The 126,085-nt window shown below is 28.7% G+C and overlaps 13 protein-coding genes and 1 pseudogene across 13 annotated transcripts; 1 reads left to right on the top strand and 13 right to left on the bottom strand.

Moving 5' to 3' along the window:
* Nucleotides 1-13,368: 13,368 nt before the first annotated feature.
* LOC132921535 (uncharacterized) lies at nt 13,369-18,293 on the bottom strand. The gene is made up of 4 exons (XM_060984604.1): nt 18,128-18,293; nt 15,473-15,619; nt 15,120-15,281; nt 13,369-13,839 (listed from the first exon to the last, which is right to left on the bottom strand). The coding sequence occupies exons 1-4, from the start codon at nt 18,191-18,193 to the stop codon at nt 13,654-13,656; spliced, it is 561 nt and encodes a 186-aa protein (XP_060840587.1). The 5' UTR covers nt 18,194-18,293; the 3' UTR covers nt 13,369-13,653.
* An 839-nt stretch (nt 18,294-19,132) lies between these two features.
* On the bottom strand, nt 19,133-21,350 carry LOC132923119 (uncharacterized). The gene is made up of 4 exons (XM_060986950.1): nt 21,228-21,350; nt 20,666-20,815; nt 20,273-20,434; nt 19,133-19,426 (listed from the first exon to the last, which is right to left on the bottom strand). Exons 1-4 carry the CDS (start codon nt 21,297-21,299, stop codon nt 19,235-19,237), a joined length of 576 nt encoding a protein of 191 aa, XP_060842933.1. The 5' UTR covers nt 21,300-21,350; the 3' UTR covers nt 19,133-19,234.
* A 3,424-nt stretch (nt 21,351-24,774) lies between these two features.
* LOC132919114 (uncharacterized) lies at nt 24,775-25,834 on the bottom strand (annotated as a pseudogene).
* A 3,582-nt stretch (nt 25,835-29,416) lies between these two features.
* LOC132919326 (uncharacterized) lies at nt 29,417-30,377 on the bottom strand. The gene is made up of 3 exons (XM_060980844.1): nt 30,372-30,377; nt 29,773-29,922; nt 29,417-29,545 (listed from the first exon to the last, which is right to left on the bottom strand). The coding sequence occupies exons 1-3, from the start codon at nt 30,375-30,377 to the stop codon at nt 29,417-29,419; spliced, it is 285 nt and encodes a 94-aa protein (XP_060836827.1).
* Nucleotides 30,378-33,060: 2,683 nt separating this feature from the next.
* Nucleotides 33,061-35,227, bottom strand: LOC132918875 (uncharacterized). The gene is made up of 4 exons (XM_060980208.1): nt 35,138-35,227; nt 33,881-34,030; nt 33,584-33,745; nt 33,061-33,249 (listed from the first exon to the last, which is right to left on the bottom strand). The coding sequence occupies exons 1-4, from the start codon at nt 35,198-35,200 to the stop codon at nt 33,061-33,063; spliced, it is 564 nt and encodes a 187-aa protein (XP_060836191.1). The 5' UTR covers nt 35,201-35,227.
* A 1,829-nt stretch (nt 35,228-37,056) lies between these two features.
* On the bottom strand, nt 37,057-38,380 carry LOC132919209 (uncharacterized). Its single transcript, XM_060980595.1, has 3 exons — nt 38,257-38,380; nt 37,413-37,562; nt 37,057-37,230 (listed from the first exon to the last, which is right to left on the bottom strand). The coding sequence occupies exons 1-3, from the start codon at nt 38,323-38,325 to the stop codon at nt 37,057-37,059; spliced, it is 393 nt and encodes a 130-aa protein (XP_060836578.1). The 5' UTR covers nt 38,326-38,380.
* A 2,448-nt stretch (nt 38,381-40,828) lies between these two features.
* On the bottom strand, nt 40,829-42,110 carry LOC132919113 (uncharacterized). Its single transcript, XM_060980460.1, has 4 exons — nt 41,975-42,110; nt 41,606-41,755; nt 41,346-41,507; nt 40,829-41,017 (listed from the first exon to the last, which is right to left on the bottom strand). Exons 1-4 carry the CDS (start codon nt 42,041-42,043, stop codon nt 40,829-40,831), a joined length of 570 nt encoding a protein of 189 aa, XP_060836443.1. The 5' UTR covers nt 42,044-42,110.
* Nucleotides 42,111-43,000: 890 nt separating this feature from the next.
* Nucleotides 43,001-44,352, bottom strand: LOC132922260 (uncharacterized). Its single transcript, XM_060985678.1, has 4 exons — nt 44,220-44,352; nt 43,851-44,000; nt 43,591-43,752; nt 43,001-43,256 (listed from the first exon to the last, which is right to left on the bottom strand). Exons 1-4 carry the CDS (start codon nt 44,286-44,288, stop codon nt 43,068-43,070), a joined length of 570 nt encoding a protein of 189 aa, XP_060841661.1. The 5' UTR covers nt 44,289-44,352; the 3' UTR covers nt 43,001-43,067.
* Nucleotides 44,353-45,541: 1,189 nt separating this feature from the next.
* LOC132922432 (uncharacterized) lies at nt 45,542-47,177 on the bottom strand. Its single transcript, XM_060985945.1, has 4 exons — nt 47,040-47,177; nt 46,463-46,612; nt 46,166-46,327; nt 45,542-45,835 (listed from the first exon to the last, which is right to left on the bottom strand). Exons 1-4 carry the CDS (start codon nt 47,106-47,108, stop codon nt 45,647-45,649), a joined length of 570 nt encoding a protein of 189 aa, XP_060841928.1. The 5' UTR covers nt 47,109-47,177; the 3' UTR covers nt 45,542-45,646.
* A 3,276-nt stretch (nt 47,178-50,453) lies between these two features.
* Nucleotides 50,454-51,386, bottom strand: LOC132919682 (uncharacterized). Its single transcript, XM_060981457.1, has 3 exons — nt 51,318-51,386; nt 50,770-50,919; nt 50,454-50,627 (listed from the first exon to the last, which is right to left on the bottom strand). Exons 1-3 carry the CDS (start codon nt 51,384-51,386, stop codon nt 50,454-50,456), a joined length of 393 nt encoding a protein of 130 aa, XP_060837440.1.
* A 2,379-nt stretch (nt 51,387-53,765) lies between these two features.
* LOC132922416 (uncharacterized) lies at nt 53,766-55,272 on the bottom strand. Its single transcript, XM_060985924.1, has 4 exons — nt 55,139-55,272; nt 54,573-54,722; nt 54,276-54,437; nt 53,766-54,013 (listed from the first exon to the last, which is right to left on the bottom strand). Exons 1-4 carry the CDS (start codon nt 55,205-55,207, stop codon nt 53,825-53,827), a joined length of 570 nt encoding a protein of 189 aa, XP_060841907.1. The 5' UTR covers nt 55,208-55,272; the 3' UTR covers nt 53,766-53,824.
* Nucleotides 55,273-58,548: 3,276 nt separating this feature from the next.
* On the bottom strand, nt 58,549-59,920 carry LOC132919112 (uncharacterized). The gene is made up of 4 exons (XM_060980458.1): nt 59,852-59,920; nt 59,375-59,524; nt 59,071-59,232; nt 58,549-58,758 (listed from the first exon to the last, which is right to left on the bottom strand). The coding sequence occupies exons 1-4, from the start codon at nt 59,918-59,920 to the stop codon at nt 58,549-58,551; spliced, it is 591 nt and encodes a 196-aa protein (XP_060836441.1).
* Nucleotides 59,921-60,874: 954 nt separating this feature from the next.
* LOC132921539 (uncharacterized) lies at nt 60,875-63,667 on the bottom strand. Its single transcript, XM_060984608.1, has 4 exons — nt 63,466-63,667; nt 63,077-63,223; nt 62,647-62,808; nt 60,875-61,297 (listed from the first exon to the last, which is right to left on the bottom strand). Exons 1-4 carry the CDS (start codon nt 63,532-63,534, stop codon nt 61,106-61,108), a joined length of 570 nt encoding a protein of 189 aa, XP_060840591.1. The 5' UTR covers nt 63,535-63,667; the 3' UTR covers nt 60,875-61,105.
* Nucleotides 63,668-68,649: 4,982 nt separating this feature from the next.
* Nucleotides 68,650-71,543, top strand: LOC132919111 (uncharacterized). The gene is made up of 4 exons (XM_060980457.1): nt 68,650-69,050; nt 69,791-69,997; nt 70,072-70,461; nt 71,122-71,543. Exons 1-4 carry the CDS (start codon nt 68,650-68,652, stop codon nt 71,435-71,437), a joined length of 1,314 nt encoding a protein of 437 aa, XP_060836440.1. The 3' UTR covers nt 71,438-71,543.
* The last annotated feature ends 54,542 nt before the right edge of the window (nt 71,544-126,085 follow it).

Raw genomic sequence — 126,085 nt, 5'->3', positions numbered from 1 at the left:
TACTAAAATAGTGTAAAATACTGACTAATCAATAATACTGCATACTTACGACGCATGGTTGGATTATAAAGTTTGTATTTTCGTTAGGAAGAATAAATAAAATTTCTAAACGTTTCATTTGTTGACATATTAATGATGGTGGATTGATAAAAATATTCTTCCAATATTCAATATCCATTTCGTTAAATATCTATATATATTTTTAAAATTGTAATTGCTAAAATGAATATTATTTTTAACTAAAATTAAGTTAATATATATTATATTTATACTTGAAATTCTTCTAAGGATGGACAGCCGTAAAATAAAAACCAAGATTTGGTTTCTGCAAATGGTGCTTCCATTGTTACTTTTTTTAAATATTTAAATTTTCCAGTTGGGTTTAGTTTTATATAAAGTAATGTGGAAACAATGTCTAATATTATTAGATTTGGACAACCACTTTGTAATAATGCTAGATCAAAGCTGATATCTAAAGACTGTAAATTACCCTCATTAGTGACATAAAATACAATTATTTTTATTCTTGTATAATATTATATTAATTTAATATAACAATGTTAAATTATTTTGTTGAATATAGAATAGGTGATGTGCAAGTCTATACAGGTGGGTATTTATTGTAGTTACATTGAAAAGGAATAATTTTATAACAAATGCTGTGAATTTAATGTACTAAAAGAATATGAGTGTACTCACTTATACATTAAAAATTACAGAAATAGGTATTTAGCTAAAAATAAAAAAATTGGTATTTATGTAAAATAAACCAAATTAAATGACATGAAAGAAACTAATAGAGGACTTGTGTAAAATATTGCAAACTTATTATAGGTATTATATAGGGAAATATAAAAATGAATAGAAAGGCTTCAAAGAAAAAAAATATTTATTTTTTCGAAATAATTTATGAAATAGGTTTATAAGATTCAAAACGTTTGAACCATTTATTAAAGTTCCCAACACAAATATTTCCCCTGAAAATATGAAATAAAATCATAAATACACATTAACAAAATGAAAATTAATATTTAAAAATGCAATTTTTGAGTAAAATTTGAATCTCACTTATTTTATTATTTTAAATTTATAATAAAATATTTATCTAAATGAAAAATAATTAAATTCATAGCCTATACTTATATATATATATATATATGCTTTATGCATATAAAAAAAATTATATACATCACTAGCTTACCACACTTTTAATTGTTAATTCAGAAAGATTTTGAACGTATCCGTTTCTGCAAAAAACTTTAAAGTATTCAATCGAATTTTCTATATATAATGTTAACGTATTCAATTTATTCCAGAAATTTAATAAGAGTTGATGGTTTATATTATTCAATGGTTCATAACTTCGTGTTAATGTTGTAACGAGATTTCTTAATTTTGGTAAACATTCAGACATCATATATATTTCTTCACAAGTTATATTCCAATCAACCAAAGTAATCGATTTTAGATTGAATGCCTTAGGTTTCATTATTTCATGCCAAACGGTCATGATTATTTTTTTTATATTCCTATTATTATGACAAACAAAATTATAATCCACCGAGTATAAATTAAATTTTAAATATTTATTTGGTATTTGCATTTTTTTATTGGCGTTTTCTTTTAATTAAGCTAAAAAAACTTGAGTTATAACTAATAGGCGCACTTTAAGTACCCTATATATGTACGAGTACATAAAATATGTATAGGTACTTAACCATTTTCCGGGCCATCCGAGATGTCTTAGGCTCTGGATGCAAGATAAAATAAGGATCCACCCTAAATTATTGGTTTTATTATACTGCAATCGTATTTCTTCTAATGTAAAACAAACTGTGTTTAGTATTGCTCGATTTTCAACTATACATTTTAAAAATGCATATATTTGAATCTCTGATCCATTCAATATATCATTTTGTAAGGTATTTAGATCCTAAAAAAAAATCCGGTTTTTTTATTAATATTACAGCTTGAATACTAATAATAATATTATTATGTTATGTACTACCTACTTAATATAAACATTTTAATATACAGATAAAATGTAATTAATATTTAAAACATATATTTTCATGAAAATAACAAACTATAATGTACTTATATACTTTAAATATGAAGTTTTTGATGCCATCAACTGTTATGGTAGATGAACATGAAACATCTAACATTTTTAGACATTTTGAATGTCGACCAATAGCAATTAAAATCGAATCATCACATTGGTAGGTCAGCTGAAGTTGCACTAAATTGTTTGCTAAACCTTCATCAAAACACTTGCTTAAAATATTCATTGAAAATTGTATACTATCGTTACAGTTATTCCATCTACTGCAATTCTTCTAAAACCAGTTTTACAACATATTATGAGTGGTGAAGTTAAAATATTATTATACGTTTTATTGACGCATTTTACTCACATATACGTATACGAGATTCATAAATAATTTGTCGATATTGGGACGATATGTCCATAGATACGATATAAAAGACGCCAATAGTGGTATATCGTTTTCTAAATCATTAATGCATATGGGTGGCACATACTTAATTCTCTTGTCAAAAAGGGCGACTGAAAGTGGTACCCAATTTTGAAGTGGGTAACTGGGTCTGCACGATTTACTATCATATTTTGAAAACCTGATGGATTTTAACTGTTTCTCAGTAATTATTATAAACTTGATACTTAAATAACTGCTTAATGAATAATTACCCATAACATAAAAGATCTGTTCTTATATTTCCCGGTAGATATTCAATAAAGACAAGTCTCCATTTGTATGCATTTTCTTTTATTTGGTCTTTGTTTAGCATGAGAATTTCGTGAATTTTCTTCTTGGCTAACTCTTCTAACGAATCGACTTCACTATGAGCTGGCATTATGTTAGTGATGCGATGAATTATGAGAATAAATGAACTCTGAATACCAAAAACATACTTTCATATTATTAATTCAATACGATTTTCAGTTTATTTATATAATACATTGTATGTAACCACGACATAATTATTTTAACCAATTTATATATTTTAGTACAAAAAATAATTTATAAATATCACATACCAATCTAATTAGTTGTACGGTATAAAAACCTAATGTCCCAATAGTAGTGTAGATTAAAATATTGTAAACCTTATTAAAATACTATAAAGTGTAAAATATATGGATATTATTACAAAGATTTTCAGTAGTTATTGCATAATAATATTATGTTAAAGAATTTATTTTAATTTATTAAATAGTAATTGTTACAGTTATTTTTTTTAAAATATTTATTATGCCATAGCGTTTTATTTAAGATTTATCGTGAGTTTTATTCGACGTGCTTGTGTTATTTTTGTTACGGAGAACGGCTGCTCAGAAGGTCCCACGGTTAAAACAGTTTAGATTAGATTTTTTTTATTTTCGTTTTATCCATTCGAATAAGTGTATAAAGCATTTTTCCTTTTATATGAAAGGCAATTATGTTGTATTATTCAGCTAATGAAGATCTACACCCTATGCGTATTGTCGAGTTGTTGTGGTTTATGAGGGCTGTCGAACAACAACAATAAACAAAATGTTGTTTTTGTAACAAAAAAATAAAGAATAACATAGAGCGGCGAAATAGGGGGCGTAATGAGCCGCGAACATATTCTTCCGCCCGCGGACTCTCGTGATGGACATTTTACGTCTTTACATGGTGGGAATTTAAGCCTTTTACCGTGTAACTCTATACAAAATTAGATTGTATCTGAGACACAAAAGCAACACTAAAGCCAGGTGTATGCACATGATGGTATAAGAATATGTCGAATGGTGTCAGTTTGCCCACGTTGGCAAATACAATACCTACCAATATTTTCTTTGCAAACGTATACCAAAATATAGAGGTATAGATATACCTACACATAGAAATAGCACTGGCATTTACAATCACGCGTTTTACCAAAAACGGATGGCAGTGGTTATGTTTTGGTATGATTTAAACTTTCATAGTAATCACGACACACTTAAACAAAAACTTACAGGTATGTAATAAAATACGAATTCAACGATTTCGTCTCTTATATTTTTGTGCAATAATTCGTAGGGTATATAGAAAAATAATATCGCCGAGCGTGTATTCTTGAATAATAAACTGTTATTTTTGAAAAACCTTAGTCGCGTGACTATAATATTATATCGATCGAAAAATCCCGCAAGAATGGTTTGAATTAATAAAATACAACAATAGGTAGGTAGCTTTATACAGCAGGCTTACGGAATCGTGTACATTTACGGGTTGTTGTTATTTGAGCTCAGATTTGTATGTCCAGGAAAATAGGTAGCTAAATCCGCTCGATCAATTCGATACCATCAATAATCGGGGAAAAGAAGAATGCAATAACAATAATAACAACAATAATATTTCGGTAAACATATTGCAACAATGGTCAACAATTAAGCTATTGTACATATTTTTAGATGGCTTATACAGATAGGAAGGAAGGTGGCCAAAAAAAGACAACATTATTATTGTCTGTCAAACGCTATATAAAATCGTATAAAAACTGCGATGGTTATCCTTTCCTGTTCACAAAAATAAGCTATATATTCTCGTACAGCATATTATTATCTATACAAGTGTTATATTATAAGGTTTAAAGACACTTCACCAGAAGTCGGACATCTTTAGATATAATAATATATAATTTTTATTAGTTGCCGTATACGAGCAGCATTCGTTTATTTATTCGTTTTGGTTTATCGGCAGTCGGGTATACAATAAATTATTTATTTATTGTTATATTGAAATAAATATCAACAGTAAGTATTATTATTCATTTTTACAGTATTAACCAGATTTGTATGTATACAATATTATATTATAATATTATTGAATAATGATAAATAAATTAAAAATTTATAAAATAATATAGCCATAACGTGTACAGAAAATTGTATTGGTGGATTATAAATGTGTTAGTGGATAATAAATCATGATTTATTGAGGACAGGTAGCATTTGACAAGTGTATTTAAATTGTTGATAATATAGAAGTTTTCGGACCAATAATGGAATTAAGTCTGAAAGCGAGTATTCCAAATTCTAATATTATATTATATTACATTTAATCGAATTTGAATATAGTTTTTTGTTGGTTTTAAATTTTTAATGTATGAGAATCATAATTATTTTTCAAGCTAGTTTTAAGTCCAATAAAGATTAGTTTAAAATCAAAGTAATTGTATAAGCATAACATTTTGTATTTGTTTTTTTTCTCAAGAATCATAATTCTATAATTTGTTTTTTCGATAATATTTATTTTTATTATTATTTTAATTCTATAGTATATACGATAATTTTTCACCTGTTAAATGTGAACTGTGTCCAATTGTAAAAATGAAGAGTTTATTAAATGTTTGTATTTCTGAAGGCTGCAATAGTTCCGATTTATATGTACCTATAAACACTAAACAGGGAATGGTGGGAAAATATAGTTTTTGAAAAACCATTGGAAATTAGTAGAATCGTTTGTACATAATATACTTATATAGAAATAATAACAATTCAAATGCATTGTTGGTCTTATAATAATGTCTGTTGAGGCTTAAAATATTATTTATATTAAACTGTTTTTTGTTATTCCAACGCTATAAGTGTACTACAAATACAAAGGTCCGTGGAGTAATTTCGTACCTAAATAGTTACTACTGGTGTTTTCGAAATATTTATGGTCTATTGTGTTTTTTACAGATAAGATGGGTTTGGGTTACTTCGGAAAGAAAATATTGATACTTTCCCATTCAGCTCCCAATCACAACAATTGTTTAAAATATTCATTGTTATGCCAATAACGCGGACAAATTGTATTTTATAGTAGTTTCAAAACACCTGTATACATTTACCAAAACTTCCTTATTTTGTTTACCGAAAGTAAAATTTTGACGAAGTACAGCCAGTACATAAGGTAGTTTGATAGCAATTTGGTTGAATAAGAAACTATAAATATCAGTAGACATTATTATATTTATAGCGAAATAATATTAAAAATGTCTGCTTTCTAGTTAATATGTATCTATTTATATAATATTTAAAATATCAAATCAAATTTATTATTGTTCGAATAAATAATACAATATAATGCGAAATTTGACAGTTCTTATAAAAGTGTTGCAACAGTGCATACTCGTATACGTCAGTGGCGTACTCAACAATTTTTTTTTTCTAATTTGATCTTTACGTACAATTATAGATTACTTCTAAGTAACAGATTATTTATTAATATATTGTGTGCAATTAAAACGCTAGCAAATGTATAATATGTATCTAATAAAATATCAACTCGTTTAAATAATAATATTTTTAATTTAAGTATAGTATTTAAATAACGATTTGCTAATTATTAAGGTTTACTTCCTTAAATAACAATGTCGCTAAAAATACTTTTTATCAACAGTCAACACTGATGTCTAAAAGTATAATATGCTAAGGATCTAGGATCTATATATAGGTATAGTATTACAATAATTATTACAATTCTTGATTATACCGTCCTTTAAGTGTATAAGACGTGTTATCTAAGGCCTTATGTAGATTTTATTTTTATTTTTATTTTCACAGTAATAGTTGTGAAAATTTTAAAACTGTAAATTTACATCATTAATATATTCTTTTTATGGTGACGGAGAGCACTGGACACCGAAACTCAACCTCTCGGGCATGCGTCTGATTGTGTAAAACAAATCGATTTTAGCAACGTGCGATCTGCGGAATACCTATTTCTCATTTCGGTCTTTCTTTAACCACGCGTCGTATACGCGGATTACGGCGATAACTGCAATAATGACAATACACCGCGCAGTTTCCGCGGGTAGCCGCAATATTCTTGGCGTGTATAATAGGAAAAGCGCCGGGTGCGCCTATACATAAAGCATTTATATACATATATATATATATATACACATTGTACATACAACCCATGCGTGTGTTTATTATTGTTGTAATGACGACGTTACGCGTCCCGTCAACGCTCGGATTTCGCGGACCGCGGCCCAGCGGGTGTCGTCGCCCAGAAGCCGTCGCGATTCTGCCGCCGCTGCACGACCGCGTCGTCAGTGTAAGTTTTCGGTACAATAGTATGAAATGGCGAGCACAATGCCGACGACTGCGGAACGCATAATAATATAATACATTATTATACGACACTGCATGTGCGAGACGTATTGAAAATAATAAAAACGTTGTCCGCATCTCGCGCGGAGCGAATGCGCTCGCGGATGTACAAACACATCACACACACGATAATAATATTATATCGCGTATATTATATATATATATATAAAGGGGGGAACACCTTGTAACGTACGACTCATGTGTGTGTACGCGTATACCGTGTGGGGTGACTTACACACGTATATATATATATATATATATAGTGGCGCACACAAATGGAGATGTTACCGTAAACATTTGAATCCGTGAAAAAGAGTCACAAAGCCGCCGAACCACCACCGCCGCCGCCGCCGCCTGTCATCTGCCCCTGTGTGTGTGTGTGTGTGTGTGTACGAGCACCGCCGCCGCGACCGCACGGACGGACGGGGAGAAGTGAGAACGAGAGAAAAAAAAAATCGTATATAATAATCGCCGGAGCGGCGGCATCCGTTATTGTCATCGTTTATTGTTATCGTTGTGTGATTATTATTATTATTATTATTATCCCTAGGCATGTCTGAAATCACTGGTCGCGGCACCCATTGTCACACCCCACCGCTGCCGCCGCTCACCCGTTCGGTTTACCCCGCGCAGCCTTAGTCGTCACAGCAAACAAAAACAGAATATTTCTGTGTGTGTATTATAATATACATAATACACACACACACACACACACACACACACACAGGGGTGACCCGTAGGGGGAGGGGGAAATCTCCGCGAGCTTAACCTGTATATGTGCGTGCAGCAGCGCGCGTGTGTGTGTACGATCGTAACCGTCGGTTTTTACGATGAAAACATAAAAATCGGCCGCCAAAATATGATTAATGGACCAGAGAGGTGATACTCCGCTGGTCGTCGAACATATTATATACGACGCGTATGATGTACAACAATATTATATATTATATTATATACATGTACATGTGTTTCGGCGCGTTTCTTCTTTTCGATTTGTTGTTGTTGCTTTTTTTTTTCCTGACGAGGGGACGCCGACAAATGGATATGATATGCTCGCGGTGTGGCGAACGTAATAATAATGTTTGTCGCTAATATTCCGGATGTCATTGGCACAACAATGGGCCGCTGTGCATAGCAGCGGTACCTAAATGACGGACCGTTTGCACGTCACGTACCTACAAAATATATATTATGATGTAGTAAATGACAACGGCGGGTATTATACATAATAATAATACTATACGGTTGTCTCACGTGATGGTTATTACTAATATTGTCACGTCAAAGGTCTCTCGTTCCCGGCGAAATCGCCGCGTTAATGATTTTTCATCGGCATATGTGTCCCGACGAGGTGGCACGACTCGAGTAAAAGTAATGAAAACCTCGATAAGCTTAACACCAATGTTCAGCAATCCATTATGATACGATGAAATATTTCTGTATTATATTACACCTTTAGAACTAAATATAGCGTAACTCTTTTTGATTATGTTATAGGAGAATATAATTAATGCGTTGAGCAAATTTACCTCAATTCAGTATAAAAAAAAAATGGATGACAAATTATTTTGTTGACGCCTAATATTTTTATAAGCAATAATTAAAAACAAAATAATAACTAAAATGTAGCTCATTTAAAAATATATAGTATACATGCGTTAAAGTCTCTATACTGTCTCTAGTTAAATGCTAATATATTAAAACGCTATTAATATTTTATTTTAAAATATGATAGTTAATAGGTAATAGGTATCTTACCATTTAAATTCGTTTTTGGCAATATTAACGTTTGTGTTACATTTTTTTTTTTTTTTTATTAAAATAAGTTATAGAAATTAGCAATCATTGCATGAGATTACTGTAACCTTATTATAGGATATAAATTATAACTATTCATAACGAAGTTAATATGTTATACTATAGGTTAATATACTGTATGATATTAAAAGTTTGCATATGGCTGATGGAAACGAATAGATTTTTGGAGGTTGTGAGGTCTAGGCTTAGTGATTTTTAAAGAATCGGAGGAATGTTAAAGTTGTTTCTGTCTTCTAAACACATTTTGCAGTTATTATCGCGATAAGCTGACTGGTGAGCATCTTACCTATAGACATAATCGACTGTATATATTTATTTTTACTCAATTTGTTGAAAATAAAAATAAATAATTTGTTATAGACTCTTTAAGTTTCTTTCATTTGTTACGCTGAAAATTCAATAAGACAATAACTATTAAAATGAATTTTATTGTCTTTTGTTATGTTGTACTGTTGTACTATAGTCAGATAATTTAGTACTTGTAATATGACCAATACGCAATAATACAATGAAGTGTTTTGAAACATCCATCTATTTTTATTTCAATAGTAAGATTTAAGTGATTGCACGTATACACAATGTGAAACTTAATATTTGTCCGTATCAAATTCGATTCCCATTTCGCGTTAAATTTAAATTGAGCTCAGAAACAATAATAAATACTTTAGACACCATTGTTTTCGCGTTTCTTGCTCTGTTTGTAATAATCAAATTAATATAATCAAATGTTTGTTAAAATCTATTATGTACCAATAACTATGTATATAATACCTATGTGGTTATACTTATTTTTGGTTAAAATTAATTTAAAATATACATATTGTGTTATGAGCATTAAAACTCGCAAGTCATTTCTATGGACAAAAAAACCACGCGAAAACATTAAATTCGAAGCCCTAGCCGTGATAATAAAACGTGGTATGTTTACGCCATATCGTAAAGTAATATCGTTAAATCTTAATCCGTATTTAAATTTCTTAAACGCATTTAATGCGTATTATCTGTTGTGATTTTAGTCGTTGCTATATTTAAATATGTCGATGTCTTAAGCGCATTATATATACATATTATTATATATTTATATATACCTACGCATATAAAACACGTTGCCTAAAACGTTTCGTTTGAAAACATATAACAACCCTGCCGCTGACAGTGCCCCGCCGCCTAATACCGTCTCTACACCATTAATTTGTCCAAGGGATTATATCGTCGGATACGAAACACACGCTCGCATATTATACAATACGTATACGTATATATACGTATATAAACATAATAATATGTAGACGCATAAAACGTGTTGTCGTTTTTGAAGAGTATATAGAAAAGGAAACGCTGGTCTCGCATGCAACCATCACCCGCCCACCCGTCCAACCCTATGCCGTACCGAACACCCGCACGACCACTAATTATATATAATAATAATAATATGTGCTGGCGAGCGCGTCACACCGTTAAAACACGGCTTCCGTCGTATACGGCGTGTTATTATTACAGGAGCTTATTGCCATCACGATTTATGTGCATTTCTGCTGCCGACGACGACTGCTGCAGTATACGTATAGGTTTATATATGCATAATGTGTGTGTGTGTGTGTGTGTGTGTTATATAGCGCACCCGCGCGACTCGCACTTTCCTCCCGCGCATAGTCATTCATTCTTCGTTACCATAATATTATAGCATACCATAATATAGTAAAGCGACAAATCCTCGGCTTTGAAGACGTGAACCATTTGTTTGAGATTATTTAATAATTTGACGATAATATAATAATACAGCTTATACGTGCACTGCAGATGATCACCGTCACGTGCTTAATAATCATATATACATATATAATGCACACAAGTGGTTTTAGTTTCGAAACAGAATAAATGGTCAACTATATCTTTCTATGAAAATCAGTTACTATATTATTATATTAAATGTCTGAAATATGACATTATTCAGACTAGAGTACTCGATATCCATGATTTGTGCTACACCATTATGTATCACATTATACTCGATTTAACGATAACATTCGAAAATTTATTATTCATTATAATACTATGAAAAATCACAAACAGTCATACAGCATGGACAAAAAAAATAAAATAAAATTATTGATCTGTCAATTAACGATCACATTCGTTTTTTTCATCCTAAATCGTTGCGATTTTAAAAAATTTATTTTAACATGGACATTTGAATTTGAGACTATTTTTCCTTTAACTTGGTACGGTAAATACGCTTTTCTCGAAGAAATTCAAATGCGTAAATCGTATAATAAATCAAAGATTATCATTCAGTTCATGGCGTTGTAAAATTATAAATTCGTCGACAAACACAAATTCACTAGAATATAATATCATTTTATATTATTAAACATTTTTTGAAAGTTAATAATTACATTTCACTGCATATAACAACTGATTACTGAGTGTCTGAGTATCGTCATTGTGTTATATAGGACAAGTATTTAAGGTCACCAGCAGAAGCCTTAGTCAATTTACCAAAATTAAACACTTAGGAGTTCCCTAAGTGATTACCGCAACTGATCTCTACTTGAAAAAGAAAATAATAAATAATATAGCAGTTTTAAGACTTTAACGTTAATAATAGACATTTTGTAATACTCATGAAAAGTTACTGCACACAAATACACAATAAAAACTACAAACAGCTTGTAAACATAAACATTTATGGTTATTAAGTATTAGTATTTAGTAATATATATATATTAATAAGAAAAGTGTCAAGCTAACAAAACTAAAATAATTATTGATAAGTAAAATTTTTCAAATTTATGATTTAGTGCTAGTCATTAATGTGAAATATTATAAATATGCAATTACTTTAGTGTTGAATATGTATGTGACTATGTGAGTACAATTGTCAATTGAATATTTTGAATTTCATAGTGTTTTAAAAACAGCTGTTTTATATATTCATAACTAAATCTGTGCTTAATGCTTAACATAGGTATTTTAGAACAATAATATTCAATACAAATTAAAACATAATAGTTTACTATTGCTTAATTTATGGAAGTTTTAGTATATTATAAGATCCAATATTTTTCGATTATATACTAACCGATATCGAATGTAAGACAAAATTTCCAGTGATAAAAATCAAAATCAATTGCTACTATTATTTTTCATGAGTATTTGCAAAACATCAATGGAATTACTTGCACTAGAACCATGTGAATATAATAAAAAATGGAAGGTATTTACTGATATAATATTACTTTTATTAAACTGTTTGTCTATAGATATATAAATGTATAGCAAAGATGTGTAAACGTAACTTTAACGGCTAAAAAAGCCTTTTTAGGCCCTAAAAAAATAAACTTCTACACAATGTGTAGTTGTATGAATCGCCATCGTGATATGTTATTGGCTCGTGTATAATGCTAATAAATAATTTACAATATAATAAAAAAATTTTTAGATCAGACATAGATGTGTAGCTTATCTGACCTTCACCAAATTATCATAATTAACTCTCGAAAGTCAAACGATTTTTATATTTTATTGTATGCGTCCTAATTAATAGAACACCAAGATAATAATTCATTCCATATACACATTATGTGATTTAAAATATGAATTTTTTTTTCTATAGTTTTCATATTTTGACTATTTTTCGTATGTACATAATACTTAGTTAACAAATTTTTTATTTAAATTATTCACACAGTCACATTTTTAACGAGTTTTTCAATGAGCAAAATAAAAACAAATTTTAATACGACCATTTGCTCGAGGAACCATTTATACTTTTTTTTAACAACGTTTTATGTAATTCAGTAAGGTATGAAAATTATTTTAGTGTTATTTTGCAATAAATGATAATTTTGTTATAAAAAAAAGACTAACGGGTTATTAATAATAAATGAGTTATTATTATCGACTAAGCACGCGCGTTGTAAGCGAATAAGATAATCAGTAGATATCAGTAGATAATCAATAAGCTATTCATTTTAAATAATTTAAATAAAAATCACATACAATTATAATTGTAATTATTATAAAAATAATTTAAAAAAATGTATTGTCTGAAAAAACCTATTATTCTTTTTTTTTAATAGGTATACATAATATAACAACATATTGCATAATATAATGACATATTATGTTATTATAGTATTTTAGGCCATCAAGGTTTATCTACATAGCCAATATAGACAATAATTCAGCTGGTTAAATTATACACCTAACATTTTTCAATCATAAATTATTGGTGCGTAACCAAATAATTTGTATTCACAATTTTTAATATACATTTATAAGATTCAAACGAATGTTATCGTGTCAAAAATCATTTTATTAATGTACTGTATATAAGCTGAAACGATGATAATTACAACATACAGTTAAATTTACTAAAGCTCTAACTGTAATTTTTAAAGTTAAGTTCCATATCATGTATAAGTGTAACTGTTTACAAAATGTTATATTTCATTCAAAATTTATAACCGTTTATAGATTTTTTAAAATTTTGAATACATGTGAGTTACAAAAATGAAATAATAATAATATTACAATAACAAATTACTTACCTACTTAAAAGGTATATCTATAAATTATTATGGTTAGACAAAATATCTATCTAATGCACCATCCACCTCATTAATTGAATAAGGAAATAGAAAAATTAAAAAGTGATCAGTATTATTATTATTTAATTATGTTTGAATAAATTATAGTTATTTAAATAACGGTTTGAGTTTTTTTCTATAACTGAATATTGAAACCTCGAAGGTATAACTACCGACATATACATCACCAGCGTACATTTTTTGTGTCACTTTCCATTGATAGTTTGCTATATCAGAATACCACTGAACACCTTGTTGAATATCGTATGTTGCATTTCTCAATCGATAATTAACCTAAACACAAAGAGTGAATAAAAATTATATCTTGAAAAATATTTGTATACAATTATTTTTATAGGTATAATTTAAAAAAGTTAGGTAAGTGATGTGTGTGTTAAATTTGAATTCGATGATATTTCATTAAAAAAACGATTCCGAGCGGAGACGGTCCGTCAGCCTATATCATAAAGTATATTAAATTTCATAATATGTTTTTGGATATAGCTATTAAAGTAATTTATTTTACTTTTAGTATTACAATATTTACAATAGGTTAATGTATTTTTTTCTGAAAATATTGCATTTATTATACTATTAGTGTTTAATTATTATAGCAATATGTATTTATACCATATTGTTTAGTTTGTATAACTCACAATTAAAAACATATTCCTGTAAATACCGCAAAACAGTAAAAATAGACCTAATGAGATCATAGTATAAATAGGTAATATCTTAAAATAAATAAAAAAATATCATTGCGTATCTATATTAAAGTTTATAATAATATTATAATATACGTAAAAGTTTTAAGTCCTCGCGAGTAACGTTTTCGATTTACAACAAAATAATCAACATCGTTAAATTAACACAGGAAATATTCTTCTCTATAAAATATATTATAGTTTCCTTCTAGCTCTAATCGTACTCGTTAAAATACGGAATATCTTTGTTCCTATATTATGTGGGAGACAGACAGAGAAAAAAATGTTGGTGTGGTGGTGGCCCTTTAATTACTATATATCACTTTAAAATATCGGATATTATCATCAATTAAATTATGACACTATTAAAATATTATATTAACAGTTACATTACACAATTCGTATATTTATATATTATATATATATACATATACAATTTTTAGAATAATAGACTAGACTACTAGAGAATATCTCTCTACTCGGTATAGATCAGATTAGATTAGATATATTAATAAAGTATAACCTAAATAGGTACTAAATACTATATATAGTAGATTGTACTATAATCTATTAGTTCTGATTATAATTATATTTACACGGACGAAATAATTAACAAAATGTTTATGAATTGTATTATAAAATAAAAAAAAATAATATATAACTGAAAGACAATAATACCATTGAATTGTCAAATAAATAAGCGAAGTTAAATAATAATTATATAACTTCTTTTTTCCTTACTTTGTCTACCAATCGGACAAATCATAGGTTGGGTTAAATTCAAAATTAAATATGGAATTATATTTTTTTTTATAAAACATATTTTTTTGCAACTAATGCATATGAAAAAATACTGTATAACTTCCTTACTTTATCTATTGGACAAACCATAGGTGGATCAAACGAACCATACCAACGAGACCATATTTGGTTCTTGTCTTTTAATTTAGGGCAGATATCTGTTAATGTCCAAGTTTGAAAGTATTCACAATTAATGCCCTCAGAATCACAACGATAGATAACTACAACAACCTACGTAAATAGATTATACATTATTTAAATTATAAAACTAAGCAAATAGAAGTATATTAATATTTCAATAATTTATTTGTATAATATGTGATTGAATTATTAAAATCTTTACTATATTAAGAGCGTCAATAAAATTATCAATTTATTTGACGATATTTTAGGATGTACCTACCTAAAATGGGTTTACTTACTTTATCGATCATTAATTTTGAATGGATTGTAATATTTCCATTTATATATTGCGTATCTTTGTATTGGTCAATCGTGAAATTCCCTGTGATATTGCTATGTACAAACATTTTTTTATAACGTAACGTATACGTCAACAATGGATTGTACTAAAAATCATAGTAAAATTAATTTTTTAAATCATAATAATATTGAAATCAATATCATTTAAATAATAGTTAATACCTACTTAAATTATTATTGTAAATTTATTTTCATTTGGTTTTAAGATAATATTATAATCCCATCAAGAGCTGTTGATATTGTTCCACTTTGTTTTTTTTTATAATTACATTTGTGTGTTTACTTATTGTTTAATGTAAAAAAATGTTTACAGTACTAGGTAAATGTCACTGTACTTATTTATTGAATGACATATTAAGATTTTTTTAACAACTGTTTAAGTTATATAATGATATATATTATTTATAATATTTTAAGACGGACATATTTGTTTAAACTGCTTAAAGCTTTTCTTAGAACATTTTTATCTCATATTTTTAAATATTGTAAAAGATAAATAATGTCGCCATTAAATATGCAGGTACAATTTAAAAATCATATATTATACGTCCAAATGTGTTAGTAAAAAGCACCGATGAGGCAAACACTGTTTCAAAAAATAATTCAAAAAAATTAAAATTTATTCGTTTCTAGTTCGTACCAACTACATTTAATTATAGCAATAAAATTGAAATAACATAAAGTAATATTATGTCAGAGAAAATATTGTTAAAGTATGCAATGGTGTAATTTCATGAAATATCTAGCTGATTTATTCACTAGTCCAGTAGTTCTCAACCTTTTATTAAACATGACACATTTTGCTCTTCAGATAATTTTTGCGACACAGGAGCAACTTTTTGTACGACGAAATTTTTTCTCGGTAATTGTAACGTATCGTGTATTGATAAAAAAAATTTAGTTCTAGAAAATGTCTATTTTTAATATTATATAGTAATTATATACGGCCGTGGCGTACAAGTCTGTTGTTAAAACTGGAATACCGGCTGAGAACCTCTGCAATAACTAAATATGTTTGATACATCATAATTTATAAATTAATTAAATATTTTATAAGTTCTCCGTGATTATTCAGTTATATTATGTGCTTACGTTGAAAGTTTTTGGGATAAAATTTAATTTTTGTGATTGAACTATTGGGGTCGTTTACGTTAACGATAACAGATATATGACGATAAAATTGATTACCTATTTAATTTAATAATAATAATAATAATACACACGTCCGGATAGTACTTCAACACCTGTGTATCGATATCATAACACTAACGTATGGACATTTCGACTATTTTAATATCCATAATACTATCACGGGTAAGTACCTATACTATGTTTAAGAATGGTGTATCGTGTAATTCGTGGTGTTATCAAAGTCAACCTTGTAACAATAAATAGTAGGTCATCAAATAGACAATTGTATGCAATACCATAATATATATTTTAATTATAATAATAAGACATTATTATTGTATTTATATATTGGATTTTTTATAAAGGTACAATATAATATAATAAATCATATGATGGGTTTAAATTATTTTCTAATGATTATAGTTATAAAAAGTCAATGGAACATTTTTTTTTAGCAACGAGTTGATACTCGCGAGGCATAGATTAGAAGTCAGAGAGAAATTTATAACCACATTTATTTAACACATTTTTATGGTAATGACCAGGGCTCGGGATTTTATGTGCTTAAAATCTTAACAATATGCGCATACATACGCATCAAAAATATCAAAATATGCGCTTTAATATGCATTTATTTTTAATTAAAAATACATACTTATTCAAATTTAATTTAAAAAAAAACATATCTTGTACATATTACTAAAAAAATTTATATTTTATACATACTATATTATTAAAAAAAAAATGTCAAACTGTTGAATGGGAGGTCTTTGGATTTTTCAACACTCAGCATCTTCTATATCTAGCAATTACAATTTGTAGGTATTAAAAAATAATCATTTTATAATTATAATTATGTACTTATCTGCGTTAGGTAAGTAAAAATAATATTGTCTTCAGAGCTAAAAATAAAATGGGTTCCCCGTAACGCTATTGATTATCGCCTTATTGGTATTATTGCCGACAAAAGCATGTAGATAAAATTGATTAATTTACTAAAAATATGATTTAAGAGTAAATAGTCAAAAATTATTTTAAATATGCAATAAAAATCAATAAATCTTAAAAATATGCATTTGTAGAAAAAAATTCCTAAATATGCAAACATATGCACGATAAACTTTTAAACTTTAACTCCAAACACCACAACACAAATTTGTACCGGATCAGATTTATTCTATTTACTTCCCGAACAAATATGCAAATGCATAAAGTCCCGAGCCCTGGTAATGACCTACTCAATTAGACAAGTCACTCTAAACAGAAAAGTATATATTTTGTTTTTATTAAAAACCATTTTAGTATGGTAAACTTTTTATGATAACTAAATTTATCACCGATCTACATGAATACATATTCGTTATGTTACACGTTTAAGACAATGAGATGAATAACAAATTATTTTGATGCAACAGCTTTTACAATGGAGTTTATCATGTACTAATATAATATTATATACTTACAATGGACATAACATTCCTTACAAATACTCCAACGAAAATAAAAATGAATAGCTTTAATATTACCATTATTAACTTGTAGTTATACTAATGAATTCTAGTAGTACGATGAATACATTTAAAACGATTCAATGTATAACAGAAATATTTACTAACACGAACTGTTGACTTCAAGTACTAATAATGAAATGCATGTCGCGATGAGATCATCATTTTTGCAGAATTCAAATTGATTAAATTTATAATATGATAGTTGAAGGACTGTCATGATTCGGTTTAGTTATCTATTAATAATAACAATAGTAATACTATTATTAATAAAATATAAATTGTAATACATTATACGAGTACTAATCTCTTTTACATTATTTTTTAATCATTAAAATCATGCGTGAACAACAGTATTACTATTATGAGCGATTAACTGATTAACTTGATTAACAAACTTCGGTGCATTATTGCTTAACGTGTAATTTTTAGTTGTTTGAATTTTAAATGTGAATAATGAATATACTGATTTTACAATGATGTTTTTTTTTTTTGTATATGTATACTTTGTAAACCTACGAGATATTTAAAAAAAGAATAGTTCGATTTTCATCATTAATATCGTTCCTGGAAAATGAAAGCGAATCTAGTTATTAATTTAAGGATATCAAAATTAAAAATTCCCATACTTTAGGACATATCCTTTTTTGACACTTATTGTATTTTTTTTATAACAATAATTAGTTAAAATTTAGGAGATAGAAATTTATTCTAATAGATATTATTTTTCAAACTTGACATTCTACACTTAACGTTCTTAGACTATGTATAATAAAATGCATAAATATAATTTACAAGCTTTTGTGAAATATTTTTATTTAAAGTTATTCATATGCTCCCATAAACTAATTATTAGGAAATAATAAAAATTGAAATAACATCTTTTAAATATCTATATATATATATCTTGTCACCCAGTTAAAATATATAAGCTGAAGTATGTTATATTTTGAATCTCATTTTCTAAGAAAAATTAATATTAACGAACATAAAAATCATAAAATAGTAATATTTAGTTATTAATATATAAATAGAACATTTTATTTTGTATTTAATTTTAGTTTAATTATCGGTAAAAATAGACTTGATCTTTTTTCTGTAACCAAAAATTGATGCTTCGATCGTGTAACTGCCAACAAATATATCGTTAGCGTAGAATTTTTGAATAACTTTCCATTGGTAATCAGTTACTTGAGGATATATCAGTGCCAGTGGTCCAACATCAACAGTTGCATTTTTTACTTTGTAATGTACCTAAAATAAAAAAGTTATTACAATTTAATCTAACATCACAATACATTATATATACAATAATAATATTGTTAACTGTTATTAATTTTTCAGAAAAAATATGAACTATACCCCAGCCATAGAGTTTTAGTTCTATGTAAATATCATGTATTCAACACATGAACGTCCAACGTCCGATTGTTTGAACAAATCTATGAATAAATAGTGGTTGAAAATTAATATTTCTAAGAGTATAGGGAAGCTGACTCTATTGTATTGCCTGTTTGAAGTGTATTATGTCAATGAATAGGTTACTGTAATAAAAGTCTTAAATTTGAATTCATTAATAAATCATTGTTATGAGAAATGATACTGACCAAGGGAGACTATCAGTATCAGTATTTATCATATTATTGAAAAGAATATTTTATAATCTATAATTACACCCTCACATATATACTTGTATAGTGTTTAATGTTTATATATTATTATATATATATATATATATAAATAAACTAAATTTTATATTTGTTTTCAATATAAATATAATTGTATGATTATGCGTACTAAATGTATATACTTACATTTATATTTTATTTAATTAATACAATTTAATTTATATTTTAGTATTGTAAATATACATTCTAATCAAAGGAAATTATATTACTTGTATTAATGTAATACAAATGATTTAAACGCGTGTTTTTTATAATTTTAAATAAACAAATATATCCAATACATATATGCTTATGTTTCAATAGATTGATAATTAATTATTTTTATTACAGCAATAAAGTGGTTTCAAGACTTATAGGAAATGTAAAATAATTATATATATATATATATATATAAATATTATAAATTTCTTACTTTATCTACTGGACAAACCAAGGGCGGATGAAACGACTCATACCATCGGGACCACATTTGATTCTTTTGCAATAATTTGGGACAGACATCTTTTATTTTCCAAGTTTGAAAGTATTCACAGTTAATGCCATCAGGGTCACAACGATAAAAAATTCCAACAACCTATAAAAATAGATTACACACCATTTAAATTATGAAGCTAAACAAATGGAAGTAAGTTACTGATCATACAACTATAATTATTAAAAATATTCAAAACCAACAGAAATTATATAGATATTTAACTACACAAAAGATGAAATTTATTTGATGAATTATTAATATAATATAAAATGATTTATGTTATAAAATTATAATATAGTTTAATCTGTAAAATGGTTTATATTTACTTACATTGTCAATAATTTCTTTCGAATCGATTGTAATTTGCCCATTTACATATTGTACATCTTTATATCGATCGATCGAATAATAATCCAAAGTGATATTAGGTTTTACATCGATCTTTTTAAAACGCACAGTGTATGTTAACAATGGATTAAACTAAAAATTATAATAAATCATACATTTTATAGAAGCATTTAAATTGTGGACCAGAGAAATGTAATTTGTAGATATATACCTGCTAATTAATAATATTATTCAAAGCTTTAAAATTTAAGTAACTTAAATAATTCCAATAAAATATACTCACCGTTGTTATATAATTTGTAATAGTTAGGTAAAATTATCAATTTATAATTAGTTTTTAATAATTTTTAGCAAATATCTGTAAAAATGTATTATTTTTCTTAATTTATAATTAAAACTATTAACTTAATGTACATTTTTGATTCTAAAATAAAGGCGCTAAAAGATTATAAATTATGAAATTGCGTATTAATTGCGAGTGCGACTTCCGGCCGTACATTAAAAAAATATTAAGTATAAGTATTACGAAATAATGAATACCTACAGCAGACATAACATTTATAACACGTGCTCCAACAAGAATAAAATATAATGCCATCTTTAAACATTTTGTCATTTTTTTTCTTACTGATTGCTCTAATATGTATTAATGTATTTTCTTCTTACAGATTAATATTGACTATAGTTTATGACGAAAAAATAGTTTTAAAATAGTTCGATTAAAATATTATAATATACTCCAAACGCGTATTATCTCTTTAAATAGATCGGCGATTGACCATGAAAAATATTATTAAAAAAATTAGAACAAATGGCTATTGTTTTGTCAATTATTACACATTGTACCGATTTCCTGTATATTCGGGTTATTTTAAAAACATTTGTTGTAATTGTCCACGAAATTATTTACACATAAAACAAAAAATTCTTTTAATTGAAGTACGATAAATAAAATATTGATAATATTAGTATTTTTATTACTATAATTTGAATTAGTAGTAAACACCAATATTTTAATTTTGTTATTTTCAGGAATTTTAATATAGTATGTCACAGGAACAAATTAAAGTTTGGTATCTTACCAATTTTATTTAATGTGATAGATTTGATGATGAGTATAATACATTTCGACCATTTTTTTTTTTTTTACATAAATTGGCTCTTAAAGCATTACCCTAAATAGTTTTACCTTTAAACATTATGTATCAATCGTTACACCTAAGTGGGCGAAAACGATTATACCTGATTGGCTGTTTAAAAATTTGTAAAACTGTAATGTAATAATATGTAGGTACTAGGATTACTAATCATTAATACGTAAAATAATAAGATGATAAATTTAATTATTAAATGTTTTTTTATGATTATTTTTATACCTATTGTATGTTCTATTTTATATCCTATGTTTTTTCTCTCCGAGAGTAATAGTCTAATATGTTTTTATGTTATTTATGCTATGTCTAAATTTTATGAAAATTTGTAATTAATTTAATCGTTTTGTAACTCTCTATCACAAGTATAAGCTTACAGATAAATCAATTTAATGTTTTATTTAATATGTTATTCTGTCAAATATATTTCTGATGAATAGAAAAAAAAAACATTTCTTAAAATCTAAATTTGTATTACATTGATTTCTGATACTCGAGTTTGCTTCAATTAATTATAAATATCATTAAAACCATTAGTTTATAATTTATTACATAAGAATTATTTCAAATTAATAAAAAAAAAAAGTAATTGAATCAAATTGATAAATACATTTTATTTAAAGTAAGTACCTAAACAAAAGTACTTAGATTTACGACAAAATGTTTGTATATGAATTTAAATTTATATTTAACTTTATTGATATAATGAAATAATAGTTTCATTTTAATTTGTTCAGGTCATTTATACAACGAAAATCATAATAAATAGAAATAGTTAGTTTATTTAATATAATGACAATTACTTGAATTTAAAACAAAATAACTGTGAATTTATTAAAAATCTAATAATTTCAAGTAAATTATCCTTAAAAACAATGAAAATATAATAATTATGTGAATATAATGGAATTGGTATGCTATTAATAGTATGGATTTTATAAACTGTCAGATATGAATAATTAAATAATAATATCAAAATGTCATCCAGATAAATGCAATGTTTTATTCATTTCTTTCCTTTGTTTGTGGGTGATTTGATCCAATTTGGTTCTTTTAACACATTTTATAGAAATTATAGATCTTCTCTTATTGTCTAGTTATGATAGTGAAACTATTTTAAAATTATAAAATATTATTGTAATTCATAGTAAAAAATATGTAGAATTGTTCAATGACACACTTATACAACAATCGTTACATCATTACTTACATTTTATAAACATTATATATTACAATAGGTACATCGTACATATTATACGTATATTCTATAATTAATAATTAATAAACATTACGTGTACAATATTTTGTCCCCAGTTCTTTGAATATTCTATATTTAACGGGTCATCCTAGACCATGTTACATTTATTTTAAATTTTATTAACAAACTTTAAATTATATTTTAATTTTTAAGTTTCTTCGAGTGAATGAAAAATTATGGTAATGAATCCATTCATCACAAACATCATCATAATCAATAATTACTAATGATATAGGTATAGTATCATCTACGGCAGGGGTCTCCAAACTTTTTTATTGAAGGGCCACAAAAAATATCAAATGCTCTTAGCGGGCCAAAAGTTTATTAACACATATAATTTTTAATTTTATGAAATTATAGGTATACAAATATAAGTTAACTATAAATCGTTTTATAAAATATTGTCTACAATATACTTAAATATAATTGGTATAAATTTAAATGATAATAATATATACATTGTAATTTTAATAATTTTTTTTTTTTTAATGAGAAGTATGAAATTGATGTTTTTCTGCTAATATTCGATCGAATTGAGGTTGTATGTTGCTAGTTCCAATTTTCAAAATTAGTAGATTCTACGGTGTTTTGTGTTTGAATTACATAAAAATAAGTAAATTATTTGATGATAAATCTTTATTTACACGTGAATTTTTTATTTCGTAAAAAATTTAAACTTCAAACAATGAGGCTAGTTTAGTCTACTTCTTCAGTTGTTTCTAAAAGTATTAAAATTGGTTTTCCATTGTTATTTTTTAATTACTTATTTATATAACTCATACAATATGCTAATCAAACACCGTGAGAATTTACTATCGGGGGTTGTATCAGCTTTGACTGAAAATAAACTTGCTTCCTGGAGTTATTTACCAAAAATACTTCTTACTTCATTACATGGGATACCAATAAACTAATATTTCAATCGTGAGTCTATATATTTGTTACTCTAACATTTTAATTATTTTTCACTTATTCAACAGTTAAATTAGGTGTACCTAAACATAAAAAGTTGAACCATTTAATTAAAGTTATCACTTGATTTGTCCATATCCGAGAACAGGTAACCATTGCTAACACAATTTTATGTTCGTGTTAAATCAAATATAATTATAATTATTTTAATACTTAATTATTGTTTGTGAACTAATTTTATCAAAACTTGTATTTTGTGATATTCATAAGCACGTAAATATTATTTGACTCTTTTATTAAATTTCGGTAATCATTAAATCAGATTTCTGTAATAAAAAAACTAAAGTCCTGATCCATTGTACAGTCCCAGATTATGTTCATCAATTAGGTTGGTACCTAAATATTGAATATTAAATACATCTTCGTATGCAAAAAAAAATTTTGAACAATAAGGCTAATTTAAAAAAAATGTAATTATTAATATTGGTTAAATAATTATTGTTATATTAACAATTTTGAACTACTTTAAACATTATATAATAATAAGTGCAGCCAAAGACACAGTGTTTAACTTCTGAAAAATATTAAAGTAAAACTGTCTTCTTAAATAAATAAAATACGACATATATAATAAGGAATATTGTATATTATTGAACTCAATGTATTGAAAATTATTATGTTAAATAATAAATAAATATATAGTGTTGAATAAATAGTACTAATTTATTTTATATTTAATTACCTATAGCTCAATTAAATAAATAAAAAAATTATAGTTTTAAAATAGATTTGATTTTTTTTCTGTAACCAAAAAATGATACTTCAATCGTGAAACTACCAATAAATATATCATCAGCATACATATTTTGAACTACTCTCCATTGGTAATCAGTTGCTTCAGGATACCACAATAGTACCACACCAATATCAGCAGTTCCATTTTTTATTTTGTAATGTACCTAAATTTTAAAAGTTATTACTATTACATTTTAAGATTTAGAAAACTTAAGTATATTATAATATTATTTATTATATTTGGTTAAAATTCATTGTGAGTGTATGTTCTAGCATTTTAAATACTGTAGGTAAATTCTGGCATTCTGCTAAGTATAATTTACTTGTAATTATAATGTGTTGTAAAAATTGAAATCCTACGTATTTGTAATTAAATATACTAAAATATTTCGTCTGAACAAAAATATTTTTTACCATTGTGTGTATCATAATACAATTTTTTCGTCATTAAAATCAAATACAAAACACCTATTTAATATAATTTATTACTTTCTTACTTTATCTATTGGACATTACATCGGTGGATCAAACGAACTATACCAACGAGACCATATTTGGTTCTTGTCCTTTAATTTAGGACAGATATCTGTTAATTTCCAAGTTTGAAAGTATTCACAGTTAATGCCCTCAGGATCACAACGATAGAAAACTCCAACAACCTATAAAAAGAGATTATTCATGAATTAAATGTATAGCTAAACAACTAGAGGTATACTTATATTATTGCATCAATGATTAATAAGCAGTAGTAGAAATTTAATTATATACCTACTCATCGTCGATGGTTTTATTTTTACTTACTTTGGTTGTAAGTTCTTTTGAATTGATTGTAATTTGTCCATTTATATATTGTGCATCTTTATATTGATCGATCGAATAATAATCCAAAGTGTAGTTAGGTTTTGCATATATTTTTTTAAAACGTAAAGTGTATGTTAACAATGGATTGAACTAAAATTTATAAAATACATATATTTTGTATAAATATAAATTATGGACCAGAGAATTAATTTGTAAATGTACCTGCTTATTCATACTTTATTATTATTATATTGCTCAAGGTTTTAAAATTGTGGTAACTTAAACCTTTCTATTAAAATATACAATAACACCATTGTAATGAAATTTATTATAGAATATAGTTAAGTAAAATTATCAATAAATAATTATGTTTTTATTAGTCCTTCTATTTTTTATCAAATAACTACTGTATAAATGTATTATTTTTCTTCATAATCAAATAGAACTACAAAATTAACGTTAATTTTGATTCAACAATGAATCTGCTATAAGATTATGAGCAATTATTTTGTATTGTATGTGGTTGACTACTATACTTTCGGAATTTTTCTAAAAAAATGTAAAGTACATATAAGTTTACGAAATAATAAATACTTACAGACATAACATCTACAACAAGTGCTCCAGTTATAATAAAATATATCGCTACCTTTAAAAATTTTGTCATTATTTTATTGCTGATTGGTGTGCTTATGTATTTATCTATTTTCTTGTAATAGATTAATATATTGTGTATATTTTACGACAGTAAAAATGAATTTAAAATATTTTGATTCAAAATATTATAGTATACTTCAAACTCATATTATCTGTCTAAACAGATCGGGAATTGGCCATGAGAATGTTAGAACTAATAACTATTATTTTGTGAAACATTGTCATATTATACCAGTTTCTGTTTATACGGTTTTTTAAACATATTCTGCTGCAATTATCCATGTACTTATTTACATGTATCACATGTAATTATAAATATAAATATATATTTATATATTTTTTTTTAATGGAAAATGTTGGTAATAATTTCTTAATTAAATAAATTCTTAAAACTACCAGCAAATATATTATTAGTATACATATTTTGAAGTACTCTCCATCGGTAATCAGTTGATTGAGGTTAACACAAATGTAATGGTCCAATATCATAACAGTTCCAATTTTCATTTTGTAATGTACCTAAATTTAAAAAGTTATTTTTATTAAACTGTATGATAAGAACACTAGTATATTATGATATTATTTATTATATTTGATTAAAATTTTAAGAGCTTTTTCTAGCATTTTAAATACTGTTCATTCTGCTAAGTATAATTTACTTGTAATAATAATGTTTTAAATTAAGTAATTAAAACCTATACAGTAATAGTTTAAATCACAAAAATATTTCTACAAAACAAAAAATAATAGATATATTTTTTAAATTGTGAATACCATATTAATATATTATTATTATTATAATTACCTATTTCTTTTTCTGTGATAAAAATAAAATGCAAAGTAACTATTTAATATAATATATATTACTTTCTTACTTTATCTATGGGACAATGCATCGGCGGATCATCGAATCATCGTACCATCGGGACCATATTTGATTATACCCTCTTGTGTCTACCTTACTAATGTAGATCGTAGCAAATTTTCGTTCTGCAGAACACATTAATATAACGTCCTCTTAATGTCCAACGTTGGAAGTATTCGCAATTAATACTCTCTGGATTACGACGATAAAATATTACGAAAACCTTAAAATCCAGATAGAATTATTTAAACATACCTAGTTGTCTGATTAAGACATTATTATTATCGGCTCTTTTAAATATTTTTTGTTATTACTTAAAATATTTAGAACAAATAAAATATATAAGATATTACCATATTTTCCTCATTTGATCGTTTAGTTTAATTAACATTAACCACATCTCTTTGTCAGAGGTCACATAGAACTTCATTATATTTTAAATACATTTTTAAGCCAATTTCAGAGAAAAATAATGGTAATTGGAATTAAAAAAAGTTATGGATAGACGGTGAGGTAAATGGGAAGGAGTCCGTATTCTTGTTTTACTAAAATTAGAAAATTGTTGGGTTAATTACGAGTATATGTATAAAAAGTAAATACTTGAACAACATTCAAAATAAAAATGAAAATATATATTATTTAAACAGTAATAGGTAAAAAGTATATATTTATTTATAGTTAGTTATAATTTAATTGCATAAATAATAAATTATAGTTTTAAAATAGATTTGATTCTTTTTCTGTAACCAAAAATTGATAATTCAATCGTGTAAGTACCAACATATATATCATCAGCATACATTTTTTGAATTATTCTCCATTGGTAATTAGTTGCTTGAGGATACCATAAAACTAATGCGCCAACATCAAAGGTTCCATTTTTTATTTTATAATGTACCTAAATGAATATCCTTTACTGTTTAACCTTATGGTATAGTGTTAATATATTTAATAATAGTTCTTCTAAAAAATTATAAATATATTATAATGGCCAATTGCAGGTATTCCGTATTTTTATTTCCACATTGTTTATTTTATCATTCGTTCAGTACATCAACAATATTATTGTATTCCTATTTTTATTTTTAGAATTATGGGTAGGTACATACATAATTGTGGAAAATAAAAATTTCAAAGAACATATTATTATGGGATTAAATTTAAGCTAATTGAGTGATTCTGTTAATTTTTATCAACATATATAAAATTAGAAAATTATAACAGATGATTTTTATCTCCGGATATATGAAATATTTATAGTTCTTGTCCCTGTGAATCTTATTAAAAACCCAGAATTATGATATCTATCTTATTTCAGGAGATATTGCAATGGATAAATCCTCACAGGTCACCTTGTATTATGCATAATATATTATATTATAATCTATGCACAAGAATAGTGACACAACTCAAAAATTATGTATTTCTAGTCAGCATTAAAAAAAACTCTAAGGAATGTATACCTTTTACAGAATTTTACAGAATTAAGACGCAAGTCAAATAATTTATAGTTTCACCGGAACGCAGTAGTGTCACTTTTTCAATAATTATTAATTGGTATACTGTTTTGTAGAATAATGAAATCTTATGAGCTAAGACCCTGTTGTTGTCGATATCACAAATCGTTTATGAAGAAAAGTGACGTATTTGGAGTTGCTACATGCCATTCCCAATGACATGTTATGTATAATTTCATGAAAAGTGGCATAAGTCAAAATATTTTTTTATTTTGTTTATTTTTAAATAAAAAAAATACGAATAAAAGAGAAACAAAACAAAATTGTAATAATATGTACCACATTAAAACAATTTCTTAAAAATCCATACATTATTTTCTAAAAATAAGACAAATAAATTAAAACAAAGTTTTTTCAAATTTCCAATCGGTTTTACTGAAAAATGCATGATTTTTAGTTATGTCACTATTCTTGTGTATAGGTGAATTATAACTCCGTTCTGAGTCTAAAATATTGATTGTTATACTAAAATACTTATTATTTTATAAGGTTAAAATTTTAAGTAAATATTTGGGAATTTTAAATTCTGTATATTCTGCTAAGTATACGTAATCTACTTGTAATAATAATGTGTTATACATAATTTAAATCTATGCATTAATAGTTAAAAATACACAAATATGTGAAGTAAACATTACAATAATTAATAGATGTATATGTATATATCATTATTCTGAATACCATAATTCAATATTTCTGTCTTTAAAATGAAATGCAAAATAGTTATAATATAGTACTTTTTACTTTGTCTATCGGACATTGCATCGGTGGATCAAACTAATCGTACCAACGGGACCATACTTGGTTCTTGTCTTTTAATTTAGTACAGATATCTGGTAATATCCAAGTTTGAAAGTATTCACAGTTTATGCCTTCAGAATCACAACGATAGATAAGTCCAACAACCTATACAAATAGATTATACATGATTTAAATTGTAAAAACAAACAAAGAAAAGTATATCACTCATTAAATTATAATTATTAAAAATATTTTAAACGAACAAAATTAAACTACATTTTTTTTTACAAACGATGAAATTGTTTTGGCGAATATATTATTACACTTAAATTATTTATATTATAAATGTTATAGTTTATTCTGTACAATGATTTTTTTTTTTTTTTACTTACTTTGTTTATAAGTTTATTTGAATTGATTGTAATTTGTCCATTTAAATATTGTGTATCTTTATATAGATCGATCGTATAATAATCCATAGTGAAGTTAGGTTTTACATATATTTTTTTTAAACGTACAGTATATGTTAACAAAGGATTGAACTAAAATTTATAATAAAACATATATTTTGTATAAATATAAATTATGGACCAGAGAATTAATTTGTAAATGTATCTGTTAGTTCATACTTTATCATTTCCATTATTATATTGTTCGATGCTTTAAAATTAAAGTAACTTAAATCCATCTAATAAAATAAACTCAACGTTCTAATTTAATTTGTAATAGTTAGTTAAAATGATCAATTTTAATTATGTCAAGAAATATTCTTGTTTTCTTTTCTATTATATGTTTATTGTAAATTTTTTTTTTTTTTTTAATATTCAATTAAACTACTAACTTGATGTTAATTTTGATGCAAAAATAAATATGCCGTAAGATAATAATGAGTCATGAAACAAGAAATTGTATGCCAATTTCTATTACGACTTCAGGTTATATTAAAAAAAATATTAATTATTGTACGTAATACGTATTAAAAATTACTTACGGACATAATGTTTATGACAAGTGCTCCAAAAAGCATAAAATATAATACCATATATTTTAAGCATATTGCCATTATTTTCTTGCTTTGCTATGTATTAATGTATTTTATTGTGACAGACTAATATTGTCTACACTCTTTGACGGTAAAAATGTTTTTAAAATCGTTTGATCTAAATATAATAGTATAGGAACTAGGCACTTCATACCCATATTATCTGTTCAAACTATCATCGGCGCCGAATCATTACAAATAATTTTAAAAAATGTGAACAGATGGCTATTATTTTGTCAAACATTGTCATATTGCACCGATTTCCTGTTAATTCTTTTTTATTTCTACACATATTTTGCTGCAATTATCTATGGAATTATTTACATGCGATAAAAAATATTTTTAAATATATGTGCGATAAATAAAACATTGATAAAATTACTTATTTTATTGCAATAATTTGAATTACATACTAGTAAACACTAATATTTTAATTTTATTATTTTCTGGAACTTTAATGTAATATGTCACAGGGAAAAATTATTATTTGTGATATCTTACCAATTGTATTACATTTTGTAATAAAAATCTTGCTTTTTATTTTGTTAACTTTTATTTTGCATTAAGAATCATATAATATATCATAATTTACATAAAATATATACCCAACAAACTCAACATTTATTTGCGGTATAACATACATCATAAGATATAATTATAACATATTACAATAAGAAAATAATCGAAACAATTACAGAGTTGACACAAGGATTTCGCTACATTTATTACGTGTTAGATTATTAACACCGCACGGGCACGGGCCCACATAACAAATACTTCACCACTTTAAAATAGTCGCGGTAGGAAGACTTCGTATGTCATACTGAGATGGACTCTATATTTATATTGATTAGGTCTGGTTGCATCTGGTTAGGTTAGGTTATCTGTATATTAGCGCTTACTATTTGTCGGTAGCTACAGTGGTTAGGTACGTGTGTATTGGTTTCATTCACATAACTCTGCCAAACTTGTGTTTTTGGTCGCTCTTGCTGGATGCCTGGATGATATATTTTCATAATGGTGTTGTTTTAAATTGTTACCACAATAATTAACAAGAGAATACATAATGAACATAAAATGTTAATTATTTGAAGTTTCCTATACGGTACCGGGTCGGAACTAAATTAATAGTAACGACATCGCTATAGATGTGCTATTATCAATGAGGGTTGTCTCGTTACAATGTTATGGATTTAATGATTAGTTGTAATAATAATAAAAATAATTATTATTTATGAATTATAAATAGTTTTACCTTTAAGTATAATGTAAAAATCGTTACATCGCTACTTATATTTTAGAAGCATAATATTTCCAATAAGTATAAATTATATTAACCTATATATTTTATACATAATAAACATAATGTGTACAATATGTTGACTAGATATTAAGTCCCTTCCGCTTTGTACAATATATTTTAATATTGTAAAAGAATGCCAGTTTTCGCGATTACCATTACGTTGACCAGAATTTAGTGACAGTCCTTAATTTGGGTTTTCACTGTGTTCCTTAGTAATAATACACTTTTATGTATTGATTATTATTGGACCAATCTGCACTTATTTGTAATATTGAAATTCTAAATACCCTTCTTGCTCCGCAGCTACGGTTATAATATATTCAAAAGAAACTAATTTATTCGCAGTTCCTTGAGTATTCTATATTTGACGAGCCAATTCCGACCACGTGACAATTATTTTAAATTTTACTAACAAACTTTAAATTATATTTACAGTTTTATCGAGTGAATGAAAAATAATGGTAATGATTTATAGTATCTACGGTATTTTAGTTTTGAATTACAAGAAAATAAGTAAATCATTTGATTTGAAATCTTTATTTTATGTGTGAATATTTTATTTTGTAAAAATTTAAACTCAAACAATTAGGATAGTTTAGTTTACTTCTTCAGTTGTTTCTAAAAGTATAAAAATTGGTTTTCCATTGTTAATTTTTAATAACTTATTTATATAATCTATATAATCTACTAACCAACCATCATGAGAATTTACTATCTATTCTTACTTCATTACATAGGTTATCAATAAACTAATTTTTTAATCGTGAGTCAATGTATTTGTTACTCTAAAATCTTAATTTTTTTCACTTACCCAACAGTTTAATAAGATGTATTGTACCTAGACTGTATAGACGTATAATATTGAACCATTTAATAAAAGTTGAAACCTTAAAGGGGTGTGACAACCACCCCTAACTAAAGATCTTGGTATTCAATTAAGTTGGCACCAATATGTTGAATATTAAATACATCTTCGTATGAAAATAAAATGATTTTGAAAAATAAGGCTAATTTAAAAAAAATATAATCATTAACATTTGCTGAAATATTATTGTTATATTTACAAATATAATTGTTGAGATTATTTTGTATAAACTAATTTAAACGTTATATAATAATATGTGCAGCCAAAGAGACAGTGTTTAACTTCTGAAAAATATCAAGGTAAAACTGTCTGTCTAAAAAAATAAAATACAACATATATAATAAGGAATATTGTATATTTTTGAACTCAATGTATTGAAAATTATAATGTTAAATAATATATATATATAGTGTTGGATAAATAGTATTTTATATTTAATTACCTATAGCTCAATTTAATAAATAAAAAAATTATAGTTTTAAAATAGATTTGATTTTTTTTCTGTAACCAAAAAATGATGCTTCAATCGTGAAACTACCAATAAATATATCGTCAGCATACATATTTTGAACTACTCTCCATTGGTAATCAGTTGCTTGAGGATACCATAATAGTACCACACCAATATCAGCAGTACCATTTATTATTTTGTAATGTACCTAAATTTTAAAAGTAATTACTATTACATTTTAAGATTTAGGAAACTTAAGTTTATTATAATATTATTTATTCTATTTGGTTAAAATTTATTGCGAGTGTATGTTCTAGCATTTTAAATACTGTAGGTAAATTCTGGCATTCTGCTAAGTATAATTTACTTGTAATTATAATGTTTTGTAAAAAAATGAAATCCTACGTATTTGTAAATAAATATACTAAAATATTTCGCCTGAACAAAAATATTTTTTACCATTGTGAGTATCATAATACAATTTTTTCGTCATTAAAATTAAATATAAAACACCTATTTAATATAATTTATTACTTTCTTACTTTATCTATTGGACATTGCATCGGTGGATCAAACGAACTATACCAACGGGACCATATTTGGTTCTTGTCCTTTAATTTAGGACAGATATCTGTTAATTTCCAAGTTTGAAAGTATTCACAGTTAATGCCTTCTGGATCACAACGATAGAAAACTCCAACAACCTATAAAAAGAGATTATACACGATTAAAATGTATAGCTAAACAACGAGAAGTATATAATATCATTGCATTAATGATTAATAAGCAGTAATTGAAATTTAAATATATACATCGTCAATGGTTTCATTTTTACTTACTTTATTTATAAGTTCTTTCGAATTGATTGTAATTTGACTATTTATAAATTGTGCATCTTTATATTGATCGATCGAATGATAATCCAAAGTTATGTTAGGTTTTGCATATATTTTTTTAAAACGTATATTATATGTTAACAATGGATTGAACTAAAAATTATAATAAAACATATATTTGATCATTAATTGTGATCCGAAGAAATAATTTGCAGATGTGTCTGCCTATTCATGATTTATCATTATTATTTTTATATTATTCGAAGCTTTAAAATTGTAGTAACTTGAATCTTTCTAATAAAATTTACAATAACAATGTTTGTAATAGGTAATTAAAATTATCAATTAATAACTCTATTTTAGGTTCTGAACGGAGTGATGAATGTATTGATTCTACAAAATTCTTCTTTTTTTTATTTTTGTGTCTGTCATCACGTTTTGGAGTAGTAATAACGCTTTGATTAATGACTTCAGCCTCTCTTCGAAAAAAATATTCATCTAGTTGGTACTTTTTTTTGGGTGGGGGGAGTCAAATGTAAAAAATTCCCAGTAGTATTCATAAGCGCCAGGAAAAACCCTGAAAAAATAATTGAAAAACGGGAATTTTACGCATAACCACTTTTCGACAAAATCGATTTAATGATTTTGCTGTAACTCAAAAACCAATCATTGTAAATACTTGGAAATTTTCACCAAATGTTTATATAAGCGTTACAAAAGGTTATCCATAAATTTTCTTTCATGTAACTGTAAAGAAAATTTCCAGCGTCAATATAGAAAAATTTTATTAGCGTATGAAATGAAATTTTTTTTCGAAATCAAGTAATATAATGATGTATAATAATTTAAATATAGGTAATAATATAATATATCCTACTAATTATCATTGACTGACAAATCATATCCGCTCAGAATCGTTTTTCGTATACAATGATACCTGTCATTGCATTCAAATTTTACACATCCGTTATAGTGACCAGTGACCTACTCTCCATCTCTACTATACAGCAGAGCGATACCCACTTGCCCACCTTTTTATTAGTTCTTTTCTTTTTTATTAAATATCAACTGTAAAAATGTATTATTTTTTTCTTGATATTCAATTACAACTAATAACGTTAATTTTCATTCAACAATAAATGTGCTATAAGATTATGAGCAATACATTTGTGCTGTATGTTAATTACAAGTACTATGCTTTCGGAATTATTCTAAAAAAATATAAATTACATATAAGTTTACGAAATAATAAATACTTACAGACATAACATGTACGACAAGTGCTCCAGTTACAATAAAATATATCTTTAAAAATGTTGTCATTATTTTATTGCTGATTGCTGTTGTATGTATTTATCTATTTCCTTTTATTAGATTAATATATAGTGTCTATATTTTATGACAGTACAAATTAATTTAAAATATTTTTATTCAAATATTGTTGTATACTTCAAACGCATATTATCTGTATAAACTGATCGTGGATTGGCCATGAAAAATTTAGAATTAATAACTATTATTTTGTGAAACAACGTCATATTATACCAATTTCTGTTAATACGGTATTTTTTAAACACTTTTTCCGCCGTAATTATCCATGAATTTATTTACATACGATACAAAATATTCTTAGATTCAAGTACGATAAATAAAACGTTGATAAAATTACTAATATTATTACAATAATTTAAATTGCATAGATACAAGTAAACACTAATATTTTAATTTTTTTTTTCTGGAATTTTAATGTAATGTAAGAACGAATAATTGGTCGGTGTACCTATTTTTAAGTTTTTTAGTTGTAAAATGAGCCATACCTAAGAAAAACTTTAAATTATTAGTGAATTATAATTATAGTGAATAATAATCGAATATCGAATAATAATAGCGAAATCGTATGACTGTTAAATATCAAATTATCATCTGAACCTAAATTGTTTGTATTTGAAATGTCAGTAAGTTTTCTACCTATTCCAAGTGTTAGGTTGTAAAAACTTGCTTCCCGGAATTCTTTCACAAATATTATTCTTACTTCATTAATAGAGGATAACAATAAACTCATTTTGCAAACGTGAGCCTAAATATGTGATACTTTAAGATCTAAATGATTTGTATCTAGAAGTAATATGAATTATTTGATTAAAATTACAATTAGAGTCGTCACCATCTCCAAGAAAGTTTAATCATTGCTTACACAATATGTTCGTGTTACATCTTGGACAACTTCTCTCTGAAGAAAGTTCCTAGTCTTCAATTAAGTCTGTAGCTGTTTGTTGAATTTTAAATTCAATGATAAATTGTAGTATAAAAAAAATTTTTAACAATAAGAATAAATATTTCAAATTGTCATAAAGTAATATTTGTTGAATAATAATTGTTACATACTTATAAATAGAATTTTTGAGATTATTTTGGTTGAACCACTAAAAACATGATATGTTCAGTGCAGTCAAAGTGCAAAAAGAGAAAATATTTAATTTTGAAAAATATTAGAATAAAAATATCTTTTTAAATAAATAAAATACAACATATATAATAAGGAATATTGTATATTTTGAGTTCAATGTATTGACAGTTATATAATGTTAAATAATATATATCTATACTGTGTTAGGTGAATAGTACTATTTTCTATTTATTTATTTCTCTATAGCTCAATTGAATAAATAACAAATTATAGTTTTATAATAAATTTAATTTTTTTTCTGTAGCCAAAAATTAATGTTTCAATCGTGTAACTACCAATAAATATATCATCCGCATAGAACTCTTGAACTACTCTCCATTGGTAATCAGTTGCTAGAGGATACCACAATAGTACCGGACCAATATCAATAGTTCCATTTATCATTTTATAATGTACCTAAGTTTAAAGAGTAATTACTATTAAACTTTATGAATTAGGAAACTTTAGTTTATTATAATATTATTTATTTAATGTAGTTAAAATCGTAAGTTTATGTCGTAGCATTTTAAATACTGTACATTCTGCTAAGTAGAATTTACTTGTAATAATGTGTTATAAATAATTTAAACCTATGTATTTATAATTTAAAATAAACAAATATACCACATAACATTACAAAAAATAATAAATGTATATTTTATCATTGTGACGATTATAACACAATATTTCTGTCATTAAAATCAAATGCTATGCAACTATTTAATATAATATATTACTTTCTTACTTTATCTATAGGACAGTCCATCGGTGGTTCAAACGAATCGTACCATCGAGACCATACTTGATTCTTTTGATGTAATTTATTACAAAGACCTGTTAATGACCACGATTGGAAATATTCACAGTTAATACCCTCTGGATCACAACGATAAAAGGTTGCAATAACCTTAACATTCAGATAAAATTATTCAATTATAATTACCTGATTAAAATATTATTATTACTATCCCTTTTAAATAGTTTTCGTTATTACTTAAAATATTTAGAATGAATAAAATTGTTCTACATAACATAAAAGATTTGATTAATTTTTATAAAACTTTATAATGGTTTTTTTTTTTTACATACTTTGTTTATCAGTTCTTTCGAATTGATTGTAATTTTTCCATTTATATATTGTACATCTTTATATCGATCGATCGAATAATAATCAACAGTGATGTTAGGTTTTACCTCGAATTTTTTAAAACGTATAGTGTATGTTAACATTGGGTTGAACTAAAAATTATAATCAGACAAACATTTTTATAACCATTAATTGTCGACCAGAGAAATATTTCATAGATATAACTGCTAATTGATGCTTAATCATTATTCATTTATATTGTACATGACTTAAAAATTGAAGTAACTTACTTAGATCATTATAATAAAATATAAACATCATTGTTGTATAATTTGTTATAGTTAAGTAAAATTATCAATTTATAATTATTTCAATCTTTGCACTTTTCTTTTTTAGCAAATGACTATTTTATAAGCGCATTATTTTTTCTTGACTTTCAAACAAATCTATTAACTTAACGTTAATTTTGTTTTAACAATAAAGGTGCCATACAATTGTGGGATATACACTCGTATTGTATGCCGATTACAAGTACTGCTTTCGGAAGTATTCAAAAAATATAAATTATCTATAAGCTTAAGTAATAATAAACACATACGTACATACAATTTATGACAATAGTGTTCCAGTAATAATAAAATACAATGCCGTCTTTAAATATTTTGTCATTATTTTTTTTTGCTGATTGCTGTACTATATTAGTATTAATGTGAAATTTATAGCCTATAAGCCCATAACTCATGAGATTATATGTAGTGTGAAATAGTGTTAATTTGTCAATTACAAGAACTACTTCTGGGAGTAAGCTAAAATATTTTGAATATTTCTAAATCAAAAAATACTCACGGACATAACATTGATGATATGTGCTCCAATAAATATAAAATAAAACGCAGTCATTAACATTATTGACATTTTGTTCTCGCTGTGCCGTGTATTAATGCAATTTCTTGTCGTTATACAAATTAATACTGCTTTTACTTTATGACAGTATATAAAATACACAGTTATTACTTTTATGTAGTTTGATACTAAATTTGCACTTTAAATGCACGTCTATTCGAGCAGAACGGCGCGGGACCATGAAAAACTATTACGAGTACATAATATGGCAAATTACAAAGAACAAAATGAATCATTATAGCGTTTCCTGTTTACTTACCCCGTTGTAAATATATTTCAAATAAACCACCTATTTCTTTCACAAGTGAAAAAAAATGTAAGCGTGATTGATGCAATTATGATATTATTGTATTTATTGTTGTATGATGTACAGTAGAATTCCGATTATCCGGACTAATTATTAATGTCAAGGGTGGGAAAAGCAAATATCCGGATGATTGACATATTATGACATATCATAAGTTACATAATTGTGTGAATACATTTATTATTAATACGTATGTAATATAATTTAAAATTTGTAACAATAAACAAATAGTTTAATTATGAGATTTTACTGAAAATCATTTTTCTCGTCCGGTTGATAGGCATTCGGATATACGGAGTTCTACTGTATATTTTTTCGGAAGTATTCACATATCAAACATTAAGCCCGGTTCACAAGGATATAAAACTCCTATAAGCTTATGTAATCTTAGTTAACTATTTTCCGGTTAAACAAATAAAATCAAAATCATAGAAGCCGCTCTGCTTTAGTATTATATTATTATGTTTATCCGCTAAGTTTTGAGTAGACCTATTAATTTACGAAGTCAGTATACAAGCTAGCCATCTGACTACCTAATTGCGTTAAATTTTGAATTCAATGATCAATAATTGTTTCGCTTATACAAAAAACAATCATGAGTCGAAAATTTTCATACATTTCTAATTTTAAACTCTAAAGACATTTTATAGTTTATTTAAATATCTAAAACTTATATATATTTATGTTTATATTCAAGGAAGTGATATCCGACTTAATGTTTACAATGCTAACACAGTAACACACAACTAGTTAACTATCTATATACTTTTGTAACAACAATTTTGCATTTTAAATAAATCATTTTCCAGTATGTTAAATAAACATTTATAATCTTACACTTTTAATTGGTGATATTTAAATACAAATGAACTATATTTTTGGCACTTATACAAATTACGCGATTACAATATAATATTAGGTGACATTTTTTACATATTTATCATATTTTATTATGAACTACATATTTTTAAATCTGATTGCGAAATTACGGAAGTACAGAATAAAACGATTAATTATTCTAAATTGCAGACATTTTTTGTATGGATTATGCAGATTTATTGTTACAGTTGGTTTCCCACCACATACAAAATATGTTGTAAAGAGATTTTTATGAGTTCTCATACAAATAAAGAATTTTTCATTAAACGTTTTAAATGACTTATTGGAGTAAAATTATAATATAACTATTAGTTATTCAGCATAATTAATTAAGTATATTAAGGTATTAATATACTTTTGAAACATATTATAGTTTTGATAATATAGATTAAAATAGTCATTATTCATTATAACGAGTAAATTTAACTTAGGTACATTACTACTATTAGTTGTTTCACTGTTTTTTTTTTTTTTTTTACTACCTTTAAAGTAATAATTATTAATGAAAATCCAGTAAGTTGAATAATATTCAAGTATAATATGCGATTTTCTAAATTGACATTTTAAACTTATAGTTCATATTCAAATAATTGCATAGATAGTATTTACAAAAAAAAAGACACTGCAAATCAATAGTTATAGCAAAATCATTACATATATGCATACACCATTCTATTTCTATCACTTCAACGTGAAAGAGTGAATATTAGTATCCTATATATATATTAATAAATTATAACTTTATGTTAGAAGGCTATAATAATAAAAAATATTAATGGAAACCAATGAATTTATTTTTAAGAAAATAATAATATTTTATTTATAATTAAATTGTTAAATTAATATAAAATGTGATCACCAACAAACTTGTAGGCCTGTAGGGGTGTGACGAACTCCCCTCGAAGAAAGATCATGGTCTTCGATTAAGTTGGGACCTATGTGTTGAATTTTAAATTCAATGATATACCATTGTATACAAAAAATGATTTTAAATAATAAAGCTAAATCATAATTATGTTGATATATTTATAAATATAATTTTTTAGATTATTTTGTATTAACTACTTCATTAAGATACATTATATTCCAGTAAAAATGTGAAATGAGACAATGTTTAAACTTCTGAAAAGTATAAGAATAAAAATATATTTTTAGATAAACAAAATGTAAATTATAAGTATAGGTATTATAACTAATTTATATAATTTTTAAATCAGCGTATTGAAAAATATAATGTTATATGATATGTATTTAAACAGTATTCGATAATTAGTACAAATTTGTTTGTTTTTAATTATCTATATATAACTCAATTGAATAAATAACATGTTAGGGTTTTAAAATGGACTTCATTTTTTTTCTGTAACCAAAGAATGCTATTTCAACAAAGACACTACCAACAAATATGTCATCGGCATACATATTTTGAACTACTCTCCATTGGTAATCAGTTGCTTGAGGATACAACAATAGTACCGGACCAATATCAACAGTTCCATTTTTCATTGTATACTTTCCCTAAATTTAATAAGTAATTACTATTAAAATTTATGATTTAGGACACATTAATAAATTATAATATAATTTATTTAATTTGGTTAAAATTGTGGTGCATGTTATCGCATTTTAAATACTGTACATTCTGTCAAGTATAATTTATATGTAAAAATAATGTGTTATAAATAATTTAAACCTATGTATTAAGAGTTAAAATATAAAAATATTTCCACTAAACAAAAATAAAAGATATATTTTTTACTGTTGTGAAAACTATAATACAATAACTCTGTCATTATAAACGAATACAAAAGAACTATTTAATATAATAATTATAATGTTTTCTTACTTTATTTAACGGACAACGCATCGGTGGATCAAACGAATCGTACCATCGGGTCCATATTTGATTTTTTTCTTTTAATTTATTACAAAGACCAGTTACCGTCCACCTTTGGAAGTATTCGCAATTAATTCCATCTGGATCACACCGTTCGAAAACTACGATAACCTACACAATTAGATTATACACGATTCAAATGTAAAGCTTAACAACAAGTAGAAAAATTTAAATATTAACTCATTATAAATGGTTTTATTTTTACATACTTTGTTTATAAGTTCTTTCGTATTTATTGTAAATTGTCCATTTATATATTGTGCATCTTTATATTGATCGAACGAATAATAATCCATAGTGAAGTTATGTGTTACATAGAATTTTTTAAAACGTATAACGTATGTTAACATTGGATTGTACTAAAAATCAATATAAAACAAACGTTTTGTAGAAGCATAAATCGAAGTAGATTAGAAGCAGAAAATATTCTGTAGATATACCAGCCAATTCATATACTATTATTCAATGAATTAAAATTGTGTCATATGAATTTTGTTAAAATAGTTTGCCTATCATTAGTACTACATATGAATATATTTAAAAAAAAGAAAGAAATATACGTAATAATAATTACTTACAGTCATAGTGTTTATGAAAAGTTCTCCAATAAGAATAAAATATAATGCCATCTTTAAACATTTTGCCATTATTTTCTTGTTGTTCTATGTATTAAAGTAATTTCTTGTAACAGGTAAATATTGTCTGTACTTAATGACGGTAAAAAATGATAGTAAAATTGTGGGATTTGAAATTTATAATATAGATCAAACGCATATTATCTCTTTAAAAAGATCGGCGATTGACCATGAAAAATAAATTAAAAACAATTTAGAATACATTGCTATTATTTTTAAATATAATTATATTGTACCGATTTCCTCTTTATTCGGTGTTTGTAAACATATATTTCCGCAATTATCCATGTAGGTATATAATTACTAGTATTGTTAAAGTTCATACATTTATAAAATAAAATTTGTAAAACAAAACGCATTCCTTAATACTTTTGTGATTTTTTTTCGAGCAAATAAAAGATCCTGTTTTTCGATAAAGTCGGCGCATATGTATTGAATTTAAAATTCAATGTTTCATCGTTATAATCGTAATATGCAAAAATAAATTTGAACAATATAACAAAATTAAAAAATATATAATGAAGTAACATTTGTTGAGCTAATATTGATATATCTTTATGAACATAATTGTTGAGATAATTTTTTTTTAATTACTCTAAACATTATATTATTTTGCAGCAAAAGTGCGTAATGAGACAATTTAAACTCCTAAAAATATTACAGTAAAAATGAATTTTTAGTATAAAAAATGCAAATTACTTAATAATTAATTGATATAATTATGTTAAGGTCAATGTATTAAAAAAAAATAATGTTATATAATATATATTTTATCAGTACTAGATAAATAGTACACATTTATTGGTTTTTAATTATCTACATATATAACTCAATTGAATAAATAACAAGTTTAGGGGTTAATAATAGACTTATACGACATATATAATAAGGAATATTGTATTATTGTATATTATTGAGCTCAATGTATTGAACATTATTAGGTATGTTAAATAATAAATAAATATATAGTGTTGAATAAATAGAACTAATTTATTTTATATTTAATTACCTGTAGGTCAATTTAATAAATAACAAATTATAGTTTTAAAATAGATTTGATTTTTTTTCTGTAACCAAAAAATACTACTTCAACTGAGACACTACCAACAAATATATCATCGGCATACATATTTTGAACTACTCTCCATTGGTAATCGACTGCTTGAGGATACAACAATAGTATCGGACCAATTTCACCAGTTCCATTTTTCATCGTATACTTTTCCTAAATTTAATAAATAATAACTATTAAACTTTATGATTTAGGACATTAATAACTAATAAGTATATTAAATATTATTTTTTTAATTTGGTTAAAATTGTGAGTGTATAATGTATATTATCGCATTTTAAATACTGTTATTCTGTCAAGTAGAATTTATATGTAAAAATAATGCGTTATAAATAATTTAAACCTATGTATTTATACATACGAAAATATTTTCACTAAACAAAAATAATAGATATATTTTTTACTTTTGTGAAAACAATAATACAATAACTCTGTCATTACAAACGAATACAAAAGAACTGTTTAATATAATATAATGCTTTCTTACTTTATTTAACGGACAACGCATCGGTGGATCAAACGAATCGTACCATCGAGACCATATTTGATTTTTTTCTTTTAATTTATTACAAAGACCAGTTACCGTCCACCTTTGGAAGTATTCGCAATTAATTCCATCTGGATCACACCGTTCGAAAACTACGATAACCTACACAATTAGATTATACACGATTCAAATGTAAAGCTTAACAACAAGTAGAAAAATTTAAATATTAACTCATTATAAATGGTTTTATTTTTACATACTTTGTTTATAAGTTCTTTCGTATTCACTGTGAATTGTCCATTTATATATTGTGCATCTTTATATTGATCGAACGAATAATAATCCATAGTGAAGTTATGTGTTACATAGAATTTTTTAAAACGTATAACGTATGTTAACATTGGATTGTACTAAAAATCAATATAAAACAAACGTTTTGTAGAAGCATAAATCGAAGTAGATTAGAAGCAGAAAATATTCTGTAGATATACCAGCCAATTCATATACTATTATTCAATGAATTAAAATTGTGTCATATGAATTTTGTTAAAATAGTTTGCCTATCATTAGTACTACTTATGAATATATTTAAAAAAAAAAAAGAAATATACGTAATAATAATTACTTACAGTCATAGTGTTTATGAAAAGTTCTCCAATAAGAATAAAATATAATGCCATCTTTAAACATTTTGCCATTATTTTCTTGTTGTTCTATGTATTAAAGTAATTTCTTGTAACAGGTAAATATTGTCTGTACTTAATGACGGTAAAAATGATAGTAAAATTGTGGGATATTAAATTTATAGTATAGATCAAACGCATATTATCTCTTTAAAAAGATCGGCGATTGACCATGAAAAATAAAATAAAAACATTATAGAATACATTGCTATTAATTTTAAATATAGTCATATTGTACCGATTTCCTGTTTATTCGGTTTTTGTAAACATATATTTCCGCAATTATCCATGTAAGTATATAATTACTAGTAATGTTAAAGTTCATACATTTATAAAATAAAAATTGTAAAACCAAACGCATTCCTTACTATTTTTGTCATTTTTTTTCGAGCAAATAATGCAGTTTTTTGTAGTTATTCAAATTAATATTATCTATACATTATCAAAGTATATAAAATAAACATTTTATTACTTTAATGTAGTTTGTTACTATATAGGAACCCACTTTAAATGTACGTCTATTCGAGCAGAACTGCGCGGGAACATGAAAAACTATTAGGATTATAATATGGAAAATTACAAAGAACAAAATGCATGATTATAGCGTTTCCTGTTTATTTACTCCGTTGTAATTATATTTCAATTAGGCCATCCATTCATACACGTGGAAATTATGTAAGCGTTATTGATGAAATTATGATATTATTTTTTTTATTTATGTATGATGTATGTTTTGGGTCAATCGCCCGACATCCAAAATACCAACAAAACTACAAGACTGTCAGACTATTGGTTGGTTTTTGGAGCATGACTATGATCTTTGTCGGACCTCAAACTTATTTCTAACATCAATTTGAATTGTGGATTAACAATTTGCATTTAAAAATATCTTTATTTCACAATCCCAATAAAAGATTTGATTTCTGTTTTTATCTTTCACCACTATATATAATATGTATTGAATTTAAAATTCAATGTTGCATCGTTATAATCGTTTTATACAAAAAAAAAAATTTGAACAAGAGGTCAAAATTAAAAAAATATATAATGAAGTAACATTTGTTGAGCAAATTATTGATTCATATATTTATAAACATAATTGTTGATATAATTTTTTTTTAATTACTCTAAACATTATATTATTTTGCAGCAAAAGTGCGTAATGAGACAATTAAAACTCCTAAAAATATTGCAGTAAAAATAATTTTTTAATATATAAAATGCAAATTACAAAATAATTAATTGTTATAATATTATGTTAAGGTCAATGTATTGAAAAATATAATGTTATATAATATTATATTTTAGCAGTACTAGATAAATAGCACAAATCTGTTTATGTTTAATTACTTATAGCTTAAACAATTAACAAATTAGATTTTTAAAATAGGCTTGATTTTTTTTCTGTAACCAAAAAATGAAAACTCAACCACGACACCGCCAATAAATATATCATCAGCATACATATTTTGATCTACTCTCCATTGGTAATCAGTTGCTTGAGGATACCACAATAGTATCGCACTAACATCAGCAGTTCCATTTTTCATTATATACTTTCCCTAAATTGAATTAGTAATTACTATTAAACTTTATGATTTAGAAAACTTAAGTATATTACAATATAATTTATTTTATTTGGTTAAAATTGTGAGTGAATATTCTTGCATTTTAAATACTGTACATTTTGCTAAGTAGAACTTACTTGTATTAATAATGTGTTATAAATAATTTAAGTTCATGTATTTAGAGTTAAAAATAATATAAAAAAAGTTCCACTAAACAAAAATAATATATATATATTTTTACTGTTGTATATACTGTAATACAATATTTCGGTCATTACAATGATATGCAAAATAACTGTTTAATATAATATAATGCTTTCTTACTCTATCTAACGGACAACGCATCGGCGGATCAAACGAATCGTACCATCGGGTCCATATTTGATTTTTTTGCTTTAATTTATTACAAATACCAGTTAATGACCAACGTTGGAAGTATTCGCAATTAATTCTTTCTGAGTCACAACGATAGAAAACTACGTCAACCTACAAAATTAGATTATATAAGACATAAATGTAAAGCTTAACAACTAGAAGTATATCAATACAGCAATATTTAATAGGGATCAGTAGAAACTTAAATATATTATACTCATCGTCAGTCGTATAATTTGTATTTACTTTGTTTATAAGTTCTTTCGTATTCACTGTGAATTGTCCATTTATATATTGTACATCTCTATGTTGATCGAACGAATAATGATCCATAGTGAAGTTAGGTGTTACATAGAATTTTTTAAAACGTAGAGTGTATGTTAACATTGGATTGTACTAAAAATCATTATAAAACATACATTTTGTAGAAGCATCAATTGCATTGAATCAGAATATTAATTTGTAGGTATACCAGTTAATTCGTACTAATATTCAATGTATTATGATTTAAGTAACTTAAATGCTTCAAAAAAATAGACCCACTGGTCTGATTTAATTTGTAATAGTTAGGTAAAATTATAAATTTTAATTATGTCAATCTTTGTTGTTTTCTTTTCTATGATATAATTACTGTAATTTTTTTTTAATATTATTATTATTATTCGATTAAAACTATTAACTTGACTTTTATTTGATGCAACAATATAATATATAACATATAAGATTATGAATTATGAAATACGGTGCAAATTTCTAGTACGAATTCTGGTTATATTCTAATAAATATTAGTTATACATAATACGTAATAAAAAAAATACTTACAGACATAATGTTTATGATAAGTGCTCCAATAAGAATAAAATATAATATCATCTTTACGCATATTGCCATTATTTTCTTGTTTTGCTATGTATTAATGTATTTTCTTGTGTCAAATTAATATCGTCAATACTTTTTGACGGTCAAAATGATTTTAAAATAGTTCGATTTCAATATTATAATATACTTCAAATGCGTATTATCTCTTTGAATAGATCAGCGATTGACCATGAAAAATAATTAAAATTTTTTAGAACAAATGGCTATTATTTTGTCAAACATTGTCATATCATATTGATTTCCTGTTTATTCTTTATTTGTCTAATCATATTTTTCTGCAATTATTCATGGAAATATTTACACGTCATACAAAATATTCTTAAATTTATATACAATAAATAAAACATTGATAAAAATCACTAATTTTATTACAATAATTTATATAATTTAAATAATTACATATACCAGTAAACACTATAATATTATTTGATTTCATTGTGTTTTGGAATTTTAATGTACATTTTCGGATATAACATATTAAAATAAGAAAACAATCGATACATTTACAGCGTCGACACAAGGATTTCGCTACATACATAACGACTCGGATCATTAACACCGTACATAATGTACTTTGTCGGCTCTTTAAAGTAGTCGCGGTAGAAAGATTTCATATGCCGTACATACAGTGTTTCTACGGTCTTACGTGTCCCGTATAGGTATGCCAACGCGGACGAGTGAAGAGTGATGTGATAATAAAGTGCTAACGTAGACTACGCAACACATAGCCCATCAGGGAGCAACGATGACTTACTGCGTAGCTGCAGATGTTGGCCGTCTCTTCGGCCGGTTCTCGTTCTTCAGGCGTCGATGATTTTCTACATAATATATTCGGACGGTAAACTGAGGTGAATTTTAGATTGATATCGATTCAGTCTGGTTGTGTCGGGATAAGTAATCTGTACTTGAATTGGTTTCATTCGCATAACTCTGCCAAACTTGTGTTTTTTGTCGTTCTTGCTGGTTGATTTATTTTCATAATGGTGTTGTTTTAAATTTTTACCACAATAATTACAATACGAGAATATATAATCTACTTAAAATTGTAATTATTTGTAGTTCTCTATACGGTACCGGGTCGGAACCGAATTAGTAGTTCATAACGACATCGCTATAGATGTGCTATTATCAAAGAGGGTTGTCTCGTTACAGTGGTATGGATTTAACGATCAGCAGTAATAATATAAAAATAATCATTATTTATGAATAATAAATAGTTTTACCTTTGAATATTATGTAACAATCGTTACATCATTACTTATATTTCATAAACATAATATTCACAATAGGTACATATTATATATTCAATGATTAATATTTAATAAACATAACGTGTAAAATATGTTGACTAGATATTAACCCCCCCCCCTCCCGGCTTTGTTCCATATTTATTACTATAAAGCTACGTCCAAATACCATTATGTAAGATAACAACAGTTCTTCATGATTATCATCACGCTGACCAGAACTCCGTGACAACACCACATTTGGGATTTCACTGTGTTCCTAAGTAATAATACATTTTTATTTATTGATTATTATTAGACAAATCTACGGTTATTTGTAATATTGAAATTCTAAGTACCCTTCTTGCTCCGCGGCTACGGTTATACTATATTCAAAAGAAACTAATTTATTCGCAGTTCACTGAATATTCTATAATTGACGAGTCAACCCCGACCACGTGAAAATTATTTAAAATTTTACTAACAAACTTTAAATTATGTTTTCAGTTTCTTCGAGTGAATGAAAAATAATGGTAATGATTTATAGTATCTACGGTGTTATGGTTTTGAATAACAAGAAAATAAGTAAATTATTTGATGAGAAATCTTTATTTTATGTGTGAATATTTTATTTTGTAAAAATTTAAACTCAAACAATTAAGATAGTTTAGTCTACTTCTTCAGTTGTTTCTAAAAGTATTTCAATTGATTTTTCATTGTTTTTTTTAATAATTTATTTTATATAACTCAAACAATTTGCTAATCGACCACCATGAGAATTTCCTATCGGGAGTTGTTTCAGCTTTGACTGAAAATAAACTTGCTTCCCAGAGTTCTTTCATAAAAACTCTTCTTACTTCATTACATTGGATATTAATAAACTAATATTAGTTACCCTAAGATCTTACTATTTGTTCACTCGTCCATCAGTTCAATACGGTGTATCGTACCTAGACATAAAAAGTTGAACCATTTAATTAAAGTTACCACTTGATTTGTCACCATTTCCGAAAAAAGGTAATCATTGCTTACACAATATTAAATCAAATAGAATTATAATTATTTTAATATTAAATCATTGTTTGTGAACTGATTTGATCACAACTTGTATTTTTGTGATATATTATTTGATTCTTTTATTAAATTTCGGTAATCATTAAATCAGATTTCTTTAATAAAAAAACTAAAGTCCTGATCCAATGTATAGTCCCAGATTATGTTCTAGGTAGGTACCTAAATATTGAATATTAAATACATCTTCGTATGTATAAAAAAAGATTTTGAACAATAAGACTAATTTAAAAAAAAAATTAATTATTTAAATTTGTTGAATAATTATTGTTATATTTACAATTTTGAACTACTTTAAACATTATATAATAATAAATGCAGCCAAAGAGACAGTGTTTAACTTCTGAAAAATATTAAAGTAAAACTGTCTTCTTAAATAAATAAAATACGACATATATAATAAGGAATATTATATTATTGTATATTATTGAGCTCAATGTATTGAACATTATTAGGTATGTTAAATAATAAATAAATATATAGTGTTGAATAAATAGATCTAATTTATTTTATATTTAATTACCTGTAGGTCAATTTAATAAATAACAAATTATAGTTTTAAAATAGATTTGATTTTTTTTCTGTAACCAAAAAATGATACTTCAACCGTGAAACTACCAATAAATATATCATCAGCATACAAATGTTGAACTACTCTCCATTGGTAATCAGTTGCTAGAGGATACCACAATAGTATCGCATTAATATCAGCAGTTCCATTATTTATTTTATAATGTACCTAAATTTTAAAAGTAATTACTATTAAACTTTATGATTTAGAAAACTTAAGTATATTATAATATTATTTATTTTATTTGGTTAAAATTGTGAGTGTACGTATGTTCTAGCATTTTAAATACTGTAGGCAAATTCTAGCATTCTGTTAAGTATAATTTACTTGTAATTATAATGTGTTGTAAAAATTTAAATCCTACGTATTTGTAATTAAATATACAAAAATATTACGTCTGAACAAAAATATTTTTTACCATTGTCAGTATCATAATACAATATTTTCGTCATTAAAATCAAATGCAAAACACCTATTTAATATAATTTATTACTTTCTTACTTTATCTATTGGACATTGCATCGGTGGATCAAACGAACTATACCAACGGGACCACATTTGGTACTTGTCCTTTAATTTAGGACAGATATCTGTTAATATCCAAGTTTGAAAGTATTCACAGTTAATGCCGTCAGGATCACAACGATGGAAAACTCCAACAACCTATAACAAGAGATTATACTCGAATTAAATTTATAGCAAAACTACTAGAACTTAGAATTATATCATTGCGTCAATAGTTAACAAGCAGTAGTAGAAATTTAAATATAATATATTCTTCGTCAATGGTTTTATTTTTACTTACTTTGTTTATAATTTCTTTCGTATTTATTGTAAGTTTTCCATTTATATATTGTTCATATTTATAATGATCGATCGTATAATAATCCATAGTTATGTTAGGTTTTGCATATATTTTTTTAAAACGCATAGTGTAAGTTAACAATGGATTGAACTAAAAATTATAATAAAATATATATTTTGTATAAACATAAAAAGTGGTCAAGAGAAATAATTTGTAGATGCACCTGCTTATTCATACTTTATTATTATTATTATATCGTTCGAGGCTTTAAAGTTGTAGTAACTTACATCTTTCTGATAAAATATACAATAACACCATTGTAATAAAATTTAGTTAGGTAAAATTGTCAATTTATAACTATGTTTTTATTAGTTCTTCATATTTAATTACAACTACTAAATTGACGTTAATTTTAATTCAACAATAGTTGTGCCATAAGATTATGATAAATTAATTTGTGCTGTATGTCAATTGTAAATACTATACTTTCGGAATTATTCTAAAAAAATATAAATTACACATAAGTTTACGAAATAATAAATACTTACAGACATAACATTTAAGACAAGTGCTCCAGTTACAATAAAATATATCGCCATCTTTAAATATTTTATCATTATTATTTTATTGTTGATTGCTGTGCTATGTATTTATATATTTCCTTATAACAGATTGATATAGTGTCTATATTTTATGACGGTAAAAATGAATATAAAATAGTTTGAATCAAATATTATAGTATACTTCAAACGTATATTATCTGTCTAAACAGATCGGCGATTGGCCATGACAATTTTAGAACTAAAATCTATTATTTTGTGAAACATTGTTATATTATACTAATTTCTGTTTAGTCAGTTTTTTTAAACATATTCTGCTGCTATGTACTTATTTACATACGATACAAAATATTCTTAAATGTATGTACCATAAATAAAACGTTGATAAAATTACTTATATTATGACAATAAGTTGAATTGCATATTAATAAACACTAATATTTCAATTATTTATTGGCTGTAATTTTAATGTAATATATCACAAGAACAAATTTTTGGTTAGTATATATTTAAATTTTTTAGTTGTAGAATGATCTTTACCTAAGAGGAACTTTAAATTATATTTTAAATTTTTTTGAGTGAATAAAAAATATTAATAATAATATTACAATTATCTACGATGTTTGGTTTTCGATTGACAAGAATGTAAGAATATCATTTGATGAGATATGTTTATTTTCTGCGACAATTTTTTATTTCGTGAAAATTTAGACATAGTTAATATCCCTTTAAAAAAATAAAAATTACTATATGAAATTACTGTGAATTCTATTTTAAAATAAATCATATTAATTTTTTATGAGGAACCTTGTATTAGATTATCTCTAATATTTGCCAACCAGATTAAAGTTATTATCAAAAAAAAACATTTTTTTTTCTAGTATATTGTATTAACCGTGTATTGGCATACAAAATAATACACTATTATAATTGTTGAATTAACACATTCATCGCTTCGTTCGGAATCTAATGATCCATGGAAGATGAAATGCTATATTATTATACAATGGTATCTAGTAAGTTTTAAGTAAACTTTGGTATCGACGGCACTGTCCTGAAAGATAATTCTTAGTGTTTGGGCAGTGGTGGTAGTGGTCCCTCCTGCAAGCCCCCCCTCGGCTTGCTTCATTAATTTGCTAACTCTAAAAAATAATATTATTTGATTTATCGTATTATTGATATTATTTTTTATTAACATTTAACATAAAATTCATAAAATATAAGTTAACAATCTTAGGATTTATAGTTCTTCATCCGTACATTCAGTATAAAATGAAAATATTTGGTATTGGTCAACACCTCACACATAACAGTAGGTATTTTAATTTAGGTAAAATATGACTTACGGACAAGAGTATTTAATTTTTAGTAGTAAAAATGCATTATTATGATAATTAACCATTTTTGATTTTTCTTTTTTTATTTCCATCCACTGTGTAACAATTTTATACTTACATGTTACTAGCGAAATCGTATGGCTGTTAAATATCAAATTATCATCTGAACCCTATATCGATTGTAGTTAAAATTTCAATAAGTTGTCTATCTGTTCCCAGTGTAATTTTTTCTACTCCTTCAGCTTGTTATTATTAAAAACTTTTTTTTTTTTTTAACGCAAACAAACTTCTTATCGATCACCATGAACGATCATCATTGAGGCCTGTAGCGTGGGCCTAAATATGTGATGCTCTAAGATATTTTTAATTAAAATTACAATTACCATTTTATTCATCACCATCTCCAAGAAAGTGTAATCATTGCGTATACAATATCTTCGTGTTACATCAAATGAAATTATAATTCTTTGAGTATTTAACTATTTTTCGTGTACTAGTTTTTAGATTCTTTTCTTTTTGATACATTCATAATAACATCAATATGATTTGACTTTATAATTATGTTGTGGTAATAATTTTAACCAGCCTTATGTAATAAAAAGCCAAGTAATAAATAAATAAAAATATTTTAATATATAATTAAATTTTAAAATAATATCAAATGTGACCACTGTTTAACTTGGGGGGGGGGGGGGGGGGTGAACAACTTCCATGAAAGTTCCTAGTCTTCTATTAAGTCTGTAGCTGTTTGTTGAATTTTAAATTCAATGATAAATCGTAGTTTACAAAAATTGATTTTGAACAATAAGAATAAATGTTTCAAAATTGTCATAAAATAATATTTGTTGAATAACTATTGTTTCATATTTATAAATATAATTTTTGAGATTATTTTGTTTAAACACCTAAAAGCATAATATTTTCATTCCAGCAAAAATGCAAAAAGGGACAATGTTTATGCTTTTGAAAAATATTAAAATAAAAATGTCTTTTTAATTAAATTAAATACAAATTATTTAATAATTAATTGATATATTTTTTATGTAAATGTATTGAACAATATAATGTTAAATAATATATATATAAATATAGTGTTGGATAAATAGTACTAATTTGTTTATATTTAATTACCTATAGCTCAATTGAATAAATAAGAGATTATACTTTTAAAATAGATTTGATTTTTTTTCTGTAACCAAAAAATGATCCTTCAATCACGACACTACCAATAAATATATCATCAGCATACATATTTTGAACTACTCTCCATTGGTAATCAGTTGCTTCAGGATACCACAATAGTATCGGAGCAATATCAACAGTTCCATTTTTCATTGTATACTTTCCCTAAATTTAATAAGTAATTACTATTAAAGTTTATGATTTAAGACACTGTACATTCTGACAAGTAGAATTTACTTCTAATAATAATGTGTTATAAATAATTTAAATCTATGTATTTATATTATACATACGAAAATATTTCCACCAAACAAAAAAAATAGATGTATTATTAACTGTTGTGAATATTATAACACAAAAACTCTATCATTACAATCAAATTTAAAATAACTATCTAATATAACATTATAATATACTACTCCCTTACTTTATCTAACGGACAACGCATCGGTGGATCAAACGAATCGTACCATCGGGTCCATATTTGATTTTTTTCTTTTAATTTATTACAAAGACCAGTTACCGTCCACCTCTGGAAGTATTCGCAATTAATTCCTTCTGAGTCACACCGATTAAATACTACGACAACCTACAAAATTAGATTATATAACATATAAAATATGTAAAGCATAACAACTAGATGTATATCAATGCAGCAATAATGAATAAGTAGCAGTAGAAATTTAAATATATACTCGTCATCAATGGTTTTATTTTTACTTACTTTGTTTATAAGTTCTTTCGTATTTATTGAAAATTGTCCATTTATATATTGTGCATCTCTATATTGATCGAATGTATAATGATGCATAGTGAAGTTATGTGTTACATAGAATTTTTTAAAACGTATAGTGTATGTTAACATTGGATTGAACTAAAAATCATTACAAAACATACATTAAGTAGAAGCATAACTTGCAGTGCACCAGAAAAGTATTTTGTAGATATACCAGCCAATTCATATTATTATTCAATGCATTCAAATTAAAGTACTTAACTTTAAGCATTCTAATAACATATCTTCACCGTTGTAATAAAATTTGTAATAGTTAGGGAAAATAATCAATTTTTAATTATGTAAATATTTGTAATTTTCTTTTTTATCAAATATATACTGTATACATGTAATATTTTTTTTAAATTTTGAATCAAAACTACTAATTTAACGTTAATTTTGATTCAACAATTAATGTGTCATATGATTATTAGTTAAAATATTGTGCATATCATTGGCACTACTATCGAGTATATTAAAAAATAAATAAAATATACGTAATAATAAATACTCACAGATATAGTGTTTATAAAAAGTTCTCCAATAAGAATAAAATATAATGCCATCTTCAAACATATTGCCATTATTTTCTTGTTGTTCTATGTATTAAAATAATTTCTGGTAACAGACAGATATTGTCTGTAGTTAATGACAGTAAAAATGATAGTAAAATTGTGTGATTTAAATATTATAATATATACTTCAAACACATAATATCTGTCTAAACAGATCAGGGATTGACCATGAAACATTCTGATTAATAGCTATTATTTTGTGAAACATTGTCATATTATACTAATTTCGGTGTTTTTATACCTACGTCATATTCTGCTGCAATTACCCATGTACTTATTTACCATGCGATATAATATTCTTAAATTTATGTACGATAAATAAAACTATGATAAAATTACTAATATTATTACAATAATTTGAATTACATACTAGTAAACACTAATATTTTAATTTTATTATTTTCTGGAATTTCAATGTAGTATGTCACAGGAACAAATTAATCTTTGAAATATCTTACCAATTTTATTGAATGTTGTATAAAACAAGGCTTGCTCGCCTTTTATTTGCATTATAAATCATAAATATCATACATTTACATAAAACATACATTCAACAGACTCGACATTGATTTGCGGAATAACACACATTTTCTGATATAATCATAACATATTACAGTAAGAAAATAATCGATACTATTTCGGCGTTGATACAAAGATTTCGCTACATATATTACGACTTCAATTATTAACACTGCATATAATTTTATAAAGTAGTCGAGGTAGGAAAAAATCGTAGTAGTCTGCTGCGCTGTTGCATAGCCCATCACTGAGTAATGATGGCTTAGCGTAGCTGCACATGTTGGCCGTCTTCGACTGGTTCTCGTTCTTCCGGTCTCGATGATATTCTATATATCTTCGGACCGTAAACTGAGCTAAACTGTATATTGATATTGGTTCGGTCTGGTCGCATCGGGTTAGGTTATCTGTACTCTTGTGCTTACTATTGGTCGGAAGCTACTGTGGTTACGTGTATTGGTTTCATTCACATAACTCTGCCAAACTTGTGTTTTTGGTCGTAATTGCTGGATGATACATTTTCATAATGGCGTTGTTTTAAATTGTTACCACAATAATTAACAAGAGAATATATAATGAACTTAAAATGTTAATTATTTGTAGGTTCCTATACGGTACCGGGTCAGAACCGAATTAGTAGATCATAACGATTAACGACATCGCTATATAATATGTGCTATTATCAATGAGAGTTGTTTCGTTACAATGTTATGGATTAAATATTAGTAGTAATAATATAATAATAAAAATAATTATTATTTATGACCAATAAATAGTTTTACCTTTAAATAGTATGTAACAATCGTTATATCATTACTTATATTTTAGAAAAATAATATTTACAATAGGTATAAATTATATTAACCTATTTATTTTATACATAACGTGTACATATTGACTAGATATTAAGTCTCCTCCGCTTTGTCCCATATTTAATATTATAAGTTATTATTATTATTTCCGTCATACTGACCAGAACTCAAAGACAGAGCCCTCCTAAATTGGGGTTTTCACCTTGTTTCTAAGTAATGATAAACCTTTATGTATTGATTATTATTGGACCAATCTACACTTCTTTGTAATTTAAAAATCCTAAATACCCTTTTTCCTCCGGAGCTAACAATTTCCTCGTAGTTCTCTGAATGTTGTATATTAAACGCATCATCATCTCTGACCACGTTACAATTATTTTAAATTTTATTAACGTTAATATTCTTTATTTAAGTATCGAATTTTGCCATAATTTTTAGTTTAATTGTGTATAAAAACAAGTAAAGTATACATATTTTTAAATATCGAATATTCAATTATAAAATGAACTTTAGAATGTTTATGAAGAACTTTAAATTATATTTTCAATTCCTTTGAGTGATTGAAAGAATTTGATAACGATTTATAGTATACACGTTGTGTCAATGTTTTGTGTTTGAATTACAAGAAAATAAGAAAATCATTTGATAGGAAATCTTTATTTTCAGCATGAATATATTATTTCGTGAAAATGTCAACTTTAAACAATTAGTTTAGTCTACTTTCTCAGTTATTTATAAAAGTATTTTAAATAATTTTTCATTGTTATTATTAATAACTTATTTATAAAAAGAGTACAAACTGTTAATCGATCATTGTGAGTACTATCGGGGGTTGTATCAGCTATGACTGACATTAAACAAGCTTCCTGGACTACTTTCATAAAAATTATTCTTACTTCTTTTTTAGGAAACCAATAAATTAATTTTACATACGTTAGCCTATGAATTTGATATTCTAAGTTCCTAACGATTATTCACTTAACCGGCAGTTCATAAAGAATTGAATTTAGCCATAAGTTGAACTATTTGATTAAAGTTACCACTTGATTGGTTACCATCTCCGAGAAAAGGAACTCATTGTTTACACAATATGTTCGTAGTTCGTCAGTTCATGATAAATCAAATACAACTATAATTATTTGAATTTAAAAATTATTGTTTGTGAACTAGTTTAATTAAAACTTGTCTTTTTGATATACTAATAATAACGTGAATAATACTTGACTCTTTTATTAAATTTTTATAATCGTTTAAACAAGATTTGAGTGATAAATAACTAAAATCCTGATCCAATATATAGCCTCTATATACAGTAATTACACGTAGTGGAGTAAACACCGACGACCGATGTCTGAAATCCGCATAATGACAAACACCCCAGTCTATTTCTATCACCTCAGATTGAAAGTGTGAATATTAGTATCCTATGTATATATTTTAATAAATTATAACTTTATGTTAGAAGGCAAAAATAATACAAATTATTAATTGAAACCAATGGATTTATTTTTAAGAGAATAATAATATTTAATTTATAACTAAATTGTTAAATTAATATAAGATGTGATCACCAACAAACTTGTAGGCCTGTAGGGGTATGACAACCTCCCCTCGAAGAAAGATCATGGTCTTCGATTAAGTTGAGACCTATGTGTTGAATTTTAAATACATCTTAATAGTCAAAAACGATTCTGAACAATAAAGCCAATTAAAAAAACAATAATTAATAATATTTGTTGAATAATTATTGTTATATTTTCATAAAGAACTGTTGTAGATTATTTTTTATTAACTACTCCAAACATTATATAATAATAAGTTCAGCAAAAGAGGCAATGTTTGAACTTATTATAATATTATAATAATAATGTATGTTTAGATAAATAAAATACAAAACATATAATAAGGAATTTTATAAAATATTGAACTTAATGTATTAAGAAATATAATGTTAAATTATATATATATATATATAGTGTTGGATAAATAGTACTAATCTTTTTCTATTCAATTACCTATAACTCAATTGAATAAATAAGAGATTATAGTTTTAAAATTGATTTGATTTTTTTTTCTGTAACCAAAAAATGATACTTCCATCGTGTAACTACCAACAAATATATCATCAGCATACATATTTTGAACTAATTTCCATTGGTAATCAGTTGCTTGAGGATACCACAATAGTATCGTGTTAATATCAGCAGTTCCATTTTTTACTTTATAATGTACCTAAATTTTAAAAGTAATTACTATTACATTTTAAGATTTAGGAAACTTAAGTTTATTATAATATTATTTATTTTATTTGGTTAAAATTGTGAGTGTATGTTCTAGCATTTTAAATACTGTAGGTAAATTCTGGCATTCTGCTAAGTATATTTTACTTGTAATTATAATGTTTTGTAAAAAATTGAAATCCTACGTTATTTGTATTTAAATATACAAAAATATTTTTTACCATTGTGAGTGTCATAATACAATATTTTCGTCATTAAAATCAAATGCAAAACACCTATTTAATATAATTTATTACTTTCTTACTTTATCTATTGGACATTGCATCGGTGGATCAAACGAACCATACCAACGGGACCACATTTGGTACTTGTCCTTTAATTTAGGACAGATATCTGTTAATGTCCAAGTTTGTAAGTATTCACAGTTAATGCCGTCAGGATCACAACGATGGAAAACTCCAACAACCTATAAAAAGAGATTATACACGAATTCAATTTATAGCAAAACAACTAGAACTTGGAAGTATATCATTGCGTCAATAGTTAACAAGCAGTAGTAGAAATTTAAATATAATATATTCTTCGTCAATGGTTTTATTTTTACTTACTTTGTTTATAATTTCTTTCGTATTTATTGTAAGTTTTCCATTTATATATTGTTCATATTTATATTGATCGATCGAATAATAATCTATAGTGAAGTTAGGTTTTACATCTAATTTTTTAAAACGTATAGTGTATGTTAACAATGGATTGAACTAAAAAATATAATAAAACATATATTTTATATAAGCATAAATTGTGGACCAGAGAAAATTAGTAGATGTATCTGCTAGTTCATGCTATTTTTCAACGCTTTAAAATTAAAGTAACTTAAATTATTCTAATATAATTTATCTACTCACTATTGTAATATAATTTTTAATCTTTAGATTAAACGATCAATTTATAATTATGTCAATATTTGTTCAAACAAAATATTTTCATCGAAATCTATAAAAATTAAAATAACTAAAAAAATTTGTTGGTTCATTCTAAAATAGAACAAATGTATCTATGTATCATACAATAATAAATATACTTACAGACAGAACATTTATTAAATAAGCTAAAATAAAAATATGATAAAACGCTGTCTTTAATATTTTAGACATTTTTTTCTCGTTTTTAGCGATTATCGTTTTCATATTGGCGCAATTTTTTGTTGTTATACAAATCGTTATCGCCTATGCACGATGACGACCTTAATTATTTTAAAATAATTTGGTTAAAATACTATGATATCATTCAAACGATTATTATCTGTTCAAACGACCAGCGATGGATTAATCAAATCAATATCTAAAATAAATTTGACGGTATCCATATAATATGAAATACATATTTAAATATTTGAATGTAATTTGATACTATAATTGGTCATCTATTTATTGTTCCTACGGATGGCGTGAGTTAATAAAAAACTACTGCATACAATTCTACAAAGGACAAATCATAGCCATTCATGCTATATTATAGCAATGTTTAGTAGTTATAGTTTGGCATATTTTGAATATATTTTGACGAAATTACCTATTTATTCATTTAAAACAAATGTATGCGCGATTGACGAAATCATGATAATAATTGTGATAAAAAATATACACACTTGAGTAGGTGTATTCACATCAATCACCATTCGTTTCGCAATAAGTATGATACATCTTTTCTATAACCTTATATAATTTTAATTAACTATTTTCACGCTAAACTAAATAGTTCTTATAATATATAAATGTTCTGGATTGTTTCTTTGTGTTTTGAATTTTTGAAATATTTATCAACATTGTTCATTTTTTATTAACATTTCAAAATATTAATTTATGTTTCATTTTATTCACGTTTAAATTATTTCACATTAAAATTATTATTATTTTTTTTTTAATGATCTTCAATTAACATCATCAGTAACGGCCATTAGATTTTATATTAATTACAACAAGTGTTATTTAAATTCAATTTTCAATTTTCAAAGTGTGACATGTATCCTATATATTTCTACGTACAATGTATGTATTGTATGTACATAAATATAATAAATCAGATATAAATTTTATTCAAATAAAAAGTACAAAAAAAAGTTTAAAGTTTATTTATTAAAATGTATAATGAGTATAATTATAACACCGTCATCCCATTTTCAGCCAAATACAAAAATATAATATAGTTAGTGATAAAATATATAATTAAGTTTTACAACATAAATATCAAGATGTAAGTGTTGTTTTTAATAAAATTAAATAGTCTGTTAATGGTTAAATAAATTGTAAAATATTTGTATGCGTAGAATGAATTACATTTTATTGTTTTGTTTGTTTTATGTTTCTTTTCCTGTAGCCAAACACTGATAGTTCAAACGTGTAACTACCTATATAACGTTCACCTGCAGCATAAAACTTTTGTGTCACTTTCCATTGATAGTTAACAATATCGGGATACCATCGAACCGCCGGCGCAAAATCAATAGTTCCATTTCGTATAAAAGAATTCACCTAAATATTTAAAATGTATTAATACTTACTTAAAAACAATTAACGAAATTAGGTTGGAACACGTGAATCTATGCCATAGATACTAATAAACAATATACCTATTGTATAATATTATATATTTAATTTATTCAGATTATTAATTTACGTTAGAATGTTAGATAAAACTTATAACACTATTACCTATAGTTAATTCAGAAAAATTGCTTATGCTCTATAAACAGACTGTATTTCTGATTTAATTAATTACAATTTTATTTTGAAAAAAATAACCTTTTTTCTGCCCTGCACATATATTAGTTTTGTATTTTTCATTTTATTATACCTTTATATTGATTTGTTAGTCTAACCTTTATAGTTTTTTTTTAACAAGAAATGCGCTGAACAATTATTTAAAACTATTATCCGCTAATTATATGAATAAAGTTTACTTTTATGTAATTACTCAGCAATATAACCTATTTACTATGTTAGGTAATTATATCGTAACTCAGTTAGACATATAAATGTTACCCGAAAACGCCGTACCTATGTAAATACATAAAGTGTATGATGCGGCGTTCTTGCATAGTACTTCTAATTTTTTTACTTTTTTTATTGTATTTTAGAATTCTGTAACACCAATTTATGAATAATCTTATATTACATTTTTAAGTTTAGTATTATAAAAAAAAACAATTTTATGAATTTCTATGTAGACAAAATATTTTGTACACTTATGATTTTGATGATTTCCTTTATAATTTGAATCAAAACACTAATCAAGTTTTGTTGAACATAATATTTATACTGACATTCCTAATATTCTTAATATTTATTTTAATATTGTAATGGGCGCGGCGAAAAAATTTAATACAAATAAAACGCATACCTTCCAATCTACTGCCCTTCGTATAATCACTAATGTATCATTCTATGTCTCAAACCACACCCTACAAACCAATTTAAGAATAAACACAATAGAAAAATAAGTAAAATTCTGTATATTCGATTCCGTTCCAGACTCTCCGGTCACTCAAATCCACTAATATCTGCTCTAGACTCTGACACCATTCCTGGTAACCCACCTCGCTGGCTGAATAGAAAATGGTATAGAGATTTAAAATCTTAAATAATCCAAATCAACCAAGCCTAATCAGGTCAAAAAGTGTTACCATTTGGTGTTTGCTTTTCTCGTGTGTGTATAAGTTATCACATTATATACCTAATACTTTATTATATCCAGATTTTAATTAATATATTATAATATTAATATATTAAAAATGATAATGTGAAATAATTTAAAAAAAATGTACATTAGATATATTTAAATAAATTCGCAAATAAAATTATATGAGAATAATATTTCTTACTTTTGTTACTGGACAATTTGGTTGTGGATCAAATGCTCTATACCAACTGGACCATATTTGATTCTTGTCCTTTAATTTAGGGCAAAGATCGGTTAAAGTCCATGATTGAAAATATTCACAGTTTACACCTTCTGGGTTACAACGTTGAAATACTACGACAAGCTTTAAAAATATTTACACACATGTATACTAAAATATAATATCATAATATAGTTTATAGATAATTATTAAATACTCTATAGTCTATACTATATAAATAATAACCTATATTTATTATATATATATTATAATAGCATAAGCATAATATGCAGATTCATAATAAAACATATTATATTAAATATTAAGTAAACGCTATAGTATTCTTAGGTCTTTTATTGTAGGAACTATTTGTTATTATAGGTATACCTATTAAATAGTATTATTTTCCCACCTTTTCTAATGGTTCTGGCGAGTCAAGTGCAATATATCCATTAACGAATTCCTTTTCTCTGTATTTATTGATTGTATAATTCCCAGTGAAATTGGGTTGAAAATACAATTTTTGAAATCGTATCGTATAAGTTAGCATTGGATTGTACTAAAATTATTACAGTTGTGTAAAAGCATTTATTCTTATACAGAGTGATTCACCAAGCATGCTCACCCACATTTTTTAAATTTTATAAACAAATCATTCAAATTCTAATACTCCTTAAGGAGTACAAAAAAGTCTTAAGAATTTTTAAATATGATCTTTAAGTTTATTTAAGAATGCTCGGTGAATCACTCTGTAATAGTAGAATAGAATATGAATTTTGAGAAAATGAGAATTATACTTACAGCTGCAAATATCACGTGTTCAAAGCATTTCCCAATAAAAATAATAAAAAGTAATTTTATGAAATACATTTTTATTTCTCTGCAATAGATGGCCTGTCACCAGTATATCTATGATTAAAGTATAGCTTGTTTAAACTTTTTATTTGAAATAAATGTTGATACGGTGCTTACACGAAATCAAGCACATAACTGAATTGTATTGTATTCGTTTACCTAACCAAATATTTGCGCTATTAGAAGTCAGTTATATTTAATAGAAATTAGATGTGAATAATTATAATAATAACATCATTATAATAATTGATCAGTTTGATAAAATCATTGAAATGACTGAGCATTAGTACTCCTTACTTTGAATACAATACATTTATATAATTGCCCGTAATGAGTAAGCCCGTCTATCGTTAGAATTTTTTTGTTCAATGAATTTTTGATTATTTGATAAACTTATTAAAAAAAAGTACCTACATTTATCATTTTACATGAAGTAATAATGAATGTGTTAGTGTTAAAATGATGCGTTTTTTCCATCATAACATTAAGTTTTGGAAGAAAAACACTGTTCAATTTAACTTTGAGGGTAGTTCAGAGCAAGAAATATAATATGATCTCTAAAGGCATTAACAAAATCCTAGTATATATCTTTTGAAATAATATGGAAGAACTAAATAAAAATTGCAAAAAAACGGAAATTATTATGTAATTTTTGACCAATTTTATTTTTATTATTGTGATAAAAATGAATATTTATTGTATATTATATATTTATATATATAATTATAAAAATATTTTGAACTATACTTGACTATTTTTATGATTAATATGTTGATAAAATATTTGTGTCTCGGTTAAATGCTTAAATATTTACCGTATAATATTTATTTTTTAATACTGAAATAAAATCCCTATAAATTGTTAGCATAGTAATTAAAAATATAAAAATATATAATCACAAATTTATTTTTAAGATTGATCATCACCCTTACCTTATTAGAATCGTTTTTCGTATATTGTATTGATTATACTTAATTAATTTGAATTTAAAATTTTATACATTTTTGGAATTAAATTTATAATATAATCAAAAACTTATTGAACAGTTTAAGGACAAATTAATTTGTTCATTATTAACAATTAAAACCTTTAAGACAATAGATCAATCTTATTAATTTTTATTTTTTAGTACCTATTATAGTAAAAATGTATTTTACTATTTAATTGGGTTATTAGCTTAAAAAATATATATTTGTTACACAATTGTATAAACAATGAGTTATACATGCAACTGATCATGATCGGTTTAAAAAAATAAAAATTCGTAATTTATTTGTTGTCATAATATACCTAATTAAATAATTATTTATGATAATTATCAGGTAACGGACTTAGCTGGTATTTATATATTTTTATAAATTGTCTAAAATATAAATATAGCAGAGTAAATTAAGAATTTGTGTATTTATAAGGTATATAAAAGAAACAGCATTTAATATTTTTTTATTTTATTTTTTTATACTGTTTAATTTTATTTTATGAAGTTTTCATTGCATGAAAAAAATGCTTTCTTTATTATTTTTCAAAACTTTAATTTTCTAATATATTAATATAATTTATAATGTAACTACTATATTTGTATTCATCATATATAGTGTGTACTTATATTGCTATATGAATAATAATAATATTATATGTTATCGTCTCCCGTACAATGTATATAATTAATTTAAAATATTACATACCAAACAAAATTATATCGGACATGAATGAGCAGTTTATCAGTTGACAGTTATCTAACCTTCGTGAAAACTGTAATAACTAAATTACGTAGGTACTGTATGGGTATGACCTCCAACCGCGGCCTATGAGTGGGAAATCAATTCTGCAAGCTTCAAAATCTGGATAATATAAGGCTAGTTCACTTATTATTTATTATTATTTACCTATACACAATTTCCAGGAATTCATGATCCTTAGAAATAAATAACATTACATTTCTTCGATGTACCAAATCATTAATCTAAGAACAAATTTAAAATATTTGCATCAATAAAAATGTACATTAGCAGTATAATTAGCAAGTTTAAGTAACATATTATAATTACAGAAATTATAAATCAATTAGAACGCTGTGATAATTTTTTTATTTAATTAAATTCTATATTTTTCAAAGTATAAAAATATAATATCGTATATTCTTTACGGTTGTATAGTAAATATTAACATGGCCGGTGAAAAATGTATACGACTATTGAACCGATTGATTTCTATCATAATAGTCGTTCGTCATCGATTACAGCCCATTTTGAAATTCAACAAGGGGCGCTAATAGTTTTAAGTAAGTGTATTTAAAACTGATAATAATTAGTAATAATATAAAGTTGGATAGATATAATAAACGAATTTTAGTATGTCGAATATTAATGAACATTTTTCCTTTTTTTTTTTTAAATTAGCTTATTGTAATATTATAGCCGTATAGGTAAGCTAAATATTAAAATAAAACAGCTTTATTCTAATGCAATTTTGTAAATTTAATAGGCTAAAAACAAATATAATGTGAATAACCTATAGAAATTAATTTCATATTTTAATTATACATTCATATAGAAATTATGTTATTTCTATTATAGGATCCGGAAGTTATTACTTATATTGTACTAAAAAATATATAAAATCGTATTATTTATTGCGTTGCATGTTATACATATAATTAACATGGTTTTACAGGTCATCTGTAAAAGTAAAAATACAGATAATTATTCACAAGACTGAATGATAAAGCACTCGTTACGGGTTTATTACTCGTGCACGAATGACAGATGATAATCCCGTGTTGTATTATTATAAGTTAAATAATAATAATATATTTAGAATTCTTATCGCGAACAAATCTTATCGGTAAAATTGCACACAATAATAATATGATATTCGTACATTGTATTAAATTATGAAATGTTTTTGCTTATACTTAAAATAAAAATAAAAATCATTTTTGTTTATAAAATAGCATTTATTTTAAAAACAATTATTGAGTATAAAAACTAATACATGATTAATGTACCAATAGTGGTTATGTGCAACCTAGGGGCGATGACATTTTAGTAAAGGGCCTCCAAAAATTTAGGTAATATGCTATGATGAAATAAATCCAATTTTAAGTTTACAAATAAACGATAAATTACCTAATAGAAAAAGAAATTGATATGGCAAATTTTGGTTTCCCAAATACCTATGCCATGAATCATGGTACAAAATACGTGGCGAGTAACCATTTTTTATAATAATTTATTAATATTACTCTTGTATAAAATGTTTTATATTACAAATTGTATAAGTTGTAAGAATAAAATCAACAGTTACCCCGTACTACTCATTAGAATATAATTATAGAATAATTCTTATTTTTTATAAAAAATAAAAAAAATTTTGAATTAAATCATGAATTCGTGAAAATGTTAATAGAATAAAGTAATTATTAATGTGTTCAATTAATTCTTCATATTCGTTGATTTTGAACAAAAACAACCGGATTTGTTGTAAATAATATAATTTTTAACCACGGTATCTAGTTTGAACGCTCATTCACAAAATTAATCTTTTGGATCTCTAAAATAATTAAATATATTTATGTAACTTTATTTTACAATTTTTACTTGATGGAGTGTATACGTTTCTTTACATTTAAAATCATTATTATCTATATAACAACGATTTAATTTATAAATACCATTGACAGACTGGATACCATAGTGTCCGAGGGGGAACCCAACTCATATTTTAGATTTCTAATTATAATCACTTTCTTGACATAGCAATAATACGTATAATGATTATCGTAAAATTATATTTCGACATTAATTTTAATTAATTAAATGAACTGTTGTCAGATCACAATTATATACGGTAAACAACGCTTAAATATTTTAAACAAATAACTCTCATCATTTTGAAAAACTTTTCGGTAAACCGGTACCTACTTGTCTCCATTAAAATTCTGTATCTACTATATATATATAAAAGACTCACCTTGAATTATATTAGTAAAAATCAACTTATTTTTAAAAGATTCTTTAATTATTTCAATCTTCTAGTGAAGATATAAACAGTCTTATTTGGGTGATATGAGTAGGTACGATAAAAAAGTGAAGACTAACATACACGGACATCGAATTGAATAGATATCAAGGCCGTACCTGGGAGGTGTTTTGGGGGTTCAACCCCCCCCCAAAAAAAAAAAAATTAATTTCCAATTACGTCCTTGATAGATATGCTTATTGTTTAGTACCTGACATACCTGCACTAAATTAGAAATTTTCATTCAACGAACATTTACACCAAAACCCGAAGAATATGTGCCATATTATATATACCAGACTTTATAAGTGACAATATAGTCACTTGTTTATAGGGCAAAAATTGTCAATACACAGGATGAACATATAACCCGGAACATGACTTGCGTGCATGATTGGAGACGATTGTCCAGGACAACTCCCTCTGATCGATCACCGGTATTTTAAGGTTCATCGTCAACAAAATAGTCATAAGTTTGCAAACTCAAAAAAAAATTCATATGGAGTTTATTAGTATGAAATGTATCGATGTCTAATGTGTACAGTGAATTCGCTATACGTATTATATTCTTATGTGGATATAATTCAGCAATAGGTCTTAGTGGTGTTATAGTTAATTATGTGTGAATATGCTATTGTATCGGTTAACCGTTAATCGTATCGTCTCTTAATTTATATAATATTATATACATATGTGCTATGTAACATAATGTTGTTACAATTCGATCACACCACTCAAGTCCCTCATCCCTCTCGGTCACATCGTGTCCGCCGTAGAATGGAATAAAACCCATCAGACTAAATATCAAAGGAACCCATTAGTACCTGCGAACACTCTCATAAACGGCTTTCGACTACGAGAAATACCCGAAAATAAACAGCGTTGACAAATGTATAACACGTTCAATCGCGCGGTGTGCGGTGTGCAGCGTTACCGAGTAACGGCGAATAACACGAAATTAAAAAGCTCGTCGTGTAAATAAAAAAAAATCTGTTGCCAATAACGATCGAGTGCCAATAATAAATAATCTAACACGATTATGCAATGAACCATCGAATCGGACGTCGGTTGTGCCCAAAGTAAAATATCTAAGACGGCGATCATTAAAATATGGACGAGTGCGTCGAGGTGACGGGATGCGGTTCGGACACCCGAAACGATGAGGACCAGACGGAGCTTTTAGACGTGATGGTGCTCAAGACTTGCGGGCAATTGGTGTTCGACCTGTTCAGGCGGTTCAGAAACAACGAAGTGGAGTCGACGGACGGTGACAGCACCGACACGATACCGTCGTCGACCGCCACCGCGGACGACTGCAGCGAGTCGTCGATCGGCAGCACGGGAGAGACGTACCTCGACGCGCTGATGGTCCGCGCGTTTGACAGGCTCTACGACGTGATGTCACGAGACCTGGAAAAAGCCGACCGGCGTTTTCAGACGCCACCAAAACTTCAGCTATACCACGAGCTGCAGAATTTCGTGTGCCATTATCAGTTGCATCAGATCAACAGGTATTAGTAATAACTATATAATGTAAGTGGTCGGCAAACGTTGGATTTGAGCAGAGAATATAAACCCGCGTTTCTCTTTGTTACACCTATTATTCCTAGCCCCCAGTCGTGTTCCCGAATTCGTATTTATTTTTCAAATCACGAACATTTTTATTTATTATTATTTAAATTTTTTATTGTGCTTATTAAAATGAATTTAGTTGTGTATGAATATATGAATTAGCATTTACATTTATTCGTTTAAATGACATTAAACATGTATCTAGCTTACATTTTAAGACATTCTTTATCTCCCCCTTCCTTTTTCAACACATTTTTACCACCATCACCTATCACGCCTATTAGCTCTATTCGTTCAGAATCTGACATGTTTTAACGCAATAACGCAGCCACACAGAATTGCAGGATTGCCAAATGTATTATTTGCGTTATTGAAGACAACTGCATTAGTATGTATACCTACTAACTGGTTTAAAATAATATTAATCAATCGTATCTGTTGATTACAATTAACTTTTATTCGTTTTTTTGTAATTAATCTGTTATGAATAAAACGAGATATCATCAAGGCCGATTATCTTGATTACTAAAATCTGTACCACGTCGAGTGCATTACTGGTATAGAAATACGTTTTATTTGAAATTATATTGTAGAGATTAGAGACGTATACAAGTATACAAACATGTTAAATTTCGTTTTGCCTACTAATAATAATTAACACATTATAAATAAATTAAAGATATGTTTTTGGAGACGAAAAGGTATGGAATTGGGGCCCAATGACTACGGACGCACTGACAACGGTCCGGGTTTGGAGACTAAAATTTGTCGATGAAACTAAAGTGCCAAATGGTCTGATGAAATCTTACAAAATTGCGACCGCTAGAAAAGAACTGCATCCGTTTGATGCGGCCATGGTCGCGTATGCCGTTTTTGGTTTTTTACTGTAACCAATTTTAAATAATTTTGATTTTGTTTTTTAACTCTATAATTTTGTTGTTTATATTTTATTTTTTTAAGAGGATACGATACCATAACTGATTACAACATTTTGTACATGTTTCGCAAAATTGAAGACATTTACAAACCATTAACTTTTCAATATGTTCATAATTCCGTGTTGCGGAACACTAGACTGTTTTTGGCAGATTGCGCTTCGGATGATGATGAAACATTTTTTGAATCTTTGGCAGACAATACAGATATCATCGACGTGTTTAATTGGATATTTGATTTAATGGCCGAGAATCCCGGGGCCGTCAATAAATTCACTGGAAACCCTTTTTCTGACGTTCAAAGTGTTGTAAGTCAAATTTACGACGTCGATGGAAAAAAAATGACTGCCAGCTATATAATAAAGTTACGAATATTTTATCGATGGATTTCAATGGAACTTTTCGATTTGCTAAGGTATGATTTAATTTATCTTTGATAAATGTACAAAAAAAAAAATAATAATATTTATAACCAAAAGTTAAGATAAGCTTTTAATTTTAGAACGGCATGTACTTTAAAGTTGTTTACTTTTATATTTATATCATTCATCATTATTTGAATCAGTAAAAAATTCAAAAAGTTCTTTAAATATTTATTATTTTTGGAGAATTTTTCCATTTTTATGTTTCTTTCCGTTTAAACATGTTTACAGTAGTAGAGTTAAATTTATTTTCTAGGGATTATAAATGTGAATAGTTTATAATTGGTCTTTGCAGTAAACAATATATTATTATGTATATTATATACATATCTACGATAAAATAAATAAATTTTACACGTTAAATTCTATTAATTTTTATATATTATTCGTATTTATCGTACTGTGAATCATATCTTTTTCATACGCATCATCACATTCCATTATTGTTTAATATATTTATGAATATACAATTTTGCAATAAAAACATTTTAAAATTGGAAAAAAAATGTATTTAATATATATTATTTATTATATTAATTATATTTTATAAAATTTTTACTAATTAAATAAATTATATTATTCGTTTTATACTGAAACTTTTTATATGGTTGATATCAGTTAATTTAATTCTGTACTTTTATCAAAATATTTAGTGGTAGAATTCGAGATCGTATGTCGTTATTGGATCACCACGTCAAACAGTGTCTATGCTGCTTAAGTGAAACATCCTGGTTGGAATTATTTGAAAACGTCTATGTGTACACGTTGAAATACTTTACAATGCTCCTCAACGAATACAACTGTCCGGAACACATGATGAAGACTTTTCTCGATTTGTGGAACAATGAAACATTAAAGGATATTATCAGGTTTTGTGTAAATAAACAGATTTGTGGCAACACATATCTAAATCATCGTGATAGCTCTACGGATTCGAACGAGAGCCTTGGATCGTCTAACTCGTCTTAGCATAATTATTAGACAGGGTTGAATTGAAGAAATAAAGTTAAACTATAATTGACGGACGCGTGCCTATTCTACAAAAATAAATAATTCTTATCTATACTATATTAATATAATATTATGATATAATATGATGTCGAACTTTTCATTTATAATATTATTGTTAAAATACGGCTGTTTTTTCCATCAGTTTATAGGCTACAGGTCTACCGCACCACAAATTTTCCATTCCAAAAGTTTCTTTCACAATTTATAATTTGTCCTACTTATAAGATTTTTGAGAACCCCCCCCCCAGTTCTCTGTCAATCTATTATTATATCTTCTATAATTATATTGCAATTACATATTGTAATTACAATTATTTCGCCCTTTTGCATGGTGTTTCAGGGCATTTACAACCATTTTCAAACGTCTTACTCTCAAAACGCATAATACCTTCGCGAATACAGGTACGTTATTCTTCATAACAATTTTATAAGTACCTCAACGTTTGTTTTGGCGTTTATGTCCAACTTTAACTAATCGAACTCGTTTCCATACGCCTCTATAGTTATATAGTACGCAATCGTGTTAACAATGTCACTATTACATTAATTTATTGTATTTTATATATTTATCATAATACATACTATTATAATATAGAATTTTACGCTTAAATTATCATCACAGGCCGTGCCGTCGAGCTTCTTGATTATATGGCGTTAAAAATATCCTATTCGAAAATCTGACCGACGTGCAGATCGTGCTCTGCGCTCGCGTCGTTTTCGCTTATAAAATTTAGCGGACATAACGTGTATAATATGCATTTATAGTTATTTTTGTGCAAATGTATATACTGCCATAATGACCGGAGTCGGTTCGATTGTAATTGGATATAGGGCGAAAATCGGATGTTTCCGTTCCATCCGATCGATATATATAATAACACAACACGTGTCCGGAGTCGGCGGCTCGGTGCTTTGTATGATAATATGCGCATAACGCATTATATCCGAATCGGTTTCTGGTGGTTTTTGTCGCCTCCCGCAGAACCCGATCACAGAGATACCGATCGTCGTCGGCGGCATCGGCGGCAGTGGCACAAGGCGGCCATGGTATATGGTACCGACGCGATTTGTTTCGCACGGTGCGCTCCTTAAAAGATACGAGTTACGAGTAGGTGGAGCGAATTCACAAAAGATTAATTGTCGTAAACGGCCGACCGAGTCACGGGCATAATGTGCGTTCTCTGTGGCTCTCTGTCTCACTCTCCGCCCCTATAGATAATAATATAATGTGTGAGCGTATATCGTACCACTCGTGTATATATATATATATATATATACGACGATATTATCGTCTCTCTAATTCTCCGCATTTGGGCGTATATATGTGTGTGTGTGCACCGAGAGATATAAGCCTTGAAGGGTGCCCCCACACCGGGTGGTTAAATTTTCTGACCGAGAGATATCCGGGGCGGAGATCTTAATTTTGCGCGGGCGACGACATATCAATATACATTCGGGTATTGTGCCGCGTGTGTTGTCGGCATCTTTTTAGTACCCCGAAAAAATATTATCAAATAATATATAATATATAATGTAATAACATAAAGAACGGAGAAAATAATAAAACACCATAGTGCGGCCGTCATCGTTGTCGGTGCCGCCGCCACCGCCGCCACTGCCGTCGTGTGTTATTATACGTACAAATGTCCGTAAGACGTCCGATAATATAATATAATGGCGACAAACGTGTAAAGTCACGGAGCGGCATTCGGCGGCCCTTTTATTGTCATTACACACACCGCGCACCGACCCGATGACAATTCAATCGCGACATCAAAAACTACCGCGACAATGAGCGCGTCGCCGGCGTGAGGTGAGCTCTTGTTATACATAATATACATGTATCAAAAGAAAAAAGAATAGGAAAAAATCACATTTGTATAATAGGTGTGAGCACACACACACACACGCGCATATTTATTATTATTATTATTATTATCATAACGTGAGAATTCCGGTCGGTTGGTCGAAATGCGATATAATAATATGGTAATGTCATATGATATATAAAACGACGCGCCTACTATATACGTATGTACCTATATATATCGTACACATACGCGAGTATAATGTATACGCGCACACGCCCACCGACATAAATACTCGGCTAATTTGCTCAGATCACAATATAATGTGTATACCTTTACCGGGGTTAGGGTATACGGCGGTTCGTGTGTATAATATCGTGCACCTACGCATAATGCGGTGTACGATAATACGGTTTGTGCGACCAATAGACAATCTATATAATATTATACGTGACCGGAGGAGCGACCGAACAACTCGAACGGTGGCTAAGGCGGCGGTGGCTGATCTGGTTTAACTTGGTCGACGACGTACGTGTTGTCGTCACGGGACACTGTGATTATAATATTTATAAATGATAATACGACGCCGAGAATGTTATAAATATGCAAACGAGGTTATGGCGCACTCGAGTGAACTTGCGCGCCGCCGACACTACTGCTGCAGCATCACAGCATACGCCAGTGCTGGTATGCAATATTTTAAATGCATAACACGATGGGTGTAAGACGTGTCCAACTACTCGCAGTGGTGCGCAATGTGGGCGAGGTACAGATGGGTCGTGCGTCAACGGGTGAACATCGATCGGAGTTTTATTGTATTTCCGTGTATAATTCGCGAGTGTTGATAATGGTCTAAAAACCAAATATATGAACCATAATTCAAAGAGTAATTAGTTCAGCTATACTGATTGCGGTTTGAGCCTGAAGAAAAACGTTAAGAATAGTGAGATTTTTCTTCGATCATAATATAGTAGCATATTGAATTGCGTTCAGCGTAAAGATTAAATTTAAAATTTATTTAAACTTTTCCACTGCTAACATTTATCCATATAGATATAGATATACAGATGACAGTTTTCAAAATTGTATCATTTTGTTATTTATTTTGATGCCTTATTTTATATAAGGGGCGTAATTTTAGGTATTTTTCGGGTGTGTGAGGTATCAAGCAGGCCATTTTGAAATTTCACTAGGCCATATAAAAATAGATATACTACATACATGTAAATTATCCTGTTTTCAATTATTTTCATACATCATGGGCCGAATCAATGCATCAACATAAGTAGTAAAAATCAATTTAAAAACTAAAATACAATAAAAATGCATAGCACAATATTTGTTTATAACCAATGTAATTTAAAGTGATAAATAATAATCGTGCATTATTTCATCAGGGTGCAGGCCAATTGAAACTATTTTAAAAGTAAAGGGTGCAACCACACACCCTGATCCCCCCCAAATTATACCCCTGTTTTTATATTTATTCTAAGTGTAGCTAGTATACCTATAATATTATATAGACACGCTAAATTTTCTTAGATAAAATATATAGTTAATAACGATTTAGACGTATACATACATATTACATATAACATATTTACAAATGGTTCATGTGAGTAGTCAGTACTAAAAACAAATAGGTATACTATAGTATGATATTATTAGAAATCTACGAGTAAATAACAATAAAATTGACTGTAGTAACCCGGGGATAGGCAACATATGTTGTCGCAATACCGCATGTATTACTGCACAATAATAATACGTATAATATTATTGCATAGGTGCGCTCTATGCATCGTTTATATGTATATGGTACAACTTGTTTAAGTTAAAATCTCAAATAGTGATGGAAATCTCCTATATGCTATATAAATATTCTATCTAGGGGTAGTGAAATTGAAATATTTTAATTGTAATTTTTTTAAATTGTAAATGTAACTCTTCAATGAAACTACGAAAAATACAATTCGTTTTTGAGTATTTGCAAACTTGTTGTTTGTTAGTAGGTAATTAGTAGTAACTATAACAACATTACATTATACATATTACATAATAATTATACCCAATTTATAGTAATTATCAAGCAATATTTTAGTTTTGAAATATGTTATATATTGTGTTAGGCGTATGAGTAATGAACTGACATGAAATGACTTCATGAATTGACTTCATGAAGTTATCATTATTATAGTTGTATATATACTCGTATAAATGTATAAAACAACATATTATGCACTGTATACGTATTAACGGTTTGTATTTGTTCCAGCAACCAATAAACATACTTTTTAAAAATTTTTTCTTACTCTAAATATAGGTATAACCACAGGCATAACCAAGTACGTGGGTGCTCGGGTGCTTGAGCACCCATTGAAAATATTTATAGGTATAGGTAGTGAGAGGGGAAAAGCCCCTCACGATTACTTGGCATTGGTATGAGCACCCAATAGATTTTTGAAAACCTGGCGCCTATGGGTATAACTATATCCAGATTTATTTTTATTTTTCACAGACGCGAAATATTTCATAAAAATGCCGCGAAAAAAAATTTAATGCAATTTTAAAACCACAATATTATATCGCATAAAATCTAACAATTGTCGAGATAACAGTTATGTATACAATCTAATTGTAGCCTACAATTTGTAGGTACATAAAATAATATACTATACCTACTACAGTACCTTATTATACAGTTTATATTATATTTATATTTTAACCTGCCGAGTTCCGACATTGTATCAGATTATCTTCTGCTGGCATTTGGTACTCTTTTAGAGTTTTCGACGTCATCATTATAATATCTTCCTCCACTTCCCTCTGTTTTTAACTAGCGCCCTCTATTCCCGAACTACTATTTTCTCGAGATCCATTTCCACTACATCCAACCGTCATCATCCCATTCTAGGCCACCCACGAGGTGTCTTCTCCGCGGATTTCCATTCCATCAACACCGATCTTCTAATAACCGTCTCCTCCTCTGACATCGTGCACATAATATTATATGATATGCTCAAAAGTGATATTATGTGAATCATTAATCACGAGCGCTCTGGTTTCCGTCGGATAATTGCATAACAATGCATTAATCCGATAAACATATAATATTATAATATCTTTATAATAGTGCAGTGGTTAACAATACGCGCGTACAGGTCATTCGCGCACTATGCGGGACTCATTGATCGAGCGGTATGGTATTCGTCATGGTAATTCAACGCCATCGTGCACACTGCACCGCTGCCGCAGCCGTTGTCGCTGAGGATTGAATGGACGAAATATATTATGTGCTCAAGAAATAACGAGCAATGCGTATTAATTCATAATGCATTGACCCGTCGGTACCTACACGATCGTATTGTTATGGTCGACGTCATCCCGAAATATATGAAAACTGAAAACGCATGTGTTTGTATGTCTAAAATAATATTATATATTATACGAGCTGAGCGTGTTGTATAGCGTATGGGCGATATTATTCTAGTGTTTTTTAACCGATATCTTCCGTACACGACGCGAATACTATATTAAATAGGTATTATTATTTATTATATTTTGCTATACGACGCGACGGCGTACGGTTCATAACAATATAATATTATATAATATTATACTAACTGAATCGGAGCAAAACAATATCGTTTTTATTCAAGTATAAAGAATGAAAAAAACGATATCATTATACGAAATTAGTGACGTGTGTAGGTAAAACGCGTAATCGTACAATGCTAAGTATCATAATAATTTATTATGTTAATTATTATTATGGTATTACGCAGTTTTGTAAAAATACTTTTCGAAAAATTTGAAAATTGTTGTTATTGTTTTTTGTTACGAATAAACCAATTCGATTCTTTTTTGATGAAATAATTAGTATACAATATTACATTTATCATTTAAAAATGTTATTAAATTTTACGCTTTTTGAATAATTATTACAAAAAACTATATAATCGGTGTTCTTTTTTTGTGTTCCGACTAAATTTAATTTCTTTAACCTGTGTCCAGAAATAAAAACGCAGGCTTTTAATATTTATAAACACAAATATTATACAATTATTATTTTTCCAAAAAAAATTATTCAAATACACTAATAATAACGAAAACGATTTTTGACAGTATATACATGAATGTTTTTTTTTGTTGTTATCATTGAAGTAGAATCTATAATAGTGTTCAAATACAAAAAAAAAAACTAGTAAAAATCTTTTATTTGAACACGTCTTGTATTCGAATACAACACCGGTATTACGTGTGCGCGGCGGTGTGCCTATACTGTATCTATATATATATATATATTATATTTGTAGTCACGATTCATGACAAAGCAGTGTAAATGAAAATTGGTTACATCGTTCTGACATTTTAAAAGTAATTACTTACCTACTTCAAACGAATTCTGAACAATCGATTATAAGATTATCATCGGTATATACAAACGATGTTTGAGCAAAACTAATAAAAATAAAATAATATACCTATACGTCTTGGACACTGGACGGTTACGGTTTACCTATATAAACGAATTGAAGCCGATTGAGTCGTCCGATCGTTATAAAGATAAATGCCGACGTGAACATAATATAATATCGTCAGAGATGATTCGGTTGCGGGATGACTGGCGACGTACCTATATACGTATATATTATTATACAATAATAAACAATATTCGATATGCCCATTGCCCAGTGGCCAGTTGGTAGTCGGTAGGATTTTGAGGTCAACGGGTACGTTATTATCCTGAAAATAGTGTCGACGAGCGAGTATAGGTATACAATAAGAAAATAATTGGTCGTATCACATTATGACGATAAAATGATTTCTTAATTAAATGTTCGTCTTGACGGACCGCCCGCGAGAAGTCCGCTCAATTATTATTTACCATCTAAATACAATAAAAGTTACAAAAATTCGAGATACGATTAGGTATAATGTGGACAAAAACTGCGGACAACCGTGTAGCATAAAACATAAATAAAATATACGTTTACTACTCTCCCGTGGTGGTAATCCATTTGCGTTCACGACTTTAGGATGGTATTATTACTTATTAGTAAAAAGGTGGTACACCTAACCTGCTCATTTTGAATTATCGTCGTGGCACAGCACGTTTTTTATAATACTATTTCGCTACAACCATTACATTTGGTTATGTTGTACCGCTGTTTATCTAAATATATAATAATAATATTATATTAATATTACTATATTTTAATAAATTATAGGTATCGTCAGACTGTAAATTTAGAGTTTAGCGGATGAGAAAAACAAACGATGTAATAGCGAATAAAGCGATTTGTGTCATTATCGACTTTTTCTATTTAATAAGGCTGTTAAAATGTTTTTGTAACGTTAAAATCATGGCGGAAACCAGCATAGACAAGATGCTAACTTCTCATATAAAACGCTTTTGTTCTATAATAATATATATATCCTATTTTTTTCATTTGTAATGCATTTTTTTTATTTATAAAATGTGATTTTTAGAATTTTTTAAATATATTTAAAGTACATATTTATAAATACTTGGATTTTCCGTCCCATTGGATGGGGTTTCTTTTGATAATTGAAATGTACTGTTTTTTTAAATAAAATTCATCCATTTTAATATAATTTATAGGGCAAAAAAAAATTAATGTACCTGAATTTACATTTTAATAAGCGGTGTATATTTTATACTTTAAAATTTTTTGCGTGAAACAATAATTGAGGACCATTATCCTACACATAAAGTTTAATAACTAAAAAACTACTCAGTCAAAATTTGATTTAGACTCGTTCATATTTTCAAAAAAAAATATCTTAGCATCTATCACATTGTAAAAAAAAAGATTTTAAAGCTTAATATTCGCCTGTATGTGTGCGGAATTGTTTTGTTTTATCATTTACTGAAAATTTTTCAAATAGATTAGTAACATAAAGGACTTAAATATAATTTAATATTATTATGTTAATCACGATACACTCCACAAAGATCAAATATCCAATTAGTTAAATCTACTTTACAAGTGTATGGCCGGAAATATAATGATAAGATACAATATTATTTGTGTTTTTAAAATATTGCGTGAACAAATTGATTGTAACATATACGCTCTCTTAAGTGAATTTCCTCTATGCGTTTACTGTCGTTTAATTTAAGTACATGCTTTTTATTTATAAACACCTACATTTTTTTTGAATTAATTGATCAAGATGTGACTTTTGAACCACATTTATATTATATGTTATGTTTTAATTTGCTAAATGTTTTTGATTTATTTTTACTATTATAATAAATTTTATATATTTATAGAATAAACAAGGTTATTACCTAACGTTTTAATTTTTGTTAGTTATTATAAATAATGATGATTATATTTTTTTTTACATTTGTTCTATGCGCCGATGATAATAAAACAATGATTTAAAGGGCATTCTTTTTAACATTAAAGTTTATGGCATATTATAAGAGTAACGATTACATACAATATTTTTATAAACTTAATTAGTACACTGCAGGTACAAAAAACTGTTACATTTGAAGTATGTCTCGGATAAAAAAAAAAAAAAAAAAAAAAAAAACGTTGATGACTATGAAAATAGGGTCTTGACATCGTTAATAAAGGTTCATTACTTATATGTTTAGTCAAACATTTCCGGCCCCTAAATTATTGCTTAGTTTATTCATTACGTTTTCTTCCGTAGTTATAACTATAGGAGTATATATTATACATGTACAGAAAACCTACATTATTATTTTTCTCCTACTATCAATTAGGAGACTGGTTCTCGGAAAAGATATCTATTTAATAATTGACCAATGAATCACTTAATTTATTTGTGTAGGTTTACATTAATTCGTTATAATTTGTTATTTCTAGTTTCTGAATATATCGTTTTAAGTTTGTTTTCACGTCATGTTATGTCTATTTTCTAACCAGCTGCATGCGCGCACTACGGACATAAAATCTTTACTATATTATAATATTAAGTTTATGCGTCAAAATAACGGGCTACTTATAAACAACAAAAAAAAATCTTGTTTTCTAAACATTTTGTTTTTAAAAACGTATATTGTAAATTTTTTTAAGTTTTCAAACACGTGTTGATGTATTCGTTAATCAGCCATTTCAATAACGACTATATAGGTAGCAAGTATGACATGAAAAATTCCCGAAAACTCTCAAACAATAGATCATCGTGATGTAAAGCACACACTCAAATATTTAAATCCAATACGACGACATATTATCATACACCACGCCCACGTCATATATATATATAAGTGCGTTTGTGAGACAAAAGCTGAATACGAGCTAAAATATGAAAAATTAACTGCAAATCACCGAAGAAGAAAAAAACACGTGTAGTGGGCTTGTGAAATTTGAACAGTCGTGTTAATGACGACGACTTATTATTATAACGTCCAAAAATAATCAATCAAACTTACTCAACGGTCTAGAGCTTCAGGTAGCGTGACACATTGTAACTTGTCCTATATTGTACACAATTTGCAGTTTTGTTTGTCAAAAGAACAAATTTGTTTTCCTACTCAAAACGTTCTAATTAGTTCTTGCATCCGACCGTCGTCGTGTCCGGAGTACTAATTGTTATTATTAACAAACTGACACGGCGTTAATTGTTTTCTGGGCTTTCCTATTCACGGGTTCTCGGCTGCACGCCGGCCGTGTAAAATGTTTATAAACACCAAAAACACATTGTACGAGCCGTGAATTTTTTGCACGCATAGGTTTTTTTTCGCGATTCACAACCAGATGTTCGGGACACCGACGCATCCGAGAAAATCCTAAGAGGCCGAAGGTCATTTTTTTGTGTCTTTTGGCTACGCCCAAATGCATTACATTAATAAAATATGATATCGCGTTCATACAATATGTGAATCGAAGGCGGTTTTTGTTTCGGTGCCTTTTTACAATCCTCCGGGATATTCGTATTCTTTTTTTTTTATTATTATTATTACCGACTGCACACGAAGAAGGCAATGTTTTTTTAGCCCTTCGAATTTGTCACGGCTACTTTTTTCCACATATTATCATACAATCTTTTCTGTGTATTTGCGAGCGCGCGCGTATCGCATGCGTCGACGGAACGAAAACGTACAAAGAACAAGAAGAAAAAAACGTTGCTTTTTTAAGGATAAAAAAAAAAAAAATGATAATATACTAAGACGTCCCGCGGGCTACATGGCAGAAAAATTTAATGCCAAATTACAAAAGCATTAGTAACAATTTATCAACAATAAACGGCTGCAGCATTTGGCTATTCCCAAAATATATACCATATGTATGTATGTGTACCATATTATAATACTGTTGCAGAACTCTTATAATGCGAATGTACGTGGTGCTCATACCATATAATATTATAATACACACGCAGGTAGTTAGTTACGCGGGGTGTTTATTTTTTTTAGGTGAATTCCAGGTGAAATAAAAATGTTTATCGACGGAAAAAAAAAACAGAATTCCAGTCGATATATAGTATAATATAATATATATATATATATATATATATATAATAAATAATAACAATAATAATAATAATATAATATTATTTTATTATTTTTTTTTTTGGTCCCATTGTTATCCCTCGCGTATAATCCTATTATTGCGAGTGTTTACGGGGGTCGCGCGCTCACTACTGCCACTGCTGCTTTTGCAGGACCTCGTCATAATATATATATATATATATATATATAGGTATATAAGCCCCCGCGCGGTAGTCTAATTTGGCAAACTCCTCATCGGCATTTCGAAATGTTTCGCTGGCATTGTGCCCGGACAACAATGTAGGAAACGCGTTACCGGCGGTGGCGGCTGTTGTTTATTTTGTATTTATTTTTTTTTCCCTCCGTCGATAATTAGGTTTATTCGGCCGAGGCGTAACCTAACAGCTCTCGTGTTTCGTCAGGTTTCAAAATTCAAAACGTCACCAGAAACAATGCGATAACGTCCCCCCCGTTTTCCCAGAGGCTGACCAAAATAATAATATACGTCGTCGTCGTTGTGTACCTATAAACAGTCCGCGCGCATTGAAATCCCGTCGTCGACAGACGAGTAGAGAGGTACACACGCGGATACAAAACATATAAACAATAAACGATGTCACGTCAACATATATAGGTTGTATATATAAGAATATTATAATATTATTGGAGTGTGTACGATAAAACCGGATTCGTCGTCCCCGCTGCAACAGTAACAGTTGTTGTGTGTACAGAAATTCGACCCTTATATAACAACTTTATATTATTATTATGTATAAAGACATCACCTACCTGCCTGCGCTGATGGTAAAATATGAAGAAGAAAAAAATTTCGCCTACGGTAACACGCTTAGAACGCGGAGATATATAAGTGTTTGCTGGTATTTAATTGTCGCGGGGACGAGTTCGCTTTAGAATAGGAGATTTTCGGAAAAAAGTTCTTATAATCGTGATGATGGTCGATGCGGTTGAACTAGTCGCGTAATTCGTGCGCAAAACCGAGAATCGAGATGATCTTAAATGACGTACAAAAATTATGTCCATGGTAAAATACGATGTTTGAACGAAGGAAAATTGCTGACAAGCGGTTCAATCGTCGGGTGTGATAGATAAAATATCATATATTTTGAAGCGCTGTACAGGTGATGCACTTTGTACGGTGTAAGAACGGTTACTGCAGTATACCGAAATTCAAAAATATTTAGCTATTTTTTTTTTATTATTAGATTATTACAAAAAAATGACCATCATATTATATTACATTTTCAGTAAATACCGGAATGAAATCGCAATAATAAAATTGTTAATACACAATAGATATTTAATTTTATACAATTTTCATTTACACGTTTAACTAGTTGTACGCGCGTATTTTTCTTTAAAACTGTGATTTGTTTAACTCTTCTCACCCGCAAAAGACACTATATAAGCACACAATACATACCTATATACATATTATACATGGGTATGTATATGGTGACATATACGGTATATACGTATAGTATTTATTTTTGTCATTATATTATATGTAAATAGTTATATAGCGTGTAGCAGTGCACCACCACCACTACACTGCCACCACCATTGACGGTCTAAGCCGTTTGTCCATTGTGCAGCTCCCAGGACACTGTGAACGAACAAATTCCGATTCAATGGACGACACGGGGCCCTCACACGAACCCTTTTTTCTCGGTCTCGTCAGCGGTCGTCTCTCTGGAGACGGTAAATTCATCAACGTCGCCGTCCCGAACAAACAAAAAAAAAAAAAAAAAAAATCCCCGCAAACACATGTTGTGTCGTACACATAATAATATAATATAACGTCGCGGTCATAACGTGTCCTATTCACACTTATATATTCTCGTATTATGTATCGTTATCATTATATATATATTGGCCAGCGACACATCGATCAATATGCACGCGTATATATAGTGGTATATGTGTTGCTCGGTCGCGCGTTTATTATAATAATAGTGGTGTACGACGATACGGACGTGGAAATATTTAATATATTACAATAATAATAATAATAATAATAATAATATATTATATGTTTTTGAGTGTGTACACTGTGTGTATATATATATGCGCGCATTATTGTTATCAATGTTCGTTTTACACGGCCAAACAAATTTTTTTTTGTCCTCTTATACTCTTTTCATTTCTATTCACCGCGGAGAGAAAAATAAAAGTAACGGATGAATGTAGCATACCGTTCCATCTTAATATCACTCCGATGACTTCCACTGCGACTTCAAAACTACTTATTTATTCGTCCAAAACGCCCCGTGCCCTTTGGACGAATATATATATATATATACATGTGTATTATATATGATATATCCATCACGTTATACGTGTTTACCACGTGAAAATGCGTATAAATCACGAGTAGGCAGGTTACTGTCCATATGTACAGCGTATACGCATACTTTTGAAATCATATAAAATACATAAACGCGCGTTAGCGTAGTGTTGCTCGAGATACTGCAGACGTTATAATATAGTAAAGGTGTTATTGTCTAAAGTCTTACTGGTAATTCGAAACACAATCAAGACCACCGTTTACCAGTGTAGGTATATTATAACCAAGTCAGACGTAGTAATATATAACGGAATTATTGTATTGCGGGATTACGAACACGAATTATCATCCACTATTATGGTAATAAATACATTTATTATCAATAATAATTGAACAAGACTCGATGAAATAATATACATTCTATTGGATCTAGGATAAACGTGGTAATTGTGCAAATACCTACCCATAATCTAACGGTTAGATTCTAACCAGTAGTCGGAATAACACACGTCATACTTATACGATATAGGTATACGACGTAATGCAGTACTATATTTATAGACAATTCAAATGGTAATCATCCAGACTTGAATATAAAAATAATTATGATTGAAATAAATATTAAATAATCGCTATAAATTCTTTGTTCGTATTAAATAAACATAATAGTATAAAAAAAAAAAATACTTAAACATGAATTAGTTATGTTAATTTTATATTTTTACCACTGTTAATTTCGCTGAAAATGAAACTGCGCGTTAAAATATACCGTTAGAGAAATATATCAATTTAATCATAAAAATATAACACATTTTATTTATAAATATCTCGATTATATTATATTATTTGTAAGTATTATTAAATTTTGATTATAAAATGCATTTATAAAATAATAATAATCTTATAAATTATTTATATAATATGCGAGTGGAGCAGATTTTAAACGACGTACTTTAAATGATATTTTTATTCAGAATGAGCTAATATAGAATGCATAGAATTACGTTCCATGTATGTAATATAAACATATTTTTTTATTTGATTTGCTGTGCGAGTATAATTAAATGGTTAGCGAATCGTACTACTCTACTCGTACACTTAATTAACTAATATTTATCTTTGCGTTATTAAACATTTGAAAATGATATACCTTTATTGGTGTAGTGATGTTTATGCATTTTATATTATGTTATTATGTCCGTTATAAGGTCACGAAATCTTCAAAAACGTAAGAATAGTTACACGGTTTTTACACTATCTTTATTCAAATTAACTTTACTGTTCTAATTTCTCAAAATTGAAATGGTAATAACCCATAAACAGTAGATAAAGCTTGTAACTTTTAAAGCAAATATTATGAAAACTATGAAAACTACACTGAAATAATAAAGTCAGGAATTTTATATTTTATTTTTTGATTGTAGATCGTTAAACCAACCTAATACTTATGGTAACAAAGCGTATTATTATTGTAAATAAAATATATTATACAAAACACGAATACACATTTGTAAAAGTATGCGACGTAATATTGACGTTTGTCCTTCTGACCCATTGGCTGCAACCACACGCCATACGTGCGTGTCCCTGGGAGGAGTATCTCGTGTCGGTTGGCCATAGCTTTCGTAATATTTTCACATTTTCTAAGTATAATAAAGGTATACTACATTCGTATATGTATAAATATGAAATATAGGAAATTCTAAGGTGTGCAGCCCGCGTGACTTGATAGGGTTATTTTTTTTTACCGTAAATATCAATATAATAACCTCTTTTCCGCTGTATCACTCTCTCTCTCACTCTCTCTCTCTCTGTGTGTGTGTCTCTATAACTCTCGTATATAATCGTACCACGTATACCGTTCAATTTACAAGGTCAATTTTGATTTGTTATGTAATAACCTGGTGATAATAAATAAAAACTAACGCATGCACAATTTCTATCATAAAATGATGTAGCACATAATTTTTGTACTATTTTTAGCACTATTAAAGTACACATATATTTAATACCGTAATTAAAATTGTTTAGTTGTAGGCGAAAAATTGTAGAACGTATATTATGTGTAAAATATTAACAAACGTTGTTTAAAATAACATTCTCAATAACTTAAAAAAAAATTTTTTTAGAATTATTGATAAACATACAATAAATTAATTTATGGGCTAAAGCGATAAACATTAAATAAAATTTGATTTTCTAAACCTATTTTTTCAAATTTACAGTTCAGTATATTAAGAAATAAAATATATATCACCACAATATTTACGAGTGTATTATTTTACACTAAAATAATTATATGTTACTATTTTTTATTGCGAAATATTAGTCACACCTTACCAATCATAGTTGTTAAATATATTATTGCCAGTGCACCTGTTAAGCTAGTGATATTTATCGATATGAAAATTAAAATAGTTCACTTCCGAATGTTGGCGAGTGTATTAGGTATATTACATATTGGATAAAGTTTTAAACTATTATTCCTGGGAAAAAAAATGTAAACAGATGATAATAATAAAAAAAAAAAAATTGCAATACTAACATAAACTACTTTATTATTTTAACAAATATCTCATGGTTATTGTTATGGCCCTCTCAGTCACACCATAATGAAAAACTATAACCACGTCCCAGAACTAGATAATTTATTAAACGTTACAACTGTTGGTAATAGGTATGTATACATAACGTGTATAATAATATACTATATATATAGAATTTTATATAGCTAACCATTCCAAACCAAAATCTTACATAACTGCAACTATTGTATATATTTGGCATATGACAAGACGTGATGCCTGCTATAATGTTAATATATTAAAATAAAATGTTTGTACGTGTTTCTCGACTTTCAAAATATTTAATATTATGATAATTATTAATAAGTTTATAAATAAGGTTTGTCAAATCATTTGCTGATCTGATATACGGACAGCTTATTGATATTTAGTTATTTTCGAACTTTTAAAATATGGTACGATCTATAAACAAAAAAGAAATATACTTTTTAATTAAAGTAAAACAATATTAAAATTATGTTGTTTAAAATAATGTATCTATATCTTCTACAAGCTATACACGTTGCTTATACCAAAAGTAGATGAGAGTACCTATATAGGGATTTAGCAGAGATACCAATTAAAAAACGTTCTTACATATAATAAAACTATTTTTATAAACATAATATTTAAGATTGTTGAAGGCATTAATCTGCAGTCTGCACAATTTATTAACAAATTTTTCCGGGTTAAAAAGTATGCAAAAAATAAAATAATACAAATAAAGACTGTGGATAAACATTATATATGCAATATAAACTAATTTGTTATTTTATAATAATTGTTATTAATTATTAGTTATTAATAATATTCATAGGCACGGGGGGTTCCGGGTGTGCCTGGGCACCCCCGACATGTAATTGGGGCCCTAAAATTTAAGTCCTATAGCATATAATATATGGGTCCGTATTTTAACTTAATTTTAACTATTATGTTACTAGAAAAATAATAGTATTTTTTCTAAAATATGTGGTGTAAATACGTGCATTATAATTTATTAAAATATGTACATGTCTTGTTAAGAGAGGACCCAAATTTAGAAAAGGGAACTAAAAAATTGTAGGCACCCCTCGAAATTCAGGTCTACGCACGCCTATGATAATATTGTTTTATAACAATATATATATTAAATTACACGGTTATCCCAGCGATAATAAAATTCAGATATTATAATAATACGAGAAATAGTTACGATCTACTGCAACATATTATATGTTATTGAAATGGTCGTAAAGCTCGATGATATTTCGTGTCGGACGGTGGCGTTTACGTCAGAAATAAATGCAGTGCCCCATCGAACGGATGAAGCGCGTATAGACAGACAACGGTAAACTACGCGTACCTATACAAGTTTTTTATTATTTGCTTCTATAATGCACGAACACGCTGTTTCGAATGGGCGTCAATATTATATATGCGATAGAATCATATTGTATGTTACATATTATATAAATATATATTGTATCGTTAGTGCATAATTTATGTATTTTGCATATTATAATAAATATATAAATATAATATCACACAATATAATATATATCGTCTCGTCGGCAAATTAGCGATTTAGCGTGTGTATCGCACTATATTATACCGTGTAATTATATTATGTATATATTATACGTGCTAAACTCGACCAGGCCGAATATCATATGTCGGATTGGGGTTGAAGTCCTTAACACGTCGGATATACAGTAGGTATTGCAAAATATAGCGATTTTGTCCCACGACACCACACACGTGCGACGACCAAAAAGAAGTGGTCGTGCCGACAAATGCCGCGCGAACGCCAATCAATGGCCGACGACAGCTCAAAAATAAAAACAAAAAATATTATCCGTCTTCGTTTTTATAACACAACAATATGATGTGCGCGCGTGATGTATATAGGTAATAATGAGTGTAAAATAGTGTAATATAAATTTGCGGTATCACTTCTTTTTTTTTTTGTGGGCGGCCTAAGATCGACACGAATATCATTATATACGGTTTTGCGTCCATTGCTGTTTGAAAACTAATCAAAATTGCAAAGAAGACGACGCCGCGGAGTGCGTTGTTATATTATTATTATTATTATGTAGGTACATATTATTTGATATCACATATATTATTTCACGTAGTATAATGACTTTATGCGGTTATTTATTGTTCGTGCGCGCACCGAGAGATTCCCGCCATCCGTAGGCGCGCGCGAACATGTGTATGCGTGTGTGTGTGTGTGTGTGTGTGTGCGCGTGTTTTTTTTTAATTCCTCATGTGTCATTTTGTTTTCTTCAGGTTTTTCGGTACAGGCGGCGGGTTAAAAGCCATATTGACCTCCGGTCCATTAGACAAATTGATAGGAATGACTACACATCATACCGACCATATCATATTATATGATGTATATACATATACTACACACACGAGGCTGCTGCCGCCGCCTCTCACCCCTCGCCTCATCTCCCCGTACACATACGACCGCCGAGTCTTAAGTCCGTATATATATATATATATATATACAATTATTATTATTATTACATATTATGTGCTCGGCGACGACCCACAGTGGTGACCTACAGCTCTCTCACTCCGTGTCTCTTGCGAGGGGGCGCGGAAGTACCGGACTTGGACGATAACGCGCGCGCGGGGTCTGTGTATATATATATATATATATATATATCATAATATATACGTAGGTACACACACATATATATATAATGTCGTGTGCACGGGGCGGGGGACCTTCTGGTCATTAAAAAGGAAGAAATATTAATAAATAACGCCAATTGAAAGATCGTACATTTTAACAAACAAAGGTCACACATTCATTCACTCGCAAACGATGATGATGATGATGCTGCTGCACGGGGACCGTGTGGCGTGCACCGTCGCGCGCTGTGATGACGGCGTGTTTGTGTGTGCGTGTGCGAGCGCGTTTTCCGTGTACATATACCAATAAGATGTTATTATTATTGTGTCGTACACGTATAGCATATACGATAATGTTCTTATTAATTTTTTATTTTTCCCAATTGACTTCTTCACGGAACGCATTAACCGAGCACCGACGCGAAGAACAGTATGACGATGCGTTAACCGCGGGTCACACATGATGATATTAATGTTTATTAAACAGACGTGCGACGTCGCTGATAATAACAATAAATAATAGTAGTTAAAATTATTATTATTATAATTATCGTCGTCGTCGACGTTATTATTATTATTATTTATTAATATGATAATATATTGTTATACGCGATCGTACAGTAAAATGCATCTAATACGGGCATAATATTGTGTTGCTGGCCGTTTAGTAATAAGTAAGATGCACCACAAACCTGCACTGAAATTTACAAAAGGAAATATATTAATATATTATATTGTACAGCGGTAGATTTGGGAAGGAATATTATGCATAAATAATGTATGAAATAAGCCATCTCTTTGAGTGTATTATACAGGCACGGGGATGCTCCGCAAAATGTTAGTCCACTACTCCGGCAATCTATAAACTTTAAATACGTTTAACTGATTATAAACTGTTGGTTCGAGATTCGATTTTCTGTATATCTGTACTCTAAAAAATATTCTACTTAGGAGTATTAAATACAAATTTCTATTTTAATTCCAATAGTTAAAAGTTGAATAGTATTATAAAAAAAATTGTAAATAAAATCATCGAAAATTTAAACTTTTCGTAATAGGTGTAAGTTATGTAATAGGTACTCACACGTTCATGGTTCACCACGGGAGACTTAAAAAATAAATGTTTTTTGACTCGTCAGATATTGTGTCATCCACGTCTATACGAACCATTTGTATACTAATACGTCACTAGGCATGAATTATAACGATTATTAATATTATTATAGTTATATTTTTATTTTTTATTGCCTGTCGACTAAAAATGTGTATAGTGCATACTTACTAGTTACTGTTGTTTTTTCATTTCTATATCGGACAAATATATATTATTATAATACCTTTATATTTAAAAAAAACAATAAAACAAGTTTAAACGGTTTTTTTTCAAGTTAAAAAACCTCTATATTCTATTACTAAATATAAAAACATTATTATATTATATTACAAAATAATTATATGGTCATTTGATATTATTCGTTTAAAACAATTGAGTTGTAATAGGTTATATTATTATAGCTTGTTTTTTTGTAACAGAATTAGAATAAACAAACTCTAACCATTATTTTTTTTAGGTACATCGTTAACCGTATTCAATAAAACAAAATTGAAAAAGTAATAAGTAGGTATAATTAACATTATTATTTGAACTTCGTATTACATTAATTTGGACGTTAATCAATGAAATAACATAATACACTTTTTTCAAATAATGTTATTAAAATTAAAATGCATTTAATTGAACTTAAATAGTGTAAGACAATAATAATTATTGCATTGTGTGCGTGTATGTGTATTTTTTTTTTATAAATTTTCAACCAAACGGAATAAAAACTGAAACCTAATATAAGAACCCGTATGCGTGATGTCGTTAGTTCAGATCCGGGTTCAATTAAAAACATTTTTAATAATACGTTATGTTATAATAATAATAATAAAAATAATAATAAGTAAATAAATTATGAATGAAGTATATATTCATTAACAGTTAATACAGAGTCATAGTCATACATTGTAGGTAATTATATAAACGCAGTATTATAGTATTTGTACTATAGACTGTTTTGAACTCTCGTGATCGTGGTATAATAGATTTTTTTGAAAAATTAAATGAAAGATTAATGAAGTCGAAAATTAACGAAAAATTGAAAACATAATTGATTGTTGTGCTGTGAAGTATATTTTAAATTGAGATTATTTGATTTTTCACTGATAAGAACAAACATTACGCAGTAGACTTGTTTGAAGAGAAAAAAAACATTTTTTTTTTTTTTTTTATATTATTAAAGCCCTTCAAAATTCGAGCATAAAATACCATAAAATATTTACTATACCTATATTCACGTATAATTATATACAACCCGTGTGACGATTATAGGAATTTTGACCCTTTTTTTTCAACGCAGACGGTTCGGCACCAAAACAGATTTATGGATCGCGGGGAGTTGAGCACATGAACCGAGTGTTTGTGTAAGCTGCAAAAATAAAACCATAAATTTTGAAGTGGCTGAAGACACTCAGGATTATCGCTAATACGATTGCCCGTATCCGTGCGCCGTAAATTTTAATGTCACTCTACATAAATTCATATTTCGTCATCGGATTGGTGTTAATTATCAGACCCGACAAGTCTACGATTTACAGTTTTCCTTAAACAAATACTGTTTCAAAAGTATTTTTTACCGTAAATCGTTTTCGATGGTAATTAATGACGTGTCACGGGGATGCATATTATTTAGTTGTCATCCGTAATAATAAATACTATTAAGTGACACCATCAATGATTTACAAGGTCTGGCGAAAATCTGCGAAAATATGATTTCAGATGGGTAAATAAAAATAACAATAATACGAATAAAATACACCACAGGTATGATGATGAGAACGTATGAGATCCACCCAAGACTCAACACTCTAGTTTACCCAAAAATCGCGTTCTTGTATAAGTTGTATAAATTTAGATGACAAAAAATTCGAAACGGATCGTATAATACTAATAATACTATACCTGGTTCACGGTCAGTCGAATATACGGACTAGTCAAACGACGAGTCATACCGCCGTACAGGACTATACGGGAGGTCGGCGAGACGGATAGGAGGAAAAAGTCCTTATTCCTTAATTGTGACTGTGGGGGAGAGGTAACGTGATTATTACTGCGGCAGCGGCAGGGGGGTGGGGTTAAGGTCGTGTGGGGGCTATAATACAGCATCATAGTCGCCCGAGAGATGCGGGTACCGTTTTCGGACCCTCATACGCGCGGAGGGGAAAAACGCGTTAAGGGCCGTTTTGTTTTGTTTTGTTTTTTTTTTTATTATTATTATTGATAAATAAAAGAAACCGCGGAGACGGGCAAGTTGTAATGTTATAGTGGGCGACGATCGAGGGGAAACGATATATATATATATATATTCGTGTAATGTGTGTAAATAATAAAACGCCACCGCCGCCGTCGATAATGTTATTATTACGAGTATTACTATATTTCCTATACACACACGTGTACACATCTTGTGCATAAGTACGTAACAAAACGAAAACGGTAATAATTTCGGTCTGGCCACGCGGGCGGCCAATTAATATTCATTGGTAAACAGGACGATAATAATATTGTAACCGCCGCCGCCGCCGCCGACTACGTTTTAATCGGATTTTCAGACAATCAATTCGCCGATATTACGCGCTCCCGTTTACCCCGTTAATCCAATCACGTCCAATTATAACCCTTTCGGTGTTTATCCGTGTCTCATCTACATCATCGTTATACACGTAGTGCATATAATAGTACGCACGCACGCACACACATACGTATATTGTGTGCATCATACGTATAGGTATAATGAACGCGGTTCGTCCCCACTGTACATAAAATATCTATAAAAAAAAAAAGACATGGAACTTATTAATATTATAACATATATAATAATGTGTATGGTTTGACCTCAGCGGTATTCCCTGTCACCGCCGTGTGCAGTCCACCGTAAAACATATATTATTATTATACACAGCACACACACACACACACACACACACACATATTATGTGCAATAGAAGGCATACACATATCGTATACACTGTCCGTTGCATAATATATCGTATACGTATATGTGCCGCAGGGACTGCACTCGAACAACAATGGTCGGTTCTTCCCGCCGGACACGATAATTATTGTAAATTATAATGTAAGTACGTGCACCTATATATATATATACATGAAATTAGTGTCGTCATCGCCTGACGTCCGGGCCGTTGCAGCGAGGCGACGGGTCGGGTCGAGACGTGCATCAACACTGCAGGTCGTGCGAGGAAAATATTATATTTTGCAGTGCATAGAGAGGACCGCGTTTTTTTTTCCTGAGATCGCGGTCTGGTGTCAATCAGCAAAGGATCTTTTTTTTATCCAAAGACAATTTTATTCGACTAGAAATGAAATTAATGATTTAATAACAGAATCTTGTACATTTGCTAACGCCTTTACGATATGAAACATATTACATACCTAATAAATCAGTAGGAATAGGCATCATACGAGTGACAATGGAGATGTCGAAAAAACTTTCAGGAATAACAGACATAGACGTTATAATATGTCAAGTGAACGATCTTTTTCTAAATTAAAAATAATAAAAACTTCAATTTGTTCTACGATAATTTAGTATTAACCAGGAACAGGAACTTATAATGTTATTATATTATCGCGTGAAAAATGTATTGATTATCCGATAAAAATTCAAATAGTTATTTAAATAGTATTACAAGATGCGTTATTATTAAAATACACAAATAAATAAGAACTATTGACTTTTATTATTTAATCAAAATATTATTTAAATACGATATTTTACTATAATCACTAATAGTGTACAAATTTAAACTTACTAATTATTAAATATTAATAATATTTAATGTTTGAATAAAATTTGATAAATGCAGTTAAATGTGTAAGAAAGTCAGCAGATTCAATATTTTAAAGGATGGGTGAATATCAAAAATATATGTTTATCTCCCTCCTTCTCCCAGTAAATATTCCTGTCACCACGTCGTTCATATAGAGGTGACGATGGTGGTGTTGGTAGTGACGGTAGAGTTTCAAGACAAACGCCGATGATTTTTTTGTCGTTCTTACATTGTACTATAAAATTGACTTATTGCCGGACATTTTTTACCATTTTACTCGCAGTTTGTTATAATTTATTTGCTATTGAATTAGTAATGAGCAAAATATTTTTTGTTTAAATGCAACAGAATTTTAAGCATAATAGCACTATTATTATTAATGGGTAATAAATCAATTTAACGCGAATATTGCTCGGTTCTGACTTCATGCTCGTACGGTATGCATAATACAATTATTATAATATGTTATTATGATCGTTTACTGCCATATTTTCATTGTGTCGTTTTATAATATGTCTATAGATTAGTTCGCCATACCAGTCCTTGGTTTTAACGAATCATTCAACGTGGATATTATATTATTATGTATCGATTGTACAAGACATTTGTCAACATTTAAAAAGACAAGGTTGACTTCGATTTTCTGTACTCGTTTTTTGAAAAAAAAAAAAAAAAACAGATTCATTAGTCCATTATAGTGTTGTACAGTAGAATAAAAACTAAGTATACAACAATTTTGTATTTTTTTTGAATGTATAAATAATTTAACTATTTACTTTGTTTTTGGACATATCATAATATATTATACATCACAGTTATGTGAAAACACTTTAAAAATATTACAAGGTTAGGACGTGTATAATATAATTATTATTTACGATAAACGTATATTATGTTCAATAATAATAATAATATGGAAAATCAAAACATTTATTTTTATTAAATATTCTTAAACCGCTATTGACTCAACTATATTGCGCCATATATATATATATCTATATACAAATAATATATCGAATACCAATACGTGACTATAATAAATAATATAATATATTATCTATACCAAAGTATTTTATTATACGAAAATCAAAGAAATATTTAAATTTTACTTTTAGATATTTTTATAAAAAAAATATATATACTTCCTCGTATTATTGCCTCGTATTTATTTATTTACGAGTTCTATCGGTGGCCTGTGTGTAGGTATAATATTATATTATTAAAATACACCATCGAGTGTAGTATACGATTTCAATCGATATCCGTTTGTATAATAACAGTATAATATTATATAATATTATTATAAATATTAAAACATAAAACGATACACAATTCCACGGGACCCTATATAATATATTTCCACGAAAACCGTTCCATTCGCTCAAATATTATTGTTAATAATATTATTATAATATACCTACGCTATACGCACGACGCTGCGACGTTCCGAACGAAATGCCATGTAAAACGCCGGGGCACACGCACATGTGTGTATTTTTTAATCGACCAAAAGCACGTGTGTCGTGTGTGTGTGTGTGTATGTTTTTCAAAACGTATAGATGATATGAATATTACACGAACTGGCCTATCGGTCGGGTTCGCGTGCTTCGCAAGACCATCCTTTACGATATATAATATAATATAATATTATACGTAGATGATATTATGGTATAGTGATGTGTGTATCGGCGTATAGTAGATATTATTATTATGTATATACACACTGTCTATAAAATATACCGTGTGGGCAAACTGGATCGCCTGACTTATTGTTTCTATTATTATTTTTTTTATTTTTTTGTATTGTTTCTAGGAGACGTCGTTGTCGTGTGTGCTTTTTTTCGCATTATTGTTACAATAACATTTAAACAAGAGACTCGCTACCTACTCGTCTTCGGTCGGAATTATTTAACAGGTCGCACCTGACCCGAATTCGCACGGTGAAATATTCATATCAAAAGCCCCGGCGTCGTCCGAGTCCCGAAGCCACTTAAATGTATAACGTGACGTGATGCACCCGTGTATAGGGGTGGAACGGCCGACGCCGCCGGGCCGTAGATTTCATTTGTTTCGCGCGTATCGCGTGACGCAACCCTCGCGTAACATCGCTGCCCCTCCCACGCGCGCATCCGTTTCCGGCTACCCTTAATTTGTACGCACACACACACACACACACACACACACACATAACGATAGAATAGTTCGTCCATAAGTACACGTACGATTTTTATAACATAATATGGGGAAGGCGGGTGCGCGAGACAGAGAACGATACTTAATGCTGCGTTGTACAATATCGTGTTTAGTTATAATAAACACTAGTGAAAACAATTGTGACGGTGCTTTTCGGACGTAGTCCTATACGCCCGCAATCGTGTGTTTAGAACACTCGACTTATTTCTTTCTCGTTTAACGTGTTCATCATATTTTAGGTTGAGTATATAAATAATACGCGTGTACCTATATAGTGCTCCCTGAGTTTTGTTGCTTATAAATAATAAAACGTTTTACGAGCAGCGTATAACATATAGTTTTATGTTTATTTAATTTCGTCACAAAGCGTTGGCTGTTAAATATATCTATGCGTCCAATTTAAAGGATCTATACGAACTAAAACATATTTTCTACGATCACATAAATATTAACTAGATCATGAGAATATAAATTTACCTAATTGATTTTGTCTTAAGACCCGTAAAATAGAAATTCGTCTCGATAATGTACGAAAACAAATTGTCTCGTTTGTTAAGCAAATACAATTATATAACCTTCAGTAACTTTCAAATGGGAAGGCGCAAAACCGCAATACCGAATTTACTACTTACAGAATGTAGACTATAATATAACGTTATAATGAAAAGATACCATATTTTATTACCAAAAATGGCGATTGAACCTATATATAATATATTTAAAAAGACACAAATATATTTTTTAACCGCATATACCTAATAACATATTGTAATAAATTTATTGATTAATATCTGTTCTTAATATAATTACGTGACATATCTATAACTCAGATACTTAATATTATGATGCTACATGTGTTATGCACACGAATAGAAAATATTTTATACTTACTAATCATTTTTCATTTATACCATTTCAAAATAATATGTTCTACAGTTTGGCTATAGAGACAGAACGCCAAATACACCTATTTGTCGGCTATGGGCCGTTAGAGGATACGGCATGTAGATGATGATATGTACGTTATACATATATATTACAATAATTCTCACTAATATTAATAATTATACAGTATATGTATGTTTTAATAATCGTTCAAGTGTTTATTAATAATACACATTCACATTAAAAAAAAAAAAAATCCTACAGCGGGAAATTATACGTAAACGTTTTTACCCGCGAGGGAAATTTCTCTTAAACGATAAGGATAAATGAGGTAGGTACCTAATAGAAAGAACTGCGCCGCTTTTTTAATAGTCACAATATTTCTCTCAGAACCCGCGTACACCAGCTATACCCCACTGAGAACGATCGGTTACTACAAACGCCCAGAAACATCTCTACAGGTGATGAAGATGTTAATGTAATCATAATATTATAATGGGAAAAATAAAAAACCTCGGCCCATTGTCGGCGCCCTTCGCGAACTGAGCATTATTTTCTTTATTATTTTTACGACCCTAAAACTATATATACCAGAATAATATAATATTCGAAACTAGTTTTCATTTTTACCGACCGGCCCCCCAAAAAAATAGCCCACGTCGAGATTTTAGTGTTTATAATAACCGAAACTGTCAATTTCGTACGGTTGAAAATACGGACAACGCAATAAAATTATATTAAAAATATGTCAAATGATATTTTATCGGTCGGTTTTTATTTTTTTTTAAGAAACCCAATAAAATTATAAGTTAGATAGCTATGTTGCTATTCGACCGACGAAACGGTGGTAATTTTCATATGAGATCTAATAAAAAACTGATTAAAAATTGTAATATTTTATAATTTAATCATTTGTACGTTATTATGTATATAAAAAAACCCAATATGTAATTATTACTATTTAGTTTCCAACTGGTTTAACATTTCATAACCATTAATTATATGTACCATTTGTAATTTGTACACAATATGTATATAATACCTATACTAAATACTAGATATATAATTTGATTTTGATATACATAATATAATATTAGTTATAAACAATGATATTAATTTGTCGTACAAATAGCTATTATCAAGTAATTTTTCAAAAACATTCAATAACTTTAATCATTGATCAGGAATTCAATTGAATTTCAATATAATATTAGGTATGTTTTTAAAATGTTTAAGATTTTATTACAATGTATTATATTATAATATATCATTGTTTTGAATAATAGTGTTTTATTTATTTTCATTGTTATTAAATAGTAAATACCAAGTTTTAAATATTAAATTAATGTTTGAACTATATACCTACTATGTATATATACAGATATTAAATAAGAACTATAACTATTACTATCTTGATTTTTAATCAAGTAAGTATGATAATTGTTTTTATTGTTATTAAAACCAATTGTATGTATTATATATGTATTGCTACCTGCCACTGTTAATTCTTCCTAGTTTTATATTTTATTCAGATATTAATCTTTATAAATTTATTAATTTTCATCAGTCAGTCAATCCACGGCTTTCTCGTCATCGTGTTAATATAAAATATTAAAATATGACATGACGCTTTCATTTCCACGGACAATTGTGTGTAACAATCGTTAAGACGATTAACGTCGGATAAAATAAGAATACTTTTTACATTTTTAGAAATATAGTATTATTTTTTTTTTGGTTATTTCTTTCCACAGTACAGTAAAACAGTCTTCCGAGATTTAAGCGCTTGTTCATATCTCAATATTTATAATAAGACCACTATATTATTTTATAGACCAAATAATAATATCGTTCGATAAAAAATTAAACTAATAAATAATAATGCAATACAACATTTACGATGTATAAGCTATTGTTCATTCAATCGATATAATTATTATACAATATATTTGTTGAAAAAAAAATAACACGCTGTGGTTGCCGAAGTACGAGCAAAGAGTTTATTTAAAGCTGACGTGAACATCGTTTGTATATAGTCTATATCAATAGGTATATAATAATTATAATAATATATACACACGCCGATCACCGCGATAAATAAATGAAAAAAAAATATATGTCATAACGTTTATATCGAATACGAATAATAATAATAATAAAACGGCCGCCGTCGAGTTGATAATCCACACGTTATAAATCGTTCCCGGACCTGTTTTGATATTAAAAAATTCTTTCGGTTTGGTGGAAAAAATAAATAAATACACGCCGTGACTGAACGACTGAATTAAAATAAATAGGTAAAAAGAGATTAGGTCCAAAAACCGTATACACCATACTATATGTATATAGTAGTGAACTAATGCCACGGGATTTAACTGTGACAACACATCTGATAATGAGCTGAGGTCTTTATTTTTTTTTTCCCCAAACGCGCATGCCATTATTGTGTAAATTACCGTCGGAATAAGGATGAATAGGTAAAAGAGAAGAAGAATAAAACAGGTCCGCTGCAGCAGCAGCAACGGCAGCAGTGTGTCAACTCGGTTGTAGTGTCTTAGCACTTAATAACGCACACACGACGATACTTTTCGTTCCGTGAAGGTATATATAAATATATGTATATACTTACACGCATTCACACACGCACACACAACAACTCGCTACCTTATACCTATACACAGCAACCGTATGTACCTATGTATGTGTGTGTATATATATATATAATTCCGACGGATTACAATTCAATTATATAGACGTTTTTAAATAACATCGTTTAGGCTTACAAGTTAATGTATTATTATGATTATATTATACATACATAGGTGTATAAAGTATTTATTTATTTTTTTGTTTTTATTTCTAAATGTCTTTCGAGTCTAATAGTCCGTATAAATCACGTCACGACCGTAAATTTGTACGATTCGTCTTGCGCATGCCGCGTCGCCGATATTCGTATACCTACTTATATATTATAAATACATAGAATTAAATTACAAGAAAATTCCGTTCTTTTAGTATCCAGTTTTTCGAGTTTATTTTCATTTATAACCATTTGACGAGTTCCGCGTTAAACTGATGTGTGCTGTTTTATTGAAAATTCGTATTATATATTATAATAAATAATAATCGATACAAATATGTTCAATAACTGCTTCTGTATAGCAATATAGAATACATCGCGAGCACACGATTTTTGGTATTGTACAAAAAAATCACATTATTATAATATTATAAACTCATATTAAATTCTTAATTTTTGTTGAACACAAATGGCGGAATAAAAATGTTTTCTATTATTTATTATTCATATAATATTATACTATCACATACTAATAATACACGTATAATAGAGACGACGGCGATCGCTACAGTGATTCGGTGAGAGATGACTAGGTGAAGGGTTACCGGGAAAATAACACGTGGTTTTAATGAGATTAAAATCTGACATTTGTAATGGCCTCGGAGGATCGTCTTAAGTGCGATTAGTCTGTGCGCGTGTGCTCAGTGTGTACCGTTTCCAAAGCGATACCCAACGAATTAATTTTCTTTTAAACGGGATATTTAACGATTAGTTACCGACAGTTGTCTTTAGCCGCCTTAGGGCTTAACGATTTTATTGGCCGTCGATTGGACTACGTTGTATACGAAACGCACACATTTAATAAACATTATTATTGTTGTGTACAGAAATATAATACATAGCAATGGAACTTGATTGGGTTTTGATTTGAATAGAGCCGCGGAATAACGTGCGATGTCGTACAATAATAATATTAGTGTTGCGGTCGTGTTTTGGATTTTTTCGTCGCAGTGGCCTGTATAGTATTACAACAATATGGTTTTTTCGTCTATTTGTAAACAATAATAATAGTCAATATTCGACTACGCTTTAATGGCGCACATTGTAATACTACTGTGGCTGACTCACTGGCTGTGTTGTAAATAATATAATATGTGCACGACGTATATCTGCAATGAGAAGAATATACATGTAAATTATATTAGACATTTGTAATAAAATGTATATAATAATAATTTATAACTATAATATAATCTGTTAATTATGCACACATCTAAGGTATTTTCTAAACACGGCGATTTACTTTTTAAATAATTATGCGCAAGTTATTTTTCGACTTTCACGCCTTCTATAATTTTACAGTTATTGTTTCGTTTGTGTTTGTATACCAAATCGTAAGTACTATGTACACATGTATCTGTGTAACTTGCAGCCATTGACATGCTATAATATTATTATATGTCAACGATTTTATCACGTTAATATATAGTAGTTGTATACTTGTATATATGTACCTACATTATGTCATTATATACGTAATGTTTATTATATTATATTATATTATATTAGGTACCTATCACGACCGCATGTGTAAATAAATGACACAGCTCTAAACTTCTCTTCTGAACTCTCTTCAGTTCTGCTCTAAACTCAATTATTTAAGCAAACTTTTAAAATACTAACATTTTGTTTTAATGTCAATTAAAATAATTTATTAAACATTTACGTCAACATTTCCCAATACATATTAATACAAATAATATTTAACCTAAATAACAAGAAGTAATAATCTTTAAATTGTGTTCTTAATACACCATGAGTTTGTCAAATGATTAATAACAATATCATGGCCATTGCAAATTTCAGGACCAGCTTCATATCGAAAAAAATCGTAGTCAGTGTTTGAAATGATTTTGGAGACTTGAACGCTTGCACGGGTCAAACGAAATAACGATAAACGCGGGAGACGGGAGTTAAATTGAAATTATATACGATGCACATATTATTATGCACATTATAGATCATTACGCCGAGACTATATATATTACACTAATATATATATAATGTTATATATATTGAGGAGATCCTCGTGGGTTATAAAACTATTTGCAATGTAGTTTTCGAAACACATTAATGATTTATTTATCTCTGTATTATATTACCGAGTTAATGGTTGTCTTGTATACCTACATCTATATGTATATATGCCTAGCACAATAATGAAACGACCGTGTAAAAACTCAGACGACGGTTAAAGCTCATAAAGTGTGTACCGCGTGTACTATATTTTAATGACAACAATATAATAATGTGGTCGTTTAAAATCCTATGTCGCCATATTATATATACATGTTCAATAACATTTAAATAGTATTGTATAATTACATTTGGTGCGAGAACATAAATATACTATTACTGCGGCTTACACTTATATTATATTATTATAATACTTACGGGAGATATATATACGACGGCTGCTGCAGCTATCAAACGCGTAGGTATATCGATATCGCAGAGGCGTCTCATCGTTAAATACACGTATACCTGTGTGGTATATATAGACATCACGGTGTGGAACGGAACGGTATACAATATAAGTACGTTTTAACCGTGTTACACGTAGTTGCACAGGAGTCGGGAAACGACTTTATAGGGTCGCGATGGGCGTAAAACCCGGCGAAAAGACATCATTCGGTACGGTTTTCCTCCCGGTGTTAACGGCGGTGCATTATTATATATACGAAGCCTGCGGGATGTTTCAATTCTACGCGCGTACGCTTATAATATATTTTTTGGACAATGCGCGAACACGCCCATCACACGTAATCTATATGTGTGCTTACATATGTATATCATCATCGCTATACATACGGGTTTGCAGAGACGCGCGTATTGTGTACGGTTATTGCGGATGTAACGCAATATATGACTGTATATATATATACGTACGCGCGTGTTATACATCGAAGTTCGGTGCGAAACGAATATAATATAATGGGAAACGAAATTACACACACGCACACGTCTAGCCCTCCCGTGCGGTTCCTAGAGGTGAAAGGATATTATATATGTGTATAGGTACGTCCCCGGCCGACCGTCCTATAAATTATACGTCGGAGGAGGATACGGCCGGCAGTATGTATAGATAGGCGGACAGCGAAGGGCTACTGGTTGCGTTTCGCAGAGCAGTAGCTGACTGCCGCTACCAGACCAACCCCGTTGTCATCGGGTATTATGCGCGTACACATAGTAAAGCGTAGTATAGAAGCGTATCTGCTGCGATTGTATCTGCAGTTTTATTTATATAATATATACAATATAAAGAAGAGAGGTCTATTATACACACACACACATATATATATATACTACGAATATAATATAAGTCTTGCGGGACAGTAGCGTATATGATCGCATATATAACGGTGCATGGGTGCAGTATCTCCGGTGGTCGCGACATAAACCGTTAACACCCTTGCGCTGCGTCAGTTCAACAACAGTAGTAGGTACACGCACATATTATATACATTAAAATATAATAACAACATAACTGTAACGTTTTTATAATATATATATATAGGTGTGTGTGCGGGGAATATAATGACCCGTGTGGACTGTGCGATGTGCGTAAATGTGTGCGTTCGAGGCACTTTCAATTTCATTTTTTCGTACATAACTGTTTAAATATATTTCACGTGTATAACATTATAATGTATGGCCTTTGTCAGAGCCGCCTTAAAATTTAAGGGAATAAAATTCTCACTATAACGGTATATAAACTAGGTCAACGAAGTATATGTATGTGTGTGTGTGTGTGTGTGTGTGTGTGTGTGTGTATGGAGGACATTACGCTTCGCAAGCGTGCGATATATCATCATCTGGACGACAGGAACAATGGCTTAATAGACACCCCCGGGCTCTTTTGGCACACACACCGAGTCGGCCCGCAAAAACCCGCACCCTGTCTCTCGCACTCCCGCGGCTCTAGTCCTTTTGTCGGCTATAGCTGCTCTCCGAGAAAATCACCACTGCGTGCGATCCATATGTGTGTTTGACTAAAATAGTACGCTACACACGCATCATGTACGTCGGACACATTCTTTGTACACTGCCCCGTCCGTACAAACAGAATAATAATAATAATAATAATATATAATAAAACAACATCAACGGACAATATATAATATGTGTACAATGTACATATTATTCGTTGATGATCGACTACCAAAAAAAAAAAAAAAAACCTCGCCCGTTCGGTTCTTATCCCCCCACATGATCTATTATAAATATTATTTGTATTGTACCAATAACGCACGTTTTTTATCTGATTACAAGACGACACGCATGTAACTACATAAACAAATAGGTACGCAATAGGTTAAGTATAGTGCGAGATAATATATGAGTGATACGACCGATTAATTACTATACGACTATATTATATATATTATATGTGTGTATATAATGTGTACACTTATAACGTCAATGCAGACAGATCGAAAAATAACCCATTCGCCCTTTATATATACAGGTATGTATGACGAACGTACCCTTATTCCGTCGATTACTGCGCTATACAGCTGCATCGCCGGTCCGAAACAATATACACTGCAGTATACCTATACAGGTTTATCGCAAAATTTCTGCTGGTCATTGTATACAATTATTATTATTATTATTATTGTTTATAATAAATAACAAATCATTATATCCGGTCTTTAAATATACGAGATTAAAATATAAATAATGCAATGTATGTATATATAATTTTATTTACTAATAATTATCGTATTGGATACATTATTATTTATTATGTTTGAGCGGTTTAAACCTAAAATTTGTTTATGTTTTCACCTTTGTGATTTATTAAGAAAAAGAAACATAAGTTTTGCCGTATCGTAATAAATCGATAATAATTACAAATACCATGGCTAGACTGATTTATTCGTTTGCTAGATTCGAAAAAGATATTATATTATTATTTATTATGTAAAAAAAACTATTGGCTATTAATGCGAAAAAAACGTTTATTTGAGGGTACCTACCTATATTTATATACGTATAATATATACAATATATTTTTTGTAAATTATTATATTTGTAATAGCATAGATATACATTTATTTTACGTAATGTTGGGCGTTTATAAAATTGTACGACCTATTGCATTTGTACAATACTATATATCATATATGCCTATAAGCTATCCATTTATATAAATTATAAATATGATTACAACAATTTTTGTTTGTGAGTATAATATTATAACGAGATCTTGTTTAATCTAACAGCAGCGGAGGGAAATGTTACCGGACACCATATTATATATATATATAGTTGTATAAGGAGAAGAAAGAAAGGATTACCGGAATAATCGCGTTGTTAGTAAAAAAAAAGGCATATAAAAATAAAGGTAATCTTAAGTCTGCTCGGAGTATGGAAAAAAAAATTTAAAAATATCGACTGGTAATTTATTAATGTTTACGATTGTAAATAACGCGCGGCGGACACGGAATATATAAAAGAAGACGTTATTATTGCAGCGAGAATACGCGGGGAGGGCTCGGACACCCGGAGACTTGACTTATGACCGACTCGAAAGATTATAATAATATTATAACGCTCGTTGGCCAGTGATGCGAAACGTTTGCGAATTTCTGTGCACACGCTATACTTATATAGGTATTATACTGCTGCAGAGTGGCAACAGGCGCGTCGTATATATTATAATAGGTCGTATTAATATACATTATACACGCCGTATACGTATATACGATATAATATACATGCACATCACACTGCAAACGGTCTCGCGGTCTGTACAGCCAGTGCTCGACGTCACAAATCCGATTTGTGAATCAAAGTTGAGTCCTCATGCACGTGGTTATAAATATACGTATATATATATATATATATAGCACGTCATATATGCCACATTACAACGCGCGGTCATTGTCGGCATTTGTATACATCAAAACAAAAACAAGATAATAATATACACTTGCGTATACGGAATATAATATAAGCGCCCACGCCTCGACGGAAAAAACGGCTTTTTGGTAGACACTGACTTGTGTGTGTGCGCTGAGCGCGCGCGCATTTTACCGTCCGCGGCTGGTTCGGCCGGAGTTTGACACATGTCTTACTTCATTAGAAAAGGTGCTTTAATAATCTGGTTGTCATAATGTGTTTGCGGCTATCGTTTGATGTCTTTACAAACTGTTAAAATATTCTAATGAAGTTGTTTCTGTCCGGTGCAACGGGCGCGCGCGCTTGTATAATATGTGTGTGTGTGTGTATTATGCATCATTGTGTGAGTGTGTGTGTGTGTGTGTACGCGATGAGGATACGAGTGCGCGCGCACACGCGTCTGGAAGACTCGCCGCCGATATTATAATAATGATAATAATAAAAATAATAATATGTACAAGTGTCTGTATGCGCACACATGCACATTACACGTATATATATATAGTTATTATACGTACGAACAGTCTGCAAGAGGAGGCGGCGGCGTTAAAGTCTCCGGGAGGACGACCCGACAATGCCTCCGGTTCAGACTGCCGCATTTGTAATATCATCACGCATAAAACATACCTATATATTTATATTTTTTAAATGTATATAAATATATATGATTCTCATAGTCTATATATGCGTGCGAAATGATCTGCCATTTTGTTTTCATCCGCGACCCGCGGAGCTGGATTTATTATTATTTTTTATTAAGAAAAAAACAACGGGTTTTCTGTGGAATTAAATGTCAAATAACAAAATTGATGTGTCTTGTTTTCAAATTATGGAAATCCTTTGTCGGGAAAATGTTATATATATATATATACTATATAGTGTACCGATTTCTCGACTTCACGCTTGTATATTCGTAGTGTATATAATATATATATATATATATATATATAGATAATGGTTTATAACTATGCGCGTATATATAATATATTATATTATAATATATATTTTATGTAGTACCCACCTATACGTCTCTGTGTAAAAATGCAGTTTTATATCTATACAAGAATACAAAATGAATTGTATGCTCATTTTGGCGTCAAAACACTTGAGAGTACATTTCGTTAACGACTCCACGAGCCTTAAGTGTTTTAAAAGTGGCTTGTGGGATATACCGTAAACGTTATAAAACGATTTAGTAGGTACAATACAAACATAATTTCTATAGTAGGTACTAGGTAGCTGCTATTTACATACGATCAACGATAATATTTATTATTATTACACGGTAAATAAAAAAACACTCAAACAAGACAGCGTTATGGGATGATTCTGAGTTTATATTTAAGATTTTGCTAAGAAAAAAAAAACCATTAAGACGGTAGCACAACTGTATAATCGAAGATAAACAAGGTTTAAAAAATTACGAAAAATACAATCATCGAAAATTTCAAAACTTTATTGAAAAACCCAAAAAATGAAATGAAATATAATTACATTAAGTTATTTTGTTTGTTTTCTTTTTTTAAGTGTAATATGTATATTGTAAAATATTTATCCATATTGGTACGTATGATTTTCTTATCCACGGTGAATGAGAAAAAATTATGACATTCGTGCCCAGGGTAGCATGCTACTGGATTTTGAATGGTTTTCAAATAGTGTATAGAATTTAAGTTGATTTTTAAAAATTCTAACAAAGTAAATCTATCTTTTAATAAATTGTTAGGTAGGTTTAATTTTAACATATTTATGTTTTTTAGCGAATTTTTAGGTATATATAATGTGAATGTAATCCAAAATTGTATTTTATAATATATATATATATTAAGATAACTGAGGGTGACTAAATAATATAAGATAAAATGGACGAAATATAGAAGTATGGGAGATAATATTGTACTATAATATTATTGTAGATATATAATTACCGTAGCTAAAGGAGTAGATACATATAATAGGATCTTAAATTTATATTTAAATGAATAGGATTTGGTTTCAGTTATCATTATATAAGTTTTATCATCTACGTTATACTGGAAAAGTATAAAAATTAAGTTTTGCAATAGCATAAAGGTGGCTATATCATAGTTGCATCGAGTTCAATAATATGAAAAGTGTTGATGTCTGCATGTCTGCTATATCATAATAATATGTTCTTATACGATGTGTATTTGCAATTGGCAATTAATTGTCTGTGAATATATTATATTACATTAGTAAGCACTTAATAATATTGTGTTTGTGTTATATTATATATAATATATAGTGTATACAAATACGATTTACATAATGTAAAGTTTATTTTAATATATACATAGCCACGTTTAGATATCATTATGTAGCTATATATTATCGTTTCACCTATTTTCAGGTTTTCATAATTACATAGCATATTTACACATTTTATAATGACTTTTCTTTGACTATTCTAAAAAAATTAAATTATTATTCATAAAAATTAAAAATAGTATATTATACAAAAACTGTCTGTTTTCCAAGCGAAAAGCTATTTATATGATCTCACTACTGCTGATAATAATTTCTATATATTAATTAAATAATAATAAAAATAATAATAAAAAACTAAATAATTACTTATGAGTTTGTTTTTATTAAGAAACCCAATGATATTTATATGAAAGTGATATAATTATACAACAGGAAGGAAAAATTAATATTATTACAATTATTAAATAAACAATATAAATGTCAATTATTTTTTAGTTTTAGTTCAGATTTGGTAATTATGTGAGGTATAATATACATACATAATCTTTGTAAACAATGTATATGGTTTTTAGAGCTTTAAGCATTTATAATCCCATATAGTGATCACCAGTTTTTTAGGTATAGACTAAGGAAAGTTTACCAGCGTTAATCGTAGGCTACAGGATACGAAGTTAAAATAATGTTTTGTCAGAATTTATTATAAACGTATTACGCTTATAGTTTATAAAGGATTATTATCAACCTATTGCTATAAACTGTTAACATTATAATATACATACAAGCATTTTCACAACAAATCAATCGACCATACTAATTATAAAATATTTAAAATAAATAATATATATTGAATATCGATAGATATCAAAAAGAATAATAACAACCGTTTTTATTAGGCACGTGAAACTATATAATATACAATAATAATCTATGTATAATAAGTATAGGTATACACAGTGGGGTGACTTTAAAATCTGTACACGATAGAAAAATGTTCAACAGCCCCTCTTGTATACACTCATTATTTATATAGAGAAATCTGAAGGAGGAGGGTGTGTTCGTCTCACTAAAATTATTTTTTACATTTTTTTATTAAATATTATTTGAATTTATGAAAAAATTAATAGTTTATTATTTTATATATTATATCGTTAAAAGAAAAACATTGTATTACTTCGAGCCCCTCAAGCAAACGGGCGCGGGCGCACCCGGGCACCATCTAATCCTTCTTAGTTGCGCCGCTATATATATATATACTATATACTCATACATTATACTAATGTAAGTTATCTCGCGTATCTGTTTTAAAGACTAGCTGTTTAATGAGCGGCAACAAGTGCGTGGTATAAATTTTACGGTCGGCCGGTAGTACGGGCAGGCTTGTTTTGGCGTTTTAACGTGTAAACGTTATAATATATTATCGTTCACACTGCAGCGTAGCACATGTATAAATAAATAAATATATATATATATATATATATATACATATATTCGTTTGTCCTTTGTGGTGCCGTAGTGGTGTGGGTCGTATTCATCTGTAGTGCACCTATATATATATATATATATATATATGTGCGTATATGCGCATACGAATACAATACGGTTTATTTCGCATTATCTGACGAGGGCGTTTTGACGTTTTCGACATGTATTATATAGTTTATGTATATATAATATGTAATTAACTGCTCGGCAACGTGTGCGTGTGTGTGTTGTGTTCAATGACAATCGGCGGCGGTGCCGTTTGAAAAAATAAAAAGGTTTTCCATCCAAAAATCGGCTAATTTAAGCAAGGGACTACGGTAACATGAAACTTTTGGGATCAGTCAAAACCGTATACCAAACCATATAATATAGGGATGAACGGAGAAGGGTGAGACCGCACCATATTTTGCCATTACACGCGGCGCGCATATACTTGTACCCAATGTGTACCCCGATATATGGTTTCGGGCCCCTGCGACATACATAATATAACACATAATATAATAAATAAATAAACGCAAACAAAACGCGGCGGCGGCGGCGGTCGTAGTGTTTCGGCGGAGGCCTCTCCTCGCGCGCTCGTATATATAACACATTATTTTATAGTCATATAGCTCGTAAATAGGTATAACGCACATAATATAATATATATTTACGCGCATCTTTCCATTTCTCCGACAATCGTACCGCGTCGAACGGCGGTGTACGATTACACACACACATAGGTACTCGCGGTCGCTCGTAAATATGTGTGTGTGCGTTATATACAAATCGGGACCGCCGCCGCACCAGAACAGAGTAGTATATAATACAGTGTTGAATTACAAAATGTCGAGAGAAAAAAGAAGTTATTATTGCGAGGAGAGATTATAATATCATATATTGTGCGGCGGCGCGTTTGCTGCCCGCGACGTGTCCGCGGCGCAATAAGGGGCCTGCAAGAACAAACCGTGTGGAAATTTACAATGAGCGCATAAACTCCTCTCCGTCAAAACATTGACGCTCCGCGCGACCGAAATATTTTGTTGTACGCGCGTACCGCCGATACGGACGCGATATTTGTACATGATAATAGCGGATATATATACTAAGCGTGACTCCGAGAGAATTCTGTATAATATACACGTGTACACGCGGACTTATGCTACCGAGTTGTAAATGGATGACGCTGTAGTTACTGCGTTTGGTTTCGGTGAATTTAGAAAAACAACTTTTTATCGATAACGAATAATAATAAGGGTCCTAAGACGAAATACTCACTCATCTGTCTGTCTCTACGTGGTTTCAATCTGTAGATTGTCGGTATGCGCATCCGTCTTCCGATTTTCTCTACATTATCCGTTTTCTTTTTTATTTCTACACGCACGAGTCGCATTCCTTTACATATCATCTGCTAAATAATATATTCTAATCTTATTGGTCGTCTTACTCTACACGGTTCTATCCCTTTGCGCATCATCCTATAATCAATTTTAACAATCCTTCGTGTCGCATTATGTACGGCTTATCCATCCGTTTCGTCTTCCAACTATATTTTTTCATAATATGACTTTCCTTCTGATATCCTTTCCAGTTACATCTCCATTAGTTACTATATGTCCATCTGACTTATTCTCAATATTCTGCTATAACATCACATATAAAACGGCTATAGCTTTTTTCGTTCTTCCGTTGATATTGTCCAAATTTCGCATCCATAAATGGCTATTTATTAAATCTATAAGATAAAATACATAATATGATGCATTTTAATTAAAGTCAATTTTGGTAAAATGATCTGACAAAGTCAAATAATTTATAACAATTAATATAAAAATTATAAAAATAATAACCACTACAGTCTACAATTTCTACTAGTCTTTTATAATAATATTTGTATATATATATATATTAGATAGGTATACACCAACTGTATATATTGTATTAAAATGTTATTAATCAGACTTTAATGTTATGAAACACGATTGCTCTGCAGAATAATTGGATTTAACACATAAGTACATACGTCATACATATATGTGTATGATATATATATATATATATATATACTTTAACAATATAATCTACATTAATGTTTAGTTTTTAATTCTATAGTATCTTTATATTTAAATTTTTTTTTAATAATTCATTTTTAAAATCCTCTTATATGTTTTCACAAATGTAGACGTTTTTATTTTATACGATTATAATACAACTAAAATACTAAATGGTTGATTTATTTTTTTAAACACGTTTATTATATTGCAGGTATTGCTAGTTTAAACGTTTTAAATAATACATCGTCACATATAACTGTATAATATCACTGATTTCTCGAGTAGGTAATAATATAATATATAAGTAATACGCGGCTTCCATTTTAAAATGTTGGGACGGTGAAGTGCAGCTATAATCAACGACTATCACAACTTCACAATACACTCACAAGTTAACAATTTATGACCATTAATTTAATGTTTAGATTGCAAACGCATTTTTTATGCCGAAAATATGACGTTTAAGCTATAAAAGGATTATCCTAGGAATATTTCAATAACAATATGTCATTAATAAATAATAATAAATTGTACGTTTAGTATAAAGTATTTAACTCATTAGGTATAATATGATTGTTATAATATTATATAATATTTACGTACTCGAGACATAATATTATTATTAAACCAATTATTAATAATAATTGATTGCCATTGAAAAATTGATTTTATCGATGATATTTACAGCAAAAAAAAAAAAGAATACCTACTTATAATATATACATATACATATAGTACCAATATATACGTGGCAATAAAGTATTTTATAATTTTATACAGTTTTGATAAAATACAAAAATATAAATAATATTATTAAAATATTATTATTGATAAATTTAATTGAAAAAGGAGTTTGACACTTTGAAGTAAAATTAAACATCTATCTAAGATTATTTAAAATAGATATTATATACTTATGGATAACTGCGTAAGTCGTGTGACTTCTGCGAATTAATTTTTTAAGTTTATTTTATTTTTATTGTAAATTATATACTTAAATATTTCTTAGCAATAATGTCGTTGTGTAAACATATGATCCGAGAATTTATGTCAATATTATTCATTGAATTTAAGGGCTCTTTAAACGGTTTTCATTCCAATATGATAACATGAAACCAGTTTTTTTTTAAATACAATTAGTTACTTATGTTTCTCATTTCAACACCATGATATTATTTTATTGACGAATAAAAGAACTTATTTTAAAATAAAAGAACGCATCACAAATAAATTTAATCGTAAGAGATTTCTTAGAGTTTTGTGAAAATATTTTTAACCACATGCCATTAATGTTGACATACATAATAATATGATTTAGGTACTCGTATTTTAGCGATTTGTATACTTTAACCATGTACGTATATATATATATGCAACCTCAACGCACTCATACAATTATTTTGAATTTTATATAACAGAAAATCAAATTCGATGCATAGTAATTATTATACTCAGGTAAACGTATAGCATATGTCGGGCACAAAACGCGTAGTACTTGTTATGATTAACGTTTTGTTTTCAGTTTTTCATCATAGTCAATTCGAAAATCGATTCACGAACGAAAACTGCAGCCGCTCCTCGAAAACTCTACCGTCCCATATAACAACATGACCGGCTATAAACAATTATTATAATATTATCACTCTCGCGGCTATAAGCAGACTCTCTTCGCGGTACAGTCGATATTTTATCTGATTCCGCAGTCACGTCAAACACATCGCGTTGTTGTACGGACATCACGCTCGCGACTCGTCGGGCACTGGCCGCACGTTAAGACACGGCGTGCGAGCGTGGAGTGCGTGCAACACCTTATTGCTGCAGTCAAGAAAAGGCAATTTTTTTTGCCTGTCAAATTTTCAAACGATTACGATCAATCTCTGCGCGTAAAAACACATTATAATACATTATTATTGTTTGAACTCACCGGGCGAGAGACTATACCTATATCGAGGTACACGATATAATGTATAATAATTTATTTATACAGGTAGATACATATATATATATATTTGTGTATATATTAAAATTATGTGTATGTACAAATAGTATATATATATATATATATACAGACATCTACACCCATATTTATATATGTTTATTATATAATGTGTATTGTAACGTCAGCCGGCAGACGTCAGCGGGCCATATAGCCTGTACACCCATATATTTCGTGTACATATAATATTATATAGCTGGTGAGAATTTCACGTCCTACTACGTTTTGTACAAATTACATTCCGATACACGCGCGCGCGTACATGTACATAAACACGAAGTATAATATTATACATACACACACATACATATATGATGATATTATACACACGTCTAATGCGCAATAATTCAGTCAACGTGTTTATTCCACAACGCCTCGTGTGTACATTATATATACTCGGCGGCGGCGGCGAAGGCGATGGTAAGCGGTGGATGCATCGACGGAGAGGGTGGTGGTGGTGTTGGACGTATACAGGGTGTAGACAAAGTATATACATAGATGAGCGGAACGGTGTGTGGCCGAGGGGTACCCCGCAAAACGCTGCTGGTCCTGCACTATAACCACTCGGCTCGTCGAGTCTAAAAATAAACAGTCATATCAAATTTTTATTTTGTACATCGAATCAGGTACTTCAAAAAAATATTTCACTTAAGAATATGATATTAAAAATTAAAACCGTTGTACCATATCGTATTCCATATGATAACACGTGTATTTTATTTTTAAAAAAAAGATAGTAAAAAATGATTAATATTATATCAACAATGTCGTTCTTCAATGATTTTAAATTAAGATCATCAAAAAAATTTAAGTTTCTATTACTTTGAAATAACGAGCTTTTCGGGGGATAAAAACAATCACCCTGTACACGATATATATAATGTTTTGTGTACGATGCGTGAATGTGTATATAGGTTTTTCGGTGCATATGTATTATAGTGACGGGAGGAGAAGAAGTACGCACAGAAGAGAAAAATAACACACGAGATTCGTCGAATGGGTCATTACGTACTTCTTTAACTGGAACATTACTCACATTATGTATCCTTTTTATATATTGTTACAAAGATATGACGAACTGTAGGCGATACATCAGCGCACGCCGCTCGCGTCATTTTTTTTCTCGCGCTTGTATATTATATATACGTGCATACGTATACACCGAACGACGGGGGGCTTAACACCAAAATAATATGCAACGGGAGTCAAACTTTTAGTTCACCGTAATAATAATAATAATAATAATAATAAAAAATAAATACCATTCCCGTCTATTTTATACACGGGCGGCGGCGGCGGCGCGCGTGCGTGCGTTATATTATATACGCGCATAAGTCTAATTTGTACGGCTGCGGCTGTTCTGTTTGTGTTTCGAAACACGTATATATATATACGATCGGATGACATATTTGTATATATATATATATATATACCGAGGTGAAAGCAATTTGTCGAGTTTTATTTTTTTTAAACGAATCGGACATATGCCGTTTATTGAGCAATCAGAACGACGTGTTCGGCGCGACTCCACACACACACACACACACACACACACACACACATCCTCCTCGCGCCCATTGTATATTATATATACACATAATATAATATAATGATATGATAATACTCATCTCTTATAACGTGCGATGTTAATCAATCTTTCGCCAGTTTTGATACTTCAATTGTTTCCCTTTTCTCCCACAGTGATGCGCGTACCTATATATAATATACGTTGAACGTCTTCTTATACCCATTCGCATTGTCTTTGATGATATATATTTATACATACGACCCCGTCATTATTCGTAAACGCTCTCCTTCTCGTATAGTATATCAACTAGATGATAACTAGTACATATAATTTGACGTTATTTAGATGTTTACCGATGAATAGGTATGTGTTCATTGCCTAAAAGTATAATATCACGAAATTAAATATACCACGAACATACACCTTTCATTACCCTATGTATGTTATATAACTATATACATACAGTGAAAACTCTTTATAATGAATTTGAAGGGACCGAGAGATTTCTTTCGTTAAAGAGAGTTTTTGTGACAGAGAGGGTTTAAAAAAAACAAAATTGTTGTTAAAAATTACGTCGATAATAATGGTATTATTACGATGATAAAAGTAGATAAAGAAAGGATGTATTCGTTCTTGGAAATGTCGGCATTTTTGCCGATTATTTTTATAATTTATAATACTTAACAGGTAAATAGTGTTATGAAACATAAAATATTGTTTCGTTATTGAGAGTGACTATACGTTAAAGAGAATGAATTTACTAATGGGTTATAAAGCAAACCAACCAATATTATGTCATGTTTACGTTATATAGAGCTTTTCGTTGTAAAAAGTTTCGTTTTAAAGAGTTTTCACTGTATATGATACAGCACCTACTTACAAGTATTCTGTACTCCACTGCGATAAACAACCATTGGTATATAAAAAAAATAATACACCCGGTAAAGTGTATACGTTTACGTGTATGTAAGTACAAATAATTTGCCTACGCGATTCCGTCGGTCGCGGTATGCGTGTTTTGTATAATAAACCGTTGCAGATAAGATAGATCTGCGTATCATATATTCGATGACGCGTGACGGTCGACGACGGAGATTTAAATAAAGTCATCCAGTGGGATAGGTGCGACTATTATATAAATATATTCCGGGCGAGGTAAAATCGACATTTTGGATAATTCAAATTATTATTTACAAAAAATAATTCAGTGATCGTTCGTGTTCGCATTTGATATAATCATCCATTTCGTGTATATTCGTGCACTTGGACGCTTAGGTATGTGTTTTGATTTCTTGGCCATTTTCCACGACTGACGAAATAAATAACTCACGCTTGTGAATGGTATACGAATAGCACTCTGTTTAGAATCTAAAAAACGTATGTATACAAATAATATTTATTTTTTAACGGGACTAAATCGTAAACTGAAGGATGAACCGCGGACTCCCTGCACCCGTCGTAGTTGTGCCGTCGTAGGAGACACCGGTAATGTTATAATAGACGCATTTCGGCGGTTCGGCAGACAATAATGAATACGTCGCGTAAACATTGACTCTATACATAAATTAATGTTTTTTTTTTGTGTGTAGGTAAGTGTGACTTTTCTAAATAGCTGTTCAGCGGTCATGAATACCTAAAATCGTCATCGTATATAATATTATTATAATGCACTGATCGAAGAAAAAATAAACGTGCAGATAATTGTATCATAATATTATTTTATGAGTGGCGGATTATATAACACGCAAAGAATAATAACTGAAGAACAAGACGTGTGACACACTATCATGCGTTATTATTATTATTATTATTATTTCGTGTGAACACGTGGTCATCTCGTTTTGTAATTATTGCACCGCGTAGTAGGTATATATATATATATATGTGTGTACGATGATCCCGACAATACTATTATAATATGATGATATCGTGATGCCTCGTCATGAGCGTATGACAACGATGATACAGCAGCTATAAACGCGAGTACAGATGAGTTTTGTTGTGCGCGTGCACATATTATATACGTATATATTATGTATATATAAACATATATTATATTGTATACGTGTATATATAGTTTCCTCCCGCTGTAGGGCGATATGTGTTTAATTGGTTAAGTCCCGAGCCGACAGAAGTGCCGGACAGGTTGATTGGCGAACCGGTTTTTGTTTTCCCTGCGATGTTTACAACGATCCGAGCACCACACCTTTGGCGGACCAATAAGAACAAAAAAAAAAAAAAAACATACGCACATGCACGCGCGCATACACACTCACACGCGGGCGTTCGCTTGCGCGTTAATAACCCTCGTTGCCAGTGGCCGTTTTTATTTTTATCGTATGTGTGTGTAAAGTATAATATAGTTGTAACTTGGTTTCAACTTAAATGCATCTCGTCCATGAGGTACGAACATTTTTTAAAAGATTAACCCCTCACTTCTTATCGGACAAAAATCAAATAAAATGATTATCGCAGTGAAACGACTTTTCAATATCACATATAATAATAATAATAATAATAATGGCCATATCTAGAAGTTTAAAAGTCGACTATCGATGTAGTGTACTCATACCTGGTATATATAGTGTGCGACCTTGGTAACCGCGTTTATATTAGATACTATTATGATAGATTCAAACACTATATACGGACCGTATATTATTGTTATATTAATTCTACGAATGTATTTTTATCTTCAGTAGCTGACATCAACTACATAGATTATATATCATTCGTGATCATTTAACGAAAAAGCAATAATACGGTGCATAAAAACTATAATATCCTAATTTATCCTATGTATGTTTCTTTACATTTAAGAAATGTAACTGCACATCCTCCCCCTGTTACCGCATAAAATAATAATGTCTTCGGAGTTTCGAGCACTAATTTATGTAATATGTTGTAATATATTGTCATATCTAAATGGTTTTTTTTATTTAAAATTTTAAACTCATTTATACGATATACATGTATAATGACATAATGTACACAAAGACACGAGAGAAAAGAAGCAATTCAATCGGTAACAGCTCTAATATATAACTATAAATATATATATTAATGTATAATACAAATTATTAAATTTATATATTATTATGATAGGTATACGTAATATTATAATAGTAAGTATGTGCAATAGTTCGCAATAGACTGATACGACGATAACGCACGAGTATAATACCTATATAATATGTATGTATATTGTATAAACCGCTGCACCGCCGGCGACGAGCTTATTGTAAATCCATTCAATACATTATTATCATAATATTATACATACTACACAGAGTGTTTATAAACAAGCGCGTAAAATAAAGAGAGGGTGTCATAACTCGGATGCATTTCAATGGTATAATATCACGTTGATGGATTATTGTCGTCGCCGTTACGCCGTAGTTCGATGATATGGGTAGGTGTACCGCGAACGGATTACGAACAAAATAAAAATATATTCAATGTAATGATAATAATAATAATAACGGGCTGCATTATATTATTGACCCGCTCGTTTATTATTTGGTCGCCGATCCGGACGAGATATTTTCTTTCTTTAATTTTTGGAATACCGTATATGAGCGCGCATTGCGCGGATATGGTTTTTTCGTTTCTGTTTTTTGATGGATTCGAGCTAGTCGATCATCGTCAGGGGGTCCATCTGCAGCAGTCAATGGGGGTGCCCCCGCTTTCACGTGTCAGCGGGTATCACAACAACAACAACGACGAAATAATAATACTGATATTTCCCTCACCTGCACCACATCAGTCGCATTTAGTCCGCGCGCTAATCGGCGGACAGGGTGTGTGCGTGTGACGTGCATATACGAGTAGGTATATAATATTATACTGCACGTATGTAGGTATATTGCACGACGACGGCTCGGGCAAAAGCCAGCTGCCAACGGAATAATATTGTTATGTTTTTGAGATCGATCGCGCGTCGCAGGACCCCCGAATCTGACGGGTCTCACTATGTAGCCGAGCCACACCCTCGTACCTATATATATATACATGTAGGTATATATGCAATATGCATATTGTGTAGCTTTCTTTTTTTTTATTTTGTTTTCCCGTAATGTCATAATAAAAACGCGGGCGTATATCGTACAATAAATAAATATCGCGGTGCTGCGGCGGGTAAAATACCGACAGTAATAACAATATCATAATAATAGACACGTATATATGTAGGTATATAGCGATGTTACGATTCAATATAATATTATGTATGTATACGCGCCGCGCACCTACCTTGTGTGTATTATAATATATATATATTATAATATCGTTAACGCGCGCGTACGGAGATAGTCATCTCCGACATCAATCAACGAACGGACCCGTCACGACTATGACCCTATAGCCGCTACACATATAATATACGTAAGATGTGTATATCATGGCACTGCGGTTGAATATTATATACCCATATAATACAATAATGTCTTCCGTCTGTATACACATATTAATATTAATAATATATTATATATTGTGGTAAGTATATGTGCGCGTGTGTGTTATTATAAATCGAGACGTCTGTATCAATAAATATAGGTGTCTCCATATAAGGGTTGGTGATATTTCAAGACGTGTTGATACCGCGGTATAAGCGGCGTTTATAAGGTGATCGGTGTATTCTCGGAGGAATCTAGAACAGCGTTTTCCGTCTAGGAAAATATGGTATTTGTTTTGAGAATTACACGTTGGAAATTATTGTTTTATAAAAAGGTCACAAAAAATTATTTTAAAGACGTCGGCAGAAAAGGGTGTTTCTACAAAATGAAAATATGAGTATAGATTAAAAAAGATTTTTATAGTTCTACAAACCGTTCTGGATCAGTTTCCAACCCTATTTCATATACGTGACCGTTTATGTCCATATGTGGATTGGACGCAACACCAAAAATAGATTTTTACGACCAAAGTACGGATCGGTACCCTTCGAGGCAGGGCATGCAAACGGTATTTTCGGTAACAACGCCTGTAATTACCGCGCGGGTATTGTCAGACGCCGAAAATGACGCCTGCTACTCTACACCATGTGCTATACGAATTCGTATGTGCGTGTTATCGACGTTTTTCCGACAGTAAAATTTTGAAAAATTATATTGCTCCGTTGCTCCGATGCCGGGGAGGGTGAGTGTAGGTCACTCGGAGTTTTTGTTTTCATCGGAATACACTACGCACGGTTTCTATATTGCCGTATATTAAAATAATGTTTTGCATCTAATAAAATACAAAAACCACAGGAAAATATCTCACGGACAGGCTCTCTGGCTATACAGCAGGGTTCCGAGCCCGGGCACTCGGTTTCATTACAATCATACCCACATATAATAATATGTGTGTGATCGATTTTTTGACGCGACCATTAATCTATTAAGTCCTATACGTACATTATAATAATAGTATATATATATAGGAATACGGCGTGTGTATACCGTATCGGGTCACACGGTCTACATACATGCGTCGTCCATACACAAACAAAATATTATATCCTTTTTCTTCGGCCCGTCGTGAAGACGGTCACATACACACGCGTACCCACTATATATATATATTATGATATAGCTATTATTACATTATCGTCGTTGCGTCTTCGTCCGGTATTGACCACAAATCCCATAGTCGCGTGTGTTATTGACCAAACATAACATAATGCACCACGACACAACTACATAATATAATATACGTTTATCGGTCGTCATTGTTTACCGGGGGATGTGTCCGTGCGCGCGCGTTTTGTACGATATTTTGACGTGGGAGAGACGGTTTGACAAATGGTCTTCTCCGGGTCGTTATAATATTCTATTCGTCGCCGCACACTTGTAAAACGGAGATGGCCAAAAATACACACACACACACGGTTCATCGGTCAAAGTCATCGCAGGCGGCGGCGGCGGCGGCGGCGGCCACACGCGCAGATTGATTCCCATGGAAAATCGAAATAATTTTACTGTATAATATTTTCGTACGTGTCATTGTCGTGCTGCGGCTCTCGGGACTATATTCACGTATACGACACGATGTTATATATATATATATATATAGTATATATACGTTTGCCTAATATTATATAATATACCTACCCGACATTATATTATTATCATGTTATATTTCCTTGTATGTGTCGACTGCGATTGTCCGGATTTGTCGCAATAATAATAAATTATATAATATTATTATTATGTTTATCATACTCGTCACGTGGGAACGCGTCGGCCGACATCGCTGCGTTGTTGTCCTCGTGTTTTGCCTAGGACCCGACGCCACCTCCGCGCTCCGTATGAAATCCGCCGACTTTTTGCCGCACACGTACAATATGCATTATTATATTATATACACGTCGATTTTGACATGATTCTTTTCTTTATATTATCTTCTGTATTATACGACGATGTACTATATATACGTATTCCTTTATAATATGTCAGCAATCGCCAACACACGAACACGCGCGGCTTGTACGTGCGAATTGAACGAAAAGGCTAAACTAACGTGTCGATATAATGGAATAATGTTAATTTAATAACTCGTCCACTGACTATAAATTGTGTAGAGATAAAATAAATTGCGGACCGTCACTCGATCATAAGTGCACAACTCGGGGGAAGCGTTGGTAGAGTTTATATTTTAGATGACGAACCGTAGTTTCGGAGCAAGAAGGTTGTATGTATAATATTTAAGTATACGATAATATAACTAAGGGAAATATTATGAAAATAAAAAATAAATGTATTTTTTTATTCATCATTGTTATTGCGATTGTCTAATAATATTACGTAACATAATAATATTATATTAACTCTAATAAACATATATAGTGCTTACATCAATATGAATAGTTTTTTCAAATAAACTGAATATTGTATATACGTGACATAATTATAATAACGTGTATTTAATTTGATAATTTAGTATTTTAAAGGACTTAAAATTTAAAATTTAAACTCGCAAGAGGCTTTCGCTTATGTTACATTTATGCCGTAAATCTCTTCGTTTGTGATCATCAGATCCCTATACAATTAAACGGCTTTTGTAACAAAATTTAAAAATATTAATTTATTTTTGACATCATGTCCTCAGCACAATTTAAAGTAAAATGCGAATAACTTTAGAAAAGATTCAGTGCAAACAAAATCCTCGATTTTTAACCCGAAACGTTTAATGAACAGTATATGCGAGGACATGGACTTATATTTTACACACTAATAAAAAATAATATAGTTACACGTTAGGTTTTTAATTTATTCTTATAGTAATGTTCTTAACCAACAGTGTTTATGATGTCAATGCTCATTATTTTTAAATTGATTATTTTTTTAAATCTATACTATGATTTATTTTTATGTAAATATATTACTATTAATTCCCAAACAACTAATTGACCGTTCGTATATATAATTCAATAAGTGTCTATATATATATATATATTTCAATAACACATATTATTATAGACATAGGTTCCTTCCATAAACGTACTATACATAAATATAATATTGTATATTATGCGCGTATGATGTACATAATATAAACACGCGGTGTATCAGTACAGATGAGTTTATGATGATCGATGTACTTCCTATGTGCTCTTCCTAGGAGCACATATATTTTATAATTTATCCGATACGACCCGCGTGTTACCCTCAACGAGTTGTATAATACATGCATAAATATTATACTATACGACTATATATACATATTGGTGTAGGTACCGCGTGAGTATCTCGGTAAACTCGTAAATAGAGAAATCCGTATTTATATACGCGCGTATAGCTGCAGGTTATTATATTCAGCGGATAGGTCGGCATAGAATACCGACCATTAAGAATTCGTTGAATGTAAATTATTCATGTAATCGAGCGTGTATAATATATTAATATATATAATATTAGCTATCATATGATTTTGTTTTATTTTTTAACATAAATATTATACGCGCGGGGCGTTACGATGATTTGTATGTATAGAAAATAGTGAAAAATTACACACTGTTTGATAATATGTGTAAAACGTATATATAAATATACCTCACTACCATCATAGTATGTCTATAATATATGCATTCGATACTCGTAAAATATGATAAGCAACAGCTGATAGATTTCAAATGTCACGTGGTACACCTGTAGCTTCCGTACGGGAAGGTATAGTTGATTAAAAGACGCTCTCTTCGTATACCATATAAATTATACCTGTATAGTGTAGAGTGTAGACTATGATATTGGAATGGTCTCACGATTTTTCTAATTTCGTTTATACGTTCAATTGTACTACGTACAAGTTCTTTTTGATACGCGGTCACATACGGGGATATGTGATATGTAATTTATTTATTTTTTCATTCCGACTGCTATATAGTATAGTATAATATAGGTATACTTATAAATAGGATAAAAAAAATTTGTCAGCTCGCTCAAATATAAAAATTTCGATTTTAAAATCGTTTTATTTTATATACTTATTCGTTAATTTAATATTTTGTAATATCACTTACAAACATTATAGTATACCTACTGGCAATAAATATCTATATAATACGTAATATATTTATGTTTTACAGAAAACCAATCTAGATTATTAAAAGTCGGTATATGTAACATATCTAATGTCAATGACTTTAAACTATATACTATATAAGTATATAACGAAGTGAATTTAAAGATATGACTCTATATAGCTGCTATATTATATAGCCAACAAAAAGTAGTGTATAAACTATGATGTGATTTAAAAATCAAATTTTAAATACAATCGTATGTCACCGTTTTTCATATTATTATAATATAATGTTTTCTATATTAAAAAATTAACTTTCGTCATGGTCGATATGAAAATTCGAATCGAAAGAAAAAAGACTACCGCGACGTGACAGAATTAATCGCAGGACGTTTCGTTTGTATAAATCAAGCGTGGGGGAACGACGTGCTGCTGAGTTCGTAAATTATAATATCATTATAAGGTGTGTATATAGCTGTTGTAGTAGTATAAGTAGTATTAGTAGTAGTAGTAGTAGTAGTAGTATTAGGTAGTACACGAGAACACTATTAACCACTTTTAATTGGGCTGCTGCGCTTTGCTAATGGACCGGTGAGTAACCGACTACGAACGGGACACGCATTTATTTCATCGCGGGAAGACGAATAGAATATAATATATTTTAAATATTTGTTTAAATGTCCGTTTCCAAATGACATAATTTAAAAATTACAAAGTAAGCGGATCACAACAGGTATAAATTGCAGCTACCGGGTTATAGGCCACCATCAACCCGCTTTAACACTGACCAACGGAAAATACCAAAATATCCATTTGTTAGTACTTGACATAAAACCGGGTTTTCCACTATACTGCAACACTAATGGAAGAAATCTTAAATAAAAAGAGGAAAGAATGCCAGAAAGCTATAGAAGAGATAGATGTAATACAATTAACAAAATAGTAGCAAAACGGGTTCACTCTCGTCCAAAAGTTTAATTGCGGAAAACAGACTTATCAACACTGCATAGATAATACTAATTATAACTGTCAATGGAGTAATCCATAAAATGCTTATCAACGGAAAATTAAAAATTATCAAGCAAAAACAAAACATCGCAGAATAAATAACATGAAACAACTATTTCGAAGATCGTTTTACTGCAGTAAATTAATACTTAAATTAGTTAAATTGCGCAATAAAAAGGTATTAAATCGAGATGAGTATTTTTTTTTTTTTTTTGATCCAAATGACTAATTATATAAATAGTAGAAATAGTAACGATAATACCTACTGCTTAATAATACTCAATTTATAATATTTATATATTTAACGTGACTCTGTTTTACTCATATGTCTTACATACATTTTTTAAACCCGTGTGAAGGTTATGCACTGTATTATATTATTACAATATAATATACAAATATGTTAATACAATAAACACTAAAAGTAAACGTTGTTCCTGCAAGAAAATCGAGAATTATATAGTTTTATCTTTTACGGATTACAGCGCGTTTTGTCGTGCCGGATATGAATTGAGTCGTTTTGTTGAAGTTCGTCCGCACTATACATTACACTAAATCTAAGTACACGTGGACGATGATACAATAATGGTTGGGATTGTATCGTACCTACTGCACAATATCATATACCAACTGCGAATCGCGGAGTCGAATGTTTTCGTTATAATTTGACGAATATTTATCAGCTTGATTTCATTAATTAGGTATATCTTTAGGAAAATGGAAAAATTTATCTCATCATATTATCAATAAGAATATTTAAAATTCGTTCACAATCATGATTTAGAGTATTATTATATTTAGTCATTACATAATCGCTTTTACTACAGTAACTTTACCGGTGTTATCTACAATACTATAATAAGTTCATAAAATAATTGCAATGTTAAACTTAGGTTCATAATATTTTTATTATTTTGAAAACTTTCTGCGTTATAGAAGGTATAATGATTATAATATTTACTTTTACCAATGATTTATAATGTAAAGTTGTATGTTTAATCAATCTGTGTAATATTTTAATTAACTATACATAAATATATTATAGTATTGTATAATATTGATTTTTACAAACATGTTGCAACATAATATATTATCGAATAAGTTTTCATACATTTCTGATGTGTTTATAAGTATATTTTAAATTATATTTGGGTGTACAGAAAAACACTTAAAACAAACTCGAACACGCGAGGGAAGATTCCTTAAACGCTACATGGTCTAAAAATACAATTAGATATATAATAGTCAACTTGACTTTACAACTAATACAAACACACTGTTCTCG

Source organism: Rhopalosiphum padi, chromosome 2, assembly GCF_020882245.1.
Source record: "Rhopalosiphum padi isolate XX-2018 chromosome 2, ASM2088224v1, whole genome shotgun sequence".
Taxonomy (NCBI): Eukaryota; Metazoa; Arthropoda; class Insecta; order Hemiptera; family Aphididae; genus Rhopalosiphum; species Rhopalosiphum padi.
The sequence above is the reverse complement of the archived record's forward strand: the minus strand, read 5'-3'. Positions and strand labels throughout refer to the sequence as shown.

Coding starts and splice junctions, on each gene's coding strand:
- LOC132923119 (XM_060986950.1), bottom strand. CDS start 21,299: ATGACAAAATGTTTAAAGATGGCATTATATTTTATTCTTGTTGGAGCA. Junction 20,435..20,665: donor CGAAAGAAATTATTGACAAT/GTAAGTAAATAT, acceptor CTATTTTTATAG/GTTGTTGGAATTTTTTATCG. Junction 19,427..20,272: donor TGGTTTGTCCAGTAGATAAA/GTAAGAAATTTA, acceptor TTTTTATTTTAG/GTACATTACAAAGTAAAAAA.
- LOC132922432 (XM_060985945.1), bottom strand. CDS start 47,108: ATGGCAATATGCGTAAAGATGATATTATATTTTATTCTTATTGGAGCA. Junction 46,328..46,462: donor CGAAAGAACTTATAAACAAA/GTAAATACAAAT, acceptor CTAATTTTGTAG/GTTGACGTAGTTTTCTATCG. Junction 45,836..46,165: donor TGCGTTGTCCGTTAGATAGA/GTAAGAAAGCAT, acceptor AATTCAATTTAG/GGAAAGTATATAATGAAAAA.
- LOC132919113 (XM_060980460.1), bottom strand. CDS start 42,043: ATGGCAAAATGTTTAAAGATGGCATTATATTTTATTCTTATTGGAGAA. Junction 41,756..41,974: donor TTTTCATAAACACTATGACT/GTAAGTAATTAT, acceptor ATTGATTTTTAG/TACAATCCAATGTTAACATA. Junction 41,018..41,345: donor TGCGTTGTCCGTTAAATAAA/GTAAGAAAACAT, acceptor TATTAAATTTAG/GGAAAGTATACAATGAAAAA.
- LOC132922416 (XM_060985924.1), bottom strand. CDS start 55,207: ATGGCAATATGTTTGAAGATGGCATTATATTTTATTCTTATTGGAGAA. Junction 54,723..55,138: donor TTTTTATAAACACTATATCT/GTGAGTATTTAT, acceptor AATGATTTTTAG/TTCAATCCAATGTTAACATA. Junction 54,014..54,275: donor TGCGTTGTCCGTTAGATAAA/GTAAGGGAGTAG, acceptor TATTAAATTTAG/GGAAAGTATACAATGAAAAA.
- LOC132919682 (XM_060981457.1), bottom strand. CDS start 51,386: ATGATAAAATATTTAAAGATGGCGATATATTTTATTGTAACTGGAGCA. Junction 50,920..51,317: donor TTGTCTTAAATGTTATGTCT/GTAAGTATTTAT, acceptor TATAATTTTTAG/TTCAATCCATTGTTAACTTA. Junction 50,628..50,769: donor CGAAAGAAATTATAAACAAA/GTAAGTAAAAAT, acceptor CTCTTGTTATAG/GTTGTTGGAGTTTTCCATCG.
- LOC132919209 (XM_060980595.1), bottom strand. CDS start 38,325: ATGTCAATAATGTTAATGACTGCGTTTTATTTTATATTTATTGGAGCA. Junction 37,563..38,256: donor ATATCATCAATGTTATGTCC/GTGAGTATTTTT, acceptor TATAATTTTTAG/TTCAACCCAATGTTAACATA. Junction 37,231..37,412: donor CGAAAGAACTGATAAACAAA/GTATGTAAAAAA, acceptor CTGAATGTTAAG/GTTATTGCAACCTTTTATCG.
- LOC132918875 (XM_060980208.1), bottom strand. CDS start 35,200: ATGACAACATTTTTAAAGATATATTTTATTGTAACTGGAGCACTTGTC. Junction 34,031..35,137: donor TTGTCGTACATGTTATGTCT/GTAAGTATTTAT, acceptor TATAATTTTTAG/TTCAATCCATTGTTAACATA. Junction 33,746..33,880: donor CGAAAGAACTTATAAATAAA/GTAAGTAAAAAT, acceptor CTCTTTTTATAG/GTTGTTGGAGTTTTCTATCG.
- LOC132919111 (XM_060980457.1), top strand. CDS start 68,650: ATGGACGAGTGCGTCGAGGTGACGGGATGCGGTTCGGACACCCGAAAC. Junction 69,051..69,790: donor CAGTTGCATCAGATCAACAG/GTATTAGTAATA, acceptor AATAAATTAAAG/ATATGTTTTTGGAGACGAAA. Junction 69,998..70,071: donor GCCGTTTTTGGTTTTTTACT/GTAACCAATTTT, acceptor TATTTTTTTAAG/AGGATACGATACCATAACTG.
- LOC132919326 (XM_060980844.1), bottom strand. Junction 29,546..29,772: donor CAAATAAACTTATAAACAAA/GTAAGTAAAAAA, acceptor CTATTTGTATAG/GTTGTTGGACTTATCTATCG.
- LOC132919112 (XM_060980458.1), bottom strand. CDS start 59,920: ATGTCTAAAATATTAAAGACAGCGTTTTATCATATTTTTATTTTAGCT. Junction 59,525..59,851: donor ATTTAATAAATGTTCTGTCT/GTAAGTATATTT, acceptor TATATTTTTTAG/TTCAATCCATTGTTAACATA. Junction 59,233..59,374: donor CGAAAGAAATTATAAACAAA/GTAAGTAAAAAT, acceptor CTCTTTTTATAG/GTTGTTGGAGTTTTCCATCG.
- LOC132921535 (XM_060984604.1), bottom strand. CDS start 18,193: ATGGTAATATTAAAGCTATTCATTTTTATTTTCGTTGGAGTATTTGTA. Junction 15,282..15,472: donor CAAAATTAATGATCGATAAA/GTAAGTAAACCC, acceptor CTATTTACGTAG/GTTGTTGTAGTTATCTATCG. Junction 13,840..15,119: donor TGGTTTGTCCAATAGATAAA/GTAAGGAAGTTA, acceptor CTTTGTGTTTAG/GTTAATTATCGATTGAGAAA.
- LOC132922260 (XM_060985678.1), bottom strand. CDS start 44,288: ATGGCAAAATGTTTAAAGATGGCATTATATTTTATTCTTATTGGAGAA. Junction 44,001..44,219: donor TTTTCATAAACACTATGACT/GTAAGTAATTAT, acceptor ATTGATTTTTAG/TACAATCCAATGTTAACATA. Junction 43,257..43,590: donor TGCGTTGTCCGTTAAATAAA/GTAAGAAAGCAT, acceptor TATTAAATTTAG/GAAAAGTATACGATGAAAAA.
- LOC132921539 (XM_060984608.1), bottom strand. CDS start 63,534: ATGTATTTCATAAAATTACTTTTTATTATTTTTATTGGGAAATGCTTT. Junction 63,224..63,465: donor AACACGTGATATTTGCAGCT/GTAAGTATAATT, acceptor TAATAATTTTAG/TACAATCCAATGCTAACTTA. Junction 62,809..63,076: donor CGCCAGAACCATTAGAAAAG/GTGGGAAAATAA, acceptor ATATTTTTAAAG/CTTGTCGTAGTATTTCAACG.